This window comes from Salvelinus alpinus, chromosome 16 (assembly GCF_045679555.1).
Source record: "Salvelinus alpinus chromosome 16, SLU_Salpinus.1, whole genome shotgun sequence".
Lineage (NCBI taxonomy): Eukaryota > Metazoa > Chordata > Actinopteri > Salmoniformes > Salmonidae > Salvelinus > Salvelinus alpinus.
This window is the reverse complement of record NC_092101.1, coordinates 3,761,260-3,905,438: the sequence shown is the minus strand read 5'-3', so window position 1 is coordinate 3,905,438 and position 144,179 is coordinate 3,761,260. Positions and strand designations below refer to the sequence as shown.

At 41.1% G+C, this 144,179-nt stretch overlaps 1 protein-coding gene and 1 long non-coding RNA gene across 4 annotated transcripts; both read right to left on the bottom strand.

Annotated features, from left to right (window-relative positions):
• Positions 1-19,349: 19,349 nt before the first annotated feature.
• LOC139541760 (uncharacterized) lies at positions 19,350-29,710 on the bottom strand. The gene is made up of 2 exons (XR_011668395.1): positions 29,317-29,710; positions 19,350-19,782 (listed from the first exon to the last, which is right to left on the bottom strand). It is a non-coding gene; the product is annotated as an uncharacterized lncRNA (long non-coding RNA).
• A 42,538-nt stretch (positions 29,711-72,248) lies between these two features.
• vtg3 (vitellogenin 3, phosvitinless) lies at positions 72,249-112,289 on the bottom strand. Of its 3 annotated transcripts, none has more exons than XM_071344520.1 (28): positions 112,181-112,289; positions 112,075-112,095; positions 111,820-111,971; positions 111,337-111,588; positions 111,061-111,222; positions 110,758-110,906; positions 110,031-110,181; positions 109,723-109,880; positions 108,408-108,573; positions 108,054-108,185; positions 107,605-107,823; positions 106,995-107,212; positions 106,804-106,901; positions 106,547-106,671; positions 106,365-106,463; positions 106,125-106,244; positions 105,774-105,963; positions 105,583-105,670; positions 103,489-103,674; positions 103,253-103,388; positions 102,994-103,162; positions 102,548-102,657; positions 102,357-102,452; positions 101,914-102,126; positions 98,142-98,287; positions 79,878-80,016; positions 72,751-72,859; positions 72,249-72,543 (listed from the first exon to the last, which is right to left on the bottom strand). In XM_071344520.1, exons 1-27 carry the CDS (start codon positions 112,218-112,220, stop codon positions 72,752-72,754), a joined length of 3,843 nt encoding a protein of 1,280 aa, XP_071200621.1. In that variant the 5' UTR covers positions 112,221-112,289; the 3' UTR covers positions 72,249-72,543; position 72,751. The 3 variants fall into 3 exon arrangements, with proteins under 3 accessions (XP_071200621.1, XP_071200620.1, XP_071200622.1); XM_071344519.1 differs by having other exon boundaries at positions 72,249-72,516; XM_071344521.1 differs by having other exon boundaries at positions 72,450-72,617.
• Between the last annotated feature and the right edge of the window lie 31,890 nt (positions 112,290-144,179).

The following is a 144,179-nucleotide window of genomic DNA, read 5'->3' as shown; positions in this document are numbered from 1 at the left end:
AGTTAATCAAGCTGTGTCAAGTCTGACAATTCTGGAACACCGTTTGTGTCATTGCGTGTCAGGAAAGATACACGTCAAATAACCTTGTTGACCATTCAGGACCTGAATATGACTGCAGGTCACATAATACAGTAATTGAACATGTTCATTCATTTTGTACTTAGTTATTACACAATCACTCGTATTTCATATGTCACAGCTATTTATGATACATATGTTATGATATTGGTAAAGTTTTGTATCACGCTCCTGCCGCTGCCATACGATGCCTACAAACATCTTCCCAAGCTATGGGATAGTGCTGTTCAGAAAAAAAGCTAGCTAGCTGATAACTATCTTGCTAGGTGTCATCACATAAAATACCCCTAATATATAATACAGTTTCAGTATTTGTTTGATGATGGTCGGACCCGGTCTGGTCAAACCACACTAAACAGATGAAGCTAGCTAGCTGTTTATACTGTTAGCTTGGGGCAACAGGGCTAGGTAGTTGGCTAGCTTGTTTAATTCATTATCTAGCTAGCTAACTGAAGTTCGATTTGAATAGGAGAACAACAAGTTGCTGCCTAGCTAATATTTAGTCACATATATTCCTATATCATTGACAATAATATTTAAATTATTACAGTTTCTGGTCATTGTTTTCAGGCTGGTTGCATTGATGCTAGCTAGGTACCAAGCTAAAGCTAGCTACCCCAGAAGTTCCTAATAACATCTGTATCAAAGATATTTGTGAGTGACTTTGTCATAAACATTGTGGCCAGTGTGAATGCTTGTTTGCAGACTTTTTTATTTGCTACTGACCATAGTGGCTGCGATTGGCTTGCTCATGCAAATTCAATGCACACAACATTCTATTATGGAATTTTGCTATTTGATGAGTCAAATGAAAAGCTTATTTAATGCGTAAAATAGTGTTATTTGACATGTATCTTTTTTGACACGCAAAGACCCAAACGGCATTCTATAGACAAGTGCAAGAAGTGGGCTTTAAAAAGTGCCATGTGTATGTAGAGGTGTGGAGCTTGATAATACCACTGGGGTTAAAGCTGTGTTTGAAGATCACAGAGGCCTTGTTAAAGCAGAGAGGGGGGATCTAAGCCTCGTGCGCACCTTCCAAACTGCTCCCGCCACTACTCCCAGACAAGGAATGAACTAACCCGTCAAACTTTGGTCCCGACACTCGGCTCATGAATTTGAAATTGACTACTGAGTTTTCACAATATTTCAGCAGTCATAGCTCAGCAGGAATTTAATTGAAATGTTGTGAAATTCAAAGTATGGATAAACAATGGCACTCCCACTGATCATTCTTATGCCTATTGTTTTGCAGATTAAGGGACATCAAGACATTGAGTGTTTTTCTCAATGTAGGCTACTAACGACTTCAGCAACTAATCTCAGTCTCTCTGTCTGTGTCGATATCTTCCAATAGAATCATGTGCTAGAGTGATTTTTTTTGAAAGATAGAATGTTCCAGATATTTGCCTCAAGTCAGCCATTTTTGTCAATAGTGGATATTTTATCTGAGGAAATCATCATCTGAAACCAACCAAGGTGGAATCACGGAAACGACTGATGCTTTAGGTATTAGAAATGGTTTACTCACGTGGAAGACGTAGTGCAGTGTAGACATGTGCCTGGTTCTGGTGATGGTGCCCATCAGCATCAGTTTCACTTACAATGCACACAATACATAGGCAGGGTTGGGGAGTAACGTATTACCTTGATTAACCTGTACCCCCGCACATTGACTCGGTACCGGTAACCCCTGTATATAGCCTCGTTATTGTTATGTAAATGTATTGTGTTACCTATTGATAGATTGTTTTTGTTTATTTTGTAAATATTTCCTTAACTCAATTTCTTGAACTGCATTGTTGGTTAAGGGCTTGTAAGTAAGCATTTCACGGTAAGGTGAACACCTGTTGTGTTTGGTGCATGTGACAAATAACATTTTATTTGATTTTAACTTCTTAGTGATCCCTTCGCGCGCCAATCCCGTTTGACAACACCCAGTGAAATAGCAGCGCGCCAAATTCAAAAAAAGAACTGCTCATAATAATAATTCAGAAATCATACAAGTGTTATACACCGGTTTAAAGATGAACTTCTTGTTAATCCAGCCACAGTGTCAGATTTCAAAAAGGCTTTACGGCGAAAGCAAACCATGCTATTATCTGAGGACAGCACTCCAGCAAACATACACATGAAAATCATAATTCAACCGGCCAGGCACGACACAAAAGTCAGAAATAACATATAATCCATGCCTTACCTTTGAAGATCTTCTTCTGTTGGCACTCCAATATGTCCATTAAACATCACAAATGGTCCTTTTGTTCGATTAATTCTGTCATTATATCCCCAAAATGTCAATTTATTTGGCGCATTTGATTCTGAAAATATACCGGTTCCAACTCGCGCAACATGACTACAAAGTGTCTAGTAAGTTACCTGTAAACTTGATCCAGACATTTCAAACAACTTTCCTAATCCAACATTAGGTATTTTTAAACGTAAATAATCGTTACAATTTAAGACGGAATAAACTGTGTTTAATAGCGGATAAAAACAAAGTGGAGCGAGCTTTCAGGTTGTGCGCCTCTAACAAACAGTACACTTCACTTGACCCTCGTTCTGAACAGCCCTACTTCTTCATTTCTCAAAGGAAAAATATCAACCAATTTCTAAAGACTGTTGACATCCAGTGGAAGCGATAGGAACTGCAAGCAAGCTGCCTTAGAAATCTAGATCCCCATAGAAAACCCATTGAAAAGACAGTGACCTCAATAAAAAAAATTCCTGGATGGTTGTCCTCGGGGTTTTGTCTGCCAAATAAGTTATGTTATACTCACAGACATTATTTTAACAGTTTTAGAAACTTTTGAGTATTTTCTATCCAAATCTACCAATTATATGCATATCCTAGCAGTTGACTTTGGGCACACTTTTCATCCGGACGTGAAAATAGTGCCCCCTAGTTAAAGGAAAGAGATAGGTGTTTTATCAGAGGGAATTGTTTAGGAAACAGATCAGAAACATCTTTATATTTTTAGAGATAGGACAATTTTTGACCAACCACCTCGATTCTGTATCATGTAGCAAAATTAGAAATTGTGTTTTTTACAATTGCATAAAGGTAGAAGCTCACTAGAAAATGGTATATCATACACTGCAGTTAATGAACTTCCGCTTTGAAAATTGATGAACTTAACCCCACTTTTGAGAAAATGGCCATTGAATGTTTTGGTAAACCGACTGGAGAGCTCCTCTTTGTCTACACCCATTCAGCATTGTTCACACCCTCTTAAGCCTTAGACCCACAAATCTCTTTAAGGATTCACGTGAGGCCATGTGCTAAATAGCGTGAGTAAGGTAGTGTAGTAAACAACCAAAGATTTCAAGACTAAAAGTGATGAAAGTAGTAGAAAAAATTAGTACTGAAAATACACTTTATCTGAACCTTGGCCTACAGCCTAATCTGACGTTGGTGCAGGTCATGTTGTTGTTCACATCAAATCAAATTGTATTTGTCACATGCGCCAAATACAACAGGTGTAGACCTTACAGTGAAATGCTTACTTACAAGCCCTTAACCAACAATGCAGTTAAGAAAAATAAGTATTAACCTCTAACGAGCCTCTACCCCGGGTCCGGGATCACCCCCCACCCCCACACACACTGATTAGCATAGCTAGCATAGCTTCACAAGTAGATAGTAGCATCTAAATATCATTAAATCACAAGTCCAAGACACCAGATGAAAGATACAGATCTTGTGAATAAAGCCACCATTTCAGATTTTTAAAATGTTTTACAGGGAAGACAAAATATGTAAATCTATTAGCTAAACACGTTAGCAAAATACACCACTTTTCTAACTCCATCAGTTTCTTACTACTTCAGGTGCTATCACCAATTCGGCTAAACTAAGATATTGATAGCCACTAACCAAGAAAAAACCTCTTCAGATGACAGTCTGATAACATATTTATGGTATAGGATAGGTTTTGTTAGAAAAAAGTGCATATTTCAGGTAGAAATCACAGTTTACAATTGCACCGACCATCACAAGACGACTAGAATTACTATAGAGAGCAACGTGTATGACCAATTTACTCTTAATAAAACATTTCATAAGAATAGACAAAGCATAGCAATGGAAAGACCCAGATCTTGTGATTCCAGACAATATTTCAGATTTTCTAAGCGTTTTACAGCGAAAACACAATAAATCGATAAGTTAGCATACCACATGTGAAAACGTTACCAGAGCATCGATTCCAGCCAAAGAGCGCTATAACGTAATCACCGCCAAAATATATTAATTTTTTCACTAACCTTCTCAGAATTCTTCCGATGACACTCCTGTAACATCATTTTACAACATACATATACAGTTTGTTCGAAAATGTGCATATTTAGCCATACAAAACCGTGGTTATACAATGAAAATAGTAGCAACTCAAGCATCAAAATGAGGGACGTCAGCTTTCAGAGTGATCTAGTTTAATCGAAAGCTAATCATATACTTGACTAAAAAATACAGGGTTGACAGGAATCGAAAGACAAATTAGTTCTTAATGCAACCGCTGACTTACATTTTTAAAATTATCCTTACTTTTCAATACAGGGTTCGCCAAGTGACGCGATAACAAACAAAATGGCGAAATATGCGTTTAAAATATTTCGACAGAACAACGATTTATCATATTAAATATTGCTTACTTTGAGCTGTTCTTCCATCAGATTCTTGGGCAATGTATCCTTTCTATGTTGTAATCTTCTTTTGGTCGATAGATGTCCTCTGTCCTTCGAAATATCCACTAACGATCGAACGGGACCCCGAAACGTGTCCAAAGTTTCAGAGTGCACAACAAAGAAATTCCTCAAAATCGCACTAAACGGATATAAATTGCTATAAAACGGTTCAAATTAACTACATTATGATGTTTTTAACAACTATAACGACTAAAAACATGACCGGAGAAATATCACTCTCTAAACAACGATTTGGAAGGAGGCAGGTCTGATGTCCATCTTGCGCACGACGCATGCAGGAAGAGAGCGGTACTTCTACGTTTTCTTGTTTTATAGTGGCTGTGATTGTGCAATAGACTCCATTCAAAACGTGATGACGTACAGACACCCAGAGGAAGACGTAGGCAGTGTCGGTTTCTTCATAGCATTCACTGTCGCCTTAAAAACAGACTCCAGATCAGGGGTAAACATTTCTGAAATCTGACCCCTGTCATGAAAAGTGCTGTAGATATTGTTCTGTACCACTCAGAGACAAAATTCCAACGGCTATAGAAACTAGAAAGTGTTTTCTATCCAATAATAACAATAATATGCATATTGTACGATCAAGAATTTAGCACGAGGCAGTTTAATTTGGAGACCCAAATATGCTAATGCGGAACAGCACCCCCTATAGTTCCAAGAAGTTTTTAAGTAAAAAATTAAAATAATTAAAGAGCAGCAGTAAAATAAGCAGTGAGGCTATATACAGGAGGTACCAGTACAGAGTCAATGTGCGGGGGCACAGGTTAGTCGAGGTAATTGAGGTAATAAAATATTTGTAAGCAGGAATGAGGAGGATAGAATTATGGTCAGATTTGCCAAGTGGATGGCGAGGGAGAGCTTTGTACGCGTCTCTGTGTGTAGAGTAAAGGTGGTCTAGAGTTTTTTTTCCTCTGCTTGCACATTTAACATGCTGGTAGAAAGGCCCCGGCCACTAGGAGCGCCGCCTCTGGATGAGCGTTATACTGTTTGCTTATGGCCGTATTCAGCTCATTGAGTGCGGTCTTAGTGCCAGCATTGGTTTGTGGTGGTAAATAAACAGCTACAAAGAATATACAGTTGAAGTCGGAAGTTTACATACACCTTTTCCAAATAGATCCAAACGCAGTTTTTCACATTTCCTGTGAAATTTAATCGGAGAAAAATTCCCTGTCTTTGGTCAGTTAGGATCACCACTTTATTTTAAGAATGTGAAATGTCAGAATAATAGTAGAGAGAATGATTTATTTAAGCTTTTATTTCTTTCATCACATTCCCGGTGGGTCAGAAGTTTACAGACACCCAATTAGTATTTGGTAGCATGGCCTTTAAATTGTTTAACTTGGGTCAAACATTTCGGGTAGCCTTCCACAAGCTTCCCACAATACGTTGGGTAAATGTTGGCCCATTCTTCCTAATATAGCTGGTGTAACTGAGTCACGTTGTAGGCCTCCTTGCTCACACATGCTTTTTCAGTTCTGCCCAAAATGTTTCTATAGGATTGAGGTCAGGGCTTTGTGATGGGCACTCCAATACCTTGATTTTGCTGTACATAAGCCATATCTTGGAAGTATGCTTGGGGTCATTGTCCATTTGGCAGACCCATTTGCGACCAAGCTTTAACTTCCTGACTGATGTCTTGAGATGTTGCTTCAATATATCCACACCATTTTCCTCCCTCATGATGCCATCTATTTTGTGAAGTGCACCAGTCCCTCCTGCAGCAAAGCACCCCCACAACATGATACTGCCACCCCCGTGCTTCACGGTTAGAATGGTGTTCTTCGGCTTGCAAGCCTCCCCCTTTTTCCTCCAAAAATAACGATGGTCATTATGGCCAAACAATTCTATTTATGTTTCATCAAACCAGAGGACATTTCTCCAAAAAGTACGATCTTTGTCCCCATGTGCAGTTGCAAACCGTGGTCTGGCTTTTCTATGGTGGTTTTGGAGCACTGGCTTCTTCCTTGAATGAGCGGCCTTCTGCACAAGGTCCTTTGCTGTTGTTCTGGGATTGACCAGTACTTTTCGCACCAAAGTACGTTCATCTCTAGGAGACAGAATGCGTCTCCTTCCTGAGTGGTATGACGGCTGCATGGTCCCATGGTGTTTATACTTGCGTACTATTTGGAAATTGCTCCCAAGGATGAACCAGACTTGTGGAGGTTTCCAATTTTTCTTCTGAGGTCTTGGCTGATTTCTTTTGATTTTCCTATGATGTCAAACAAAGAGGCACTGAGTTGGAAGGTAGGCCTTGAAATACATCCACAGGTACACCTCAAATTGACTCAAATGATGTCAATTAGCCTATCAGAAGCTTCTAAAGCCATGACATTATTTTCTGGAATTTTCCAAGCTGTTTAAAGGCACAGTCAACCTAGTGTATGTAAACTTCTGACCAACTGGAATTGTGATACAGCGAATTAATCTGTCTGTAAACAATTGTTGGAAAAATTACTGCATCATGCACACAGTAGATGTCCTAACCTACTTGCCAAAACTATAGTTTGTTAACAAGAAATTAGTGGAGTGGTTGAAAAACAAGTTTTAATGACTCCAACCTAAGTCTATGTAAACTCTCTCTCTCCACTAAACTCCGCTCTCTCCACTGGCTTCCAGTTGAAGCTCGCATCCGCTACAAGACCATGGTGCTTGCCTACGGAGCTGTGAGGGGAACGGCACCTCCGTACCTTCAGGCTCTGATCAGGCCCTACACCCAAACAAGGGCACTGCGTTCATCCACCTCTGGCCTGCTCGCCTCCCTACCTCTGAGGAAGTACAGTTCCCGCTCAGCCCAGTCAAAACTGTTCGCTGCTCTGGCACCCCAATGGTGGAACAAACTCCCTCACGACGCCAGGTCAGCGGAGTCAATCACCACCTTCCGGAGACACCTGAAACCCCACCTCTTTAAGGAATACCTAGAATAGGATAAAGTAATCCTCCTAACCCCCCCCCTCCCCCTTAAATGAGTTAGATGCACTATTGTAAAGTGGTTGTTCCACTGGATATCATAAGGTGAATGCACCAATTTGTAAGTCGCTCTGGATAAGAGCGTCTGCTAAATGACTTAAATGTTAATGTTAAATGCTTAAATGTTAAACTTCCGACTTCAACTGTAGATGAAAACTCTCTTGTTAAATTGTGTGGTCTATAGCTTATCGTGAGATAACTCTACCTCAGGCGAGCCAAACCTTGAGACTTCCTTACAATACATTTTGTGCACCAGCTGTTGTTTACAAGTATACATAGACCGCCACCACTTTTCTTACCAGAGGCGGCTTTTCTATCTTGCAGATGCAGCGTAAACCCCGCCAGCTGTATTTTATCCATGCCGTTGTTTAGCCACGACTCTGTGAAACATAAGATATCACAGTTTTTAATGTCGCGTTGGTAGGATATTCTTGATCGTAGATTGTCTTTTTTGATATCCAATGATTGTACGTTGGCTAATAGAACTGATGGTAGAGGCAGATGACCCACTCGCCGTCGGATCCTTACAAGGAACCCCGAACTACATCCCCGATATCTCCGTCTCTTTCTCATGTGAATCAGTGGGATTTGGGCCTTGTCACGTGTCTGAAGTACATCCTTCACGTACGACATGTTAAAGAAAAAATATTTGTCCAGTACGAGGTGAGTAATCACTGTCCTGATGTCTAGAAGCTCTATCCGGTCATAAGAGACAGTGGCAGAAACATTATGCACAAAATAAGTTACAAAATAAGTTAAAATAACACACAATAACACAATTGGTTAGGAGAATGTAAAACGTCAGCCATCTCCTCCGGCGCCATTGGACAAACATTACCGTCTTTGGCTAAACACACACTTGTCATGACGTTGCCCTGTTGGTGAGGTTTATGACCCTCCTAAATACATTTCCCCCTTTTATCTCTCTACTCTACAGAATGGACTCTTGGAAATCACTTTGTTAACATAGAGAGAGTATGGTAACATCAAAAGGTTGGGAACGGAACAATATTTTGGTAATCCAACCAGTTGAAAGTATCCGTTAGTACTTAAAACTTCTCACGAGTCACCAACCCTGATCCGGTAGCACCCCCCACCCTCCACCCCACTGAGTAGCATAGCTAGCATAGCGTCACAAGTAACTTGTAGCATCTAAATATCATTAAATCACAAGTCTAAGACACCAGATGAAAGATACAGGTCTTGTGAATAAAGCCACCATTTCAGATTTTTAAAATGTTTTACAGGGAAGACACAATATGTAAATCTATTAGCTAACCACGTTAGCAAAGGACACGATATTTTTACCAGGCAGATTCGGCTAGGCGCCCACGGCCAGTTCACATGCACAACAGATATGATATAACATCGTAAATTGGGTCTTACTATGGCTGATCTTTCATCAGAATGTTGATCAAAGTGTCCTTTGTCAAGATGAGTCGTTGGTTCCGTTCAGAAATGTTCCTTGCCCACTCCATTTAGCACAGGTACCGGTCGAGTGGCACGGATTTCTCAAACGTAAATACAATCCGACAACGGAACACCGCAAAACTCCCGGAAAAATTCACAATAATCTGATTAAACTATATTGAAAAAACATACATTACGATGATATGGTCACATGTATCAAACAAAATTCGACACGGAGATAGTTTTCATACATAACGCCAGCAAAACAGTACACAATCGCAGCTCAAATTCGAGCGATTCAGTAAACCGGAAGTTGTCGGTCACGCCAAAGAAATGAGTCCTATTTCACGTCAGTCCCAGATAAACAAAGAATTTCTCCTCTGACGTCCTCTTGACAACCAGAGGAAGGCGAATGAAGTGTGTTTCTGGTCATAGGGGGCACGACCATATATAGGCAGAGCTTTGAAGCCAGCATAACACATCTTGATTTTATGTTCTTGGTCATTGAAATTGCTGTGGTATGACTTCTGTATCACTCAGAGACAAAATTGAAACGGTTTTAGAAACTAGGGATTGTTTTCTTTCCAATGGTATTATTTATATGCATATAGTAAGAGCAATAATTGAATAAGAGGCAGTTTAATCTGTAGAGCAAATTATGCTAATGCGAAAATAGCACCCCCTGTATTCTCAAGAGGTTAAAGAATACAGTGGCTTGCGGAAATATTCATCCCCTTGGTATTTTCTCTATTTTGTTTCCTTACAACCTGGAAATAAAATAGACTTTTTGGGGGTTTGTATCATTTGATTTACACAACATGCCTACCACTTTGAAGATGCAAAATATTTTTTATTGTGAAACAAACAAGAAATGGGACAAAAAACAGAAAACTTAAGCGTGCATAACTATTCACCCCCCCAAAGTCAATACTTTGTAGATCCGCAATTACAGCTGCAAGTCTCTTGGGGTATGTCTCTATAAGCTTGGCACATCTAGCCACTGGGATTTTTGCCCATTCTTCAAGGCAAAACTGCTCCAGCTCCTTCAGGTTGGATGTGTTCCGCCGGTGTACAGCAATATTTAAGTCATACCACAGATTCTCAATTGGAGTGAGGTCTGGGCTTTGACTAGGCCATTCCAAGACATTTTAATGTTTCCCCTTAAACCACTTGAGTGTTGCTTTAGCACTATTCTTAGGGTCACTGTCTTGCTGGAAGGTGAACCTCCACCCCAGTCTCAAATCTCTGGAAGACTGAAACAGGTTTCCCTCAAGAATTTCCCTGTATTTAGCGTCATCCATCATTCCTTCGATTCTGACCAGTTTCCCAGTCCCTGCCGATGAATGGTGTTCTCGGGGTGATGAGAGGTGTTGTGTTTGCGCCAGACATAGCATTTTCCTTGATGGCCAAAAGCAAAATTTTAGTCTCATCTGACCAGAGTACCTTCTTCCATATGTTTGGGGAGTCTCCCACATGCCTTTTGGCGAACACCAAACATGTTTGCTTATTTTTTTCTTTAAGCAATGGCTTTTTTTCTGGCCACTCTTCTGTAAAGCCCAGCTCTGTAGAGTGTATGGATTAAAGTGGTCCTATGAACAGATACTCCAATCTCTACTGTCGAGCTTTGCAGCTCCTTCAGGGTTATCTTTGGTCTCTTTATTGCCTCTGATTAATGCCCTCCTTGCCTGGTCTGTGAGTTTTGGTGGGTGGCCCTCTCTTGGCAGGTTTGTTGTTTTCCCATATTATTAAAAAAATTTAGTAACGGATTTAATGGTGCACCGTGGGATGTTCAACATTTTGATTTTTTTTTATAACCCAACCCTGATCGGTACTTCTCCACAACTTTTTCCCTGACCTGTTTGGAGAGCTCCTTGGTCTTCATGGTGCCACTTGCTTGGTGGTGCCCCTTGCTTAGTGTGCAATCTTAGTGGACAATTAGATTGCACACAGGTGGACTTTATTTAACTAATTATGTGACCTCTGAAGGTAATTGGTTGCACCAGATCTTATTTAGGAGTTTCGTAGCAAAGGGGGTGAATACATATGCACACACTACTTTTTTGTTTTTTAAACAAGTCATTTATTTCATTTCACTTCACCAATTTGGACTATTCTGTGTATGTCCATCACATGAAATCCAAATAAAAATCTGATTAAATTACAGGTTGTAATACAACAAAATAGGAAAAATGCCAAGGGGGATGAATACTTTTGCAAGGCACTGTATTCAGAAGATAACCCTTTTTGGTAAAAGACCAAGTCCATATTATGGCGAGAACTGCTCAAATACGCAAATAGAAACATCAGTCCATCATTTCTTTAAGACATGAAGGTCAGTCAATGTTGAAAATTTCAAGAACTTTTAAAGTTTCTTCAAGTGTAGTCGTAAAAACCATCAAGCGTTATGATAAAACTGACTCTCATGAGGACCGCCACAGGAAAGGAAGACCCAAAGGTACCTCTGCTGCAGAGGATAAGTTCATTACATTTACCAGCCTCAGAAATTGCACAGAGTTCAAGTAACAGACACATCTCAACATCAACTGTTCAGAGGAGACTGCATAATGGAATTGCTGCAAAGAAACCCCAACTAAATGACACCAACAAGAAGATTTGCTTGGTCCAAGAAACACGAGCAATGGACATTAGACTGGTGGAAATCTATTCTTTGGTCTGATGAGTCCAAATTTGAGATTTTTGGTTCCAACCTCTGTGTCTTTGTGAGACTCAGAGTAGGTGAATGGATGATCTCTGCATGTGTGGTTCCCACCATGAAGCATGGAGGAGGAGGTGTGATGGTGTGGGGGTGCTTGCTGGTGACACTGTCAGTGCCTTATTTAGAATTCAAGGCACACCAGCAGTACTACCACAGCATTCTGCAGCGATACACCATCCCATCTGGTTTGAACATAGTTGGACTATCATTTGTTTTTCCAACAGGACAATGACCCAACACACACCTCCAGGCTGCGTAAGGGATACTTGACCTAGAATGAGAGTAATGGAGTGCTGCATCTGATGACCTGGTCTCCACAATCACCCGATCTCAACCCAATTGAGATGGTTTGGGATGAGTTGTACCGCGGAGTGAAGGAAAAGCAGCCAACAAGTTCCTAGCATATGTGGGAACTCCTTAAATACTTTTGAAAAACCCTTCCATGTGAAACAGGTTGAGAGAATGCCAAGAGTGTTTAAATCTGTCAACAAGGCAAAGGGTTGCTCCTTTGAAGAATCTCAAATTTAAAATATATTTTGATTTGTTTAACACTTTTTTCATTACTTCATGAGTCCATATGTGTTATTTCATAGTTTTAATGTCTTCACCGTTATTATAAAATTGTAAAAATAAATAAAAACCCTTGAATTAGTAGGTGTGTCCAAACTTTTGACTGGTTCTGTAAATCAGAGATTTCCTCATCATCAGAGAAAGTCATCATGGCTCCATCGTCCTCCAGAAAGTGGTCCATCATAATTTTTTCCCACTGATCTTTTTTGATAGCGCCTGTTAAATTCACGACAGCAATGTTGAGAGCAGTAGCAACACTTTTTCAGTTATCCATTATATCTTTCAAATAAGCCGCGGTAGCAAGGATTATCTACACATAATGAGCAGTTCATGTTATAGACAGAATCCGAACTCAACTCTCGGCATTTCCATCGCCTCTATTATCTCAGCCAATCATGGCCAGTGATGGCTAAACAAACTAGGCTCATAATTGAACAATTTATTCTTATTTACAGATGGCATACACGTTTGTTATTAAAGCACATGAAAGTTCACGTTACAGAATGCATTTCTGCCAAAAAACACATTTTGATAAATGTTTTGATAATGTTTTACATTATAATGCATCTCCTGTGAAGCAGTGACGTGCGACATAGCTTCTTGAAATGGGTCACATTTACTATCACTCTAACATTGCCCCTTGAGAGACGGAATGGCAAGTAGCCTATGTGACAGCTCCCTTTAGGATGTCACCGGGAGAGATAGTGTCATGCCCTGACCTTAGTTATCTATATTTTCTTTATTATTTTGGTTAGGTCAGGGTGTGACAAGGGTGGGTATGCTTGTTTTGTATTGTCTATGGTTTTATGTACAGTGGGGAGAACAAGTATTTGATACACTGCCGGTTTTGCAGGTTTTCCTACTTACAAAGCATGTAGAGGTCTGTAATTTTTATCATAGGTACACTTCAACTGTGAGAGACGGAATCTAAAACAAAAATCCAGAAAATCACATTGTATGATTTTTAAGTAATTAATTTGCATTTTATTGCATGACATAAGTATTTGATACATCAGAAAAGCAGAACTTAATATTTGGTACAGAAACCTTTGTTTGCAATTACAGAGATCATACTTTTCCTGTAGCTCTTGACCAGGTTTGCACACACTGCAGCAGGGATTTTGGCCCACTCCTCCATACAGACCTTCTCCAGATCCTTCAGGTTTCGGGGCTGTCGCTGGGCAATACGGACTTTCAGCTCCCTCCAAAGATTTTCTATTGGGTTCAGGTCTGGAGACTGGCTAGGCCACTCCAGGACCTTGAGATGCTTCTTACGGAGCCACTCCTTAGTTGCCCTGGCTGTGTGTTTCGGGTTGTTGTCATGCTGGAAGACCCAGCCACGACCCATCTTCAATACTCTTACTGAGGGAAGGAGGTTGTTGGCCAAGATCTCGCGATACATGGCCCCATCCATCCTCCCCTCAATACGGTGCAGTCGTCCTGTCCCCTTTGCAGAAAAGCATCCCCAAAGAATGATGTTTCCACCTCCATGCTTCACGGTTGGGATGGTGTTCTTGGGGTTGTACTCATCCTTCTTCTTCCTCCAAACACGGTGAGTGGAGTTTAGACCAAAAAGCTCTATTTTTGTCTTATCAGACCACATGACCTTCTCCCATTCCTCCTCTGGATCATCCAGATGGTCATTGGCAAACTTCAGACGGGCCTGGACATGCGCTGGCTTGAGCAGGGGGACCTTGCGTGCGCTGCAGGATTTTAATCCATGACGGCGTAGTGTGTTACTAATGGTTTTCTTTGAGACTGTGGTCCCAGCTCTCTTCAGGTCATTGACCAGGTCCTGCCGTGTAGTTCTGGGCTGATCCCTCACCTTCCTCATGATCATTGATGCCCCACAAGGTGAGATCTTGCATGGAGCCCCAGACCGAGGGTGATTGACCGCCATCTTGAACTTCTTCCATTTTCTAATAATTGCGCCAACAGTTGTTGCCTTCTCACCAAGCTGCTTGCCTATTGTCCTGTAGCCCATCCCAGCCTTGTGCAAGTCTACAATTTTTCCCTGATGTCCTTACACAGCTCTCTGGTCTTGGCCATTGTGGAGAGGTTGGAGTCTGTTTGATTGAGTGTGTGGACAGGTGTCTTTTATACAGGTAACGAGTTCAAACAGGTGCAGTTAATACAGGTAATGAGTGGAGAACAGGAGGGCTTCTTAAAGGAAAACTAACAGGTCTGTGAGAGCCGGAATTCTTACTGGTTGGTAGGTGATCAAATACTTATGTCATGCAATAAAATGCAAATTAATTACTTAAAAATCATACAATGTGATTTTCTGGAATTTTAGATTCCGTCTCTCACAGTTGAAGTGTACCTATGATAAAAATTACAGACCTCTACATGCTTTGTAAGTAGGAAAACCTGCAAAATCGTCAGTGTATCAAATACTTGTTCTCCCCACTGTATGTCTAGGGGTGTTGGTAAGTCTAGGCATATGTATGTCTATGGTGGTCTGAATTGGTTCCCAATCAGAGGCAGCTGTTTATCGTTGTCTCTGATTGGGGATCATATTTAGGTTGCCATTTTCCCTTTTTGGTTTTGTGGGTTCTTATTCTATGTTTAGTTGCCTGTCTGCACTAGCCATATTAGCTTCACGGTTCGTTTTGTTACTTTGTTCGTTTTGTTCAGTGTTCATTCTTTATATACAGAAGAATGTACGCTTATCACGCTGCACCTTGGTCTGCTCCTTACGACGGCCGTGACAGATAGGCACGTATGGCTGGGAATTTGAATGTACCCCGTCAGAGGACTTTAATCTCACCTCTATTCCTAACCCTAACCGTACGTGGTACAGTATGAAAAGAGGCCACACCCACACCCCCTCTGATATGTCACTCTGTTAATTGAGTTCCATGCCAGCCTGTCTATTCTAATAAAGAGCCGTGGACTAGTGGCTGTGCTGGGCTAGGTGTGAACCATAGGGAAGACATGACAGATGGAGGGAGCAGTGGGAGATGAGGTGGACCCTCAGTCCTGCGGTGAGTCCCCTGTGCCTCAGCGGAAAGTGACCGTTGTAATTAATCCATCTTCACATTTTTATCCTCTAAATATTGAGCCTCCCGCAGGACTGTTCATTGAAGCGCACGGACTCTACAGTAATCATTTCTTTATTTTTCCTTTCTTTCTTTCTTGAGAGAGCTACGGGGAGGTAGCTAAAGGGGCAACTTAAATGGAGGTCATAATAGTCTTACAATGAAATAGAGATAAGATAAATGCAATGATTTCAATCTTGTTGGTCATCTGGGGGTCTTGGTCGATTAAGATTCTTCATTCTTGCCAATAATATTGGGAAATATTCCCACTGTCATGCCGGTTGATGATCCCAAAACACTGCTGATATATCTTTATAAAAGTATGTCAATATCAAATGTATTGAAATATATCTACAGTATATGGAAATTAGATCAACCTCATATTGTAATAACTCATTTAGTAATTTTATGAGGTAATTGATCATCTAAATATTTATCTGTGTTTAGGTAAGAGCTCATCAAGCTTGCAATGTAAAAAAAAAAAAAAGTTAAGTAAACTTTTAAAAATCTAGGTAATTAGATGCAATATGATTTCTACTATAGTTCACTCATCTTTGGCGCAGAAAAGTTCTGCTGACATAAATTCCTGAGTTGTCTCAACACATTTGCCAAGGGTTGAGTAAACTAGAAATCGTATTGCAGCTGGTTGCCTTGATTTTTACGTTGACTCTGTCAAGGCTCAGGAGAAGACCAAGATGCAGACAGTTTCGAGGTAACAAAAGGTTATTACAAAAACAGGGGGGCAGGCAAACAACAGGTCAAGGGCAGGCAGAGGTTAGTAATCCAGAGCAGAGTCCAAAAGGTACAGAATGGCAGGCTGACTCAGGGCAGGCAGAGGTCAGTAATCCAGGGTGGTGTGACTAAGTACAGAACAGCAGGTAGGCTCAGGGCAGGAAGAATGGTCCAAACCAGGAAAACAGGCATTAGATCAAGACAGGCGCACAGGAAACTGCTGGTTGGCTTGACAAATCAAAACAAACTGTCAGCAGACCATCAGAGAACACAGGTATAAATACACTGGGGATAATGGGGAAGATGGGCGACACCTGGAGGGGGGTGGAAACAAAAACAAAGACAGGTGAAACAGATCAGGGTGTGACAGACTCAACTTCTGATTTTAAGTCCTCTCTCCTTAAAGATGTAAGATTATCATCAACTGGGCAATAATTTGTAATTGAGAGATGGCTGTTGTATTTTTTATTTTGATTGAGACAAGTATGTTAATAATGATGTACTTAGAGTCCCCTTTGACTCTGCTCTGACTAACAGCAGACCAGATAAACAGGTAAAACAATATGTAATATGTTAATGAGATACATTTCTTAAGCCAACAGTATGTTTTTAGGTTGCGAGTCTCAGCAAACTAAAGTCTCTTTTGTGATCAACTGAGCTATTTGTGTTGCAATGGCGAACGTCAATATTTGAGTTCACTCAAAAGTGTTTTTAAAATTGTTCTCAGACTGAGCAAACATCATTGGGTTAGTGACGTATTCCATGTCAGCTCAACAATTTCCCAATTCGAAGTCCTGCCAATTTGTTTTTTTAAGCAAAGTAGTTATTATATTTTTACAGCATGCTGTTCTCAACCAGAAATGTACTTCTGCACTTAGTTCCTCATCACTAACATACAGTATATAAAGATGTTATTTTACCAGTTCAGTGTAGTTTGTGTAAGAGCAATACTTGCATTAATGCTGGACAAAATATTTAACACAACTGATTCAACTAATCAAGATTGTTTATTTTGTTGATTATTCGGTGTGTTGGGTTGGAATAAAAGCCTGCATACTGCATACTCTGTCGTCTGGAGTTGGAGTTTTGGAGACCCCTGGTATAGTCCCTATCATGATTAATTGTTATTGAATTAGTCAACCAATGTTCTTTTTTTTTGCATTCCATATAGTTAAAATATTACAGAAATGTATTATACCATATGTTCAACCCCCCCCTGGCCATCTAGTTTTTCATTTTAAAATCTGTTCAATTCTGTGAAGTTGCACACAGTTTCCCAAGTTGCATCATGATGAACACACTAGATCAAAGGAAATATCGTTTTTTTTTTCTCTCTTTATAGATTATAGCATTGGACACATGAGTAGCCTATCATCTTGTTAACAATTGGTTGTCCATGTACTTTATGGAATCAATAGTTTTCACTCACACAGTATGATTTCATTTGTCTTGGTAGGTCAGAGTTCTTCAAACTCGTACAACCTTACAGGGAGACCTGGGGTCTTTTGCATTTGAATCAATACCATACCCTGAAGTCGAGAAACTGTATGGAAAAAATATTCATTCCTCTTAAGACTTCAGCTCAGAGAAACGGGTGAGTCTTTTGCTTTTCTTCAACATTGTCATTGTAGTGTTTTTTTAAAATCACAAATAATCATCTTGAAAATATAGATGTAGCCATCTCTGATTTGTCACTCCTGTCCAAGGAATTGAAACTTGGGGATAATAGGCAGTGAAAACAACTCTCTAACAGTGCTTAATGGACAGATGGCATATTAGGGTGCTAAATTATCCTTGGCACCTGAAATTGGCACACTTTACTTGAGTGACAAAAAAGCTTGTCAAAGCAATCATGACAGATTGATATCTGGCCTTGTATAGAGTGTGTGCCTAAATTCCCATTGGAGGAGTAGCTACAGTTAATAACTTGTCATGCTGTTTGGTGGTCTAGAGTTCCACTACAAAACCCACTTCACCTAATCTTATCAGATCAGTTAGCCCAATTACACTTGCAACAGTACACGGGAGCCCAAGCAACCAACCGTGGTCAAGTATGGAGCAATTAAGGAACCTCTTAAGCATCTGACCCTTTTTTCAATTTTTGCAAAAAATGACATACCCAAATCTAACTGCCTATAGCTCAGGACATGCATATTCTTGATACCATTTGAAAGGAAACACTTTGAAGTTTGTGGAAATGTGACATTAATGAATGATAATATAACACATTAGGTCTGGTAAAAGATAATACAAAGAAAAAAACATGCATATATATTTTTTTGAAATGCAAGAGAAAGGCCAAAATGTAATATTCCAGGTTAGGTGCAATTTAGATTTTGGCCACTAGATGGCAGCAGTGTATGCACAACGTTTTAGACTGATTCAATGAACCATTGTATTTCTGTTCAAATTGTTGTATCAAGACTGCCCAAATGTGCCTAATCAAATCAAGTTTATTTTATATAGCCCTTCGTACATCAGCTAATATCTCGAAGTGCTGTACAGAAACCCAGCCTAAAACCCCAAACAGCAAGCAATGCAGGTGTAGAAGCACGGTGGCTAGGAAAAACTCCTTAGAAAGTCCAAAACCTAGGAAGAAACCTAGAGGAACCAGGCTATGAGGGGTGGCCAGTCCTCTTCTGGCTGTGCCGGGTGGAGATTGGTTTATTAACACATTTTCAGGTTCATAACTCTGCACTCTCCTCAAACAATAGCATGGTATTATTTCACTGTAATAGCTACTGTAAATTGGACAGTGGGCTTTCTGACCATATCAGATATGTCTATGTACTGTGAAATGTTCTTGTTACTTACAACCTCATGCTAATCACATTAGCCTACGTTAGCTCAATCGTCCCATGGGACGGACACCGTAGAGGTTCAAGAACACTTGCTTCTACACCTGCATTGCTTGCTGTTTGGGGTTTTAGGCTGGGTGTCTGTACAGCACTTCGAGATATTAGCTGATGATGTACGAAGGGCTATATAAAATAAACTTGATTTGATTTGACTTAACATCATTTAGAAATGTTATTAAAACAATTTGACCTGAAGTTTTCAGAAATTATATTTTAAAGGGAGTATCCTGTTTATATACATTACCAGTCAAAAGTTGGGACACCTACTCATTCAAGGGTTTTTCTTTATTGTTTTATATTTTCTACAAAACTATGAAATAACACACATGGAATCATATAATAACACACATGGAATCATGGAATCATGTAGTAACCCAAAAAGTTAAACAAATCAAAATATATTTTATATTCTTCAAAGTAACCACCCTTTACCTTGATGACAGCTTTGCACACTCTTGGCATTCTCTCAACCTGCTTCAACTGGAATGCTTTTCCAACAGTCTTGAAGGAGTTCCCACATATGCTGAGCACTTGTTGGCTGCTTTTCCTTCACTCTGCGGTCTCATCCCAAACCATCTCAATTGGGTTTGGGTTGAGGTCGGGGGATTGTGGAGGCCAGGTCATCTGATGCAGCACTCCATCACTCTCCTTCTTGGTCAAATATCCCTTACATCGCCTGGAGGTGTGTTGGGTTATTGTCCTGTTGAAAAACAAATGACAGTCCCATTAAACTCAAACCAGATGGGATGGCGTATCGCTGTGGTAGCCATGCTGGTTAAGTGTGCCTTGAATTCTAAATATATCAGACAGTGTCACCAGAAAATCACCATCACACCTCCTCCTCCATGCTTCATGGTGGGAACCACATACGCAGAGATCATCTGTTCACTTAGTCCGTGTCTCACAAAGACACGGTGGTTGGAACCAAAAATCTCAAATTTGGACACATACAGTACATAATCCATGTCACAGTTGTCTCAAGGCTTTTGATGCGTTCAATCACAGATTTGTGAACATTATTGGGTGATCCCAGCAGCGTACTATTGCAAATATGTGATTAGAAATGTAGCAACAGAACGTATCAAGTTTCAAGTTTTTAATGTCACATGCACAATTACAGTGAAATGCCTTCCTTAAACTCAAAACCCTACAATATAATAACCAATAACAATGTAATACTAGAAAAACACAATATGAAGAACACAATAAGTAAGCATACTATATACACGGTCCGTTCCAATACCATATCTACAATGTGCAGGGATACTGGAGTGATGGAAGTAGATCTCTACATAGGGGTAAGGTGACTAGGCAACAGGATATAAGATAAACAGAGTAGCAGCAGCTTGTATGTGAGTTGGTGTGCGTGTGTGTAGAGTCAGTATAAATGTACTGTATGTGCATATTACGTGTGAGTGAGCAGATGGAGTGAATGTGTGTGTGTGTGAGTGTGTAGGGCCACGTGAGTGTGCATAGAGACAGTGCAAAAAATAAAAGGTCAATAAAGATACAAGGTTAGCTCAGTCTGTGTCGCTATTTTGTTTGCTATTTATCAGTCTTATTGCTTGGGGATAGAAGATGTTCAAGAGCCTGTTGGTGTCACACTTGATGTACCGGTACCGCTTGCCGTGTGGAAACAAAGAGAATAATCTATTGCTTGGGTGGTTGGAGTCTTTAACGATTTTCTGGGCCTTCCTTCCACACCGATTGATATAGAGGTCCTGGATGGCAGAGAGCTCTGCCCCAGTGATGTACTGGGCTGTCTGCACCACCCTCTGAAGCGCCAGGCGATCGAGGGTGGTGCTATTGCCATACCACACAGTGATGCAGCCAGTCAAGTTGCTCTCAACAGCTGTATAACTTTTTAACAATTTGAGGGCCCATGCCAAACTTTATGAAGACTTTGAATTTGGACTGCAGCCAATGAACAGCATTCTCACATAGGTATTCCTCTTATCTAGGTGGGTGAGGGCAGTGTGGAGAGCAATTGAGATTGCGTCATCTATGGATCTGTTGGAGCGCTATGCAAATTGGAGTGGGTATAGGGTGTCTGGGATAGTGGAGCTACTGTGTGCCATAATCAGCCTCTCAAAGCACTTCATGATTACAGAAGTGAGTGCTACAGGGCAGTGGCATGAAGCCTTAGATTTCTTGGGGACAGGAATGATGGTGGTCATCCTAAAATGTGGGTTTTACAGACTGGGAAAAGGAGAGGTTGAAAATTACCGTGAATATGCCTGCCAGCTGTTCTGAGCATGGCTTTTGACCTGATTAAAGACTTTTCTCACGTCGACCTCGGGTTGTTGCCGAACCTCACACCCGGCACGATGTTGTTGTTGTTGTCAAAATGAGCATAAAATACATTGAGTTCATCTGGTAGAGAGGCATCGTTGGGTCTTCCGTAATGGACTGTAGCCATATGCGGTGGGCATCGGAACCTGTGTAATATGATTCCACCTTATTTGTATATTGCCCTTTTGCTCGTTTAATGACTCTGTGTAGGCCGTAGCGGAACTTCTTGTACTTATTCTTGTCCTTGGCCGTAGCCTCAGGGTTGTCTCTGCGTGTGCTAGCCCTTTCCTTTAGTTTTGTGCCAACCTCTGTGTTAATCCAGGGCTTTTGATTGGGGAAACAGCAAACCCTCACCATGGGGATGCATAATGCAACATTTCCGATGCATAATGAAGCCGTTGACGGAGGTGGTTAGCTCATCAATGTTATCAGCGGAGTCTCAAAGCATATTCCAATCAGTGCTAGCAAAGCAGTCCAGGAGCATAATCTCTGATTCTGGTGACCATTTCTCAATGGAGCGAGTCACGGATTCTTCCTGTTTGAGTTTCTGCTTGTAAGCAGGAAGCAGGACTACGGAATCATGATCTGATTTTCTGAATGGCGGACGAGGAAGGGCCTTGTATGCTTGCTTGTGTGTAGAATAACAATGAATTAGGACTTTTTTGCCCCTAGTGGCATTGGAGACGTTTTGATGGAAATTGGATATCACGTGTTTTAGTGACGCGGAATTCACATTTCTGGCAACCAGGAAACGGCCTCTGGATGTATGTTTTCTGGCTTGTTTATAGCCTAGTACAGTTAGATAAGTGCCAGCTTGTTATTTTTCTTGTCCTGAGGTGGACTGTACACAACAGTCTCGATAACAGTCGAAAACCGCCTCGGAAGGTAGAAGGGTATTCCAAGACGGGTTGACACTTCCACCATGCTGGAGTTAGCACACCAGTTGGTGTTGATAAAGAGGCAACCCCCCCCCCCCCCCCCCACTCCACTGTCCTGTCTACCTGGTGAATCCATCAAGTTGGATTTCGCCAAGCCCGGGGCAGATGAGTCGAAGTTGAAGCCAGAATTGGTGTCCAAAAGTTCTTGTCAATTGTAAGAAATTATAGCGGTTACATTTCGTGAAAATAAAGTGAAATAAATCACAAAATAATCACAAAATAGCAAAGTTGGGTTGGAGCTTGTGTAAAATGCAACAAACTACTCTAAACAGCATTGTTGTTTGAAAAGCATCTAAACAATATGTTACGAATGGGAAATAAAGGTTTTCACAGTTGTATTGCTGAATTTCACCTTTTATTGTAAAAGATAAATGCGAACTTCATCATCCAAGAAGTACACGGAAGAAATCTACAGCCAAACTCATTCCATAAACCGGTCTAAATAACAGGTTAAATAACATAAATTAGCGGCCTAACAGCTAGGCTTGTTTACAATGTACCACATCTCTGGTGAGCACAAGGGAGTATATGTAATATTGTTTAGAAAAGAGATCTATGTCAGCTAAGCTAACAGCAGCTATATTATTTATGATGGCAGCCATGTTTGTTTATATTTGACAAACGAAAACTCCCTAATCCCAGAACGCCATTCACTGTAAGACGCAAATAAACAAAGTCAAAGATGGCTGTGCCTATTGCCTGAAAAATATTAACTTAGTTTGCCAACTGTTCAGCATATTACAAATCTTCGATGTACTTGTTACAGTGTACACAAGAGCCGGAGGAAATGACTTGACAAGACGTTTACAGTTTTTGACAAATCAAAAAGCAAATAAATGTTATCACCTCACAAAGCATCACCGCAAATACAAGCCTACTGCCTAGCCTAACCATAGTGCGAAAGCTAAACAGGGTTGCCAGATTTGGGAAGAAACAATTTAGGGGGTTTGTGGGTGCGGGTTCATTTAATTTGTAGTGGATTTCAAGTTCATGGGGGGGGGGAGGTATTGTGGTGACATATGATGCAGGAAATACTACTATAATGGGGAATTTATCAATAAATGGCGGGCAAACACAGAAGTTTATAAGCTGAATGCAAATATAACACCTGGAAAGGGAGGTCTAAGTTGGCAACCCTGAGTAATGATAGTTACAATCTAAGTCAGTCGAGTGAACCATCCCTTCACTTCGTTTTGTTATAACATCTTTGACCTGACAGACGTTTACGTAACAACCAGAATGCATTGTATGCTGTCAACAAACATGGCGCCACAAATATCTGTCATTTAGCTTAGCATTAGCTCATCAGAATCAGTACAACCTACCAAAAAGTATTTTACACACATCAAATGTGTCCATTACAATCTAACATTATTTTTGAATGACTACCTCATATCTGTACCCCCCCCCCCCCCCACACAGAAACACAGATTCAACCAAAAAGACGATGGAGGTTTTCCAATGCCTCGCAAAGGGCACCTATTGGTAGAAGGGTAAAAAAAAAAAAAAAAGCAGACATTGAATATTCCTTTGAGCGTGTTGAAGTTATTATTTACACTTCGGATGGTGTATCAATACACAGTCACAACAAAGATACAGGCGTCCTTCCTAACTCAGTTGCTGGAGAGGAAGGGAGCTCCTCAGGGATTTCACCATGAGTCCAATGGTGACTTTAACACAGTTTAATGACTGTGATAAAAGAAAACTTAGGATGGATCAACAACATTGTAGTTACTTCACAAAACTAACCTAATTGACAGAGTGAAAAGAAGGAAGCCTGTACAGAATATAAAATATTACCAAACCTTAACGTAACATGCTTACTTACAAGCCCTTAACCAACAATGCAAAAAAAGTATGTAAGAAACGACTAAAATTTATTAAAAGTAACACAACAAAATAACAATAACTGTTGTGTAACCGAGTGAATGTGCAGGGGTACAGGTTAGTCGAGGTAATATGTACAAGTAGGTAGGGATAAAGTGACGATGCATAGATAATAAACAGTGAGTAGCAGCAGCGTAAAAAAGGGAGTCAATGCAAATAGTCTGTGTAGCCATTTGATTGACTGTTTAGCAGTCTATTGGCTTGGGGGTAGAAGCTGTTAAGGAGCCTTTTGGCCCTAGACTTGGCTCTCTGGTACAGCTTGCCATTCTGTAGCAGAGAGAACACTCTATGACTTGGGTGGCTGGAGTCTTTGACAATTTTTAGGGCCTTCCTCTGACACCACCTGGTATGGAGGTCCTGTATGGCAGGAAGTTTGGCCCCAGTGATGTACTGGGTCGTACACATTACCTTCTGTAGCGCTTGCGGTTGGATGACAAGCAGTTGCCATACCAAGTGGTGATGCAACCAGTAAGGATGCTCTCGATGGTGCAGCTGTAGAACTTTAAGAGGATCTGAGGACCCATGCCAAATCTTTTCAGTGTCCTGAGGGGAAATAGGTATTGTCGTGTCTTCTTCACGACTGTCTTGGTGTGTTTGGACTGTGATTATTTGTTAGAGATGTGGACACCAAGGAACTTGAAGCTCTTGACCCACTCCGCTACAGCCCGTCGATGAGAATGGGGGCTTGCTCAGCCCTCCTTTTCCTGTAGTCCACAATCAGCTCCTTTTTCTTGCTCACTTTGAGGGAGAGGTTGTTGTCCTGGCACCACACAGCCAGGTCTCTGACCTCCTCCCTATAGGCTGTCTCGTCGTTGTTGGTGATCAGGCCTACCACTTGTGTAATCAGCAAACTTAATGATGGTGTTGGAGTCGTGCCTGGCCATGCAGTCTTGGGTGAACAGGGAGTACTGAGCACGCACCCCTGGGGAGCTCCAGTGTTGAGGATCAGCGTAGCAGATGTGTTGCTACCTACCTTCACCACCTGGGAGCGGCCCGTCAGGAACCAGGATCTAGTTGCAGAGGGAGGTGTTTAGTCCCAGGATCCTTAGCTTAGTGATGAGCTTTGAGGGTACTATGGTGTTGAACGCTGAGCTGTTGTCAATAAATAGCATTCTCACATAAGTGTTCCTTTTGTCCAGGTGGGAAAGGGCAGTGTGGAGTGCAATAGAGTTTGGATCATCTGTGGATCTGTTTGGGCGGTATGCAAATTGGAGTGGGTCTAGGATTTCTGGGATAATGGTTATTGATGTGAGCCATTACCAGCCTTTCAAAGCACTTCATTGTAAGTAACGTGAGTGCTATGGGTCTGTAGTCATTTAGGCAGGTTTCCTTTGTGTTCTTGGACACAGGGACTAATGTGGTCTGCTTGAAGCATGTTGGTATTACAGACTCAATCAGGGACATGTTGAAAATGTCAGTGAAGACACCTCCGAGTTGGTCAGCACATGCCCGGAGCACACGTCCTGGTAATCCGTCTGGCCCCGCGGCGCAGTGTGTGTATGTTTACCTGTTTAAAGGTCTTACTCACGTCGGCTACGGAGAGGATGATCACACAGTTGTCCGGAACAGCTGATGCTCTCATGAATGCCTCAGTGTTGCTTGCCTCGAAGCGAGCATAGAAGTGATTTAGCTCGTTGGTAAACTCGTGTCACTGAAGCTGTGCTTCCTTTTGTAGTCTGTATTAGTTTGCAATCCGAGCCGGTGAAGTATGATTCAATCTTAGGCCTGTATTGATGCTTTGCCTGTTTGATTGTTCGTCGCAGGGTATAGCGGGAATTCTTGTAAGCTTCCGGGTTAGTGTCACACACCTTGAAAGCGGCAGCCCTAGCCTTTTAGCTCAGTGCGAATGTTGCCTGTAATCCATAGCTTCTGGTTGGGGTATATACGTACAGTCACTGTGGGGACGACATCCTCGATGCACTTATTGATAAAGCCAGTGACTGATGTGGTGTACTCCTCAATGCCATCGGAAGAGTCCCGGAACATGTTCCAGTCTGTGATAGCAAAACAGTCCTGTAGTTTAGCATCTGCTTCATCTGACCACTTTTTTATAGACCCAGTCACTGGTGCTTCCTGCTTTAATTTTTGCTTGTAAGCCAGAATAAGGAGGATAGAGATGTGGTCGGATTTATCAAATGGAGGGCGAGGGAGAGCTTTGTATGCATCTCTTGTGTGTGGAGTACAGGTGATCTTGAATTTTTTCCCCTCTAGTTGCACATTTAACATGTTGATAGAAATTTGGTAGAACTGATATTGACAGAACTGAAGTTTCCCTGCATTAAAGTCTTTCGCCAGTAGGAGCGCCGCCTCTGGGTGAGTGGTTTCCTGTTTGCTTATACAGCTGACTGAGTGCGGTCTTAATGCCAGCATCTGTCTGTTGTGGTAAATAATCAGCCACGAAAAGTATAGCTGAAAACTCTCTAGGCAAGTAGTGAAAGATTGGTGGAATCTGTGTGGGTAGTTTGACAGGTGGGATGACGGACAGTGAAGGTGAACAGGTGGTCACATGTCAGGTGACAGAGGAATGGATGAGACTGAGGCAGGAATTCCTTTAACCATAAAATTGTATATTTATGTAGTCTGTGCTGCATAACAAAGGAAACAAAATAACATGTATCCAATCAAATTCATAATCACAAAGATCAAATCATAACAATCATTCATTATTAACATAATTTAGGGACTTCAACAATCCAGTTCATTAAGAAGTCAATAGTAATCATCCGTGAGTCATTTAGGCTCGTAACTATTTATCATAAATCATGAAAGAATACAAACAGTGAATGGTTATTCAATCTATAATCCCCTTTAGTTTGATATCAAAGTCGATCAGTTAGCAAACAATGACGTTTCTCATTTCACCCTTTCCATTGTCTTCATGTGTACATGTAATTCATTTCAGTACATATTAACCATATTGATTGCATAATTGGCCTATGAGGATCCGTAGGGCCGTGAACATTGACCATTCACATTACACAATATGTTTGAAGCGTGCGCTCCAAGCCGTGCTCCACGGTAATAACTATAAACAACAACTGATGGTCCACTCTCCCGATCGCAACAGATAGTTCAGATGAAAGGTAACAGAGTCGGTGGACTTATGGACACACAGAACATCTGGAGCAGACGGAGTTAAGGAAGAGAAAGCAGCGAGATCAGGCGATGGCGTTTTCCTCCTTTTATGGGGATGAGATCTGTCGGTCATTGCCACCTGACCTTATTAAAGCACCCCTGGCCCAGCTGCGTAAGTGGCCATGAATTAAAGGATTATTCCACCAACTCCATGGGCCTTTTCTACAAGTAGTGTGGCCTGCCATTTATCACAATATACTCTACTTCAGGCAAGCAAAATCTAGAGACTTCCTCAGATTTCGTGCACCAGCAGTTTACAAATATCCACAGACAGCCCCCCCTCGTCTTAGAGCGTATATCCCGCTAGCTGAATATCCATGTCGTCATTCGGCCACGATTCCGTAAAACATAGGATATTACAGTTTTTGATGTCCCGTTGGTAGGATCGTACCTCGTCTAGTTTATTGTCCAATGATTGCACGTTGGCGAGTAATATTGACGGTAACGGCAGCTTTCCCACTCGCCTTTTCCAGGTCCTGACCAGGCATCCGGCTCTTTGCCATTGTTAGCCACTGCTAGCGGTCTTTACCCTTAGCTCAGACACCAGCCGCTTTAGCCCGGATAATACCTGCCAGTCTGCACAGCGCAACATCAGCCATGAGCATATCGGACTCCTTTTTCCACTACATTACCAGATTCCTGCCGCAAGCTCTGGACCATCACACCGGATCATCGCAGCTAGCTAGCTGCTACCGAGTGGTTATTGTGGCTAACGCGGTTGTCCAGAAAAAAATATTATAACATAACTCAAACGGGAGGAGTTTGCATTTTGGCGCAGTCCAGGCAGTGCTGAGGGGGAGCTAGCCTCGCGTTAGGCCCAACTCCTGGCTAGCAAACGAAGTACACCAACTACAATACCTCTCTTGCAATTTGGCCTGTCAACACGGAGCCTCGCCGATCCATCACGACTGGTCTGCTGGTTTGCTGACGTAATTCGGCCGATGTGCTCTCAACCGGCCTCTGCGTCGTTGATGTCTGTGAAGACCCATCTGCTAGCCCCGGACCGCTAGATATCTGAACGCCATGTCTCCCGCTCGCCTAGTGGAGTAACGACTACCGAACGGCTCCCTGTTGCAACTATTGCTGATCATTGGACCCTATGATCACTCGGCTACACAGCTGATGCCTGCTGGACTGTTCAATAACATGGTACGTCATTTGGTTTATCTGTTGGCCCCAGCCTCGAACTCAGGCCCTGTGTGTAGCAGGGCACATATACTACCCACCACTGTGACCTGTATGCTGTCGTTGGCTGGTCCTCGCTACATATTTGTCGCCAAACCAACTGGCTCCAGTTCATCTATAAGTCTTTGCTAGGTAAAGCTCCAGCTTATCTCAGCTCACTGGTCACCATAGCAACACCCATCCGTAGCACGCGCTCCAGCAGGTATATTTCACTGGTCATCCCCAATGCCGACACCCCCTTTGGCCACCTTTCCTTACAGTTCTCTGCTGCCAATGACTGTAACGAATTGCAAAATTTACTGTAGCTGGAGACTTATCTCCCTCACTAACTTCAAGCATCAGCTGTCAGAGCAGCTTACCGATTGCTGCAGCTGTACACAGCCCATCTGTAAATAGCCCATCCAAACAACGACCTACCTCATCCTCATATTTGTTTTAGTTTTTCTGCTCTTTTGCACACCGGTATTTCTACTTGCACATCCTCATTTGCACATCTAGCACTCCTGTGTTAATTCCTAAATTGTAATTACTTCGCCACTATGGCCTATTCATTGCCTTACCTCCTTATTTTATTTGCACACACTGTATACAGTTTTTTTTTATTGTGTTATTGACTGTACGTTTGTTTATCCCATGTGTAAGTCTGTGTTGTTGTTTTTGTCGCTTTGCTTTATCTTGGCCAGGTCGCAGTTGTAAATGAGAACTTGTTCTCAACTGGCCTACCTGGTAAATAAAGGTAAAATAAAAAAATGAAGACATTATAGTACAATATTATGGGGAATGAGAGGGGTACTTACACCGTGTTGGAAAGGGATCACAGCAGTGATTGAATGAGGGTATGAGGCATGAGTTGAGGTGTTCAGAGGCTTGACCAGTGCATGACAGGATTTGACAGGGAAGACAAAAAAACAATAGCACAACACACTACACAGTTAGAAAAAAGAGAGCAAAGAATGAGTTGGTCCATGCAATAAGTAAAATTATGTATGTGTAATAATGTGATTGTGTATGTGATTGACTCTACATACAGTAATGAGAGAAAATTGATAGGAGTACTGACAGTGCTAGGAGTGGAAACATTCAATGTGCCAGTGGATGAGCGGGCACATAAGACATGACTTCAGTTCATGTCAGGAGAAAGTTGACAATGGTAGTGGAGTAGTCATCACCTCTTGATTAGGGAACAGTAGGGGACTTAGCTGTAAATACAAATAGCAGATACATTACATTACAGCTGTGCCATCGTAGGTTTGGACAAGTTTCTCTATGAACTTAAACTCAGACATCTCAAAATTCATAAAGTCAAACAGACTGCGCATCTCGCCCACTTGACACATCAAACTATCCCAAGAAACGTTCCTGACTAAAGCCCTGATCATCCACATACCTGACGAAAACTGACAACTGCAAGCAGACTGGTGGCACCATAGGTCTCAGAGCGGTGGGGCAATTTTTAGCAGTTGATCAGACATAAAAATCATCAAATTTTTATCCCATACAGCATGTCAGATTTCTAATGCTTAGGTGTAGCCTAGGCTGCTGCAACATTTATGTCATGAGATTTTGCTTGTGTCTGTCTGGAGTGATTGTGTTTTCACCTTTTGATAAATAAATACCCGAAGAAAGTGGAAAGCCTACTTGAGCGCACGCGAAAAAAATGCACTGCATCAACCTCTCTCTTTAATCAAATTTTTAATGGATGATGTGATGGAAGCTTTCAAATCATTCAGAATTGTTTTTGACATCGCTGAAAAGACAGTCGAAAGTTCGATATGTTCAGCAAGTAAAGCCTCATAACGTGCAATTCCCTCTGCAAGCTCCTTGTAGTTAAATAAAGGTTAAATAAACAAATTAAGTTGCCCTTATTGGTAGAACTTTCCCTTTCGTTGTGTCCTTTAAAAGCAAATTCTTGCATGCCCTGCTTTTGTTTTTCATTTAGTGGAACGATCGATGTTCTACAGGTCACTGTACCCACCTTTCGACCAAGGCTCAGACTTTCCAAAAAGCAGACAAGGCCAGCAATACAGGCGGGCTGATGAAATGTTCCCTGTTAACCAGCTATACTTTCGATACCAGTTGGTATTGAACGCTTTCTCCTTTTCATCCTTCATGAAACTGAACTCAGACAGAGGTCGACCCTCGCTTTTAATTCACTGTTAATCTCTATCCAACAATGTAACCAAGCCTCTCAACACATAGAACTCCCATTTAATGCTCTGTGGCACAATCCCAATACAACTCACCAGGTTAGTTCTCTGATCCTAATTCTATGATTGGATGGACAACATGGCAGTTTATCCTGCAAAAGATTTGATTGGTTGGAGGACGTCTTCCGGAAGTGGTCATAATTACCATGTATGTCTATGAAAGGGGGTGAGGCCTACGAGCCTCCTAGGTTTTGTATTGAAGTCAATGTAGCCAGAAGAGGAAAGAAGCTAGTTGTCCTCCGGCTACACCATGGTACTACCCCAGACAGTGCTGTTGAAGTTAATGTAGACCTTTATTGCAAAACAGTGTCTTTTAATATATTATTTGGAGACATATATATATATATATATTTAGTACAGTTTCGTCAAAAAGGATAACTTTTTAAAAATGTTTCAGTTTTTTATTTTTATGAAATTTCACTGAGGAGGATGGTCCTCCCCTTCCTCCTCTGAGGAGCCTCCACTGGTTGCTAGGTAATTTGTCCTGGAAAGTAAACTTTGGGTTGTTATTTTACCTGAATCTTTGTAGAAGTTTGACCCATGTCATACAAAATCGTGTTCTCTATTTGTATTTATTAGGGATCCCCTTGACATCCCCATGCCAAGGCAGCAGCTTCTCTTCCTGGGGTCCAAACATATGTGTATATATATATACACACACATGTTTGGACCCCAGGAAGAGTAGCTGCTGCCTTGGCATAATAATTTGTTTTTAACTGACTTGCTTAGTTAAATAAAACAATAAAAAAATATATATATATATTTTTAAATGCCCTATGGTACTCCCAATCACAGCTGTGATACAGCCTGGATTTGAACCAGGGTGTCTGTAGTGACACCTCAAACACTGAGATGCAGTGTAGTGCCAGTGCGCCACTCAGGAGCCCAAGTTTAAAGCACTTACATTACATATAAATCAAAAGATAAAACAGTACATCATATAACATTATTACTCTACAATTAATCCACAGATAAAAAGGGGAAACAGTTTGTTTTTAGTTTGTTTTCTTTGATAAAACCTCTTCTGTGGATTTTATATGGTGGTTGGCAACCAACTTTGAGGTGCATTACCGCCTCCAACTGGACAGGAGTGTGGATGTCGCTCATCTTTAAATCACCCATGTGGGTACATGCTCGTAAAAACCAATGAGTAGATGGGAGAGGCATGACTTGTTCTATTTTAGCGCCTGGCTACGCAAACGCCTGTTAACGCGCTCGAGCAGTTTGGGTGACATGAGTGAATAACATGTATGTGTACGTTTATTTTGCAATGCTTGCGCACAATGTGGGCGGTCTGGTCAGCATGTTACACCCTTTTTACTCAAAGGAAGTAAACTCAAAAAGGAATGTACTGTGCTGTAGTTGATTGTTAATTCATAACAACACAGAAAAGTGAAAAATGCCAAGGGAGATGATTAAAAACCACACTGAAAATAATAAATACTCTGTGCTGGATATTTACTCCAATTTGTGTCGTTTTAACTTCAAAAATATCAATACCATGACCAGAATACTTTAAACAAAAATTGGGGATGGGGCCATATAAACCCCCAAAATAGTGTTACATTTGACTCCATAGAAGTTGAATTAACTCTTGCGATTTTACTGGGTAGGACTTTTGTACTAAAAGAATAACTTTTGCCCTAGGTTTCGGGTTGTTTTTTGAAAAAGAATCACTGTTTTCGATTTTGCATTTTGTGGGTTGAATGCTGTATAACACAGAATTAAACAATTGATAGTAGTGACTGACATAACTATCCCTAATTATGCTCTAACCATCATTTAGTCACATTACTTTACTTAAATAAAATATTTTGATTGGTTTTTATTATGACGATGACTTTATTATGTAAGGAATAAATGTCTCCGTTCTGTACATTATCTTTGAAATAATGGAAGACGCAGTGGGACAAAGTGGAGCCGAGTCCCTTCACTGAGACATAACATTTATTTTTATTACTCTATTTACGTTGGTAACCAGTTAATATTATCAATAAGGCACCTCTGGGGTTTGTGATAAATGGCAAATATTCCATGGCTAAGTGCTGTATCCAGGAACTAGGCGTTGTGTTATGCATAAGAACAGCTTTTTACATTCATAAACCATGTCGCGTGCCATTCTAAAACTGCCTGCTGTTAACACTTTGTTCAGTCATGTTACATCACTGGTTAGACAGCTAACTTTGAGGCACCGAAAGGAAGGAAAAGGGATAGCTTCTTCAGGAGATCAATGATCACAGCATAGCAAGAAATGTATAACAGATCTCTTGCACGCTGTCATCACAAACGTTACATTTTTAAAGAGACAGTGTACCATTTTCAATGTAATGCATGTCAATTATTTTTTTTTACACAATGTAGAAACCTTATATTCCACAAATGACTTTGTAATTTCAAAGACAGGTATTCGTATCAATGTTTCTGACCCGATTCAGGAAACTAGGCGTATGTCGTGGGTCACTACTTCACAGGGGAGCCATTTGAACGTAAACTTTTTTATTTTCATAAAACATTTTTTTTTGCGTAAATGCCTTCATGAACATGTGAATTTTCATGTGCCTTAATAACAAACTTGTATGCCATCTGTAAATATGAATACAATTGTTAAATACAAAGCGTATTTGGTTAAGCCACAGAAAAAGTGGGCAACCTTCCCGCTACCCATGATTGGCCGAGAGATGAGTTTGGATTGGTCTTCCATATAGCACACTTCTGTCTATTTGAGATGGTCAGTATGTGTAGGTAATCCTGTCTAACACTGCTTTTTTTAAAATGGATCGTGTAGTAAAATGTAACAAAAGACTCAACTATGCAAGTATCCATTTCAATAGAACACCACTGCATCAACTGTTTCAGAGCACTCTCGTCTGAGTGTGCCAGAGAGCAGAATAACTGATGAATTTACAATCGCTCAACACCGGTTGAATATGGCCGGTGTTAGTAAAGGCCGGCAAAAAAGCGTGATGAAAATGTTGCCTGGAGCACAGTTACAGTCACCAACGCTCTGAATAACATTAAAACAGCCTAACCAGCTCTGTTAGGGTGGGTAAAATGGTCAGAGTTTGGGTGGGGGTTAAAGCTTAAGATGATTCTTATGGCATTGCACACGGTCAGTGTGACCCAGGGTGACTTGACACAACAACTGGCCAAGCAAGTTGTACATACAAAATGGAAATGACACAGGACGTCTTATTTAATGAAATGGGTTGCAGAATGCCGTGAAGCATTCATCCATGTATACGGGTAAGAGTCTAGCTACAGTTTCAGATATTATAAAGGAAAGGGAAAGGGGGATATCTAGTCAGTTGTACAACTGAATGCCTTCAACTGAAATGTGTCTTCCACATTTAACCCGACCCCTCGGAATCAGAGCGGTGAGGGGGGCTGCCTTAATCGACATCCACATCTTCGGCAGCCGGGGAACAGTGGGTTAACTGCCTTGCTCACATGACAGAGATTTTTACCTTGTCAGCTCGGGGATTTGATCATACAACCTTTCGGTTACTGGCCCAACACTCTAAAGCTTACTGTTAGTTAGCTAGCTGATATTAGATGGCTGGCTCGCAAGCTAACATTACGTTTATGATCTGTGTGTAGTAATGTTTTCTCAGAATGCCCTTTCACATTGCTAGTTATAGCCTAATGTTAACTAATTAACAAGCTAACATTGAATCTATTTGGTTAACTTTAGCTAGCTATAACAATCGGTTTGTATTGCTAGTGCTCTATGGATAGGGATTATGTTGGTTCATTGTTTAGCAAGCTAGCTAGCTACATGTCTAAACAAATACCCCAAGTTAAAGCTTACTGCTAGCTGACGTTAGATGGCTGGCTTGCTAGCTAACATTACGTTTATCTGTGTCGAGTAACACTCAGATTTCCATATGCATTGCTTGTTATGGCCTAATGTTAACTAGCTAACGTTGAACCTATTTGGTTAGCTTTAGCTAGCTATGACAATCTTTTTTTATTGCAAGTACAATACGGATTAGGATTATGGTTCATTGTTTAGCTAGCAAGTCTAAACAAAAGACTCCACTTCGCCAGATGATTACATGACCCATCAAGTTAGCCAAGTGTGTCAGATGGTGATTACGGCTATCTATTGTATAATAATACCAAAATATTTGTATCTGGCATTTGTCTTTCAGGGTCAGTAGATGCTGTGTGTTAGCATTTTAACTTCCAGTTTCCAAAATTATGTTTGTGTATGCAGTGTTGCTGCTCTACACATTTGTAGGTAAATGAAACTTACCTGTTAATGATGCATAAAAAAATGATATTACATTTTACGTTACATTTTCTTTTCATGAAATATCTTAATTTTCTTTTGTTGTTTGCAGGTGCACTATCTTTCTGACCCTATGCAGCCAGGTCCCATCTACTGTTTTACTCCTCGCAAGTGTGGCTTGTTTGCTTTGAAGGAATACCACAACAAGTCAACTACAGTACAAGTTGGAAGTTTACATACACTTAGGTTGGAGTCATTAACTTGATTTTCAACCACTCCACAAATTTCTTGTTAACAAACTATAGTTTTGGCAAGTCGGTTAGGACATCTACTTTGTGCATGACAAGTAATTTTTCCAACAATTGTTTACAGCCAGAGTATTTCACTTATAATTTACTGTATCACAATTCCAGTGGGTCAGAAGTATCATACACTAAGTTGACTGTACCTTTAAACAGCTTGGAATATTCCCGAAAATGATGTCATGGCTTTAGAAGCTTCTGATAGGCTAATTGACATAATTTGAGTCAATTGGAGGTGTACCTGTGGATGTATTTCAAGGCCTACCTTCAAACTCAGTTCCTCTTTGCTTGACATCATGGGAAAATCTAAAGAAATCAGCCAAGACCTCAGAAAAATAATTGTAGATCTCCACAAGTCTGGTTCATTCTTGGGAGCAATTTCCAAATGCCTGAAGGTACCACGCTCATCTGTACAAACAATAGTATGCAAGTATAAACACCGCTCAGTAAGGAGAAGCGGCCTGTCTCCTAGAGATGAACGTACTTTGGTGCGAAAAGTGCAAATCAATCCCAGAACAACAGCAAAGGACCTTGTGAGGATGCTGGATGAAACAGGTACAAAAGTATCTATATCCACAGTAAAACGAGTCCTATATCGACATAACCTGAAAGGCCGCTCCTTAAGGAAGAAGCCACTGCTCCAAAACCGCCATAAAAATTGCCAGACAAAGGTTTGCAACTGCACATGAGGACAAATGTCGTACTTTTTGGAGAAAAGTCCTCTGGTCTGATGAAACAAAAATACAATTGTTTGGCCATAATGACCATTGTTATGTTTGGATGAAAAAGGGGGAGGTTTGCAAGCCAAAGAACACCATCCCAACCGTGAAGCACGGGGTTGGCAGCATCATGTTGTGGGGGTGCTTTGCTGCAGGAGGGACTGGTGCACTTCACAAAATAGATGGCATCATGAGGAAGGAACATTATGTAGATATATTGAAGCAACAGCTCAATACATCAGTGGCATATGCAAAATGCAATAGAATGTATAAAATACAGTATATACAGTTGAAGTCGGAAGTTTACATACACTTAGGTTGGAGTCATTAAAATGTGTTTTTCAATCACTCCACAAAATTCATGTTAACAAACTAAGACATCAGTCAGGAAGTTAAAGTTTGGTCGCAAATGGGTCTTCCAAATGGACAATGACCCCAAGCAAACTTACAAAGTTATGGCAAATGGCTTAAGGACAACAAAGTCAAGGTATTGGAGTGGCTATCCCAAGCCCTGACCTCAATCCTATAGAAAATGTGTGGGCATAACTGAAAAAGCATGTTACACCAGCATTGTCAGGAGGAATGGGCCAAAATTCACCCAACTTATTGTGGGAAGCTTGTGGAAGGATACCCGACACGTTTGACCCAAGTTAAACAATTTAAAGGCAATGCTACAAAATTCTAATTGAGCGTATGTAAACTTCTGACCCACTGGGAATGCGATGAAATAAATAAAAGCTGAAATAAATCATTCTCTATACTATTATTCTGACATTTCACATTCTTAAAATAAAGTAGTGATCCTAACTAACCTAAAACAGGTCATTGTTACAAGGATTAAATGTCAGGAATTGTGAAACTGAGTTGAAATGTATTTGGCTAAGGTGTATGTAAACTTCCGACTTCAACTGTACATATGAGATGAGTAATGCTAGATATTTAAACATTATTAAAGTGTTATTATTAATAAAGTGATTAGTGATCCATTTATTAAAGTGGCCAATGATTTCAAGTTTGTATGTAGGCAGCAGCCTCTCTGTGTTAGTGATAGCTGTTTAACAGTCTGATGGCCTTGAGATAGAAGCTGTTTTTAAGAAGTGAAGACATCATTTAAACAATTTATTTTGCTCTCCCGCACCTAAAAATAGCACTACACCATTGAAATTAAAGGAAAGTTGGCGGGTGCAAAACCTATAGGAGGTCCCATGTAAAAAAAAAAAAAAAAAGACCCCCCCCCCCCCCCCCCCCCCTATAGAAATCAAATGCCCGTCCAACTGATTCATTCTTGCGCCAAACCTGTGTCTGACAAAATCACAACTGCAGCAGCAGTTCTTTAAAGTAGATGAGGCATCATTTTAAGATGGCTGATTTAACAACTATCAATCAATTAGATGTATTGTCAGGTAGAGCTGCAGTGGCTTGCGAAAGTATTCACCCCCTTGGCATTTTTGCTATTTTGTTGCCTTACAACCCGAATTTGGAGGTTGGTATCATTTGCTTTACACAACAAGCCTACCACTTTGAAGATGCAAAATACTTTTTATTGTGAAACAAACAAGAAAAAAAAATAACTGAACTTGAGCTTGCATAACAATTCTCGCCCCAAAAGTCAATACTTTGTAGAGCCACCTTTTGCAGCAATTACAGCTGCAAGTCTCTTTGTGTATGTCTCTATAAGCTTGGCACATCTAGCCACTGAGATTTTTGCCCATTCTTCAAGGCAAAACTGTTCCAGCTCCTTCAAGTCGGATGCGTTCCGCTGGTGTACAGCAATCTTTAAGTCATACCACAGATTCTCAATTGGATTGAGGTCTGGGCTTTGACTAGGCCATTCCAAGACATTTTAATGTTTCCCCTTAAACCTGCTGGAAGGTGAACCTCCGTCCCAGTCTCAAATCTCTGGAAGACTGAAACAGGTTTCCCTCAAGAATTTCCCTGTATTTAGCGCCATCCATCATTCCTTCAATTCTGACCAGTTTCCCATTCCCATTCCCTGCCAATGACAAACATCCCGACAGCATGATGCTGCCACTACCATGTCTCACAGTGGGGATGGTTTTCTTGGTGTGATTAGAGGAGTTGGGTTTATGCCAGACATAGCATTTTCCTTGATGGCCAAAAAGCTAAATTTTTGTCTCATCTGACCAGAGTACCTTCTTCCATATGTCTGGGGAGTCTCCCACATGCCTTTTGGGGAACACAAAACGTGTTTGCTTAGTTGTTTCTTTAACTTCTCTGCGCTACGGATCCCTTTAGCGGGATCATTTTCCTAAACAACCGCTGAGTTGCAGGGCGCAAAATATTACTAACAATATTTATAATCATGCAATCACAAGTGAAATATACCAAAACACAGCTTAGCTTGTTGTTAATCCACCTATCATGTCAGATTTTGAAAATATGCTTTGCAGCGAAAGCAATCCAAGCTTTTATGAGTGTACCAATCAATGCTACAACAGCTAGCCCCAAATTAGCATGGTCACGAAAGTCAGAAAAGCAGTAAAATTAATCGCTTACCTTTGATAATCTTCGGATGTTTGCACTCACGAGACTCCCAGTTACACAAATGTTCATTTTGTTCGATAAATATTACTTTTATAACAAAAAAACGCCATTTGGGTTGAGCGTTATGTTCAGAAAACCAAAGCCTCGTTCCGTTCGACGAAAATTCCAAAAAGTATCCGTAATGTTCGTAGAAACATGTCAAATGTTTTTTATAATCAATCCTAAGGTTGTTTTTAACAAACATAATCGATAATATTTCAACCGGACCGTAACCTATTCAATAAAAGAGAGAAAGAAAATGGAGAGCTACCCCTCTCGCGCGCAGTAACTAATCAGAGGACACCTGACTAGTTTTGAAAAATCTCGCTCATTTTTCAAAATAAAAGCCTGAAACTATGTCTAAAGCCTGGCCACAGCCTGAGGAAGCCAGTGGAAAAGTAATCTGGTTGATACCCCTTTAAATGGAAGAAAGACGGGTCAGGAAACACAGATACAAAATTTAAAAAATCACTTCCGGGTTAGATTTTCTCAGGTTTTCGCCTGCAGAATCAGTTTTGTTATACTCACAGACAATATTTTGACAGTTTTGGAAACTTTGGAGTGTTTTCTATCCTAATCTGTAAATTATATGCATATTCTACGATCTGGACCTGAGAAATAGTCCGTTTACCTTGGGAACGTTATTTAAAAAATAAATAAAAAATCGGACCCCTAGCGTCAAGAGGTTTTTAAGCAATGGCTTTTTTTCTGGACAATCTTCCATAAAGCCCACTCTGTGGAGTTTTTGGCTTAAAGTGGTCCTATGGACAAATACTCCAATCTCTGCTGTGGAGCTTTGAAGCTCCTTCAGGGTTATCTTTGGTCTCTTTGTTGCCTCTCTGATTAATGCCCTTCTTGCCTGGTCCGTGAGTTTTGGTGGGCAGCCCTCACTTGGCAGGTTTGTTGTGGTGCCATATTATTTCCATTTCTTAATAACGGATTTAATGGTGCTCAGTGGGATGTTCAAAGTTTCGTATAGTTTTTTTATAACACAACCTTGATCTGTACTTCTCCACAACTTTGTCCCTGACCTGTTTTGGAGAGCTCCTTGGTCTTCATGGTGCCACCTGCTTGGTGGTGCCCCTTGCTTAGTGGTGTTGCAGACTCTGGGGCCTTTCAGAACAGGTGTGTGTGTGTGTATATATATACAGAGATCATGTGACACTTAGAATGCACACATTTGTACTTTATTGAACTAATTATGTGACTTCTGAAGGTAATTGGTTGCACCAGATCTTATTTAGGGGCTTCATAGCAAAGGGCTGAATACATATTCAGGCACCACTTTTCAGTTTTTTTTAAACAAGTAATTTTTTTCTCTTCACCAATTTGGACTATTTTGTGTATGTCTATCACATGAAATCCAAATAAAAATCACAGGTTGTAATTCAACAAAATATGAAAAACGCCAAGGGGGATGAATACTTTTGCAAGGCCCAGGCGTGTTCAGGCAAAAACCAGTGAGAACAGGCAGCTGTAGGCGCAATGAATTCTGGTCATTGTAGTTAATTGCCACATTCTGTGCTTTACTTCGATGAATATTGGTGTGTTGAAAACTTCACCTCCCTACAAGTTCCCACAGCTCATGCTTCATTAGAATTCTCTGTAGAGAAATGGCGCGTTGAGCAAAAAAACTACATGGTATTCAAATAGGCCTAACTGACCCGACGTCATTGACCTAGTTACTTAAAAATTGAAAATAATTGCTTAGCACTAGATGCCGAATTAACCATGTTTATTCAGCAACTGTGTCAGGAATTGCTATCCCTTATTGAAGTTTTACACAGCTGCAGTCAAGACATTTCCCCTAACATCAATAGACTACTAAGGGCCACCATCACCCTTCCTATGACTTCATGTACTGTTGAGAGACTCTTCTCCACTACAGGCCGTACCAAACAATATGTATAGGCCTAAAGTGTTTGTATTGTATTGTGTGGCTGTTTTCATATGGCAAAAAGTGTACACTTTTGGGCTTAATGAAAACACTTTCACAGCTTTCGTTTTCTGTTCTTCCTTGCGTTTTTGTTCAATAAGCTGTTTTTGCATATATTCAGTATTTATATTTTCATATTTCCGAGCTGTTGTACCTGTATAGTAGAGCGCTGCTTTGATTGGGAGTGGTCGATCTGATAATATACTGATTATTTCATGAGGTTGGACTGTCGGATTGAACACTTTATCCATATATATTTTACCATATATATGGTATACTTTTTCCCATTTTGTCACTGCAATGGCCTGCTTTTGTAGAATCTCTCTCTCTCTCGGACAGTCAGCCTGTGTTGTCAGCGGTGTTGTTGTAAGCGTTTTTTTATTTGCGCTGCTTACTTAGCAGTAATAACGTGCTTGTTTGTCAAAGGAAATTTGTGGTGTTTTTGGTCATATTTTTGCTGGAAAATGTATGTTCAGCCACTTAGCAATTTCTGCATATGCCAGTGCCAAACACACCGTTTTTTTGTGTATGAGTGTGTATATGCACTTCACCAGACTAAAACCGCATACTGTAATAATAGCATATGCATTTTTGCCTAAGCAACTTCATATGACATGCATAAAACATGTAGCAAAGTAATAGTATCTGTGAAACCAAGGTTAGTGTTCCAATATTCCTTCAAAGTTAGGCTTACAGTGCCCCCTAACGCTCAGACATGATACACACAGGAGTGCTGTATTTTAGTAAAGATATTGGCCAGGCCCATAGCATGATACATGATGAGAAGTCATTCTACTATCTGAAGGTTCAATGGGAGGAAGTGCAAATTGTACTTAAAAAAAATATATATATTCGTGGTTATTGTTTGTATATCTATTGTTTTGTCATGGACAAAATGCGTGTGAACGAATTATATTCTGTGAAACCCTTGATGGCAGTGTGTGAATACGACCGTGAGACTAAATCTGTAGAGTGGATAGAGATTCCCGTAGAAACCTGTAGAGTGGATAGAGATTCCTGTGGCAACGCTCTTGTAAATGGCCAACCTCAGATGGCTTTTGGGTTGGCTAATTTAGGCTCCCTAATGAGCTGTGTCTCAGTCGGAGTAAGTGAGAATAGGAGAAAGAGAGAAGCGAGGGGTAGGCCTATTCTTCTGAATCATTAGATTTTTCATTTGCTAATGCCTTTGTTCAAAAGTCATTGTCACACCTCTCTGCCTAATGAGATCAGTACAAGGTCTGGTTACCCTTGTCCTTTCTGATGTGACATGTCGACTGATCTGTAACAGATTGTGTGCATTCAGGAAGAACAGCATTGGGACATTAGGTAAATCATAATGTGATGTTAGATATGTAAACTTGAACATAATAGTGCAGCCAATGTTCCCGATTATACTCACCCTGTTGTTTGGATGGTGATATATTTTCTAAGCTTAGCACCATCTGGCTAAATTATCTCATGATAACTGAAGCCATAGGTGAAGTCATGGGTTAAGATGTGGTAACGGTCTATGGCTGCCAATGTTACTGATGACAATGTCAATTTGTTCAGTCACAAATATGATAATACGTAATGAGGCTATCACTTTATGGTAAGGCAGCCAAATCATCGTCATGGAACTATGTTACATTACTGTGACCAACCACACCTGAGACAGTATTCAATCAAATGTGAATGTGATGGCCACGCAGCGTAAATATCCCATATCCTTTGCACTTCAACATTAATTTGTACCAAACATTTTAGTGACCAAACAATTAAGGGAAAGGGGGGCGGAACGACTCCACAAATGGTTTTAATTTCAAATATCACAAGCATAACTTTATTACATTTTTGGGTCCCGCTTTAAATGATGTTCAGCTTATAAGGCTGCATAAAGCCTTCTTAATGCCTTCACAAGTGCTACATAAACGTTACAAAGCATCTATAACCATATGTCATGCTTTACAAAGGGTTTATAAATATGGCATAACCGTGTGACATAATCACCAATGTCAAATATGATATGAACATGTGCTTTATAAAGGGTGACATGCTCTAAAGTGATGTCACATTACACCTAATCTCATTCCCAGACACTTCCGCCCAAATGTGCAGAAGGTCTGGTGGAACAACGCATCAAACATGGCCTTCATTAGTTAGGGTTAGGTTTACAATTACATTTTAAGAAGATAAATTGTGTAAATGGGCAGGGTTTAGCAATAATGACTTTTTAACTGTGTTAAGTAGTGATGATGATAAATACTTTACTCGGTAAGGTCACTCCTATAGAATGCTATCGTCACTCCCACTAAGGCCAACTTTAAATGGTTGATATCCCAGGCTTATATGTGCTGTTTGTGCAATAGCCTGGGGACAACGTTACAGCAAGAAACACTTACCTTGATGAAAGCCCCCAACCTAAAGACATTGAAAGTTTCTTTCCTCTGGAACCAAGTTACATGTTCCTCAGTACGCAAACATGCACACAACAAAAGAACGAGCCATACTGCACAGTGTTTTGGCCCAGTCAGGTCTTTGACACATTCACCCTCTCCCCCACAAAATGTTGGCACCATTGTAACAGGTTGTAATCAAGCCCTCGTCTCCAGCGCGGTAACAGAAGAGGAATATCTAATGCAGTAGTCTCAGGTTGGACTACTACAAATGATCTTAGTTCTGATACATTCACACACCTACAAAATGCAACCTTTGCAGGTCCATCAGCCTATTTGAATACTTCACACCCTACAGTAACCCATGGATCATGAGAGAACCTTCATAAATCAGCAGAACGTTAATAACCTATTTATTGACACTTAATGTCATGTCCTGTAATGCTTAGTTTGAAGTGAGACACCTTCAGTCATTCATAACACATCCATAAATGTATTCTATCATATGACGCTGTACTTACAATAAATTCAGACCTATTTGGTAATTTATAACACCAGTCAAAAGTTTGGACACACTTATTCATTCCAGGGTTTTTCTTAATTGTTACTATTTTCTACATTGTAGAATAATAGTGAATACACCAACTATGAAATAATACATATGGAATCATGTAGTAAACAAAGTGTTAAAAATCTAAATATATATATTTTTTGAGACTCAAAGTAGCCATCCTATGCCTTGATGACAGCTTTGCACACGCTTGGCACTCTCTCAACCAGCTTCATGAGGTAGTCACCTGGAAATCATTTAAATTAGTGTCCAAGAAATCCAAGATGGCGTAGCAGTGTAGACGTGTTTCTTTAGTCCTCTCGTGTACGTTCGTATTTTTTCGTATTTCTTGTATATATTTTAACATTTTTTTTCTATCTCTTTTAGATTTTTAATTCGATTATACCTTCCGGTAACCTACCTCACCCAATGTGATACGGAATCGCTATTATTTTTTAACTTTGGAACACTTTCAAGAACCCCCAGTAGCTAACCAGCTAATCAGCTACAAGCTAATTTAGCCATTTTTTGCCGCTGCTAGCAGCTTTTACCTTCTGCACAGACACCAGCCCTGTTATTAGCCTGGATATTACTCACCAATTTACCAGCATCGGACTGTCTCTCGACAACAACGCCGGATTCCTGCCGTAATCCCTGAGCCACTACTTCTGATCCTCACAGCTAGCTTGCAGCTAGCGCAGCTAGCGCCACTGCCACGAAGCTAGCACCAGTTAGCAAACACAATTCTACAATTCACAACCTCTCTTTCGCCATCGCCATCCGGCTTGGATTCTCTGTCGACACGACCACGTCTGGTCTGCAGACGAATACCCCATCCGCTGTGCCCTCAACCGGCCTCCGTCTGAGCAGACCCCCTCCGTCTGAGCAGACCACCCCCCGGGCTACTAACTTTAAACGCCGCGTGCTAGCTTAGTGGAGGCCTCCCTGCTCCATCTACGGCTGCCCCCTGGACACTATGATCACTTGGCTACATAGCTGATGCCTGCTTGACTGTCCATTAATTCACGGTACTCCATTCTGTTTATTTGTGTTTTATCTGTCGGCTCTGTGCTTTAACTCAGGATCTGTGTGTAGTTAATCCGACCCTCTCTGCCTAGTCGTCGCCATTTTTACCTGTTGTTGCTGTGTTAGTGGACTAGCTGCTGTTATCTTACCTGTTGTTTTAGCTAGCTCTCCCAATCAAGACCTGCAATCACTTTATGCCTTATTGTATGTCTCTCTCAAATATCAATATGCCTTGCATACTGCTGTTCAGGCTAGTTATCATTATCATTGTTTTGGTTTGCAATGGACCCCGTAGTTCCACTCTCCGTACCTCTGATACCTCCTTTGTCCCACCCCCCACACATGCGGTGACCTCACCCATTGAGACCAGCATGTCCAGAGATACAACCTCTCTTATCATCACCCAGTGCCTGGGCTTGCCTCCGCTGTACCCGTGCCCCACCATACCCCTGTCTGCACATTATGCCCAAAATCTATTCTACCACGCCCATAAATCTGCTCCTTTTATTCTTTGTCCCCAACGCTCTAGGCGACCAGTTTTGATAGCCTTTAGCCGCACCCTCATCCTACTACTCCTCTGTTCCTCGGATGATGTGGAGGTAAACCCAGGCCCTGCATGTCCCCAGTCACCCTCATTTGTTGACTTCTGTGATCGAAAAACCCTTGGCCTCATGCATGTCAACATCAGAAGCCTCCTCCCTAAGTTTGCCTTACTCACCGCTTTAGCACACTCTGCCAACCCTGATGTCCTTGCCGTGTCCGAATCCTGGCTTAGGAAGGCCACCAAAAATTCTGGGATTTCCATACCCAACTATAACACTTTCCGTCAAGATAGAACTGCCAAAGGGGGAGGAGTTGCAATCTACTGCAGAGATAGCCTGCAAAGTTCTGTCATACTTTCCAGGTCTATGCCCAAACAGTTCGAACTTCTAATTTTAAAAATTAATCTCTCCAGAAATAAGTCTCTCACTGTTGCCGCCTGCTACCGACCCCCCTCAGCTCCCAGCTGTGCCCTGGACACCATCTGTGAATTGATCGCTCCCCATCTAGCTTCAGAGTTTGTTCTGTTAGGTGACCTAAACTGGGATATGCTTAACACCCCGGCAGTCCTACAATCCAAGCTTGATGCCCTCAATCTCACACAAATCATCAAGGAACCCACCAGGTACAACCCTAAATCCGTAAACATGGGCACCCTAATAGACATTATCCTGACCAACCTGCCCTCCAAATACACCTCTGCTGTCTTCAATCAAGATCTCAGCGATCACTGCCTCATTGCCTGTATCCGCCACGGGTCCGCGGTCAAACGACCACCCCTCATCACTGTCAAACGCTCCCTAAAACACTTCTGCGAGCAGGCCTTTCTAATCGACCTGGCCCGGGTACCCTGGAAGGATATTGACCTCATCCCGTCAGTTGAGGATGCCTGGTCATTCTTTAAAAGTTACTTCCTCACCATATTAGACAAGCATGCTCCGTTCAAAAAATGCAGAACCAAGAACAGATATAGCCCTTGGTTCACTCCAGACCTGACTGCCCTCGACCAGCACAAAAACATCCTGTGGCGAACTGCAATAGCATCGAAGAGCCCCCGCGATATGCAACTGTTCAGGGAAGTCAGGAACCAATACACGCAGTCAGTCAGGAAAGCAAAGGCCAGCTTTTTCAAGCAGAAATTTGCATCCTGTAGCTCTAACTCCAAAAAGTTCTGGGATACTGTAAAGTCCATGGAAAACAAGAGCACCTCCTCCCAGCTGCCCACTGCACTGAGGCTAGGTAACACGGTCACCACTGATAAGTCCGTGATAATCGAAAACTTCAACAAACATTTCTCAATGGCTGGCCATGCCTTCCTCCTGGCGACTCCAACCTTGGCCAACAGCCCCGCCCCCCCCCCGCTGCTACTCGCCCAAGCCTCCCCAGCCTCTCCTTTACCCATATCCAGATAGCAGATGTTCTGAAAGAGCTGGAAAACCTGGACCCATACAAATCAGCTGGGCTTGACAATCTGGACCCCCTATTTCTGAAACTGTCCGCCGCCATTGTCGCACCCCCTATTACCAGCCTGTTCAACCTCTCCTTCGTATCATCTGAGATCCCCAAGGATTGGAAAGCTGCCGCGGTCATCCCCCTCTTCAAAGGGGGAGACACCCTGGACCCAAACTGTTACAGACCTATATCCATCCTGCCCTGCCTATCTAAGGTCTTCGAAAGCCAAGTCAACAAACAGATCACTGACCATCTCGAATCCCACCGTACCTTCTCCGCTGTGCAATCCGGTTTCCGAGCCGGTCACGGGTGCACCTCAGCCACGCTCAAGGTACTAAACGATATCATAACCGCCATCGATAAAAGACATTACTGTGCAGCCGTCTTCATCGACCTGGCCAAGGCTTTCGACTCTGTCAATCACCATATTCTTATCGGCAGACTCAGTAGCCTCGGTTTTTCTAATGACTGCCTTGCCTGGTTCACCAACTACTTTGCAGACAGAGTTCAGTGTGTCAAATCGGAGGGCATGTTGTCCGGTCCTCTGGCAGTCTCTATGGGGGTACCACAGGGTTGAATTCTCGGGCCGACTCTTTTCTCTGTATACATCAATGATGTTGCTCTTGCTGCGGGCGATTCCCTGATCCACCTCTACGCAGACGACACCATTCTATATACTTCCGGCCCTTCCTTGGACACTGTGCTATCTAACCTCCAAACGAGCTTCAATGCCATACAACACTCCTTCCGTGGCCTCCAACTGCTCTTAAACGCTAGTAAAACCAAATGCATGCTTTTCAACCGGTCGCTGCCTGCACCCGCACGCCCGACTAGCATCACCACCCTGGACGGTTCCGACCTAGAATATGTGGACATCTATAAGTACCTAGGTGTCTGGCTAGACTGCAAACTCTCCTTCCAGACTCATATCAAACATCTCCAATCCAAAATCAAATCAAGAATCGGCTTTCTATTCCGCAACAAAGCCTCCTTCACTCACGCCGCCAAACTTACCCTAGTAAAACTGACTATCCTACCGATCCTCGACTTCGGCGATGTCATCTACAAAATAGCTTCCAATACTCTACTCAGCAAACTGGATGCAGTTTATCACAGTGCCATTCGTTTTGTTACTAAAGCACCTTATACGACCCACCACTGCGACCTGTATGCCCTTGTCGGCTGGCCCTCGCTACATGTTCGTCGTCAGACCCACTGGCTCCAGGTCATCTACAAGGCTATGCTAGGTAAAGTGCCGCCTTATCTCAGTTCACTGGTCACGATGGCTACACCCACCCGCAGCACGCGCTCCAGCAGGTGTATCTCACTGATCATCCCTAAAGCCAAAACCTCATTTGGACGCCTTTCCTTCCAGTTCTCTGCTGCCTGCGACTGGAACGAATTGCAAAAATCTCTGAAGTTGGAGACTTTTATCTCCCTCAACAACTTTAAAAATCTGCTATCCGAGCAGCTAACCGATCGCTGCAGCTGTACATAGTCCATCTGTAAACTACCCACCCAATTTACCTACCTCACCCCCCATACTGCTTTTATTTATTTACTTTTCTGCTCTTTTGCACACCAGTATCTCTTCTTGCACATGATCATCTGATGATTTATCACTCCAGTGTTAATCTGCTAAATTGTAATTATTCGATTTATTGCCTACCTCATGCCTTTTGCACACATTGTATATAGATTCTCTTTTTTTTCTACCATGTTATTGACTTGTTTATTGTTTACTCCATGTGTAACTCTGTGTTGTCTGTTCACACTGCTATGCTTTATCTTGGCCAGGTCGCAGTTGCAAATGAGAACTTGTTCTCAACTAGCCTACCTGGTCTTGCAACTATAGGGGGTGCTGTTCCGCATTAGCATATTTGGGTCTCCAAATTAAACTGCCTCGTGCTAAATTCTTGATCGTACAATATGCATATTATTGTTATTATTGGATAGAAAACACCTTCTAGTTTCTATAGAAGTTGGAATTTTGTCTCTGAGTGGTACAGAACAATATCTACAGCACTTTTCATGACAGGGGTCAGATTTCAGAAATTTTTACCCCTGATCTGGAGTCTGTTTTTAAGGCGACAGTGAATGCTATGAAGAAACCGACACTGCCTACGTCTTCCTCTGGGTGTCTGTACGTCATCACGTTTTGAATGGAGTCTATTGCACAATCCCAGCCATTATAAAACCACAAAATGTATAGGGACCGCCCTTTCTCGTCGCGCGCCTGAAGCGTGAAGGACATCGGACTTGCCTCATTCCAAATCGTTGTCTAACCAGCAATATTTCTCCGGTCATGTTTTCAGTCGTTATAGTTGTTAAAAACATCATAATGTAGTTAATTTGAACCGTTTTATAGCAATTTATATCCGTTTAGTGCGATTCTGAGGAATTTATTTGTTGTGCACTCTGAAACTTTGGACACGTTTTGGGGTCCCGTTCGATCGTTAGTGGATATTTCGAAGGACAGAGGACATCTATCGACCAAAAGACGTTTATAACATAGAAAGGATACATTGCCCAAGAATCTGATGGAAGAACAGCTCAAAGTAAGCAATATTTAATATGATAAATCGTTGTTCTGTCGAAATATTTTAAACGCATATTTCGCCATTTTGTTTGGTATAGCTTCACTTGGCGAACCCTGTATTGAAAAGTAAGGATAATTTTAAAAATGTAAATCAGCGGTTGCATTAAGAACTAATTTGTCTTTCGATTCCTGTCAACCCTGTATTTTTTAGTCAAGTATATGATTAGCTTTCGATTAAACTAGATCACTCTGAAAGCTGACGTTCCTCATTTTGAGGCTTGAGTTGTGACTATTTCCATTGTATAACCACGGTTTTGTATGGCTAAATATGCACCTTTTCGAACAAACTGTATATGTATGTTGTAAAATGATGTTACAGGAGTGTCATCGGAAGAATTCTGAGAAGGTTAGTGAAAAAATTAATATATTTTGGCGGTGATTACGTTATAGCGCTCTTTGGCTGGAATCGATGCTCTGGTAACGTTTGCACATGTGGTATGCTAACTTATCGATTTATTGTGTTTTCGCTGAAAAACGCTTAGAAAATCTGAAATATGGTCTGAAATCACAAGAACTGGGTCTTTCCATTGCTATGCTTTGTCTATTTTTATGAAATGTTTTATGATGAGTAAATTGGTCATACACGTTGCTCTATCTAGTAATTCTAGTCGATTTGTGATGGTCGGTGCAATTGTAAACTGTGATTTCTACCTGAAATATGCACTTTTTTCTAACAAAAACTATCCTATACCATGAATATGTTATCAGACTGTCATCTGATGTTTTTTTTTATAGGTTATTGGCTATCAATATCTTAGTTGAGCCGAATTGGTGATAGCACCTGAAGGAGTAAGAAACTGATGGAGTTAGAATAGTGGTGTATTTTGCTAACGTGTTTAGCTAATAGATTTACATATTTTGTCTTCCCTGTAAAACATTTAAAAAATCTGAAATGGTGGCTTTATTCACAAGATCTGTATCTTTCATCTGGTGTCTTGGACTTGTGATTTAATGATATTTAGATGCTACTATCTACTTGTGAAGCTATGCTAGCTATGCTAATCAGTGTGTGGGGGGGTGGGGGGTGCTCCCGGACCCGGGGTAGAGGCTCGTTAGAGGTTAAATAAAGGTGAAATAAATAAAAAATTTAAAAAAAAGTGTGTGCCTCCTTAAAAGTTAATTTGTGGATTTTCTTTCCTTAATGCATTTGAGCCAATCAGTTCTGTTGTAACAAGGCAGGGGTGGTAAACAGAAGATAGACCTATTGGTTCTTGCCTCTCTTCCTACCGTATCTACTGCATGTTGGTTCCAACCTTAAAGTAACAACAAACAAAGTTAGCAGGTCTGTTAGGAAATGCCTTTGTTACACCATCTGGATAAGGGCATTTATGTGCTGCGCCAGAAACTAAATGGGAAGATGGGAAACTCCATTAAATTCATGTTATTATAGTCCTTTTTCATTTACAAATATCATGATGTGACTATGAGACATGGCTGTAATTTAGCTGAGCCTGCTATCTAGCTAAATTTAGTCTAGCAATTGCTGTGAAGTCACCAAAATTATTTGAAATAACAATTGAGGTAGCTACAGTATGTAATGTAACTCAACACTTAACTACTACAAACTAATTTAAATTTCAATAAATAAAGGTTAAATTAATAGGTTTTTCGCTGTCCAGTGGCAGAAAGGATTTGATAACTCATCACATAATCATCAACACTAAAAAAGTACTTCCGGGTCCCCCACGTAATAGTAGAAAAGTGTCAATAAACATTCATGATATATGAAAAATAATTGTCTGAACTTTAACAGTGATGCATATGTGTTCATATTTAAGTGACATTTGCATTAAATGTGGATTTTAAAACATGTTCCAAGGTCAAATAACTGCCCCCAATGTGAATAACTGGATTTGGAATACATATTGTCGTAGAGCAATAACGCTTTTGGTCCCCTAAAAAGGGTTTACTATGTACAAAAAGTCAAATGAAATCAAAGTTTATTTGTCATGTGCGCCGAATACAACAGGTGTAGACCTTACTGTGAAATGCTTACTTACAGGCTCTAACCAATAGCGCAAAAAAAGGTATTAGGTGAACAATAGGTAAGTAAAGAAATAAAAACAACAATAAAAATACAGTAAAAAACGTAGGGAGGCTATATACAGTAGCGAGGCTTTAAAAGTAGCGCAGCTACATACAGACACTGGTTAGTCAGGCTGATTGAGGTCGTATGTACATGTAGATATGGTTAAAGTGACTATGCATATATGATGAACAGAGAGTAGCAGTAGCGTAAAGAGGGGTTGGTGGGTGGCGGGACACAATGCAGATAGCCCGGTTAGCCAATGTGCAGGAGCACTGGTTGGTCGGCCCAATTGAGGTAGTATGTACATGAATGTATAGGTAAAGTGACTGTGCATATATGATAAACAGAGAGTAGCAGCAGAATAAAAGAGATTAGTAGCAGCGTAAAAGAGGGTTGGGGGGACACAAAGCAAATAGTCCGGGTAGCCATTTGATTACCTGTTCAGGAGTCTTATGGCTTGGGGGTAAAAACTGTTGAGAAGCCTTTTTGTCCTAGACTTGGCACTCCGGTACCGCTTGCCATGCAGTAGTAGAGAGAACAGTCTATGACTGGGGTGGCTGTGGTCTTTGACAATTGTTAGGGCCTTCCTCTGACACCGCCCGCTGTAGAGGTCCTGGATGGCAGGCAGCTTAGCCCCAGTGATGTACTGGGCCGTAAGCACTACCCTCTGTAGTGCCTTGCGGTCGGAGGCCGAGCAATTGCCGTACCAGGTAGTGATGCAACCCGTCAGGATGCTCTCGATGTTGCAGCTGTATAACCTTTTGAGGATCTGAGGACCCATGCCAAATCTTTTTATTTTCCTGAGGGGGAATAGGTTTTGTCGTGCCCTCTTCACGACTGTCTTGGTGTTTTTGGACCATTCTAGTTTGTTGGTGATGTGGACTCCAAGGAACTTGAAGCTCTCATCCTGCTCCACTACAGCCCTGTCGATGAGAGTTGGGGCGTACTCGGTCCGCCTTTTCCTGTAGTCCACAATCATCTCCTTAGTCTTGGTTACGTTGAAGGATACATTGTTATTCTGGCAACACCCGGCTAGGTCTCTGGCCTCCTCCCTATAAGCTGTCTCGTAGTTGTTGGTAATCAGTCTACCACTGTTGTGTCATCTGCAAACTTAATGATGGTGTTGGAGTCGTGCCTGGCCATGCAGTCATGGGTGAACAGGGAGTACAGGAGGGGACTGAGCACCCACCCGTGGGGGGCTCCAGTGTTGAGGATCAGCGTGGAAGATGTGTTGCTACCTATCCTCACCACCTGGGGGCGGCCCGTCAGCAACCAGGATAAAGTTGCAGAGGGAGGTGTTTAGTCCCAGGATCCTTAGCTTAGTGATGAGCTTTGAGGGTACTATGGTGTTGAACTCTGAGCTGTAGTCAATGAATATTATTTTCACATAAGTGTTCATTTTGTCCAGGTGGGAAAGGGCAGCGTGGAGTGCAATAGAGATTGCATCATCTGTGGACCTGTTTGGGCGGTATGCAAATTGGAGTGGGCCTAGGGTTTCTGGGAAAATGGTGTTGATGTGAGCCATTACCAGCTTTTCAAAGCACTTCATTGCTACAGACGTGAGTGCTATGGGTCTGTATTCATTTAGGCAGGTTGCCTTTGTGTTCGTGGGCACAGGGATTATGGTGGCCTGCTTGAAACATTTTGGTATTACAGACACAATCAGGGACATGTTGAAAATGTCAGTGAAGACACCTGCCAGTTGGTCAGCACATGCCCGGAGCACACGTCCTGGTAATCCGTCTGGCCCTGCAGCCTTGTGTATGTTGACCTGTTTAAAGGTCTTACACACGCTGGCTACGGAGAGCGTGATCACACAGTCGTCCGGAACAGCTGATGCTCTCATGCATGCCTCAGTGTTGCTTGCCTCGAAGCGAGCATAGAAGTGATTTAGCTCGCCTGGTAAGCTCGTGTCACTGGGCAGCTCGCGGCTGTGCTTCCCTTTGTAGTCTGTAACAGTTTGCAAGCCCTGCCACATAAGACGAGCATCGGAGGCAGTGTAGTATGATTCAATCTTAGCCATGTATTGACGCTTTTCCTGTTTGACGGTTCGTCGCAGGGCATAGCAGGATTTCTTGTAAGCTTCCGGGTTAGAGTCCCGCACCTTGCCCTTTAGCTCAGTGCGAATGTTGCCTGTAATCCATGGCTTCTGGTTGAGGTATGTACGTACAGTCGCTGTGGGGACGATGTCCTCGATGCAGTTATTGATAAAGCCAGTGACTGATGTGGTGTACTCCTCAATGCCATCGGAAGAATCCCGGAACATGTTCCAGTCTGTGATAGCAAAACAGTTCTGTAGTTTAGCATCTGCTTCTGCTTCATCTGACCACTTTTTTATAGACCCAGTCACTGGTGGTTCTTGCTTTAATTTTAGCTTGTAAACAGGAATCAGGAGAATAGAGTTGTGGTCGGATTTACCAAATGGAGGGCGAGGTGAGAGCTTTTTAGGCGTCTCTGTGTGTGGAGTACAGGTGATCTAGATTTTTTCCCCCTCTAGTTTCACATTTAACATGTTGATAGAAATTTGGTAGAACTGATTTAAGTTTCCCTGCATTAAAGTCTCTGGCCACTAGGAACTCCGCCTCTGGGTGAGTGGTTTCCTGTTTGCTTATACAGCTGACTGAGTGCGGTCTTAATGCCAGCATCTGTCTGTTGTGGTAAATAATCAGCCACGAAAAGTATAGCTGAAAACTCTCTAGGCAAGTAGTGTGGCCTGCAATTTATCACAATATACTCTACTTCAGGCAAGCAAAATCTAGAGACTTCCTCAGATTTCATGCACCAGCTGTTGTTTACAAATATCCACAGACCGCCCGCCCCCCCCTCGTCTTACGGAGTGTGCTGTTCTATCTTGCCGTTGCAGCGTATATCCCGCTAGCTGAATATCCATGTCGTCATTCAGCCACGATTCCGTGAAACATAGGATATTACAGTTTTTGATGTGTCGTTGGTAGGATATTCGTGATCGTACCTCGTCTAATTTATTGTCCAATGATTGCACGTTGGCGAGTAATATTGACGGTAACGGCAGCTTTCCCACTCGCCTTCTGCGGGTCCTCAACGGGCCATCCTGCTCTGTGTACCCTGTACCTGCGTTTCTTCCTCTTGCAAATAACGGGGATGTTGGCCCTGTCGGGTGTTTGAAGATTGTCCTGTGCGTCTTTCTTGTTGAAGAAAACATCTTTGTCTAATCCGAGGTGAGTGATCGCTGTCCTGATCTTTTTTGCCATAAGATTCGGTTGCAGAAACATTATGTACAAAATAAGTAAAAAATAATGCTACAAAAAAACACATAATAGCACAATTGGTTGGGCGCCCGTAAAACTGCTGCCATTTCTTCCGGCGCCATTTTAACACAAAATTGCTGTCATTTCTAAATGGTTCACCCGATATGGATGAAAATACCCTCAAATTAAAGCTGACAGTCTGCACTTTAACCTTAGCCATTGTATCACTACTGGAGTACAGAGGCAACAAATATATACAACAATTTCACTGTCCAAATACTTTTGGAGCTCGCTGTATATCATAAGTCCTTTCTTTTATGGACTAATTTCACCCTAACATAGCTGTCTGAAACTCCTGGTTTACATACCACATCAAACCTGCAAGTCACATCATGCTGGCTTGCAATGTGATGTGTAATTCTTATTGGATTCCAGCCGTAGTGAGGATATCAGTCATTCTGCATTCAGAATGACTGCCAGGGTAGGGAAGATTGTTGAGATCATAGGGAATACCTAAATCATAACTACTGGAACAGCCATCTCAGTTACGGGTGCAATACGTCTAACTACTAAAAGATTAGATTAGTATAGAAAAATATATGTTATTTATGTTTGTGTAGGATAAAATAAATCAACCAATCAAAGTATATACATGCAAAACACAGGTATTGAAACAAACAATTCTGAAAATCAAGCTGCAAGAGCACATGCTTGGAAATATGATAATGATCGTCGTGGATTTGAATTGTTTTGAACAAACATGACTATTTAATTTTACACAACATGCCTGTTCAAATTCAGATGACTTCGAGCAGAGTTTGTTGAGTAAACGCATTTGAACACAAACTCAAATTATTGTATTTTTGAAGTCTAATCAACTCACAGAATAATATTGATTTAAGTAATTGGTTAAGTTGGCTTTTTTACAGTACACTTGAAAACACTAATTATTTACTGACTGCCTCGGACCACTCATAGAACAGCTAAGTGTGTCGTTAGTCTTCTTTGCCAGTTAATACACCGAAGATATGCACTAACATAGAATCAAGATGTTTATCTTTATCTCTGTGACCGCCAATTACTTCAGAGCAAAGTTGATAACTTATACAAAGTTGCTATTTTTTGCAATGTTACTAACAGATTCAAATGTATATCGAGATCTCTGCACTAAAAGATAAATACAGTTTAGGCTACATAGGCCTTTATATTTCAGTTGCATAATATAGCTAAATCACCTTAGATATATTGTGCTAAAGTCTTAGGCTTTTTGCCTCAATAGGTCTATTTCATGATGTGTAACAACAGGTGCGGAATGATGTGCCAAATCTGTCATTGAATGCATTATTATAGGGTAAGCATAAGAGTAGTATTTTCTCGGCTCTGATCCGTTGTCAGTATTGTGTAATAATTCTAATGGTAAGATTTGAATGGAGAAAGCTCCTCTGTGAGCAGCGGTACCTTTCCTTCGATTCTATCGGACACATGCTCAGACGACTCACTTCGTGATCGTTCTGTCTACGTTGTGTTTTGGGAAACACGTTACTTTTTCAGCTGTTATGGAAATGATGCATCGTTAAAACACTTTGCAGCTTAATTCCATTGCTATCAAGAAACCGGTTCCTGGCCAGCGCACTCCCTTCATATTATGTGTGCTAACCTTATGGCTTCCGTTAACCCTTTACTTGAGTTGCTCACTCTGTTCTGTTATGTAGACCTCGGTTATACATTTATCTATGTTGAGGTTTTAGAACACTTTACTCTATTTAATGCACCTTATGGTTTGAATTCTCTTTGTCAACAACGTCAATTTGGTAAAATAGAACCCCTAGTATTTGCACCCTACTCAGTTGTCTCTTTTTATTGTCTGTCTGTCTTACATTGAACGAGCACTCAAAATACAACTGTGCTCGATTAATTTGATCAGACAAAGTGAATTGTTTAAAAATAGTCCATTTAATAATGATTTTACACGTATCTGATTCACCCAATCAACAAGTGTATGTTACATTTCCTGAAAGAAACCCAATAGACAAATTAATAATGCGAAAGTGTTTTTGGTCCGTTTGTGGGGTTTAAGAGCAAACAAGACCAAAGGCTAACATTCAGGAACTTGGATAACATTTACTTATTACCAAATCGTGACAGTCACTATCAGTCTCTCAAACAGAACATGTCAACAAGGCCTTGGCTTGAACACATAATTCTTTGATAGACTGACATGACATATCTTGCAGAGGGTCATGATGAACGTTCGGCATATTTCAATGAAAAGCAGCATGGTTACTCTCCTGCTAAAGTTTTGTTAACCCCTAAGAGACTACGGAATTGTTTGAAGATGGTCATACCATGGATCATTTTGCTGTTTCATTTTACGATTCAGTAGGTATAGACTGTATTACAGTTTTTTTTACAATACACTAAACACACTAAAAGTGGTACTTGAGACACACTCAGTGAAACCATTAACTCGTGTACCTAATCTTCAGACTAAGTCTGCAAAACTGCAAGCACATCTGCTTTACACTCAGTTTGCAATTGTAAAACACACTTTCTGCAAAACACTAAACCCAGTTCACTACATTAGACACATCATTCAAAACGAATAGGTCTTGTGTTTCGTTTGGAAAACGCCGCCATTCAAAATGACACATTCATTTACCGATTATCTAAACCCAGTGCTGACATGTGAAAATACTTGCAGCTAAATTCTTCACTTAGAAATCAGAGCTTGAGCACTATAAATAGGCATAAGTTGGCTTTCTTGGTTTGGACAACAATGGGGGCCAATTTTAGACAGAGAGTTAGAGGAAGAGGATTGTGAGTAAGAGGGGGATGAGGACAAGGGGGAAGAGGAGGACAAGACAAGCCTATTTGTTTATCTTCTACTGTATTTGTTTTGTCTGTGACTGTTAATCCTGAAATCTGGATGAAAATACAATGTTTTGAGAAATAAATTAAATTTTTCCCCCCCTTGCATTTCTGTTTATAGTGTAAGTATATACTGAATATGCATACATACTGTATATATTTGTCCACATACATGTACGTGTGAGTGCTATAACAAACTGCCGTGGACTCCACTGAACATGCAAAAGACATAAGATAGTAGTGTTTTACATTTGTCACATCGGTGTAGTTTTGAATTAAGTGTTTGGTTTTGCAAAAGACGTGTGACGTTTTGCATGTTGTGCGTGCATTTCCGAGTTTTGTGTGTAGAGTCTAGAGAAAAGGAGCCATAGTTTCAGAAATCATGTGTAAACAATTGTCAAAAGCTGTATTTTTTTTTATTTGGCCTTACTGCTATTAGAAGAAGAAAAACAAAATGTGATGGACCAGCTTAAATCGGTCTTATGTATCAACATTTAAAAATGTGTTTTTTACATTGGAGTAGAGACGCAGAGCTACAGAATGGTACTACAGTTGAGGTACAATGGGAAAGTAATTCTGCTTTGAAAGTTGATAACCTTGTAAACTCACTTTTGAGAAAATGGCCTTTGAATATTTTTGGTACTAATACTGGAAAGCCCTTCTTTGTCTACACCCATTCAGCACTGTTCACACCCTATTACGTTTTAGCTCCACCCATCTCTTTACGGGTTGATTCGAGCATTCTGTACTAACAGCAGTCAAGCACCCAAATAACTTGCTAGCTACTTCCAGAGAGAAGAGCTCACTGAACATTACTCACCCTCTCAGAGCTGGTTAGGATGTTATGTTATACAGAGCATTGGTGACTGCAACTGTGCTGTCAGATTGTTTGTTCGTAAGTTCAGAACGTTCTGCTCTCGGAGCGTTCAAAACGCAAACTGGATGCTCTGGCTGATGATTAGGGTTGACCAGAACGTTCTGACCTCACAACGGCAGTCAAGTAGCTTGCTAGCTACTTCCAGACACAAATGAGAGAACATACCACGCTGACCATTTTACTCATCCTAGCAGAGCTGGTTAGGGTGTTTTTTCATGTTATCCAGAGCATTGGTGACTAACTGTGCTGCTGGCACAACTTAAATTAGCTTTTTTGGCTGAAGTTTCTTTACACCGGCCATATTCAACGGGTGTTGACCAATAGTAAATTCTTCAGTTATTCTGCGCTCTGGTACACTCAGACGAGAGTGCTCTGAAATCAGAGTAGATGGCCAGACTGGATTTATGAACGCACCCAAAAAGGTTACTTGCACAGTGGAGTATTTTTTTAAGACATGTAGCTAGCTAGATATTAAAGGTCTGTGTTGCATGTATTTTATACATTTTTAGAAAATGTGATTTATTTCACCTATATTTAACCAGGTAGGCTACCTGAGAACAAGTTCTCGTTTACAACTGCGACCTGGCCAAGATAAAGCAAAGCAGTTCGACACATACAACAACACAGAGTTACACATGGAATAAACAAACACAGTCAATAATACAGTAGAAAAAGGCTATATACAGTGTGTGCAAATGAGGTAAAATAAGGGAGGTAGGGCAATAAATAGGCCATGGTGGCGACGTAATTACAATATACAAATAAACACTGGAGTGATAGATTTGCAGAAGGTGAATGTGCAAGTAGAGATACTGGGGTGCAAAGGAGCAAGATAAATACAGTATGGGGATGAGGTAGTTGGATGGGCTATTTACAGATGGGCTATGTACAGGTGCAGTGATCTGTGAGCTGCTCTGACAGCTGGTGCTTAAAGCTAATGAGGGAGATATGAGTCTCCAGCTTCAGTGATTTTTGCAGTTCGTTCCAGTCATTGGCAGCAGAGAACTGGAAGGAAAGGCGGCCAAAGGAGGAATTGGCTTTGGGGGTGACCAGTGAGATATACCTGCTGGATTGCGTGCTACGGGTGGGTGCTGCTATGGTGACCAGTGAGCTGAGATAAGGCTGGGCTTTACCTAGCAAAGACTTGTAGATGACCTGGAGCCAGTGGGTTTGGCGACGAGTAAGAAGTGAGGGCCAGCCAACTAGAGCGTACATGTCGCAGTGGTGGGTAGTATATGGGGCGTTTTGCTATCCAAAACGGATAGCACTGTGATAGACTTCATCCAGTTTGTTGAGTAGAGTGTTGGAGGCTATTTGTAAATGACATCACCGTCATAAGTCGAAGATGGGTAGGTTGGTCGGTTTTATCAGGGTATCTTTGGCAGCATGAGTGAAGGATGCCTTGTTGCGAAATAAGAACCCTATTCTAGATTTAATTTTGGATTGGAGATGCTTAATGTGAGTCTGGAAGGAGAGTTTACAGTCTAGCCAGACACCTAGGTATTTGTAGATGTCCACATATTCTAAGTCAGAACCATCCAGAGCAGTGATGCGGGACGGGCGGGCAGGTACGGGCAGCGATCGGTTGAAATGCATGCATTTAGTTTTGCTTCCATAAGAGCAGTTAGAGGCCACGGAGGGATAGTTGTATGGAATTGAAGCTCTTCTGGAGGTTAGTTAAGTTGGCAGGTGGGACGCTAGCGTCCCATCTGGCCAACATCCGGTGAAATTGCAGAGTGCGAAATTCAAGTTACAGAAATATAAATATTTAACATTCATAAAAATACAAGTATTATACATCAAAATAAAGCTTCACTTCTTGTTAATCCAGCCGCTGTGTCAGATTTCAAAAATGCTTTACGGCGAAAGCACACCATGCAATCCTCTGAGGACAGCGCCCCACATATACAAGCATGAAAAACATTTTTCAACCAGGCAGGTGCGACACGAAAGTCAGAAATAGCGATATAATAAAGGCCTTACCTTTGAAGATCTTCTTCTGTTGGCACTCCAAAAGGTCACAGTGTCACGCTCGTAGTTGGAAGGATCGGAGGACCAAAATGCAGCGTTGTATGTGTTCATCATGAATTTAATAAACAGAACACTGAAAAAACTATACAAAACAATAAATGAACAACGAACGTGAAGCTATATAAGAAATGTGCTGACACAAGCAACTAACATAGACAATCACCCACAATGACAAAACAGGCTACCTAAATATGGTTCCCAATCAGAGACAACGACTAACACCTGCCTCTGATTGAGAACCATATCAGGCCAAACACAGAAACAGACAAACTAGACATACAACATAGAATGCCCACTCAGATCACACCCTGACCAAACAAAACATACAAAGCAAACTATGGTCAGGGCGTGACACCCAGTTACATCACAAATGGTCCTTTTGTTCGATAAAGTCCTTCTTTATATCCATAAAAACTCAGTTTAGCTGGCGCGCTTCATTCAATAATCAACTGTTTCCCTCCTTCAAAATGTATACAAAATGAATCCCAAACGTTACCAATAAACTTATCCAAACAAGTCAAACAACGTTTATAATCAAACCTCAGGTACCCTAATATGTAAATAAATGATACAATTTAAGACGGAGAATTGTATGTTCATTACCAGAGATAAATAAGAACGCATGGAAACACTACAGCCAAAACGGGAGCCACTTAGAAAAACTACAACTTCTAGCTAATTTTTTCCAAAAACCAGCCAGAAACTCTTTCTAAAGACTGTTGACATCTAGTGGAAGACCTAGGAACTGCAATCTGGGAGTACTTCACCTCATAATAAACATCAAAGCCATTGGAAACAGTGGCAGGCTGAAATTATTTTTTGGATGGTTTGTCCTCGGGGTTTCACCTGCCATATCAGTTCTGTTATACTCACAGACGTAATTGTAACAGTTTTAGAAACTTTAGAGTGTTTTCTATTCAAATCTACCAATTATATGCATATCCTAGCCTCTGGGCCTTAGTAAAAGTCAGTTTACTTTGGGCACACTTTTCATCCGGACGTGAAAATACTGCCCTCTACCCAAAGGAGGTTAACAGTGTCCAAAGAAGGGCCAGATGTTTACAGAATGGTGTCGTCTGCGTAGAGGTGTATCAGAGAATCACCAGCAGCAAGATCGACATCATTGATGTATACAGAGAAGAGAGTCGGCTCGAGAATTGAACCCTGTGGCACCCCCATAGAGACTGCCAGAGGTCCAGACAACAGGCCCTCCGATTTGACACACTGAACTCTATCAGAGAAGTAGTTGGTGATCCAGGGCGAGGCAGTCATTTGAGAAACCAAGGCTGTTGAGTCTGCTGATAAGAATGTGGTGATTGACAGAGTCGAAAGCCTTGGCCAGCTCGACGAATACGGCTGCACAGTAATGTCTCCTATCGATGGCGGTTATAATATCATTTAGGACCTTGAGCGTGGCTGAGGTTCACCCATGACCAGCTCTGAAACCAGATTGCATTGCAGAGAAGGTATGGTGGGATTCAAAATGGTCGGTAATCTGTTAACTTGGCTTTCGAAGACCTTAGAAAGGCAGGGTAGGATAGATATAGGTCTGTAACAGTTTGGTTCTAGAGTGTCTCCCCATTTGAAGAGGCGGGATGATCGCTGCAGCTTTCCAATCTTTGGGAATCTCAGACGATACGAAAGAGAGGCTAGTAATAGGGGTTGCAACAATTTCGGCAGATCATTTTAGAAAGAGAGGGTCCAGATTGTATAGCCCGGCTGATTTGTAGGGGTCCAGATTTTGTAGCTCTTTCAGAACATCAGCTATCTGGATATGGTTGAAGAAGAAATGGGGGAGGCTTGGGCGAGTTGCTGTGCGGGGTGCAGGGCAGTTGACCGGGGTAGTAAGGTGGAAAGCACGGCCAACCGTAGAAAAATGCTTATTGAAATTCTCAATTCTAGTGAATTTATCGGTGGTGACAGTGTTTCCTGTCCTCAGTGCAGTGGGCAGCTGGGAGGAGGTGCTCTTATTCACCATGGACTTTAGTGCCCCAGAACTTTTTTGAGTTTGTGCTACAGGATGCAAATTTCTGCTTGAAAAAGCTAGCCTTAGCTTTCTTAACTGCCTGTGTATCTTGGTTCCTAACTTCCCTGAAAAGTTGCATATCACGGGTGCTATTCGATGCAAATGCAGTACGCCACAGGATGTATTTGTGCTGGTCAAGGGCAGTCAGGTCTCGAGTGAATCAAGGGCTATATCTGTTCCTGGTTCTACATTTTTTGAATGGGGCGTGCTTATTTATGATTGTGAGGAAGGCACTTTTAAAGAATAACCAGGCATCATCTACTGATGGGTTGAGGTCAATATCCTTCCAGGATACCCAGATAGCCAGGTCGATTAGAAAGGCCTGCTCGCGGAAGTGTTTTAGGGAGCGTTTCACCGCAGGCTCATTAGGGATGCAGGCAATGAGGCAGTGAAAACAGCAGAGGTGTATTTGGAGGGTTGGTTGGTTAGGATGATATCTATGAGGGTGCCTGTGTTTACGGATTTGGGGTTGTACCTGGTGGGTTCATTGATAAATTGTAGGATGGCCGGGGTGTTAAGCATGTCCCAGTTTAGGTCACCTAGCAGCACGAACTCTGAAGATAGATGGGGGCAATCAATTCACATATGGTGTTCAGAGCACAGCTGGGGGCAGAGGGTGGTCTATAGCAAGCGGCAACAGTGAGAGACTTGTTTCTGAAAAGGTGGATTTTTAAAAGTCGAAGCTCAATTTGTTTGGGTACAGACTTGAATAGTAAGACAGAACTCTGCAGACTATCTCTGCAGTAGATTGCAACTGTGCCCCCTTTGGTAGTTCTATCTTGTCGGAAAATGTTATAGTTAGGGATGGAAATTTCTAGCACCATTTTTACTCGTGCCATCACACATGCACAGTAGTGAGATGTGCTTGGAAATCGTGTTTGCAACACTTTTGGTTCAGGATTTGAAAGTTGAATGCTTGGATGATTTTGCAACACAATTTTCCCCTGCTTCTTCTTTCTCAGAACAAGTTGGAAAATTGACGTCTCAAGTTAAGTTCAGAATCCTCTTTGGAGAAAATGACTTGCAGCAATCGACTCTTCCGTCTGGAATACATGCGTCTGTGAATTAACTTTCAAATAAGATGAAGAGGCAGATGAGACTGAAAGGCAAGTTTAGGCTTCAATTCAAGAGAATCAAATTATTACACTATTACCCTATTGCTAACAAAAACACACAAATAAAACTAAATTGCACAAATCCTATATCACACTAATACACAAATAGAGTAACACACTTATAAAGAAGAGCACCTGATTATTACACTATTGCACTTCAAACAAGAAACACACAAACTCAATTGCACAACTAATTGCATTACTAATTGCATTAGCACTCTACAAAGTTAGAGGTGCGCTATTTGATAGATTCCCCTACTCCCCCTACCTCGGGCTTCCAGTGGGGAGACCTGAGGTCAACTCCCCATCTCGTAATTTTGAGGGGGAGACCTTCCCAGGCAGTAGCCTGCCTAGCTCACAAACTAGAATCAGGGCGTCCACTCCGACAAGGTTAAAAGACCCACAGTCCCACACTGTGACATGATATTTCACATGATATGCAAATGAGCGATAGAAAACCGATCGTGCAAATGTCACCATTCCGAATATGTTTCTAATTTAAAAAAATACAACATTTGTGCGGGTGCCCCGTGCCACCCCCAGCAAGATGCCGCCATACCTAAATCCGTCACTGTCAACAGCAGATTTCCAGGACAAAGGTACTATCAACGTGATATCTTTGCCTGATTCGCCCATCCCTTGTAATGCTATTGTTGGATGACTCCTCATAATTCCTTATGACACTGATGATATGACCGTACTGTCTTCCTCCGAGTCCACTGCATGGCCAGATGTCTTTTGTGTACCCCATTCCTCCTATGACACGGAGATAGCATTCCTCCTATGACACGGAGATAGAGCTTGACCGGGGCTAATGAGACACTTCATTATGAGCAGAACCTTATATTTTAAGAACTGTCATTTTCAGGTCTCTATTTTCAGACAATGCAGAGGTGCCTTGACCTACTGTTTGTTTTGGACATGCGTTTATCGAAGCACTTCATGTTGATGCTTTTAACTTCTTTCAGCTAGGGGGCAGAATTTTTATGTTTGGAAAAATAACATTCCCAAGGTAAATAGACTATTTCTCAGGTCCAGATGCTAGAATATTCATATAATTGACAGATTAGGATAGAAAACACTCTAAAGTTTCCAAAACTGTCAAAATATTGTCTGTGAGTACAATAACAGAACTGATTTTGCAGGCGAAAACCTGAGGAAATCCAACCCGGAAGTGCCTTTTATTTGGAAAAATCCCTCCGTTGCCTGCCCCTCCTCCATTTAAAGGGGTATCAACCAGATTCCTTTTCCAATGGCTTCCTCAGGCTGTGACCAGGCTTTAGACATAGTTTCAAGATTTTATTTTGAAAAATTAGCGAGATTTTTCAAAACGCGTCAAGTGTCCTTTGATTAGTTAGTGATTAGTGAAAGATGTAGCTCGACATTTTCTTTCTCTGTAGTATTGAATAGGTTACCGTCCGGTTGAAATATGTTCGATTATGTATGTTAAAAACAACCTGAGGATTGATTATTAAAAACTTTGACATGTTTCTACGAACATTACGGATACTTTTTGGAATGTTCGTCTGCCTTTCAGGACCGGAACGAGCCTGTGGTTTTCTGAACATAACGCGCAAACCAAATGACGGTTTTTGGTTATAAAACTAATCTTTATCGAACAAAAATAACATTTATTGTGTAACTGGGAGTCTCGTGAGTGCAAACATCCGAAGATTATCAAAGGTAAGCGATTAATTGTATTGCTTTTCTGACTTTCGCGACCAAGCTAATTTGAGGCTAGCTGTTCCTACTGTTTTGTCTAGTGATTGATAAACTCACAAATGCTTGGATTGCTTTCGCTGTAAAGCATATTTTCAAAATCTGACACGATAGGTGGATTAACAACAAGCTAAATGGTGTTTTGGTATATTTCACGATTATAAATATTTTCTTTTTTAAATTTGGCGCTCCAATTCAGCGGTTGTTTACGAAAATGATCCCGCTAAAGGGATCCGTGCGGCAAGAAGTTAAATGAGTGAGCTCGGCGTCTCCATGTCATGCGTCAATGTGCAGCGGTTTGGGACGGAGTCAGGCGCAGGACACAGAACTGAGTAAAAGACGTACTTTACTCGAAAAGAAACAACAAAATTTCCACTCAGGGAAAACACACCAGCTCACAGAAGTCTTGAACACTAAACAAAGAACAAACACACACAAAACCATGTGGGAACTAGAGGGTTAAATAGGGAATAAATTATAACATAATGGGAACCAGGTGTGTACAATCAAGACAAAACAAATGGAAAAAGAAACGTATATCGGTGGCAGCTAGAAAGCCGGTGACAACGACCGCCCAACGCTGCCCGAACAAGGAGAGGCACCAACTTCGGCGGAAGTCGTGACAGTACCCCACCAGACGAGCGGCTCCAGCAGCGCGCTGACACTGGCCTCGGGGGCGACCCGGAGGACGAGGCACAGGGCGAACCGGGTGGAGACGGTGAAATTCCTGCAGTAAGGAAGGGTCCAGGATGTCCTCCATGAGGTACTGAAGGCCCCTCGCCCGACGCCTTGAGTTCATGATGGCTCGCACAGTAGAAAGCCGGTGACGACGACCGCCGAACGCCCCCCGAACAAGGAGAGGCACCAACTTCGACGGAAGTCGTGACACTCCACCTTTAATTCAGAAGTGTGCGACTTGTTCACTCTCCCTGTTGCTAAAAGCCTTTGATTGTTGACAGCATGGCTCAAGGATTTTTTGGACCATATTCCATTTTATACATTTTCAATCCATGAGTATGTGGGCCAATATCAAATCATCCCCTAAACCCTACACCAGGAGTGGGCAATTACAGTCCTCGAGGGCCTGATTTTCCCCAGCCCCAGCTAACCTGACTCCAATAAACATCTAATTATGATCTTCAGTTTAGAATGCAATTTGATTAATCAGCTGTGTTTGCTAGGGATGGAGAAAAAGTGTAACACCAATTAGGCCCTCGAGGACTGGAGTTGCCCACCCTGCCCTACACCCTATGCACTTGTGAAGATCTGAGAGGTTTTGATTGGTATAAGCAATGTTGAGCTATTACCAGATTGATTGCACCTGTCAAATAATTTCAGATCTCCACAAGTGCATAGGGTTTATGGAAAGATTTGGGATTGGACCACAGTGTACCTGTGTGTGTGTGTGTGTGTGTGTGTGAGAGATTGTAAAATGCTGACTTTGGGACAGTTTTGGTTATGCTTTCATGTGTTAAATGTTGCACTGGTTTTGTTTCATGTGTTTTTCAAAGCACATGTTCAGAACACATTTTTGTATAATTAAGAGAGCTCGGCTTCTCCAACCTTAACTCCCAGAAGTGTGCAGTTGTTCACTTCCCCTGTTGCTAGAAGCCTTTGATTGCTGTACCATTTTATGTATTTTCAATCCATGGGTATGTGTGTATGCCTGCGTGTGAGATTGTGAAATTAATTGGGTTGGGGTTGCTGCGGAAAGGTTCTGTTGACGCTCAAACAGCAGTAATAAAGGCCATATGCACAAATTGTGTGGGAATTTTTTTTTCTTAAAAAAAAAATTTTTTGTTAATTGTAGCACCCTGAACATCCATTCTTCTCATAACTATGTTTTTGCTGATTCTTTATTCCTAAATTCAGATACCATACCTAAAGAGTAGTGCGTACGACCCAGTACATCACTGGGGCTAAGCTGCCTGCCATCCATGACCTCTACACCAGGCGGTGTCAGAGGAAGGCCCTAAAAATTGTCAAAGACCCCAGCCACCCCAGTCATAGACTGTTCTCTCTACTACTGCATGGCAAGCGGTACCGGAGTGCCAAGTCTAGGACAAAAAGGCTTCTCAACAGTTTTTACCCCCAAGCCATAAGACTCCTGAACCAGTAATTAAATGGCTACCCGGATTAACTGCATTGTGTGCCCCGCCCCCAAACCCCTCTTTCACTCTGCTGCTACTCTCTGTTTATCATATATGCATAGTCACTTTAACTATACATTCATGTACATACTATCTCAATTGGCCCGACCAACCAGTGCTACCGCACATTGGCTAACCAGGCTATCTGCATTGTGTCCCGCCACCCACCACCCGCCAACCCATGCTTTTACACTACTGCTACTCTCTGTTCATCATATATGCATAGTCACTTTAACCATATCTACATGTACCTACTACCTCAATCAGCCCGACTAACCGGTGTCTGTATGTAGCCGCGCTACTTGTATAGCCTCGCTACTGTATATAACCTCGCTACTGTTATTTTTCACTGTATTTTTACTGTTGTTTTTATTTCTTTACTTACCTATTGTTCACCTAATACCTTTTTTGCACTATTGGTTAGAGCCTGTAAGTAAGCATTTCACTGTAAGGTTGCATTCGGCGCATGTGACAAATACAATTTTGATTTGATTTGAGCAGGCTACACAACTGAGGGAATGTTAGCATGTCCTAAATTTGGTTGAACCATCCCTTCAACACTGTCTTCTGGTGGAGTGGTGGGTGCTTAATGGGGTCTCCTGGTCACATTGGGAGGAGAATTTATAAGGTGTAGAAAATCATGTTTGTCATCACTTGAAGATGGACCATTGGCAATGCTTGACATGTCATGCAACATTTTGGGCATTTGCAGTGAGCAGTGAGCAAAATAACCATAACATGTCAAATAGACAGGAAGGTTTATAAGGTGTAGGAAGGTCTGGGATGGTAGAGGTCTGGGCGGGACTGATTTATTCATCCCTCTCCTGCCATCAGCTTTTCATACCGCACACACCCACACCCTGACATTCTGTCCAACTCCCACCTACTACTGCAAGAACTGGTCCTGAACCGGACTGCAGTCCTGCAATGTTATTTTAGACTGTATGTGAAGCAGCTCAATTGCCAGCCATGGTCCCAACAATGTGGCACCATATAGGCAATATAAAAAACGACCTACGAAATAAGTTAAATTACCAGATTTTCTCACATTCAAGTGGCACATTATATCGCCTAAACTATATAAAATATAGCTGACCTTTTTAGGCGAACGATTTTCAGGCTGAAACAAGTAAATGGGTAATCAATATTTATTGAAAATGAAAAGGCGCAACGCTTGCTCACCAAGCTAGCCTATGTGTGCGTTGCACCTTCTTTTCAATAGCTAGGTTTCCATCCAATTGGCGACAGATTTTCATGAGAATATTTGAAAATCTCCATAAATAAAATATGCGCATTTTCCCCACCATCGAATTTACTTGTTACGGATAAAAGTCTGTGCATGATGACATTTCATTTGTGGTTAAATATCCATGTATCAAATAAAACGTTTTTTTTTGCGTTATATAGCGAATGTCCCCATTCTGGTATTGGCACTTGCGCTCTAGCCAACAGTTTGCAGATACAGTGCCGGTATAGCCTATATGATGAGATTATTATGGACAAAAGAGCAAGATAATACCCTCGATATTTATTGAAAATTAGTATCAAGATCATCACGTTGCACTTTCACCACCCTGTTGAAGTTCATCATCATTTATTTAATCGGTAGCCTAATGAACTGAATATCTTCCAGAGTCATTGTGGGAGGACCACACGGCATGTCATCGTGCGACTCCAAGTTTACTTCGATGGGATGTTTATTATATCAATATTTGCGGAAAAAAGTGTTTCTGCCGCCATTTCTGTTGTAATACATTTTACCGCCACAAAAAGATCCCTCCTTGTCTAGTGTATTTTGTTTTGTCAACATTTTTAAGTTTACCGATAAATTAACTGTTTCCATCAGGCCTATCATGAATTTTTTTTATACGCCATGTACTTTATGCTCATAAAATGTTGGTTTGAAACCTGGTTAATGGTGATCAATTTTTGGGATTGCACCTCGACTCACATTGGTTGAGCGCACTCCACTTCTTTCCATTTACCAATATATATTTACAGACACTGTAGTAAACTACAGTCTAATCATATTTAATTACATTTCCTTGTAAAGATAACTGCCACGTGATTCTCTGCCTAGATTCCCCACCCATGTATAGGCAGCCTACTCTATTTCATTGAGACCACACCTCCTGTATACTGGGCACAGTTGATCTTGTCACGCCCTGACCGTAGATTGCTTTGTATGTTTCTATTTTTAGTTTGGTCAGGGTGTGATGTGGGTGGGTATTCTATGTCTGGGTATTCTATGTTGTAGGTTTAGGTTTTCTGTTTCTGTTTCTGTGTGTTTGGCCTGGTGTGGTTCCCAATCAGAGGCAGCTGTCTATCGTTGTCTCTGATTGGGAGCCATATTTAGGTAGCCTGTTTTCCCACTTTTGTTTGTGGGTGGTTGTTTCCTGTTAAGTGTTTTGTTTCACCTTTCAGGACTGTTCGTTTGTCGTTTTTTTGTTGTTTGTCAAGTGTTTTCGTATTTCATAAAAAAATATGACCACTTACCACACTGCAGCTTGGTCCTCCTCTCCTTCTCCAGACGACAATCGTTACAGATCTCCCACGCCCAACTAAAAGTAGAAGGAGACGTAGGCTACGAACTTGAAGCAGCGAATTCTGAGAGTCTGTGAATAATGCGACAAAGATGTGTTTTTATTAGAATAGGTAGGCCTAGGCTAACGCATACAAAGCCAAACATTTAAATAATCTGAGGGACAGCAAAACATTTTCATCCTAAAGTTGTCTGACCGCCCGCTCCCTTGAAAAAATGAAACTGCACTGCAATGATCTTATAACACAATAATGGCTGGATAATTTTTGAAATATAATTTTCTAAACATATTGGATATCCTTGGTTGGTTGTTTTTAACATAACTATAAAATAAAGTGCAAAGAATTTGAATACGTTCATTCTCTGTTGAGGAAAATTATTAAAGAATATTTTAATTTTACACACCAGGGAATGTACATATCTTTCAAATTCTGTGCACTTTTATTTAAAAGTTTTAACTTCTCTGCGCTACGGATCCCTTTAGCGGGATCATTTTCCTAAACAACCGCTGAATTGCAGGGCGCAAAATATTACTAACAATATTTATAATCATACAATCACAAGTGAAATATACCAAAACACAGCTTAGCTTGTTGTTAATCCACCTATCGTGTCAGATTTTGAAAATATGCTTTGCAGCGAAAGCAATCCAAGCTTTTGTGAGTGTATCAATCAATGCTACAACAGCTAGCCCCAAATTAGCATGGTCACGAAAGTCAGAAAAGCAATAAAATGAATCGCTTACCTTTGATAATCTTCGGATGTTTGCACTCACGAGACTCCCAGTTGCACAAATGTAATTTTTGTTCGATAAATACTACTGTTATAACAAAAAAAACGCAATAATGACAGCTTTGCACACTCCTGGCATTCTCTCAACCAGCTTCATGAAGTAGTCACACAAATAACAGGTGTGCCTTGTTAAAAGTTAATTTGTGGAATTTCTTTCCTTCTTAATGCATTTTAGTCAATCAGTTCTGTTGTGACAAGATAGGGGTAGTATACAGAAGATAGCCTCATTTGGTAAAATACCAAGTTGATATTATGGCAAGAACAGCTCAAATAAGCAAAGAGAAATGACAGTACATCATTACTTTAAGACATGAATGTCAGTCAATTCGGAAAATTTCATTAACTTTGAAAGTTTCAAGTGCAGTCGCAAAAACCATCAAGCGTTATGATGAAACTGGTTCTCATGAGGACCGCCACAGGAAAGGAAGACCCAGAGTTACCTCTGCTGCAGAGGATAAGTTCATTAGAGCTACCAGCCTCAGAAATGGCAGCCCAAATAAATGCTTCAGAGTTCAAGTTTTTTATTTCACCTTTATTTAACCAGGTAGGCAAATTGAGAACACGTTCTCATTTACAATTGCGACCTGGCCAAGATAAAGCAAAGCAGTTCGACACATACAACAACACATAGTTACACATGGAGTAAAACAAACATACAGTCAATAATACAGTGAAAAATAAGTCTATATACAATGTGAGCAAGTGAGGTGAGATAAGGGAGGTGAAGGCAAACAAAATATATATATAAATAAATAAAAATATAAAAAGGCCATGGTGGCGAAGTAAATACAATATAGCAAGTAAAAAAATAAAATAAAAACACTGGAATGGTTGGTTTGCAGTGGAAGAAAGTGTAAAGTAGAGATAGAAATAATGGGGTGCAAAGGAGCAAAATAAATAAATAAATACAGTAGGTAAAGAGGAAGTAACAGACACATCTCAACATCAACTATTCAGAGGAGACTGCGTGAATCAGGCCTTCGTGGTTGAATTGCTCCAAAGAAACCCCTACTAAAGGAAACCAATAAGAAGAAAAGACTTGCTTGGGCCAAGAAACGTGAGAAATGGACATTACACCGGTGGAAATCTGTCCTTTCGTCTGACGTGTCCAAATTTGAGATTTTTGATTCGAACCGCCGTGTCTTTGTGAGACGCAGAGTAGGTGAACGGATGATCTCCGCATGTGTGGTTCCCACTGTGAGGCGTGGAGGAGGAAGTGTGATGGTGTGGGGTTACTTTGTTTGTGACACTGTCTGTGATTTTAATTAGAATTTAAGGCATACTTAACCAGCATGGCTACAACAGCATTCTGCGGCGATACGCCATCCCATCTGGTTTGCGCTTGAGATGGTTTGGGATGAGTTGGACCGCAGAGTGAAGGAAAAGCATCCAACAAGTGTTCAGCATATGTGGGAACTCCTTCAAGACTTTTGGAAAAGCACTCCAGGTGAAGCTAGTTGAGAGAATGCCAAGAGTGTGCAAAGCTGTCATCAAGGCAAAGGGTGGCTACTTTGAAGAATCGAAAATCGAAAATATATATTTAGATTTGTTTAACACTTCTTTGGTTACTACGTGATTCCATATGTGTCATTTCATAGTTTAAGCCTTCACTATTAATTATACTATGTAGAAAATAGTAAAAAGAAAGAAAAACCCTTGAATGAGTAAGTGTGTCCAAACTTTTGACAATTGCTGTATATCAAAAATGTCCCTAAATGCAATTTTTGAGGATTAGGATGGAATCAAATCTTCTAGTTATATTTTGGGATCTAATTTTTATTCAAATTCACAATATCTGTGAATAATATAATTTTGGGAATGTTTACATATTCATGAAACCGACATTCTTTCAAATAATGAATGTTCAATGAATTTGAATGATGCAGAATACCATTTTATTTCACATCAATAGGCAAACTGTCAAGTGAAAGAAGGTAGACATTTGAAAATATTGATTTCAGATATGATATCCAAATGAAAGTCTAACACATATTTTTGTACAAATAAGACTTAGGGTCGGTTTGTAGGATGCCTTCTCCAGATCTTCACTTTTTAGAAATGGGAATGTATGCAATTTGCTTCATTGCTGATGAAAAGATTCACTGCATGGTCATGGATGTCTGTTCCTTTCGTTGTCCTTCTGCAGTGCACAATGGCAATGGTAAGACTAGTAAAACAATCAACATGATTCATAACCTTTATGCTAAAAAACAAAGGCCCCTGATGTTTTGAGCACAACACCTAATGAAGTAAGATGGGGGAATAATGGGGCGTTGAGAACAATCCATATCAAATATATAAAAGTCACCTGTACATTTATAAACTGAGCTCAGTACACACTTTTTTCAAACCAAAAACATGTATTGTAATTTACCTTATAGCTCTCTATCCATCTCCAATGTTGAGTTTCCCATGTACTGTTGACCATCCTCAAAATCGGTCACTTGGATTGGAATAGCGATCGCCTGATGATATACTGTCAACTGATGTAATTAGAAATACATAATGTTAGAAAAGCACCAAAAACAGCAAGAAACACATCATAATAAAGGTCATGAGCAAGCATTCAAAATATGAATAAATAGTAAGCATGTATTTTGTATTACAATTAGGGCAGCACAATATTGGCAACAAATCGAATTGCATTTTTTTTTTAACCAAATATTGCAATTTTACACTGAACAAAAATATTAACGCAACATGCAACAATTCCAAAGATTTTACTGAGTTACAGGGCAAATGAGGAAATCAGTCAATTGAAATAGATTCATTAGGCTCTAATATATCGATTTCACATGACTGGGAATACAGATATGCATCTGTTGATCACAGATACCTTAAAAACATGGGCCTCTGGATCTCGTCACGGTATTTTTGTGCATTCAAATTGCTATTGACAAAATGTAATTGTGTTCATTGTCTGTAGTTTATGCCTGCCCACACCATAATCCCACCGCCACCATGGGGTACTTTTGTTCACAATGAAAATTTGGCAGACATCAGCAAACCGCTCACCTACACGATGTGATCAACAGATGCATATCTGTATTCCCAGTCATGTGAAATTGATAGATTAGGGCCTAATGAATCTATTTCAATATCTGCGGTTGTGAGGCCGGTTGGATGTACTGCCAAATTCTCTAAAACAACGTTGGAGGCGGTTTATGGTAGAGCAATTAACATTCAATTCTCTAGCAACAGCACTGGGGACATTTCTGCAGTCAGCATGCCAATTGCACGCTCCATAAGCTATGGACAACAAACACAATTGGATTTTAATTTGAATTCACCAAAATACCGTGACGAGATCCTGAGGCCCATTGTGAGGGCAATTTTTTTAGGTATCTGTGACCAAAACTTGAAATATCTGTGGCATTTTGTTGTGTGATAAAATTTTACATTTTAGTGGCCTTTATACAAGGTTAATCTGTGTAATGATCATGCTGTATAATTAGCTTCTTGACATGCCACACTTGTCAGGTGGATTAATTATCTTGGCAAAGGAGAAATGTTCACTAACAGGGTTGTGAACAAATTTGAGAGATATGCTTTTTGTGCATATAGAACATTCTTGGATCTTTTATTTTACATGTTTCGTTTATATTTTTGTTCAGTGTAGATCAAAACACTTCAGTAAACTTTTGGAATCATAGAAATGGATGATCATTAGAATGATCATGGTGAAGGTCCAAAATTGCCCTCCCAAAAAGCCTGTGTTTCAGACATAAGGAAGTGGAAAGTGGGAAATGTTGGACAAAACAGAGATGCTAATTCTAGGTCCCAAGAAACAAAGATATCTTCTATTGAATCTGACAATTAATCTTGATGGTTGTACAGTTGTCTCAAATAAAACTGTGAAGGACCTCTGTGTTACTCTGGACCCTAATCTCTCTTTTGACTAACATATCAAGACTGTTTCAAGGACAGCTTTTTCCATCTACGTAACATTGCAAAAATTCAAATCTTTCTGTCCAAAAATTATGCTGAAAAATTATTCCAAGGTTTTGTCAATTCTAGGTTAGACTATTGCAATGCTCTACTTTCCAGCTACCCGGATAAAGCACAAAATAAACTTCAGGCTAGGGCTGATTTCAAGGTTTCAATGCTAACCTACAAGCATTACATGGGCTTGGTCCTGCCGTACATACCTACATGTACGCTACAGTCACAAGACGCAGGTCTCCTTTCTGTCCCTAGAATTTCTAAACAAACAGCTGGAGGCAGAGTGGGTGGGGTTATATCTGCCTGTTTGGTCCTGTCCGGGGGTATCGTCGGACAGGGCCACAGTGTCTCCCAACCCCTCCTGTCTCAGCCTCCAGTATTTATGCTGCAATAGTTTGTGTCGGGGGGCTAGTGTCAGTCTGTTATATCTGCAGTATTTATCCTGTCTTATCCAGTGTCCTGTGTGAATTTAAGCATGCTCTCTCTTATTCTCTCTCTTTTTCTCTCTTTCTCTCTCTCTCTCTCACTCTTTCTCTCGGAGGACCTGCACCCTAGGACTACCTGGCCTGATGACGCCTTGCTGTCCCCAGTCCACCTGGTCGTGCTACTGCTCCAGTTTCAACTGTTCTGCCTGCAGTTATGGAACCGTGACCTGTTCACCGGACGTGCTACCTTGTCCTAGACCTGCTGTTTTCAACTCTCTAGAGACAGCAGTAAAGATACTCTGAATGATCGGCTATGAAAAGCCAACTGACATTTACTCCTGAGGTGCTGACCTGTTGCACCCACTACAACCACTGTGATTATTATTATTCGACCCTGCTGGTCACCTATGAACATTTGAACATCTTGGCCATGTTCTGCTATAATCTCCACCCAGCACAGCCAGAAGAGGACTGGCCACCTCTCATAGCCTCGTTCCTCTCTAAGTTTCTTCCTAGGTTCCGGCCTTTCTAGGGAGTTTTTCCTAGGCACCGTGCTTCTACACCTGCATTGCTTGCTGTTTGGGGTTTTAGGCTGGGTTTCTGTACAGCACTTTGTGACATCAGCTGATGTAAGAAGGGCTTTATTATGACATTTGATTGATCATTCTAATTGCATTGTTGCAATACAGTGAGCACTTGGAAATCAGTTTTGTTTGGCATGACAGCGGAACTAAGGGAGGAGATGGTTGTGACAGAGTAGGAACAAATTGAAATGGTACATTCACCAAGTATTGTATTTTCCTCTCTGGTTAAAAACAAGCTGTTTAACTAATGCTGATATACTCCACCGCTGGTACTGGCCTGTATATAACACAATTGATATGGTAGGAGAAAAGTCAAAGAAAACCAAACAGAATTTTTTTGGGGGGAGAGCCCATGCTCTTACAATGGAAAGCTATGTGGCATATGCAATTCCATATCCTCCCAGATTGCAATTCCTGTTGCTTCCACTAGATGTCAACAGTCTTTGTTAACGTCTACTTGGTCACCATCCCGGATCCGGGAGCATCCTCATCAGTAAAAAAGCTGACTAGCATAGCCTAGCATAGCGCCACAAGTAAATTCTAGCATATAAATATCATGAAATCACAAGTCCAAGACACCAAATGAAAGATACACATCTTGTGAATCCAGCCATCATTTCCGATTTTTAAAATGTTTTACAGCGAAAACATTATGTATTTCTATTAGCTAACCACAATAGCAAAAGACTCGCATATTTTCACCAATTTTTTTACCGCATAGTTAGCTATCACAAAACCGACCAAATAGAGATATAATTAGTCACTAACCAAGAAACAACTTCATCAGATGACAGTCTTATAACATGTTATACAATAAATCTATGTTTTGTTTGAAAATGTGCATATTTGAGGTATAAATCATAGTTTTACATTGCAGCTACCATAAAAAATATCACCAAAGCAGCCGGAATAATTACAGAGAGCAACGTCAAATACCTAAATACTCATCATAAAACATTTATGAAAAATACATGGTGTACAGCAAATGAAAGATAAACATCTTGTGAATCCAGCCAATTTTCAGATTTTTTAAGTGTTTTACAGCGAAAACACAATATAGCATTATATTAGCTTACCACAATAGCCAACCACACAACCGCATTCATTCACCGCAAAGGTAGCGATCGCAAAAAAACAGCAAAAAATATAAAATTATTCACTAACCTTGACAAACTTCATCAGATGACAGTCCTATAACATCATGTTACACAATACATATGTGTTTTGTTCGAAAATGTGCATATTTAGCGGTACAAATCGTGGTTTTACAATGTGAATACGTAGCCAAACGGCACAAAATTATCCGGAGATATTTTGGACAGTCACCTAATCTAATCAAAGAACTCATCATAACTTTACTAAAAAATACGTTGTACAGCAAATGAAAGATACACTAGTTCTTAATGCAATCGCTGTGTTAGATTTTTTTAAATAACTTTAGTACGACATACAGCTTACGTTATAGTGAGACAGCGCCTGCAATGAGGGCGGAAAATAGAACTAAAAATTTTCCACAGAAATACGAAATAACATCATAAATGGTTCCTACTTTTGCTGAGCTTCCATCAGAATCTTGTACAAGGAGTCCTTTGTCCAGAATAAATCGTTGTTTGGTTTTAGAATGTCCTCTTCGCCTGTCGAATTAGCAACCATAGCTAGCCATGTGACGCAAACGTGCCCAACTTCACTTCACGCAAAGAAAAGAAAATTCCAAAACTCGCAATTTAACGTTCAATAAACTGATACAACTCGGTTGAAAAAAACTACTTTATGATGTTTTTATCACATCTATCAAATAAAATCAGAGCCGGAGATATCTAACGTGTATACCGAAAGCTTTTCAGAAGTCAATCTTGGGTTCCTTCTCGCGCCTTCGAAGACAATGAAATTTCCAGACACGTCATTCCAAAAGCTCTTGTTCGGCCTCAGATCAAGCTAGACACCCCATTCCACCTCTCACTGCCTGTTGACATCTAGTGGAAGGCCCTGGAACAGGGCCTCGATTTCAGATTTTTCACTTCCTTACAGGAAGTTTGCTGCAAAATGAGTTCTGTTTTACTCACAGATATAATTCAAACGGTTTTAGAAACTTGAGTGTTTTCTATCCAATAGTAATAATAATATGCATATTGTACGAGCAAGAATAGAGTACGAGGCAGTTTAATTTGGGCACGATTTTTTACAAAGTGAAAATAGCGCCCCCCTAATGACAAAAGGTTAAAGGTTTCAGGCTTGTTTATTCCCAAACGAGGATGAATTTTGAGCTTTGGAACTGGGAGTTAGAGTTGGTTAATCAGTCTGTGTGCGCGTAATGAAGAGGACGCGCACCTGCTTATTTAGCTTTTTTATTGAACATACTTTTTCCCGTATTAAATATTATAGTGTAATTACATTTTAGAGTACCTGAGGATTCAATAGAAACGTATTTTAACTTGTTTTAACAAAGTTTAGCGGTAGCTTTTTGGATTATTTTCTCTGCATGTTGAATGAGTGGATTACACAAATCGATTGCGCCAATTAAACATACTTTTGGAATATAAAGAAGGATCTTATCTAACAAAACAACCATGCATGTTGTAGCTGTGACCCTTTGGATTGCAAATCAGAGGAAGATTTTCAAAAAGTAAGTGAATATTTAATTGCTATTTGTGATTTTATGAAACATTTGCTGGTTGAAAAATATTTTTAATATGGGGCGCCGTCCTCAAACAATCGCATGGCAAGCTTTTGCTGTAAAACCTATTGTAAATCGGACAATGCAGTTAGATGAACAAGAATTTAAGCTTTAAACTGATGTATAACACAAAATACTGCCCCCTAGCCCAAAGAGGTTTTAAAGAAAAGAATAAGCAAACATGTTTGGTGTTCGCCTAATGGCATGTGGGAGACTCCAAAAACATATGAAAGAAGGTACTCTGGTCAGATGAGACTCAAATTTAGCTTTTTGGCCATCAAGGAAAACGCTATCTCTGGCGCAAACCCAACATGTCTCATCACCCCAAGAAAACCATGATTTTCATCGGCAGGGACAGGGAAACTGGTCAGAATTGAAGGATTGATGGTGCTAACTACAGGGAAATTCTTGAGGGAACCATGTTTCAGTCTTCAAGAGATTTGAAACTGCAAGGGAGGCTCACCTTCCAGCAATACAATGACCCTAAGCATACTGCTAAAGCAACACTCAAGTGGTTTGATAAGGGGAATTATTTAACTTTTCTGGCGCAGGCGTTCCTCTAGCGACCCACCTCGACAACATCCGGTGAAATTGCAGAGCGCCAAATTCAAAATACAGAAATAGTCATAATTAACATTCATAAAAAATACAAGTATTATACATCGGCTTAAAGATTAACTTCTTGTTAATCCAGCCGCTTTTTCAGATTTCAAAAAGCCTTTACGGCGAAAGCATACCATGGGATTATCTGAGGACAGCGCCCCGCTTACAAAAGCATACACAAATTTTACAACCAAGTAAAGGAATTACAAAAGTCAGAAATAGCGATAAAATTAATCACTTACCTTTGAAGATCTTCATATGGTTGCAGTCACAAGAGTCCCAGCTACACAAATGCTACACACCTCTTTATGTCCCAAAAACTCAGCTTTGTTGGCGTGTTTTTTTCAGTAATCCACTGGCTCAAAGGCGGTCAAAACATGCAGACGAATACATCCTAATAGTACTGGTAAAGTTTGTCGAAACATGTCAAACGATGTTTATAATTAATCCTCAGGTCGTAATTTTTTTTTAAAACAAGCCTGAAACAATGTCTAAAGACTGTTGACATCTAGTGGAAGCCATAGGAACTGCAATCTGGCTCCAATCCCAGTAGATACTCTTTAGGCATTCAATTGAAAATACCTAACATCAAAAAAATCCCACTTCCTGGATGGATTTTCCTCAGGTTTTTGCCTGCCATATCAGTTCTGATATACTCACATACATTATTTAAACAGTTCTGGAAACTGTAGAGTGTTGTCTATCCATATCTACCAATTATATGCATATCCTAGCTTCTGGGCCTGAGTAACAGGCAGTTTACTTTGGGCACACTTCTCATCCAGACGTCGAAATACTGCCCCCAAGCCATAAGAAGTTTTAAGAAGCAAAGTGGTAAGCATGTTTGGAAAAATCTGTTGACTGTATGCTGTTGTTTGGTCCATGCATGCAGAGTGAATCTCGAGCACGAGGAACTATCTGCATGATTGACTGTGTGGGTTTGGTGTGTGGGATTGGGACTGGGAAGCGGCCAAAAGACGAACAATAAATCAAAAGAAAAAAAATTGTTACAGAAGGGGTGTTTCAAAATATCGCAGCCTCTTCCTATATGGATATTGAGCATGCAACAATTGTATTAATCGTGCAGCCCTTATTACAATGGATTACAATTACATTTAAATGGTTAACATTTATAACAATTCATAAAGCATTTATACACTTATATTTTTCTATAAGCCATTATAACGTTTTATAAAGTGAGTCTTAGAAATTATTACTATGGATAAAAAACAGATTTATAACCAATGTATTGATAGCTTAGTGTATTACCCACATCAGGGAGCTTGATCGTCATAGCAATGCTGCCTCCTGTTGCTGCAACAACTGATGCAGAAACTTCATGTTTGGCATTTGTGTCATGTTCCTGGTAAAACCCCAAAAGGAATGCCATGCCTGGAATGTACTTCTCAATACTAAAGGAGAAAGAGATAATGTAGTTATTTTAGTTATTTAACTTTTATTTAAGCAGGGGGAAATCCCATTGAGACCAATGCCTCTTTTACAAGGGAGCCCTGCATTACAAAATCAGCAAGAAGTTAGTGACACGATAATCAATCAATCAAGGCGGGAGCACAGCAAACACAAAAACACAAAACATGCACATTACTCTGAACTGCCCAAAAGGGCACTAATGCATCAAAGTGTGAAGTATTTTAAAATCTGTTCCATGTGTGGTGTGTAAAAATAATCTAAATCTGTAGTAACGGAAGGAATTTGAAGAGTTCCCATACCCGCTCACAGCAATGGCTATCTCGTACTTCTGTAAATTAGCAATGATATAAGGTAACACGGGAGTTTGTGCATAAGAGTTTTATAAATTAACAGGATGCCATGTTCAGATCTACGAGTTGCCAATAATGGCCATCTATGACCGAAAAGAGGTTCTGGACATCAGAACAGCGATCACTAACCTCGATTTAGATGAAGATTTCTACTTCAACGAGTCGGAGAAGCAGGACATACTGCTCACCCCGGACCAGGCCCTAATCCCAGAACATGGGAGGGGACTGAGCTCCCATGTTGTGGGTCAGTGTGGCTGATGTTTTGTTGCCTACCCTCAGCACCTGGGACCGGCCCGTCAGGAAATCCAGGATCCAGTTACAGAGGGAGGTGTTCCGTCCCAGGGACCTTAGCTTAGTGTTGAGCTTGGAGGGCACAATGGTGTTGGATCTGTAGTCAATTAAGAGCATTCTCACGTAGGTGTTCCTTTTGTCCAGGTGGGAAAGGGCAGTTTGGAGTGCAATAGAAATGGCATCATCTGTGGATCTGTTGGGGCGGTATGCGATTTGGAGTGGTTCCAGGGTGTCTGGGATGATGTGTTGATGTGAGCCATGACAGAGCATTTCAGGGCAAACAGATGTGAATGGCACGGGGCGATAGTCATTCAGACAGGTTACCTTGGTGTTCCTGGGCATAGGACCTATGGTGGTCTGTTTGAAACATGTAGGTATTGCAGACTGGGTTAGGGAGAAGTTGAAAATGACTGAAGACACTTGCCAGCTGGTCAGCGCATGCTCTGAGTACGCATCCTGGTAATCCGTCTGGCCCTGCAGCCTTGTGAATGTTAAAGGTCTCAGTCACATCAGCTACAGAGAGCGTGATCAAACAGTTGTCCGGAACAGCTGGTGCTCTCACGCATTGTTCAGTTTTGCTTGCCTTCAAGCGAGCATAGAGGGCATTTAGCTCATCTGGTAGGCTTGTGTCACTGGGCATCTCGTGGCTGGATTTCCTTTGTAATCCGTGACAGTGTGCAAGTTCTGCCACATCCAACGAGCATCAGTAGAATTCAATCTTAGTCCTGTATTGATTCTTTGCCTGTTTGATAGTTCGTCAGAGAGCATAGCGGGATTTCTTCTAAGCGTCTGTGTTAGTCCTCCATTTTTTGAAAGCGGCAGCGCTTGTCTTTAGCTCAGTGCAGATGTTGCCTGTAATCCATGGCTTCTGATTGGATATGTACAGTACCAGTCAAAGGTTGGACACACCTACTCATTCAAGTGTTTTTCTTAATTTTTTTACAATTTTCTACGTTGTAGAACAATAGTATAGACGTCAAAACTATGAAATAACACATGGAATCATGTAGTAACTAAAAAAGTGTTAAACAAATCAAAATATATATTTGATATTCTTAAAAGTAGCCACCCTTTGCCTTGATCACAGCTCTGCACACTCTTGGCATTCTTTCAACCAGCTTCACGAGGTAGGCGCCTGGAATGCATTTCAAAGAACAAGTGTGCCTTGTTAATTTGTGAAATGTACTTCTTCTTAATGCGTTTCAGCAACTCAGTTGTGTTGTGACAATGTATGGGTGGTATACAGGAGATAGCCATATTATGGTAAGAACTGCTCAGATAAGCAAAGAGAAATGACAGTCCATCATTACTTTAAGACATAAAGGTCAGTCAATCTGAAAAATGTCAAGAACTTTGAAAGTTTCAAGTGCAGTCGCAAAAACCATCAAGCGTTATGATGAAACTGGCTCTCATGAGGACCGCCACAAGAAAGGAAGACCCATAGTTACCTCTGCTGCAGAGGATAAAGTCATTAGTGTTAACTACACCTCAGATTACAGCCCAAATAAATGCTTCACGGAGTTGAAGTAACAGGCACATCTCAACATCAATTGTTCAGAGGAGACTGCGTGAATCAGGCCTATATGGTCGAATTGCTGCAAAGAAACCACTACTAAAGGACACCAATAATAAGAAGAGACTTGCTCGGGCCAAGAAACTTGAGCAATGGACATTAGACCGGTGGCAATCTGTACTTTGGTCTGATGTGTCCAAATTTGAGATTTTTGTTCCTACCGCCGTGTCATTGTGAGATGCAGAGTAGGTGAATGGATAATCTCTGCATTCCTACCTGGACAAAAGGAACACCTATGTGAGAATGCTATTCATTGACTACAGCTCAGCTTCAACACCATAGTGCCCTCAAAGCTTATCACTAAGCTAAGGACCCTGGAACTAAACACCTCCCTCTGCAACTGGATCCTGAACTTCCTGACGGTCCGCCCCCAGGTGGTAAGGGTTAGTAACAACACATTCGCCACACTGATCCTCAACACGGGGGCCCCTCAGGGGTGCTTGCTCAGTGCCCTCCTGTACTCCCTGCTCACTCATGACTGCACGGCCAGGTATGACTCTAACACCATCGGCATTAAGTTTGCCGATGACACAACAGTGGTAGGCCTGATCAATGACAACGACGAGACAGCCTATAGGGAGGAGGTCAGAGACCTGGCAGTGTTGCGCCAGGACAACAACCTCTCCCCCAACGTAATCAAGACAAAGGAGATGATTGTGGACTACAGCAATAGGAAGACCGAGCATGCTCACATTCTCATCGATGGGGCTGTAGTGGAGCAGGTTGAGAGCTTCAAGTTCCTTGCTGTCCACATCACCAACAAACTAACATTGTCCAAGCACACCAAGACAGTCGTGAAGAGGGCATGACAAAACCTATTGCCCCTCAGGAGACTGAAAAGATTTGGCATGGGTCTTCAGATCCTCAAAAGGTTCTACAGCTGCACCCCCGAGACATCCTGATGGGTTGCATCACTGCCTGGTGTGGCAAATGCTCAGCCTCTGACCGCAAGGCACACCAGAGGGTAGTACATACGGCCCAGTACATCACTGTGGCCAAGTTTTCTGCCATCCAGGACCTCCATACCAGGTGGTGTCAGAGAAAGGCCCTAAAATTGTCAAAGACTCCTGACACTCTAGTCATAGACTTTTCTCTCTGCTACCGCATGGCAAGTGGTACCGGAGCGCCAAGTCTAGGTCCAAGAGATTTCTAAACATCTTCTACCCCTAAAGCCATAAGATTCCTGAACATCTAATCAAGTGGCTTCCCAGACTACTTGCTTTGCCCCCACCCTTCCCTCTTTTACACTGCTGCTACTCTCTGTTATTATCTATGTATAGTCACTTTAATTACTATACCTACATGTACATATTATCTCAAGTTTGAAGAATCTTAAATCTAAAATATATTTTGATTTGTTTAACACCTTTTTGGTTACTACATGATTCCATATGTGTTATTTCATAGTTTTGATGTCCTCACAATTATTCTACAATGTAGAAAATAATACAAATAAAGAAAAAGCCTTGAATGAGTTGGTGTCCAAACTTTTGACTGGTACTGTATGTATGATCACTGAGGGGACAATGTCATTGATACCAATGTCATTAGATGAACCCAGGAACATATTCCAGTCTGTGCTAGCGAAACAGTTTTATAGCTTAGCATCCGCTTCATCGGACTACTTCCAAATTGAGCGTGTCATTGGTACTTCCCATTTGAGTTTTTCCTTGTAAACAGGAATAGGAGGATAGAGTTATGGTCAGATTTGCCAAATGGAGGGTGAGAGAGAGCTTTGTATGCATCTCTGTGTGTGGAATAAAGAAGATATAGCATTTTTTTTCTAGTTGCACATGTCACATTCTGGTTAAAAAAATGTATCAAACGAATTTCAGTTTTCCTGTATTAAAATCACCAGCCACGAGAAGTCTGGTCTTACTGCCAGCATCGGTTTGCGGTGGTCAGTATACAGCTACGAAAAATATAGATATAAACTTTATTGGTAAATAGTATGTTCTACAGCTTATCAGGAGGTATTCTAACTCAGGCGAGCAGAATCTCGATACTTACTTATAATTAGAGATTTTGCAACTGCTGTCCTTGATCAGCCACGACTGACGCATAGGATATTACAGTTCTTCAGGTCCCGTTGATTGGATAGTCTGGAAAGGAGCTTGTCTAGTTCGTTCTCCAGTAAGTGTACATTTGCCAATAGAACACCTCCGTAGTTTTATCAGGCTGCCCCCACGTCGGCCTTACACTTCCGAGTGTCGGTGATAATGTCCTGGTCCCAGGTGAGCAATATGTCCTGTCATTGAAGTAGAATTCTTCATCCAAATTGAGGTTAGTGATCGCTGTTCTGATGTCCAGAAGCAATTTTTGGTCATAGAGAATGATGGAGGAAACATTATTATTATTCTATTTTTTTTTTTTTAAGATCATCGCAAAACGGAGCCCATAAAACGTCCAGCACCATTGATGATGACACAACGGTGGTAGGCCTAATCACTAGCAACGATAAGACAACCTCCAGGGAGGAGGTCAGAGACTTGGCAGTGTGGTGCCAGAACAACAACCTCTCCCTCAACTTCAGCAAGACAAAGAAGCTGATCGTGGACTACAGGAAACGGATGGTTGAGGGGCAGCTCTCTGGGAACTATGGGGGGATCTTGAAGGGCTGGTGGCCTGGTGGAAGGGAGCTTGGGCCGGTGGCTGATAGGTCGCTGGTTCGCCCCCCTATTTTTGACCTTGTGGGAGATCTGTCGACGTGCCCTTGAGCAGGGCGTTGACCCTGGTTGTTTCTGTGGTTCGCTCTGTTAGATGACTGAACGTAATGTAAATATTGAGCTGCTTCACTGCAAGTAGATATGTTTTAATATTCAATATATATTTTTTTTAAGTATTCTCTTGAGTTGGGCTCTAGGATGGAACAACTGGAACATCTAAGCTTGTGGTTGTTTTGGGGGAAAGGGTGGGGAGAGTATGTATATATCCCATATCTGTTGCTAAGGGGTAATGATGTTAGGGAGAGTATAGGATGATTAACAATAATTGTTTCCCAAGATAATAATTTATTGGCCCCAATTTGCTTTTTTATAATGCCAGTCTTGGTTATAGGTAACAATCCTTCGTATGAAGTGCCTAAATTATTATGCATATTATTTGTTAATCGTGAAAATAAATTAAGATATGCAATATTTTTTTATATAAATACATTTATATTAAAAGTATACAATACAATCGAGGCGAGGGCGTTGGACATGCTGTTTGCTGTTAATCTGCTTCTGTTCTGTAGGTGGAAGTGTGTGCTCTTTTTAAAGGATGGGTCCCAATCTCTCAAAGGCCCTATGATCCAGGTGGACAGAGGAGGTCTGCCAGTCACTGGGACGACAACCCAATTTAGGATGGGGGGAGGTTTTAACAGGTGGAATAGTGGCAAACAGGAGGTTTATTCAGTACTAGCGCAAATATCATGGTACAGCTATATGGACATTCAATCATCATGGTACTTTTGTAATGGTAAGTTTACAAACATATATTATGATAAATATAATTGAAATGTGTATCTTATTATGGTAAATGGTGAAATAAGTATAGCCAGTTATAATTGGAATGGCTTAGCAGATAATAGTAAAAGACAAACAGTTTTTACATATCCTGACCTAGTGAGGTATACATGGCAAAGGCTCAATCAAGCTAGTCGTCTTGAAAACCTTCTTATGTCATTCTCACTGGCACCAAACGTTTTAAAAAGTGTTGAAAAGGGAGAGAATGTGGTCACCCATAAAATAATAGGCATATACATTACTCTTCCAGAATTTCCACATGGGCGAGGTTATTGGAAATTGCATCAAAGCCTATTGGATGACAACTTGTTTTTAACCAGGACAGAATCATTTATAACTGACTTATTCCAACATAACATAGGTACAGCAGATTCCCTTATTTTAAGGGACATGTTTAAATGTGCCGTTAGAGGCCATGTAATTCAATACTCATCTTTTTAAAAAAGCAATTTAGGTCAGAAGAGTTCATATTAATTAACAAAGGAAATCGAGTGGCTAACAGTACAGATAGATAGCAATAAAACATTTACCATATCGGCACCAATTTGTAAGTCGCTCTGGATAAGAGCGTCTGCTAAATGACTTAAATGTAAATGTATACCATGACAAGGAAAATACCTGTCCATTTGTAGAAAAATCACCCTTATTAACTCTTTACTCATATCCCAGTTGACCTATTTGCTTATGGCCCTGCCTACACCTAACGACATGTTTCTCAAATTATGTGAGCAAAAAAATTTAAAATACATTTTATTTGGAATGGCAAGCCAGACAAAATTAAACTGGCAAAAAAATTATTGAAGCATTGGACCTCTCACTAAAGGCTTCAGTCATGCAAAAACTACACTTAAATCCAAACTGGTTCTCTAGCAGATTAGTAAGAATGGCTCACCCCGTTTCCACTTAATTCAGATTTCAACCTCTTACTTTTGGTTATTTTAAAATGAAATAATCTCCAGAATATCTCTGTTTTTAAAACAAGCCGTAGAAAGTTTAATTCATCAGAAAACAAAGAACAAATAATATGGTTAAACTCAAATATACTATTATTGATTTTAAAAAATATATACAAAAATAAAAATAGGAAACAGTATGATATTATAACATGTCACACATGCAGCTGACAAAAATAGATGGAAATGTTTGCTCTATCCAAAATTACAACCAACTGATTGCAGCATTACCGCAAAAATGTAAGAGGCAGGTGGAAGGGGGAGAAAGTATTGAACTTGTCTGTCTGCCCTGCGTTATTAACTTCTCTAGGGTAGGGGGCAGCATTTTCACGTTTGGATGAAAAGCATACCCAAATTCAACTGCCAGCCACTCATCCCCAGAAGATAAGATATGCATATTGTTAGTAGATTTGGATAGAAAACACTCTGAAGTGTCTAAAACCGTTTGAATCATGTCTGTGAGTATAACAGAACTTATTTAGCAGGTGAAACCCCGAGGACAAACCATTCAGATGTCTTTTTTTTGGAGGTCACTCTCTTTTCAATAAATTTTCATTGGGAAACCAGATTTCTAAGCGACCTGCTTGCAGTTCCTACGGCTTCCACTGGATGGCAACAGTCCTGAGAAATTGGTTGAGGTTATTCCTTTGTGTAATGAAGAAGTACGGCCATCTTGAAGTCGAGTCACTCGACGTGTCAGGTTTGTTAGAGGCACGAGACCAGAAAGCATGCTACAGTTGGTTTTAATCCTGTATTGAACACAGATCATCCCGTCTTCAATTTTATCGATTATTAACGTTAAAAAATATCTAAAGATGTATTACAAAAGTAGTTTGACATTTTTTGGCAAAGTTTACCTGAGATATTTTGTCGTCACGTTTGAGCAAGTTGGAACCTGTGTTATTCTGGATCAAACGTGCCAAATAAATGGACATTTTGGATATATAGCGACGGAATTAATCGAAGAAAAGGACCATTTGTGATGTTTATGGGACATATTGGAATTATATTTTTATTTCTGCGTTTTGTGTCGCGCCTGCAGGGTTGAAATATGCGTATCTCTCTTTGTTTACAATTGTGCTATCCTCAGATAATAGGATCGTATGCTTTCGCCGAAAAGCCTATTTGAATTCTGACATGTTGGCTTGATTCAGAACCAGTGTAGCTTTAATTTGGTATCTTTCATGTGTGATTTTATGAAAGTTAGATTTTATAGTAATTTTTTAATTTGGCGCTCTGCATTTTCTCAGGCTTTTTGCCAAGTGAGACAGTAGCGTCCCATCTAAACTCATATTTTTTTTATATAAATATGAACTTTACCGAACAAAACATACATGTATTGTGTAACATGAAGTCCTATGAGTGTCATCTGATGAAGATCATCAAAGGTTAGTGATTCATTTTATCTCTATTTCTGCTTTTTGTTACTGCTCTCTTTGGCTGGAAAAATGGCTGTCTTTTTCTGTGACTTGGCTCATACCTAACATAATCGGTTGGTGTGCAATATTTTCTCTCCAACAACAAGAGGAGTGTGAACAGTTTGGGGTTGCTTGGGTTGTGAGGTGGGTGTTTGTTACTACGCCGATAAATTACATTATCCATCCGGACCTTTGCCACCTAGGTGTGTAACCAGACATTCTCAAATAGTTCTTGGGTACTCCTGGGGTATCATTTATAAATTGGACTTATGATCAATTTTGACCTTAAGTATGACTTACGCAGAAAACCATGTGTAAGTAGTTATTTATAAAATCTTACTTTGACGTGGAAATGATCTTATCTCTATGCAAAGTCTAGACTTGACATAAATTATTTTCCTCCTTGTTATGTAGGGGTATTGCCGTTTGGGACACATATGCATCCAAGCCTGTGGTGAACTTTACATTAGCTTAATGAACAATTTGTTAGAAATGATCAATTAAAGCTGTGAGGAATTAATTGCCGGACACAAGGTGTTTTGAATTAAAAACAGAATGCGATGTTCTATAAATAGTGTTTCAAATTGGAAAAAATAAACCGTGGCTGTTCTTGCGTTATTGGAAGACATTGAAAACCGTGCATTCAGAAGGGAGAGAGTTTTCAGAGACCGGAATGACTTTTTTGCGCATGATGATCAATGGCTATTCCTGACTAAACCCTCATTTGTGCTAGCATTCTATAAGGGGAAATCGCTGATTGTAAGGCACGTTAGGTGCCGTCAAAAAAAAGCTAGAATATGCAAGCTAGAATATGCATATAATTAGTAGATTTGCATAGAAAAACTTCTGAAGTTTCTAAAACTGTTTGAATGATGTCTGAGTATAACATAAGTTATATGGCAGGCAAAAACCTGAGAAAAAATCCAACCAGGAAGTGTGAAATCTGAGGTTTGTAGTTTTTCAACTCTTGGCCTATCGAATACACAGGGGTGGGGTCAAATTGCACGTTCTAAGGCTTCCACTAGATGTCAGTCTTTAGAACCTTGTTTGATGCTTCTACTGTGAACTGGGGGCGAATGAGAGGGGAACGAGTCAGAGGTCTGCCAGAGAGCCACGAGCTCAGTCTCGTGCGTTCACTTGAGAGCGACAAAGGAATTCTCCGGTTGGAACATTATTGATTATGTTAAAAACATCCTAAAGATTGATTCTATACTTCGTTTGACATGTTTCTACGGACTGTAATATAACTTTTTGGACTTTTCGTCCGTACTTTCCGCTGGACTTGCACGCGCGTCGTGAGTTTAGATTGTGTACTGAACGCGCGAACAACAAGGAGGAATTTGGACATATATGATGGACATTATCGAACAAAACAAACATTTATTGTGGAACTGGGATTCCTGGGAGTGCATTCTGATGAAGATCATCAAAGGTAAGTGAATATTTAAAATGCTATTTCTGACTTCTGTTGACTCCAACATGGTGGATATCTCTTTGGGTTGATTTGTCATCTGAGCGCCGTACTCAGATTATTGCATGGTTTGCTTTTTCCGTAAAGATTTTTGGAAATCTGACACAGTGGTTGCATTAAGGGGAAGTGGATCTAAAATTCAGTGCATAACAGTTGTATCCTTTATCAATGTTTATTATGAGTATTTCTGTAAATTGATGTGGCTCTCTGCAAAATCACTACAGAGGGTAGTGCATACGGCCCAGTACATCACTGGGGCTAAGCTGCCTGCCATCCAGGACCTCTATACCAGGCAGTGTCATAGAAAGGCCCTAAAAATTGTCAGACTCCAGCCACCCCACTCATAGACTGTTCTCGCTGCTTCCACATGGCAAGCGGTACCAGAGCGCCAAGTCTAGGACCAAAAGGCCCCTAAGCCATAAGAATCCTGAACAGCTAATCAAATGGCTACCCACTCTATGCATTGTGATTTGAATAACATTACTAAATCAATACGATTTGCTTTTGCAAGTTCATTGATGTCCAACTCCCACATTACTGATTAAGTATTGATGATTCATTAACGTCTATATATATTTTTTTCTTCTAAAATCCATCGTCTCAAATCCCAAACTTTACAAAACATAATAATTATAATTATAATTATAATAATGATGAGCAAGCTATCAGAGGGGGTGGTCCCCATTCCCCTGCTAATTAGTGAACCCTCACCCATGGAAAGGATGATTGCTGAAATCAGCAACAATATTATCCCAAACTATGCCAAAGGGCTGAGAATGTTAGATCACAATGCAATAAGTGAAAAAACTGCAGAAATGCCAAAAACGGACTCCAAGATAAACCAACAGGCGCAGGCCTTGTACGGTTCTCTTGAATTTAGCTCTGAGGTATGGCCGCCAGCAGAGACTGACATCGGTCAAGTTCCGCAGTGCACAGCAGAAGCACGAGCAAGAAACGGTTGAGATGAAAGGACAGGTGGAGAGAACCAGTTAACTAATGACAAAAGCAGAAAAGGAAAAGATACTGCTAGACGAAGAACTGCATTTGAGAACTGAACAATTAAAAGAATTGGCAAAAACTTATGACGACGAACTAGCACAAACTCTTGAACAAAATCATCTTCGACAGGAACAAAATTGTATTTTACAGGAACAACTCGATTTAGCCAAAAGTAAATACGACGAAGTCCAAGCAAATCTATATAAATCGTGCGAGTTCGCTACAAACAGGGGCGGGCAAATTGATAACATGTATGCCATTTTGATTAACAACACTGAAAGCAATAATGCTGTCCAAATGCTGCAGACCAAAGATGATCAGGTAATGAACACAATGACCAAGTCGGATGACAAAACAGCTACTTTGCTGCACCCAACCCACACAAAGTGTCAGGGCACAAGGGTCAAAAGGCTTCAATGACGATCAAATCGTAGACCGATGCTCTCAAGACGTTCTGCTAAGAGAAATACAAAAGCAGCAACATTTGAGAAAGACGAAAAAGATACGTCACCATGACTAGGCGTGGACTTCCCGGAGAACAGGTCAGCCGAATTTAACACCATTAGCGAGGACGTAAACTATTAAATTACCCCCGCTCTGACTCAAAACCCTATCCAGGGCCCGCTCAATCAAGAAACAAGCCTACAGGCTTTGACTATATACTCAGATACAAATGTAGCTACGCACAATGTAAACAACATCGCAATAGCCAACTCCACTCAAACTCTGATAAGTCAATCTGTTTTCACCATGAAGACAAATGATACATTACGCCATTGCGAACAATCACTCAACTGTGTGGGGAATATGACCACAAGACGGAACTCAAAGACTGCTTAACCTGTTGAGGATAGAGGGCGCTATTTACACTTTGGGGGAAAATCGTGCCCAATTTAAACGGCCTCGTACTCTATTCTTGCTCGTACAATATGCATATTATTATTACTATTGGATAGAAAACACTCTCTAGTTTCTAAAACCGTTTGAATTATATCTGTGAGTAAAACAGAACTCATTTTGCAGCAAACTTCCTGACAGGAAGTGGTAAATCTGAAATCGATGCTCTGTTCTAGGGCCTGCCTATAAATGTGCTTGATATTTTATTTGATATATGTGACAATATCATCGTAAAGTATGTTTATTCAATATAGTTTTATTAGATTATTGAATTTTTTTCGGGACGTTAGGCGTGTTGCTTTGTCTGCGTATGTTCAGGAAGGAGAGCTTCGCGCCACTTTGCTAGCTTTCCGTGCTAATTGACTGGAGAAGAGGACATTCTAAATCCAAAAAACGATTGTTCTGGACAAAGGACCCCTTGTACAACATTCTGATGGTAGATCATCAAAAGTAGGACCCATTTTATGATGCTATTTCATATATCTGTCGAACATGTGAACTAGTAGTTTGCGCCCAGATTTTGGGCACGCTCTCGCCATAACGTAAACTGCATGTCGTAATGAAGTTATTTTTAGAATTCTAACACGGCGATTGCATTAAGAACTAGTGTATCTATCATTTCCTATACAACATGTATTTTTTAGTAATGTTTATGAATAGTTATTTGGTCAGAATATGTGAGTGTCAGAAAAATATCCGGACGTTGTGGGAAAAAGATGCTACGTTAGCACAATGTATAACCACTGATTTCAGCTCTAAATATGCACATTTTCGAACAAAACATAAGTGTATGTATAACCTGATGTTATAGGACTGTCATCTGATGAAGCTTATCAAGGTTAGTAAAAAATTATATATCTTTTGCTGGTTTGTTACGATCGCTAACTTTTGCTGCTGGTAAATGGCTTGTGTTTCTGGCTATTGTGGTAAGCTAATATAATGCTATATTGTTTTTTCGCTGTAAAACACTTAACCCATGATGCGCTAATTGATTCGGGCTTGACAATGATCTCAAAAGTGCTGTGAACCCAGGTAACGTTGGTTAAGAACAGAACGATAAGACAAACTTTGAGGGTTAACTCAGACTACCTCGCCTCTCACAATGCGACTAACGCTAAAAGTATACTTCCAAGATGTTTCGCTTATTCACCCTGTGTATGTTACCAGCCTCAACACTGAACACCTGCTACTCGGAGCAGACTTGATGGATCGTTTGGTTTCTCTGATGGATTGGAAAAACAACCAATTGTGGTCAGAGGTAACCGTGCCGTCTCCACTGACCACACTGTCTTCTCCTAACGCTGGCTGTAACACAGTCATCCACAAGGAGCATCTGTTGACAGGACCCCTTGGGAAAAAGACATTTCGATACCTCTTGGTGCAGAATCTGACTCAAGCAGATATGACGATATCTCGTCACATTCAATCAGCAAACCTGATAGACTATTCTTTTCAAGATTTTGAGCCAACATTCTCTGTGAGTGAGCAACTTCCCTCCTCCTTGGAGTCATGCGATACCATAGCTAAGATGAACTTCTCTTGTCCTTCAGACACTTCCACAAGCACTGTGGTCGTATCAGGAAACAAAGCATCAACTTTCAGAGTGGACTCTGCTTCCGATGATACGCTTTCTGCTTGGAGTGGGACTGAAACCCCTTACAATAAAACTAACGGTGTCAGTCCCACCACTGACCCGGTGACTCCAACTGGTGAAAAACTGCAATATTGCCCGAAAGATATCCTTGTCTCAGTTCGCAGGTGCTGGAACGGTTGCCACATGCAGATGTTGTGGCGAATGGCAGGCCACGTCAGCCACTGAGTGTTTTGAAGCACAAACACTAGGAGATTTGGTAGAAGAGTTACAGCCAATCTACTAAAAATGCGGCTGCTGACAACTCGTACAAAGGGCACAATCTTTTCGTTTGTGCCTCGGACACCAACACCAACCGCTGGTGGGGAGGTCCCGAGACACAACGGGCGGGATTACTAGTCCAGACTCATGGTAAGCGTCGTCAAGGCCAGTGGGGGGTGGATCGGGGCTATTTGCAGCACTGTACGAGGCCGCCCGATCAGGAAACAAATCAAGTTGTAAACTTCCCCACGAGAACAGAGAGGAGTGGACAAGCCTCTCGACGGGGATAACCTTAGAATACATCTGCCATATCACTGAGGTGTCCCACACTGGTCATAAAAGAAGTCCAGTGGACTTTGCAACTCCCCGAAAAAATGGTAACAATAATCCTTCCTTGCCATGCATAGTCTCAACTACAATGCAACTATTTAAATGCTCTAATCATGTGTAGGATAACATTACGGAATAAATTGGTAGCTTAGCTGGTCCCCTTGGATACTAATATCAATGCCAGCAACGGTCAGTCCAGCCACAGTCAGCAAGAAGGTTTGAGACCTAACAATTCGAATTGCCCTTGATAACAGCGACAGAGGAGTTAGTAGTCACTTGGTGGAAGCGAATCTCCAAAACACTCTTCTGATGGTTAACACACATGCTGGTAATAACTTATCATGTAGTTACCAACTTAGGATAGCGCCCTAGGCAACACACCACTAAGTAGAATCACCCTAGATATGACAAGATCGTGGACGTATATAGAATAGAGTCCAATTAGATGATTAAGGTGTGGTAACTATGTTTTGTATATCTTTTTGTTTTTGTTTTATTCTTAATTTCATTTTCATTTTCTTTGACACTTAGGAAGTGATACTGCCACAAACAAGTGCCCCGACGCCGCTCATTTGGGGAAGAAATGTAATACCATATTGCGTGAGTGTTGTGCATTATTAACGTCTGTCAAAGTTACTGCCTAGATCCACCAGTCTGGACAACTGGACGACCGGTCCGGAATGATGATCCACAACCAGGCCATCCCATGACCATTCTTTTGGTGGGTTGCAACTTGTAGAATCCTTCCAAGATTGAACCTGTCATGACTATTGTGGGGACTGTCATGACTATTGTGTGAGGATCCAAATAGGTCAGATCAGCTTTGCAATAAATAACTTCAACCAAACCCCCTCTCACCTGCAGAGGGGGGGGGGGGGCTGGTGGGGGTTAACACCTCACACGCTGTTGTAAATCAACAGTCAGCATCTCTCTCCAATGTTTACCAGAGGAATGTGACTTTGTTTCACATACTCCCGACTAAATATTTCTAACATTGAACGAGGGATATGGTCAGAGGCAATCTAAAGAACAATAATTACATTTTGGTTGTTATTTTGTGATGTAAAAAAAAATGTTTTAAAGGAAATACTAACTTGGAAAGTGTCCATCCCATGCGTTGCGCATGAAACATGAAAAATTATGAAATTGTTTTTGTGAAGGGTGGGACACCCGTACTCCCGGGTGGCGCAGTGGTCTAGGGCAATGCATCGCAGTGCTAGCTGCGCCACCAGAGTCTCTGGGTTCGCGCCCAGGCTGGGCTGGGTTCGCGCCCAGGCTCTGTCGCAGCCGGCCGCAACCGGGAGATCCGTGGGGCGACGCACAATTGGCATAGCGTCGTCCGGGTTAGGGAGGGTTTGGCCGGTAGGGAGGGTTTGGCCGGTAGGGATATCCTTGTCTCAGTATGTAAAAAAAATAAAAAATAAAATGTATGCACTCTACTGTAAGTCGCTCTGGATAAGAGCGTCTGCTCTTGGCCGGTAGGGATATCCTTGTCTCAGTATGTAAAAAATGTAATAAAATGTATGCACTCTACTGTAAGTCGCTCTGGATAAGAGCGTCTGCTAAATGACTAAAATGTCAAATGTAATGAGTTTAGGAGCCATAAGAGATAATAGTTGTACATAACTTTCTACAAGTGACAAGTCACGCCCCTGAGTGAGGTCAGAGAGCGTGTCAGCCTGACGGAACCGCCCCTCTCGAACAAACTGCATAAATGATGGGTAACGAAAATGAACATATCAGACCAGAGAGATGTAGAGCTGCAGCTCATGTTTAAAGTGGTTCGAACTCTGAATCTCAACACGAGGTAGAGACGATAATGTCACCTCTCAGACAATCACTGGTATGGCTGATTAGCTGTCCTAAGTAAAGTATCTAGAAAAGCGAATTTAAGTGGGACCATTCCATTACTCTGTTCAAATCATCATATTACGCTATTCTCATCACCCCACTGGGAACCATTGACACGGCTGGCTAGCCTATCTTCAAAGAAGCATCCTCCAGAGCGAACGGAAGGAGAATCAACTCTGTAGTTCTGTTCAGGACTAAATAACAACTACAAACAGTATGAGACTTGTCGGAACCATTTTGGACAATAAGAGCCTTACAAGCATGCCACGAAAAGACCCAACCCCCTTTCCAATGTGGCCCGGTTCTGACAGATATGACCTTTCACGTAAATAAATTAATGATTTTTTACTCCAAAGCGGGCGGCGGTTTGTGTGCAAAGTACAGGAGTACTATAATTGAGAGTAGTTTCTAAATGTAACAACGTGAAGTGTCTCTGTCTGTTAGCTAGTAAAGAAATAATTATTCCAATTTGTGTAGTACTGAATCATAAGTAAGACTCGGGTTTTTGCAGATAAAAGGAGGTTACGACTGTTCTGAATTATGATATGATACGAGGTTATGATTTAATAAGTTGACTGTTTATGAAAACCTTTATAGAGTTATCATCTCACAAATTAAACTCTAAAGAACCGCCCTCGTTGTGCCCCAGATCTTAATGAGTTAATTGTTACATCATTCATTTAATCAATAACAATAAAATATATTTAGGTTGATTAGATAAATAACAGTCTTCAGATTAATGAAAGTAAAGTCACAACACAATCAATAATATAATAGCAAAAAAAATTATTTCATTTCCATAGAAACTATAAGAATAGAAAGGTTCAAATCTTTAGTGAAACATCACAACACAGTTGAAAAATATATGGCACCTAGATGGAAGGGAATGTGGGTAGCTGAAGGATTGGACAAAAAAAAAGATAACTGAAGTAAAATATACTTTGTCCATAACATATACAGTGTATTCGTACACCTTGATGTTTTCCACATTTTGTTACATTACGGCTTCATTCTAAAATTGATTAAATAGTTTTTTTCCTCATCAAGCTACACACAATACCCTATAATGACAAAGCAAAAAATATATTTTTAGTGTGAAAATGTATTAAAAACAGATATTACATTTACATACTAAGTATTCAGACCAATCCTTTAATCAATACTTTGCTGAAGCACCTTTGGCGATTACAGCCTTGAGTCTTCTTGGCTAAATTCTGCCAGATTGGATGGGGAGCGTTGCTGCACAGCTATTTTAAGCTCTCTCCAGAGATGATTGATCGGGTTCAAGTCCGGGCTCTGGCTGGGCCACTCAAGGACATTGAGAGACGTGTCCCGAAGCCACTCCTGTGTTGTCTTGGCTGTGTGCTTAGGGTCGTTGTCCTGTTGGAAGGTGAACCTTTGCTGTGAACCTTTCAGTGTCCAGTCTGAGGTCCTGTGCACACTGGAGCATGTTTTCATCAAGGATCACTGTACTTTGCTCTGTTCATCTTTGCCTCGATCCTGACTAGTCTCCCAGTCCATACAGCATGATGCTGCCACCACCTTGCTTCACCGTAGGGATGGTGCCAGGTTTCCTCCAGATATGACGCTTGGCTATCAGGCCAAAGAGTTCAATCTTGTTTTCATCAGACCAGAGAATCTTGTTTCTCATGGTCTGAGTCCTTTAGGTGCCTTTTTGGCAAACGAAGCAGGCTGTCGTGACTTATACTGAGGAGTGGCTTCCGTCTGGCCACACTACCATAAAGGCCTGATTGGTGGACTGCTGTAGAGATGGTTGTTCTTCTGGAAGGTTATCCCATCTCCACAGAGGAACTTTAGAGCTTTGTCAGTGTGACCATCACGTTCTTGGTCACCTTCCAGACCAAGGCCAATGTGCAAAGCTGTCATCAAGGCAACGTATTTCTATTTGAAGAATCTCAAATATAAAATGTATTTTGATTTGTTTAACACTTTTTATTCTACATTGTAGAAAGTAGTAAAGAAAAACCCTTGAATGAGTAGGTGTCCAAACTTTTGACTGTTACTGTATATATAAATAATATAAATATAATATATCATAGTCGGTACAGTTTGAATGAGTAATTTGGTGAAATGTTGTACAATTTAAATACTCGAGTGTTAATTGTTTTTTGATAGTGAGTGTCTTTACACAATGGGAGACAAAATTGGTGTTATTCCTATTGACATGAATGTGGTATCATATTTAACCTAAGTTGACTTGTGATTGTCATTTGTTTTTTGTTCTTGAGCTATGTCTGTTTATTTGAAAATGCTCAGTAATCTACAGCAGCATTCTATAATTATATTGGGGTCCAAAGGGTTAAATCAGTGGAGTCAATGTTGTGGGCTCTCTAGAAAACAACTTTTTTCCAAACTACTTGTTTAAGGTCAACAACATTACATGCAGTCTGTAGATCGGCTATAGCCTGGTTCACAGAGGAGTCAGTACATCACAGTGTCATCAGCATAAAAGTGAAGTTGTTTTTCATTAAGGAACCAATAGCGTTTATATACAATGTGAATAGTCACACGACCTGCTAATACATTACTCTGATTGCAGTAGGTTTGGGAAACTGAATATACTTTTCAGTGTACTGAATGTGTGCTTGTCTCACCTTTTTCCAACCTCTGTCATGTACCCTGAAACAGTCTTCCAGTGAATCTTGGCCTTCAGAGTGGGTTTGGACCCAGGCAGATGTGCGGTGGCAGTTTTCATAGACATCTCATATGACTGACACTCATCTCCCCATCTTACGTGCATCTAACATGAAAAAGAGAACACTTATGAAGCCATCACATTGAATTAACATGTCATGTTTCTCCAATCCCTATTGAGAGATATCTCTTCCCACCTTGTATCTACACTATTTAGAAAAAAGAGTTCGAAAAGGGTTCTGCCGCTCTCCTGATACGAGAACCCTTTTTGGTTCCAGGTAGAACTGTTTTTGGTTCCATGTAGAACCTTCTGGGGAAATATTTCTACATGGAACACAAAGGAGTTCTACCTGGAACCAAAAAATGGTTCTTCAAACGGTTCTCATTTGGGGACAGCTGAAGAACCTTTTAGGTTCTAGTTAGTACCTTCTTTTCTTAGATTGTACTGCCTATAACCTTCAGGGTTGGGGGGGGGGGGGGGGGGTAACAGATTACATGTAATCTGTAACATGTAAGGATTACAAAAAATGTTAACTGTAATCTGTTACGTTACCAGCAAAAATATTGTAATCAGATTACAGATACTTTTGAAAAACTAGATTACTTCGATGATCACTTTTAAATTCAAAAATTATGTTTGCAAAAACATATTTGTCACTTCTGTGTTTTTTAAATTGACATTCAAATGTACATTTGTTCCACCTGTGTCTGACCACAAGTCCGAGACCACTATGATGACACACCAAATGTGTTTGATGGATCGCGGGAAAAGAGCAGGAATAGACTTTTGTAGTCTACAGTCCAAGCTATGTCTTCCAATGGTGTGACTACTGCCGGCATAAAAAGATTAAAAAAAGAAAAAGATTATCCAACGAACAAGTTCTCATTTACAACTGCGACCTGGCCAAGATGAAGCAAAGCAGTGCGACACACAAACAACAACATAGAGTTACACATGGAATAAAACATACAGTCAATAACACAATAGAAAAAAAAGTCTATAAACAGTGTGTGCAAATGAGGTAAGACAAGGGAGGTACGGCAATAAATAGGCCATAGCGTTGAAATAATTACAATTGAGCAATTAAACACTGGAGTGAAAGATGTACAGAAGATGAATGTGCGACTAGAGATATTGGGGTGCAAAGGAGCAAAAAAAATAAAATAACAGTATGGAGATGAGGTAGTTGGATGGGCTATTTAGAGATGGGCTATGTACAGGTGCAGGGATCTGTGAGCTGCCCTGACAGCTGGTGCTTAAAGTTAGTGTGGGAGATATAAGTCTCCAGCTTTTTTCAGTTCGTTCCAGTCATTGGCAGCAGAGAACTGGAAGGAAAGGCGGCCAAAGGAGGAATTGGCTTTGGGGGTGACCAGTGAAATATACCTGCTGGACCGCGTGCTACGGGTGGGTGCTACTATGGTGACCAGTAAGCTGAGATAAGATGGGGCTTTACCTAGCAAAGACTTATAGATAACCTGGAGCCAGTGGGTTTGGCGACGAATATGAAGCGAGGGCAAGCCAACGAGAGCATAGAGGTTGCAGTGCTGGGTAGTATATGAGGCTTTGGTGACAAAACGGATGGCACTGTGAGTAGAGTGTTGGAGGCTATTTTGTAAATGACATCGCCGAAGTCGAGGATCGGTAGGATAATTTGTTTTACGAGGGTATTTTTGGCAGCATGAGTGAAGGAGGCTTTGTTGCGAAATAGGAAGCAGATTCTAGATGTACTTTTGGATTGTAGATACTTAATGTGAGTCTGGAAGTAGAGTTTACAGTCTAACCAGACACCTGGGCATTTGTAGATGTCCACATGTTCTAAGTCAGAACCGTCCAGAGTAGTGATGCAGGACGGGCGGGTAGGTGCTGGTAGCGATCGGTTGAAAAGCATGCATTTAGTTTTACTTGTATATAAGAGCAGTTGGAGGACACAGAAGGAAAGTTGTATGGTATTGAAGCTCATCTGGAGGTTAGTTAACAGTGTACAAAGAAGGGCCAGAAGTACACAGAACGATATCGTCTGCGTAGAGGTGGATCAGAGAATCACCAGCAGCAAGAGTGACATCATTGATGTATACAGAGAAAAGAGTCGGCCCGAGAATTGAACCCTGTGGCACCCCCATAGAGACTGCCAGAGGTCTGGACAACAGGCCCTCCGATTTGACACACTGAACTCTGTCTTAGAAGTAGTTGGTGATCCAGGCGAGGCAGTCATTTGAGAAACCAAGACTGTTGAGTCTGCCGATAAGAATGTGGTGATTGACAGAGTCGAAAGCCTTGGCCAGGTTGATGAAGACGGTTGCACAGTACTGTCTTTTATCGATGGTGATTGTGATATCGTTTAGGTCCATTGAGCGTGGCTGAGGTGCACCCATGACCAGCTCGGGAGCCAGATTGCATAGCGGAGAAGGTATGGTGGGATTCGAAATGGTCTGTGATCTGTTTTTTAACCTGGCTTTCGAAGACCTTAGAAAGGCAGGGTAGGAAAGATATAGGTTTGTAGTAGTTTGGGTCTAGAGTGTCTCCCACTTTGAAGAGGGGGATGACCGCGGTGGCTTTTCTATCTTTGGGGATCTCAGACGATACGAAAGAGAGGTTGAACAGGCTAGTAATAGGGGTTGCAATGTTTTTGGCTGATAATTTTAGAAAGAGAGGGTCCAGATTGTCTAGCCCTGCTGATTTGTAAGAGTCCAGATTTTGCAGCTCTTTCAGAACATAAGCTATCTGGATTTGGGTGCTGGAGAAATGGGGGAGGCTTGGGCAAGTTGCTGTGGGGGGTGCAGGGCAGTTGACCAGGGTAGGGGTAGCCAGGTGGAAAGCATGGCCAGCCGTAGAAAAATGCTTATTGAAATGTTCAATTATCGTGGATTTATCGGTGGTGACGGTGTTTCCTAAACTCAGTGCAGTAGGCAGCTGGGAGGAGGTGCTCTTATTCTCCATGGACTTTACAGTGTCCCAGAACTTTTTGGAGATTGTGCTGCACGATGCAAATTTAAACTGCCTAAATTTAAGCATCAGCTGTTTACCGATCACTGTACCTGTACACAGCCAATCTGTAAATAGCACACCCAACTACCTCATCCCCATATTGTTATTTATCCTCTTGTTCTTTTGCACCCCAGTATCTCTACTTGCACTACTCTTCTACATTTGCACACACTGTACATAGATTTTTCTATTGTGTTATTGACATGTAACTCTGTGTTGTTGTTTTTGTCGCACTGCTTTACTTTATCTTGGTCAGGTTGCATTTGTAAATGAGAACTTGTTCTCAACTGGCTAACCTGGTTAAATAAATGTGAAATAAAAAAATATGAACAATTTGGCTAATCTATCAAGGAGCATATCATTTATTGGAATGACTGGAATTCTGATAGACTTTGGTTTTCAATGTAAAGATATAATTTAAACGTGTAGTTTATATGTAGTAGAAAGCGATGGGTTAGAATAAGCCTACATTACCAACCCGTAAAGTAATATTTAACTTCCATGTATTGCCAGCTATGTAAACTTTAACATTGATTTATCCTGCAATAGATGTTGTTCAATTGGTAGCATACATTTTTGTCTTCTTCTAATGCTTCTTACGGGGAAAGTAATCTCAAATTAACTCAATGTAATCAGATTACGTTACCGAGTTTGAGTAATCCAAAAGTTAAGTTACTGATTACAATTTTGGACTGTTAACTAGTAACAGAGTACATTTAGAAGGTAACCTACCCAACCCTGATTACCTTTAGCTGCTCCTGCCGGACCTTATCCACATTAGCATCTGTGCACAACTTCCAGTTGGCATCCTCCCCAACCTGAGACACGATCAACTGGGTGTTGTCCATCTGGGCAGCAGGAGTGTAGTAAGCAGCTGCTTCGTAACCCTCTGGCTTTGTCTTGCCACTCATGGCCAGAACCTTGATGGTGAACAATGGTTCAGGATTGGCATTCCAAGCCTGAGGAGGAGTACAAGAAGGCGCAAAGGTCTTTATACCGCCATCACTGTTTTGTAAACACAACTAGGTTTCAGAGTGAAATACATAATACTGTCGCCATGTCTGAAATAATGCAGACAGTAATGAAACTGTCTTTGAATATTGATTGAGATTGAATACACCCCCCCTTAAAACAACAACCACAACAACAAGTTACAGTAGTCAGTGGTGCACTTCAGCCATAGCCCTACCTCAGAAGCAGAAGCTTCTTTGGCTTTGAAGCTTGCTTGATGAGACGTTCTGCTGCTTGAGGAACCAGAGGAGAGATGGAAACTATTGGTTGCGTCCTGCAAACACAAAAATAGAGTAGAAATGGTCACATACTGTATGAACTTAGCAATGCATGTGTGCAGATCATGACAGTACAACCATGACCAAGTACCTTGGAAAGCCTCCGCAGGGTGTCAAGCAGGTGGCGGACACTAACTGGGTCCTTGGTTGGGCTGGCGTTCATCTCAATGTGAATCTTGTCAACAGGTTTGTTGGACTGGACTGATAATGAAAGAGGAATTCGATTATATAGTCACACTTATGAAATCTAATGAGGCTTTTGTTTTTTATGGAATTCCATTTTCTTTTCAAATGTTTTTTGCTTTATTGTGAAAGAATGAAAGTCAAAGATTAGAGGGATGTATAGAATAGGTCCAGTTAAGTAAGGTGTAAGCAAGGACTGAACCCTGCCACTGGGCTGATGTGCCGTCCGGGGTCGGCAGCACTACCACTGGACCAGTTCCTGGCACATCCAATAAGGCTTAATAAATGACAGTCCAAAACAATGTCCAAGAAAAAGCATATTATGTCATACTTTATACTTGTATATGCTGTTACCTGGTTGAATTGTATATGCAAAGTTGGTGTATCCCAAGAAGTAGTAAAGGGGGTATTCATCAATGTAGTGTGATCTCGTTGCCTCTGAGTCAACACAGAAAGCTGCCCCATAGATGTTAGCCTCTGCACACACCTTTACTTGTGGATGGTAAGTGTCAAATTTGACAATCTATTTAGCAAAAAAGAAAGCATATTAGGAGTGCACACATATCTATCTTACTTTGCGTGTAATAATCTTTGCCTTGGAGAGTGGTTGTACCTTTTGTCCAGAGGTCAAATAGCTTTGCTTAGGTGGCTCTATATCCTCATTAGCCTCAATAGAGTCAGGCATCATTGGGGTCATTTTAGCAAGTGATGGCTCCTCAATATTCCTTGAGACCGCATATACGTCAAACCTATTGTAACAAAAAGAAATCTAGCATCTGTTAAATTACTATCCATTTCGACACTTAAAATATTGTTTTTGACAGGTGTAATGAAATGTGAGAAACATACTTGACTGAGAAAAGCTTAGTCTCCTCTTTGCAAGCAGGAAGGTCAATTTCAAATGTATTTTGTTTGATGTTCATTTTCATGCTGATTTCCCATGGCATGGCAACTACTGTTTTACTCTTCAGTTCCACACCACACTGGAACATGTCAGTGTTTATCCCATGGAAGACAAATTGGTCCTTTGAGAAACTGCAGCAAAATTACATATAAAACACAATCAGTTATACAGTGAGTGAAAAAAGTATTTGATCCACTGCTGATTTTGTACGTTTGCCCACTGACAAAGAAATGATCGGTCTATAATTTTAATGGTAGGTTCATTTGAACAGTGAGAGACAGAATGGCAACATAAAAATCCAGAAAAACGCATGTCAAAAATGTTCTAAATTTTAATGAGGGAAATACGTATTTGACCCCTCTCAATGAGAAAGATTTCTGACTCCCAGGTGTCTTTTATACAGGTAACGAGCTGAGATTAGGAGCACACTCTTAAAGGGAGTGCTCCTAATCTCAGTTTGTTACCTGTATAAAAGACACCTGTCCACAGAAGCAATCAATCAATCAGAATCCAAACTCTCCACCATGGCCAAGACCAAAGAGCTCTCCAAGGATGTCAGGGACAAGATTGTAGACCTACACAAGGCTAGAATGGGCTACAAGACCATCGCCAAGCAGCTTGGTGAGAAGGTGACAACAGTTGGTGCGATTATTCACAAATGAACTGTCAATCTCCCTCTGCCTGGGGCACCATGCAATATCTCACCTTGTGGAGTTGCAATGATCATGAGAACGGTGAGGAATCAGCCCAGAACTACACGGGAGGATCTTGTCAATGATCTCAAGGCTGCTGGGACCATAGTCACCAAGAAAACAATTGGGAACACACTACGCCGTGAAGGACTGAAATCCTGCAGCGCCCGCAAGGTCCCCCTGCTCAAGAAAGCACATATACATGCCCGTCTGAAGTTTGCCAATGAACATCTGAATGATTCAGAGGACAACTGGGTGAAAGTGTTGTGGTCAGATGAGACCAAAATGGAGCTCTTTGGCATCAACTCAACTCGCGTGTTTGGAGGAGGAGGAATGCTGCCTATGACCCCAAGAACACCATCCCCACCGTCAAACATGGAGGTGGAAACATTATGCTTTGGGGGTGTTTTTCTGCTAAGGGGACTGGACAACTTCACTGCATCAAAGGGACGATGGACGGGGCCATGTACCGTCAAATCTTGGGTGAGAACCTCCTTCCCTCAGCCTGGGCATTGAAAATGGGTCGTGGATGGGTATTCCAGCATGGCAATGACCCAAAACACACGGCCAAGGCAACAAAGGAGTGGCTCAAGAAGCACATTAAGGTCCTGGAGTGGCCTAGCCAGTCTCCAGACCTTAATCCCATAGAAAATCTGTGGAGGGAGCTGAATGATCGAGTTGCCAAACATCAGCCTCAAAACCTTAATGACTTGGAGAAGATCTGCAAAGAGGAGTGGGACAAAATCCCTCCTGAGATGTGTGCAAACCTGGTGGCCAACTACAAGAAACATCTGACCTCTGTGATTGCCAACAAGGGTTTTGCCACCAAGTAATAAGTCATGTTTTGCAGATGGGTCAAATACTTATTTCCCTCATTAAAATGCAAATCAATTTAGACAATTTTTGACATGCGTTTTTCTGAATTTTTGTTGTTATTCTGTCTCTCACTGTTCAAATAAACCTACCATTAAAACTATAGACTGATCATTTCTTTGTCGGTGGGCAAACGTACAAAATCAGCAGGGGATCAAATACTTTTTTCCCCTCACTGTATTAGCATTGAACAATAATTGAGCCATGAAGCCATTGATCTGGGAGGGTTCCTCATAGTATTGTTCTTCTGATAATATGATGTAAAATATTGAATAAATACTTGCCGAGGCCTGGGGTGGTCAAGCTGTGTAAGCCGCTGCCCTCAGTGCCTCCCGATCACACTTACTTGGTAGTGCTGCAAGCAACCCACTGCTCTAGCACTACCTCTCTTTTCTCACAATCCTTTACAAGAAACATACAACTATGCAAGGACTTTGACTGCCCCAGCTACCAAAACATAAATACATATATTACCCAGCAAATCCATCAGTCACTAGTGAAACATCTGAGGTCAACAGTTGTCCCAGGCGATCAGTCAGTGGTGGGCTGATTGCAGCCTCAGCTACATAAGAGAAAATGTTAGCGTTTTATTGATTATGTATATATTTATTTAAAAAATGGTATTCTGCTTTGGAATTCAAATGGCCTTGGTATTCAATGTTTACCATTGACGGTAATGGTTGTTACTGTGTTATAATATTTGCTGATTTCCAGTGGGAGACCGAGGGAGGTGGCTTGGATGTAACGGGTCTCAAACATAAGGAAGGCCTTGGTCCAGTGCCATGACATCCCCTTCTGAAGATTTTCAATCATTCTCCAGGCTGGGTTCTTTTTGCCTGCAGATGGACTGACAGTCTGCATGGAGATACCGTGGCAGAAGAGCACAGTGTGTAACAGCTTATGGAGACCACAGGAAATGTGTATCATGAGGTTTTGTTATTGCCCAGAGTGGATAGAGAGGGACATGATGTTATACTGAGTAACATGCAGTACTTGATTGACTGTAGAAATCTCACCTTGATAATACTCTGAATTAAGTCCTTGCTCAAATCCGCGAAGAAGAACTCTTGACCAAAGATTCGTGTATAGGCAGACAAAAGAGGCTTATCCTCGGGCAATGTCTGCCAATCTTGCAGCTGAAAGAAGATGATTCAATAGAACAAAGTTTAGTTTGAAGGGATGATACAGTACATTTGAGGGCACTTTTTTAGTGCCCTCAACAGTACAGTATGCGTTTTGAAAAGTCATGAACTCACCACTTTGAATATGGCCTCGAAGTCAGTGTAGCTGAGATGGCCGTTAACTTGAATGTTCTGTCTAAACAGTTCCTTAATTCCATCAGCACGGAAACCAAGCTTTATGACACAAACAATAGTCAAATAACGTTTTACTTCAGCATGAAACAGAACAAGTACAAAACAATTAATATGAACATTACCTCCACAAGTTGTAATATTTTGCCAATGAAATGGAATTTCCCTTTAGTCACTATTTCTGTTGGGATGTAGCTTGCAGCATTTTTCAGCATGAAGAACTCAGTGGCTGTACCAATCAAGAAGTCGTCTGGATATTCAAGAGATATGTGGTCAGTCAATGTTTTTTTGCTGATGAGCGAAGAAAACAGTTTCCTCAGCCTTTCACATACTGTATGTTCTCAAAGTAAACCCATGCCGCTTACAGGTCCTTTGAACTTACCATTAAACCAATCTAGGCGCATAGCTTTGCTGTAGTGGTAACTGACACGACCAAATTTAGGGGCCAGGATTTTCTCAGCGACATTGCAGGCTGTTGAGCTTTAACAAAGATAACAAAACAGCCACAGTTGAAATGCATAATCAGAAGCATTGACAGAACAAATGTCACTCTGCCCAGATAAAAACACTCACAGGAAGTGGTTGTCCGGAGTGCTTGATTTGGCAATGCTCCTAATGAGAGAGTAAGAAAAGCTAGCCACATGCATGTCAGCCTCCTCCAATAGGAATTCAGTCACTGTAGACACCAAAGCCAAAGGTGGCTTAGTTTCAAACAGGATCATACATGCCAACATACGGATCTCAGTGGGAAGGTGCCTCTGCACAAACAGGCTCACTGTGATGTCCTGGACCTGAAAGCACATACGTAAGACATACAGTAGCTAAAGTCATATTATCAAAGAGATTAGACTGGGACTAATACAAAATCCGACTGTATGTCAACTGGTTATCATTTCATCTGATATAAAGTCAATTTAGTAAATCAATAGATACTCAGTTGCATATTTGTCAATGAGGTATTTAATTAATTTTCACTTTGGGAATTGACTTGATATCCTAATGTGAGTGTGAGTATGTCGAAATGTTACTGACACCAATTCAACTCTGACACCAGAACCACAATATCTATGACGCACTTCCTAAATATTATCACCTTTTTCTTTTCTTGTTTGTATTCTGGAATTCAGCTTTTAGTTGTGAATGTGTACACAATGAAATAAACCAAACTACTGCTACTACTAACGCTGTGGGGGTCTCTGACTGCCAGGTGTCTCAGAGACTGCACGGCTGCACTTAGCACACGGGCTGGGAGGGTCACAGGAGTGGCAGACACTCCGGGGAGGAAGCGCCTGATGGTCTTAATGCTGGAGGGGTGGCCAGCATTCCCAATGGCCTTCAGGGCTAGCAACATGTCCAGTTCACTGTTTCTCTTCAGGCCATCGATCACCATGTCCAACAGGGGCTGTTTGAAACAGACGTGTCACATCTTGAATTCTCTAATCCGCAGTGATTTGCAGCTAATATCTATACAGAAAGAGTCTGAACAACAGCAACGCTACACAAGATTAACGCAGCAGTAGTCATAACATTCACAATTCCATCTTCTGTCATATAACCAGAATAAACTGGAACATAGCTTATGCATTTGGTTTCTTTACCAGTAAGTAATGCAATGGTAATGTAGCCTATTACCTGAACAACTGCCACCGGGCAAGACGGACCATACTCATAGGTACAGTACCTGTAGACCAGTGATCCATAGGACAGCACCACAGTGTTCCACAGCATTGGGTGGGACTTACTGAAGGGCATGAACAGAAACTCCTACAAAGGGACGATTGATAGATTATGAATCACTCTGAACACATCACATCGACCACATGATTTTGTTATCTAGTGTAAAAAAAAAAGTTAAATGGTCCATAGGCCCATGTAGGGACAATGTACTCTTTGTCTTTCTACCGTATAACAATAATACCTCCTGTAATATAGTGAACATATGCAATTTAAATAACTGTATGTTACACCTCCAACCAAGACAATCACCTTGGCCATCTCCAGCAAGTCGGTCTCTGCTGCTAAATGATTAAATGCGATCAGAAGTGTTTGTCCAGCCTCGTTGGCTGATACATCACCGGCTTTGAATCTGTTCTCCAGGAATTTGAGAACTCTTGCGTCTCCAACTTCAACAATCGTGTCCAAAAGCCACCGTCTGACAAGAGAGAAGGATGACAATTTAAAAAAAACTCACATTGTAGGAAACATAGGCAATCCTTTGATATATTACACTTAACATAGAAATGTTTACAATGGAAACCATAGAATGTTTAAATTAATATAAAAATGTGCCTATATCTACACACTACCGTTCAAAAGTTTGGGGCGACTTAGAAATGTCCTTGTTTGAAAAACATTTTTGTTTTGTTTAAAATAACATCAAATTGATCAGAAATACAGTGTAGACATTGTTAATGTTGTAAATGATTATTGTAACTGGGAACGGTACATTTTTAATGGAATATCTACATAGGCGTACAGAGGCTCATTATCAGCAACCATCACTCCTGTGTTCCAATGGCACGTTGTGTCAGCTAATCCAAGTGTATCATTTTAAAAGGCTATTTGATCATTAGAAAACCCTTTTGCTATTATGTTAGCACAGCTGAAAACTGTTGTTCTGATTAAAGAAGCAATTAAACTAGCCTTATTTACACTAGTTGAGTATCTGGAGCATCAGCATTTGTGGGTTTGATTACAGGCTGAAAATGGCCAGAAACAAAGACCTTTCTTCTGAAACTCGTCAGTCTATTCTTGTTCTGAGAAACAAAGGCTAGTCCATGCGAGAAATTGCCAAGAAACAAAGAACAAAGCAAACTGGCTCAAACCAGAACAGAAAGAGCAGTGGGAGGCCCCGGTGCACAACTGAGCGGGAGGACAAGTACATTACGGTGTCTAGTTTGAGAAACAGACACCTCACAAGTCCTTAACTGGCAGCTTCATTAAATAGTACCCGCAAAACACCAGTCTCAACGTCAACAGCAAAGAGGCAACTCCGGGATGCTGGCCTTCTAGGCAGAGTTGCAAAGAAAAAGCCATGGCTCAGACTGGCAAATAAAAATAAAAGATTGAGATGGGCAAAAGAACACAGACACTGGACAGAGGAACTCTGCCTAGAAGGCCAGCATCCCAGAGTTCCAGCTACAATAGTCATTTACAACATTAACAATGTCTACACTGTATTTCTGATCAATTTGATGTCATTTTAATGGACAAAAAAACAAGGACATTTCTAGGTGACCCCAAACTTTTGAACGGTAGTGTCATAAATATGATTATACATTTAATAAACATGAATATGCACCTGTGTTCATCATTCCCTGAGAGCTGTTTCCACAGAACCTCGTGGTTTTCTAGCGATGTCACACGCAGGAGTTGGTAAAGAAAAACAACATCCTCACTTGTTGCACTGTCTGTCTGGTAGATGTTCGCTTGGGCCAAACGTTTGATCATGTCTGCAATCTGTGAACAACAATGTGGTTGCATGTGTTTGTGGCATATCACATGTTAGCAGTAAATAATCATGAGCCATAAACATCTTCATGACAGGGTGAGGTTGGAAAAAAACATTTTCGAGCAAGTTTTGAGTATTATTGATACGCTGTTCTTTACCTTGGGCACTGGATCATCCAACTTCTTCATCAAAATGGGGATTTGGGCCAACGCTTTCACAAACTTGTAAATCAGATTCCCTCGGCTAATCATGGGACCAACAGTAGGGGTCACCACTGTGTCAGTTACCCTGAGCAGCACAAGCTCTTTCCTAAAGGAGAGTCAACACGAATAGCACCTTACACATACACATTTTGGCAGGTAATTGGTCATCCTGGTTTGTTCCTCACTGTAGCCCCAAGACTGAGAACCTCTTCGGTGCATTTCATCTAAGGCTGTGTTTACAGGCAGCCAAATTCTCATCTTTTTTTATCACTAATTTGTCTTTTGACCAATAAGATCAGCTCTTTTGCCAATAATCGGGCAAGAAATCTGAATTGGGCTGCCTGTGTAATTGCAGCCCTATAACTCATGTCTGGACATCTCCTTCTGGACATTCCTTCACATAACTTAGTGGTAGGCTGTGTTTTCACTAAGGAAGCCCAATTGTTATTGTTTGCTTAATTATTGGCAAAAATTATCAGAGTTGGGCTGCCTGTGTAAACGCATCCTTAGTGTGTACATGGCAAATAAACCACTTTCACCTATTATTCTGTATGTTGGTGTTTAGTCATTATGCCTCTAACCGTGGCATCTCTTTCGAGTCCTCCAACTACCAGGTGGTTCTCATTTTCAGACACCCAATTTTATATAGTGAAATGAAAGAAAACAATGAGATTTGTCATACATGGCTTGCAGTTTGGAGTTCCCCCCTTTCACGTTGAATGGGGAGAAATGCTGGCGCTCCAAGGCATGAGCCTTCTTGATCAGGCCTCCGTCAACTGTTGGTTTCACTGTGTAGACATATCTCACTGTTGAAATGACAGAGTCACCTCTCTAGATGACGTAAAAGAATACAAAAATTATTGAAAGTGAGTGACTGTTAAAGTATACAATTTACCTCGATGGTCTCTGTAGTATTGGCACTGTATACTCATTTAAATAGAATTGTGCATGTTCACATATAGGTTTATGGATTGGAAAGACAAACCTCTTTGGAAAGTTTGTTGTCGACAGCAAGTGCCATTCCTCTGTAAATGGCTGCCTTTTTTTTGCAGTTATTAATGTCAACAATTTGGGTGACTGACAATTCTTGGGAGTTGGCATCCTCCTCATTGGCATAGGTACTCTGGCACAATCCATGGATCCCGACCTGATAACAAATACGTAGAATAAACCTCACATTAACAGTGCTCTCTGCAATTTCTTTACAGATGAAAATGCAATATAACGTAAGCATTGTTTATGTAAAACCTGTTTTAGTTACCTCCTCCAGCTCATACACTCTTTGGGTGGTCTTGACTGTGACTTGGAAAAACCCAAGTATGCCTCTCACAATATTGACGATGGTGTCAGATACTTCAGCAGAGGTGCGAATGTCACCAACCCGTCCCTTGGCGTACTCGAACATGAAGGGTTTGCTGAGCTCGGCAGCAATCCGTTTGGTAAGCTTTGGTGACGTAACAAATGCATTCTTCCCTGGGATGCCATTGAACTCCTCGAAGTTCAAGTTTGAAACCTTAAAACAAGAAAATATAATTGGATCTCCAGGTAGAATGAATTGTTTATTTACGATTAAATAAAACATTTTCAAATGAGTTTGTTTAAATTCTCAGGATATTGACACATTTTATGTTCATCAAAAGAAATGTAGATCCTTAAAATAACACATGCAGTATATTTCGCTTCTGAAAAATGAGGTAAAGGCCTATGAAGAACCTTGCATTGGTAATTTTAATTGAATGCATACCCGGAGAAGGAATTTTTGTGCTGATACACCAATGATCTTGACTTTGCACATGAGTCTCACACCAGACTCTGCAAGGTTTGGCATGCCACGCCCAATATTCACCATTCCCTCATATTTGTACTCATAGGTTTTCTTAGGGTTCAAGCCAGGCTCTACAATACATCATTGATATAGAATTATTCATGAAAACATGCTCATTTGAATGTAGCGTTAGTTTTAAATGATACATTTCAAATCACTTGATAAAGAACTCACCATAACTGATATGGTCACATGCTGAAATGAAAAAATGAAAAAAAAGATTCAAAAAGTGTCATAATTAGCTAATTAAAAATAATTTTCATATTTTTAACACACTTACCGACCAAGGCCACAAGGTGACAAAGAAAGAACCACCACATGGTGAAATGCAGGAGTGGGATCCTGCAGCTCAGCGTTTCCTTTTATATGCAATGCTATGTTCACAATGACTAAACGAGTACATGACCCAGTTTCTGCACAGCACATCTTTGGCAACAATGAGGGACATAAAGTAACAAGGGGGCAAAGGTGTGTCAGATGAGTGTAACCAGTGACATTGACAGTGGTCAGTATGACATGCAAAAGGAGGACATTTCAGGAAAAATAAACAGTGACCTAAAATGGACACTAATAATCAGTGCTTTGTGAAACTCACATATTGTATATTACAAAGAATTGTTTAAAATTCAACATCTTTGACCTTATTTGAATGCACAAATTATATATTCACAGAATGTACACAACATTAGGAACACCTGTGCTTTCCATGACATAGACTAACCAGGTGAAAGCTATGATCCCTTATTGGTATTAATTCCACTTCAATCAGTGTAATGAAGGGGAGGAAACAGGTTAAAGAAGGCTTTTTAAGCCTAGATAAAATTGAGACATGGATTGTGCTTGTGTGCAAATCAGAGGGTGAATGGGTAAGACTAAATATTTAAGTGCATTTGAACAGGGTATGCTAGTAGATGCCAGGTGCAGAGTTTTTTCCCGCTCAACAGTTTCCTCTGTGTATCAAGAATGGTTCACCATCCAAAAGACATCCAGACAATTTCAGGCCAGTTGTCGAAAACGGGTCATTGATGAAAGAGGATAAAGGACTCTGACACAAATTTTGCAGAGTAACTGACAGTCAAAATCAAATCAAATTATATTTGTCACATGCACCAAATACAACAAGTGTAGACCTTACATGCTTACATGAAATGCTTACTCACAAGCCCTTAATCAACAGTGCAGTTCAAGAAGAGTTAAGAAAATATTTACCAAATAAACTAAAGTAAAAAAGAAAGTAAAGTAACATAATGAAATAACAATAATGAGGCTATATACAAGGGGTACCGGTACCAAGTCAATGTGCGGGGGTACATGTTAGTCGAGGTAATTTATACATGTAGGTGGGGGTGAAGTGACTATGCGTAGAGAATAAACAGCGAGTAGCAGCAGTGTACAAAACAAATAGAGGGGGGTCAATGTAAATAGTCCAGTGGCCATTTGATTAATTGTTCAGCAGTCTTATAGCTTGGGGGTAGAAGCTATTAAGAGCCTTTTGGTCCAAGACTTGGCGCTCTGGTACCACTTGCTGTGTGGTAGCAGAGCCGTACGCACTACCCTCTGTAACGCCTCATGGTCAGATGCCGAGCAGTTGCCATACCAGGCAGTGATGCAACCGGTCAGGATGCTCTCGATGGTGCAGCTGTATAATGTTTTGAGGATCTGGGAACCTATGCCAAATCAGTGACCTGAGGTGGTGGTGTCGTGCTCTCTTCACGACTGTCTTGGTGTGTTTCAACCGTGATCGTTTGTTGGTTTGTTGGTTTGTTCATTTTCCTGTAGTCCACGATAAGCTCCTTTGTCTTGCTCACATTGAGGAAGAGGTTGTTGTCCTGGCACCACACTGCCAGGTCTCTGACCTCCTCCCTATAGGCTGTCTCATCATTGTCGGTGATCAGGCTTACCACTGTTCTGTCGTCAGCCAACTTAATGATGGTATTGGAGTCGTGTTTGGCCACGCAGTCATGGGTGAACAGAGAGTACAGGAGGGGACTAAGTACACACCCCTGAGGGGCCCCACAGTTGAGGATCAGCGTGGCAGACGTGTTGTTGCCTACCCTTACCACCTGGGGGTGGCCCGTCAGGAAGTCCAGGATCCAGTTGCAGAGGGAGGTGTTTAGTTCCATGGTCCTCAGCTTAGTGCTGAGCTTAGTGGGCCCTATGGTGTTGAACGCTGAGTCTAGGGTTTCTGGGATAATGGTATTGATGTGATCCATGACCAGCCTTTCAAAGCACTTCATGGCTACATACGTGAGTGTTACGGGGCGGTAATTATTTAGGCAGGTTACCTTCGCTTCCTTAGCCACAGAGACTATGGTGGTCTGCTTAAACATGCAAGTATTACAGACTCAGTCAGCGAGAGGTTGAAAATGTCAGTGAAGACGCATGCCAGTTGGTCAGCACATGCTTTGAGTACACGTCATGGTAATCTGTCTTGCCTTGCGGCTTTGTGAATGTTGACCTGTTTAAAGGTCTTGCTCACATCGGCAACCGAGAGCGTTATCACACTGTCGTCCAGAACAGCTGGTGCTCTCGTGCATGCTTCAGTGTTGCTTGCCTCGAAGCGAGCATAAAATGCATTTAGTAGGTAGGCTCGCGTCATTGGGCAGCTTGCGTCTGGGTTTCCCTTTGTAGTCCGTAATAGTTTTCAAGCCCTGCCACATCCGACGAGTGTCATTGCCAGTGTAGTAGGATTCAACCTTAATCCTGTATTGACGCTTTGCTTGTTTTATGGTTCGTCTGAGGGCATAGTGGGATTTCTTATATGTGTCCGGATTAGTGTCCAGCTCCTAGAAAGTGGCAGTTGTAGCATTTAGCTCGATGCGGATGTTGCCTGTAATCCATGGCTTCTGGTTGGGATATGTACGTACGGTCACTGTGGGGACGACGTCGTTGATGCACTTATTGATGAAGCCGATGACTGAGGTGGTATACTCCTCTATGCCATTGGATGAATCCTGGAACATTTTCCAGTCTGTGCTTGCAAAACAGTCTTGTAGCGTGGCATCCGCGTCATCTGACCATTTCCGTATTGAACGAGTCACTGGTACTTCCTGCTTTAGTTTTTGCTTGTAAGCAGGAATCAGGAGGATGGAATTATGGTCAGATTTGCCAAATGGAGAACGGGGAGAGCTTTGTATGCATCTCTGTGTGTGGAGTAATGGTGGCATAGAGTTTTCTTTCCTCTGGTTGCACGTTTAACATGCTGGTAGAAATGTGAGGTAAAACTGTTTTTAAGTTTGCCTGCATTAAAGTCCCCGGCCACTAGGAGCGCCGTATTCGGATGAGCATTTTTGTTGTTGCTTATGGCCTTATAGAGTTGGTCTTAGTGCCAGCATCAGTTTATGTTGGTAAATAGATGGCTATGAATAATATAGATGAGAACTCTCTTGGTAGACAGTGTGGTCCATAGCTTATTATAAGGTACTCTACCTCAGGCAAGCAATATCTCAAGACTTCTTTAATATTAGACATTGCGCACCAGCTGTTATTGACAAATAAACACACCGCCACCCCTCGTCTTAGCAGGCGTAGCTTCTCTGTTCAGCCGGTGCATGGAAAATCCCGTCAGCTCTATATTATCCATGTCGTCGTTCAGCCACGACTCAGTGAAACATAAGATGTTACAGTTTGTAATGTCCCGTTGGTTGGATAATCTCGTAGGTCATCGATTTTATTTTCCAATGATTGCTTGTTGGCCAATAGAACGGATGGCAGTGGGGGTTTACTCGCTCTCCTACGAATTCTCAGAAGGCAGCCCGACCTCCGCCCTCTTTTTATCCGTATTTTCTTCAAGTAATTACAGGATTTGGGCCTGTTCCCGTGAAAGCAGTATATCCTTCGCGTCGAACTCGTTAAAGGAGAAAGCTTCTTCCAGTTTGAGGTGAGTAATCGCTGTTCTGATCCAGAAGTAATTTTGGGTCATAAGAGACGGTAGCAGCAACATTATGTACAAAATAAGTTATAAAAAATGCAAAGAAACCTAACAAAATAGCACAATTGGTTAGGAGCATGTAAAACATCAGCCATCCTCTCCGGCGTCATTTTGTGTACAACATTGGTGGCCAAAGACCAATAAAAGAATGCACAACTCGTCGTACATTGACACGAATGTGGTATGGCAGCCTTCGACCTTACAGAGTTCCACTTCTTTCAGCAAAAAACAACAGAGGTTACAGTGGGCTTAGGAATGAAACCAGTGGACACGGGAGAATTTGAAAAACATTGCCTGGTCTGATGAATCCCAGTTCCTGCTGTTTCACGCTGATGGAAGGACTAGGGTACGGAGAAAACCCCATGAGTACATGCATCCATCATGCCGTTTGTCAACATTAAAGGCTGTTGGTGAGATGATGTGTTTTCAAGGCCGAATTGGGCCCCTTGATAAAAGTAGAGCAACATTTGAATGCCACAGGATATCTGAACATCATTGCCAATCAGGTGCAGTGTATCCATCTGCAAATTAGAATTTTTTCAGCAGGATAATGCTCCATGCCAGAAGGCTAGGATTGTCCAGGAATGGTTCCACGAACATGACAGTGAATTCAGCTTACTGCAATGGCCTACCCAGTCACCAGATCTCAATCCAATTGAGCATCTGTGGGATGAGATGGAACAAGCTAACTTAGAGATCCACTACCAGCCAATTTGACACAACTGTGGGAAGCAGCGGACTCAACATGGGCCAGTATCACTGTGGGACACTTTCGACACCTTTTAGAGTCCATACCCGACAAATTGAGGCTGTTCTGATGGCAAAAGGGGGTGCAACTCAATATTAGGAAGGTGTTCCTAATGTTTTGTACACACAGTGTATGTCTTACTTAGGCATTTGGATTGATATGGATTTGACGTTTAAAACCCATGTAGATGAGCTGGTTAAGAAGCTAAGATTTAAAGTTGTATTTGTCTACAGTAACAGATCGTGCCTCTCTCTAAGAAGTAGGAAGCAGATTATTCAGTCAACTGTTTTATCTGTTCTTGATTATGGTGATATTATTTATCAAAGCGCAGCTGCTACTATTCTTAAACCTTTGGATGCCATCTATCATAGTGCACTTTGTTTTGTTACAGGTAACAGTTTTGATACCCACCATTGCATCCTGTATCAAAAGGTTGGCTGGATTTTGCTAAGGACCTGTAGATTTCTACATTACTCCCTTTTTGTTTACAAGGCCCAACTTCATAAACGTCCATCTTATCTAACTTTGCTGTTGAAGTATAGACACCTGAGTTGCCTAACCCATTCACAGGATTGGTTAACTCTTGAGGTTCCTAAGACTTCACCGAGCTAGGTCAATCTGTTTTTTATAACGACACAAGGCGAGACCCAGATGCAGACACATGAGTCAGATGGTTTGAGCTCTGGTATTTATTATAATCCAAGGGATAAACAAAAGGCAGGTCAGGGACAGGCGAGAGTTCATAACCAGGGCAGAGTCCAAAACGGTACAGGGTGGCAGGCAGGCTCGAGGTCACTGGCAGGCAGAGTGGTCAGGCAGATGGGCTGAGTGTCAGGACAGGCAAGGGTCAAAATCAGGAGGACGAGAAAAAGAGAGACTGGGAAAAAAACAGGAGCTAAGAGAAAACCGTCGGTTGACTTGGCAAACAAGACGAACTGGCACAGAGACAGAATCACAGGTATAAATACCCAGGAGAAAAATGGGGAAGATGGGTGACACCTGGAGGGGGGTGGATACAAGCACAAGGACAAGTGAAACAGATCAGGGTGTGACACTTTTAGTTTTAATGCACCGTATTGGTCGAACAAAATTCAAAACATATTTCGTCATGATGTTCTTGTGCCGTTCAGGTAATTTCAAGCATTGATTGGGGATTTATTTGTTGAGGAATGGATCTGTTTTTCTGGTTGATTGATGATGTTTTATTTGTGCTTCCCATGACTGAGTTTACATTTTTTTATGCATATTGTTATATTTGGTAGCACTTATTTGTTTTCCCTTGCCCCCAACCCCTTTTCGATGCGTGGAACGAATGGGCTAGTGAAACTGGAGGGTGCGCAATTCAAATAAATAATCATAAACAATATGGATTTAAAATATTTATGTATATGTATATTGGCTGAAAGCTTAAATTCTTGTTAATATAACTGCACTGTCTGATTTACAGTAGCTATTACAGCGAAAACATGCCATGCGATTGTTTGAGGACAGCGCCCCACATCAAAATATTTTTCCACCGGCACAGGATTCATACATTCACAAATATTCACTTACCTATCTTCCTCTGATTTGTCATCCAACAGGTCCCAGCTATAACATGTAGCGTTGTTTTGTTAGATAAAATCCTTCTTTATATCCAAAAAGTCAGTTTAGTTGGCACCATTGATATAAGTAATCCACCCGTTCAACATGCAGAGAAAGGAATCCAGAAATCTACCCCTAAACTTTGTTTCAACAAGTCAAAATACCTTTTTATTTACTTCTAAGAAACCCTAAAATGTAATCTAACTATAATATTTCTTATGGAAAGAAGTATGTTCAATAGGAAACCGATTTTAGCAGGTGCGTAATTTCTTCAGGGTGTGTGCAAACACGAATTTCCAAGACTGTGTCTTTCTGCTAAAACTGATATTTCTTATTTGTTTTTGAAGTTACAAGCCTGAAACCTTGAACATGGACTGCTGACACCCTGTGGAAACCAGATGAATTGCATCCAGGGAGCTAATTATCAATATGACCTTTTACTTGCCTTTCTAAGAGCATGGTCTCTCAAAAAAAAGATTCTGGTTGGTTTTTCTTTGGATTTTCTCCTACCATATATATCGTGTTATATTATCCTACATTATTTTAACATTTCCACAAACTTCAGAGTGTTTTCTTTCCAATGGTACCAATTATATGCATATCCTGGCTTCAGGGCCTGAGCTACAGTCAGTTTACTTTGGGCATGTCATTCAGACAGGAAGTGTAGAAAAAAGGGGCCTAGCCATGATGCCAATACCTAAAGCTTATTAAAGATCAGTGATACGTCAAGGGCTGTTGCCATGCACCTGCAAAAAAGATAGTCCAGATGTGCGAGTGCCTTTTGAATTTTGAATTTGACTTTACAAGCAACAAGAGGGCTTAATTGGAGTCTATTTTTTCGGAGCCTAGACCTATATAAAATAACTGGCTGAGGTAGGCTATGAGACTTAACTTCTAATTGGTCCCAATCCCGGATCCGGGAGCACCCTCATCAGTAAAAAAGCTGACTAGCATAGCCTAGCATAGCGCCACAAGTAAATACTAGCATCTAAATATCATGAAATCACAAGTCCAAGACACCAGATGAAAGATACACATCTTGTGAATCCAGCCATCATTTCTGATTTTTAAAATGTTTTACAGGGAAGACACAATATGTATTTCTATTAGCTAACCACGATAGCAAAAGAGACAACTTTTTTTTTCCACCATTTTTTTCCTGCATAGGTAGTTATCACAAATTCGACCAAATAAAGATATAAATTGTCAGGACCCGGTGTGAGAAACAGTCACTAATAGTCGGCAGAACCCAGAAGATGAGGCAGACACAGCAGTACTAGAGACGGTGGTTTAATCAAGGTAAAAGATCTTCAGGCAAAAATATAAATCCACAACGTCAAAAGTAAAGCCAATAGAAAAAATGGATATCCTCCAAAATACAAAGAAAATCCACAAAGGGGTAAGAACAGCAGGGAAAAAACAAACCTCAAAAGACTAATCAAAAATAAACAAGAACAAACCAGAGAACCTCTGGAAAATCCAACAAGAGAAATATATGTTCACAGCATGGCTGGGGCTGGGTGCTAACATACAAACACAGCGCAAAGAACTGAGGAACACAAAGGGATTAAATACCTACAAGGAAATGACACACAGGTACAAATAATAATTAGAACAAGGGAAAAACAAAAGGTTCAAAAAAGGCGCAATGGGGGCATCTAGTGACCAAAAACCTGAACAATCCTGGCCAAATCCTGACAATAAATAGTCACTAACCAAGAAACAACTTCATCAGATGACAGTCCTATAACAGATTTATTGTATAGCATATGTTTTTTTAGAAAAAATTGCATATTTCAGGTATAAATCATAGTTTTACATTGCAGCTGCAATCTGAAATAGCGCCGAAGCAGCCAGAATAATTACAGAGACCAACGTCAAATACCTAAATACTCATCATAAAACATTTCTGAAAAATATATGGTGTACAGCAAATGAAAGACAAACATCTTGTGAATCCAGCCAATATTTCCGATTTTTTAAGTGTTTTACAGCGAAAACACAATATAGCATTATATTAGCTTACCACAATAGCCAGAAACACAAGCCATTTACCAGCAGCAAAGGTTAGCGATCGTAACAAACCAGCAAAAGATATATAATTTTTGACTAACTAACCTTCATAAATTTCATCAGATGACAGTCCTGTAACATCATATTACACAATACATACAGGGTTTGTTCGAAAATGTGCATATGTAGCGGCACAAATCGTGGTTATACAATGTGAATAGTAGCCAAACTTCAAGCAATCTGACCGGCGCCATCTTGGAGAGGCACCTAATCTAATCAATAACTAATCATAAACTTGACTAAAAAATACAGGTTGGACAGCAAATGAAAGATACATTAGTTCTTAATGCAACCACTGTGTTAGATTTTTGAAATTAACGTTACTACGACATACAGCGTGCGCTAAAGCGAGACCGCACCGAAATTAATGGCCGAATAATAGTTTTACATTTTTCAACAGAACAACGAATTAACATCATAAATAGTTCTTACTTTTTGATGAGCTTCCATCAGAATCTTGTGCAAGTGGTCCTTTGTCCAGAATCATCGTTGCTCGGTTGTAGATTGCCGTCTTCAACTTAGGAATTAGCAGCAAACATTAGCTATGTGGCCCAGACGTGCCCAACTCTTTTCATAACGCAGGACAAAGAAATATCAGAAAATCGCAATATACTGATATAAACTGATATAACTCGGTTTAAAATAACTACATTATGATGTCTTTAACACTTTTATCGAATAAAATCAGAGCCGGATATATCTAAGGCCTATAACGAGAGCTTTTCAGAATGCCATCCTGAATGCCATGCCATCCATGACGAACGTTGAAAAGAGGGCACCCCCAGTTCCATGAGCCTTTATATGGCCTCAGATCTGCCTAGCAACACCATTCAAATTCTCACTGCTTACTGACATCTAGGGGAAATCGTATGTAGTGCATGTCGACTCATAGATCACATGCAATTTAATAAACTGACCCTGGAACAGAGCATCGATTTCAGATGTCTCACTTCCTGACAGGAAGTTAGCTGCAACTTGAGTTCTGTTTTACTCACAGATATAATTCAAACGGTTTTAGAAACTAGAGAGTGTTTTCTATCCAATAGTAATAATAATATGCATATTGTACGAGCAAGAATTGAGTACGAGGCAGTTTAATTTGGGAACGAATTTTTACAAAGTCGAAATGGCGCCCCTCTATTGAGAAAAGGTTTTAACAGCCTAATAGAAGTAGGATTTGTTTAATTAGGCCTACTTACAATTGCAGCTGGTCAAAAATGTAGCATCCTACATAAAACAATAATTTTAAGAAAAAAAGTATGCACATTCAAACTAAAACAAAGTAACTAAAAAGAAAGCACACATTTGTAATTCCCAAACTCTAAAAGTAATTGGAAAGGTAGACAAAATTACACATTATGTGTGACACTGTGTGTTACAATAAAGAATGAAGCCCATCATGCAAATGATTCCTATTAGCAGGACAATATACTTTTTATATCCTGGCTACTGTTGTGAAAATCCCTCAACTTGCAATGTATTTGATGCTTAAGTACTCTAAAGTGTTACATTTCTAACTCAAAACAGTATTTCTTCATCAACATCTTTATGCTTTCGTTAATGTTCTTGATCTTCATTCTCTTTTTCTGTCGCAATTCTGAGCAAATTGCACAAGGGCCACGGTTGATTAGTCTGTGAAGATGACATTATTGAATGTCTCGCCAGCATGACTGGGCCTGCAGGACATGAAGTTCTTTGTTTGTCAGACGAATCATTGGATTAAAACTACAGAACAGTACAAAACAAGCGAACACACATGGTTAATGTTCGGAGAATTAAAATATATATATATATATACAGTGGGGAGAACAAGTATTTGATACACTGCCGATTTTGCAGGTTTTCCTACTTACAAAGCATGTAGAGGTCTGTAATTTTTATCATAGGTACACTTCAAATGTGAGAGACGGAATCTAAAACAAAAATCCAGAAAATCACATTGTATGATTTTTAAATAATTAATTTGCATTTTATTGCATGACATAAGTATTTGATCACCTACCAACCAGTAAGAATTCCGGCTCTCACAGACCTGTTAGTTTTTCTTTAAGAAGCCCTCCTGTTCTCCACTCATTACCTGTATTAACTGCACCTGTTTGAACTCGTTACCTGTATGAAAGACACCTGTCCACACACTCAATCAAACAGATTCCAACCTCTCCACAATGGCCAAGACCAGAGAGCTGTGTAAGGACATCAGGGATAAAATTGTAGACCTGCACAAGGCTGGGATGGGCTACAGGACAATAGGCAAGCAGCTTGGTGAGAAGGAAACAACTGTTGGTGCAATTATTAGAAAATGGATGAAGTTCAAGATGACGGTCAATCACCCTCGGTCTGGGGCTCCATGCAAGATTTCACCTCGTGGGGCATCAATGATCATGAGGAAGGTGAGGGATCAGCCCAGAACTACACGGCAGGACCTGGTCAATGACCTGAAGAGAGCTGGGACCACAGTCTCAAAGAAAACCAGTAGTAACACACTACGCCGTCATGGATTAAAATCCTGCAGCGCACGCAAGGTCCCCCTGCTTAAGCCAGTGCATGTCCAGGCCTGTCTGAAGTTTGCCAATGACCATCTGGATGATCCAGAGGAGGAATGGGAGAAGGTCATGTGGTCTGATGAGACAAAAATATAGTTTTTTGGTCTAACTCCACTCACCGTGTTTGGAGGAAGAAGAAGTATGAGTACAACCCCAAGAACACCATCCCAACCGTGAAGCATGGAGGTGGAAACATCATTCTTTGGGGATGCTTTTCTGCAAAGGGGACAGGACGACTGCACCGTATTGAGGGGAGGATGGATGGGGCCATGTATCGCGAGATCTTGGCCAACAACCTCCTTCCCTCAGTAAGAGCATTGAAGATGGGTCGTGGCTGGGTCTTCCAGCATGACAACGACACGAAGCACACAGCCATGGCAACTAAGGAGTGGCTCCGTAAGAAGCATCTCAAGGTCCTGGAGTGGCCTAGCCAGTCTCCAGACCTGAACCCAATAGAAAATCTTTGGAGGGAGCTGAAAGTCCGTATTGCCCAGCGACAGCCCCGAAACCTGAAGGATCTGGAGAAGAGCTGTAGGGAGGAGTGGGCCAAAATCCCTGCTGCAGTGTGTGCAAACCTAGTCAAGAACTACAGGAAACGTATGATCTCTGTAATTGCAAACAAAGGTTTCTGTACCAAATATTAAGTACTGCTTTTCTGATGTATCAAATACTTATGTCATGCAATAAAATGCAAATTAATTACTTAAAAATCATACAATGTGATTTTCTGGATTTTTGTTTTAGATTCCGTCTCTCATAGTTGAAGTGTACCTATGATAAAAATTACAGACCTCTACATGCTTTGTAAGTAGGAAAACCTGCAAAATCGGCAGTGTATCAAATACTTGTTCTCCCCACTGTATATATCCATGCCAGGCACACCTGTGAGCTCTGGAACTCCACCTCCGACAGGCAGAGTCAACATACGTGGCGGGTTCGTCAGGTTTTCGGTTCACCCTGACATTTCCATTTCTATTCTGACAACAGAACTTGACCAACTGGTCACCAGCCACAGCAAGGGCCGCCCGGCCCGTTATGCTGTTCTGCTATTCCAAGGATGTGTAACCGAAGAGATACCACAAGTGGGCACAGAATACATAACCTTCCCGCTGTGGATGTCTATTTTAGCACCGTTTCGCGTTGCTCTGAGACAAGCATGGAGAAATGAAAATGTTCAAATATTCCATGATATTTTTAAGATATCTGTTGACTGAATATAAGCAATTGATGTCTGCGAAATAATGACGTTAGGTTTCTCCAGAAATAAATCATTCTAAATAACTGGCTTTATTTACAAATTAGTGAGAATGTCTCACCCCATGTTCAAGAATTGACTTTTTCTCACTCACTCTAGGTTAAATGAAAACGAAATCTCCAAAATATTGTTACTTTTTAAACATAGCGATTACTAGTATTAATTAATTTAGAATGATATAAAAGCCCATTAGATATTCTCAGATATTCTCAAGGATCCTAATGGAAAATGCCCCTTAGATATTAATACAGAGTCCTCCAATCCTCTAAATGTAATTATTGGCACAATATACTTTTTATAACCCGGCTACTGTTGTGAAAATCCCTAAAGTTGAAATGTATTGGATGTTTAAGTCCTCTAAAGTGTTACATTTTTTAACTCAAAACAGCAGTACAGTATTTGTTCATCAACATCTTTATGCTTTTGTTAATAAAATAAAATAACCAGAAACAAGGACATTCAAATGCGGATGTTTATATTTCACTTAATCTCCTTTTGGGTATTGGTTAGACAAGAATTAGATAATTAGAGTGCAGAAATATTTTGCTCTTAGTGTACCCTTTATTTAACTAGGCAAATCAGTTAAAGAACAAATTCTTATTTACAAGAACAGCCTATTCCTTCCTCATAAATAGCCCAGTACTGTACTGCCGACCATCATTTTCCGTTCCAGCAAGTACCAGTCAAAAGTTTGGACACCACTCATTCCAGGATTTTTCTATATTTTTTACTATTTTCTACATTGTAGAATAATAGTGAAGACATCACAACTATGAAATAACACATATGGAATCAGTTAAGAACAAATTCCCGATTTACAAGGACAGCCTACTCCTTCCTCCCCAACGGGGATCCCGCGTGCCCAGCATTCTGTAGGACAGACATGGCCTGCTCTCCCTTGTGTAAGGAATTAGGCACTTTCCCATGTTAACTTCTCTAGGGTAGGGGGCAGCATTTTCACGTTTGGATGAAAAGCATACCCAAATTCAACTGCCAGTTACTCATCCCCAGTTGCTAATATATGCATATTATTAGTAGATTTGGATAGAAAACAATCTGAAGTTTTTAAACTTTTTCATGTCTGTGAGTATAACAGAACTTATTTAGCAGGTGAAACCCCGAGGACAAACCATTACGTATTTTTTTTGAGGTCACTGTCTTTTCAATGAGGTTTCATTGGGAAACCAGATTTCTAAGAGAACTGCTTGCAGTTCCTATGGCTTCCACTAGATGTCAACAGTCCTGAGAAATAGGTTGAGGTTAATCCTTTGTGTAATGAAGAAATACGGCCATCTTGAAGTTGAGGCACTCCTGGTGTCCTAGACATGCGCTTCAATCAAACAGAAGGCATGCTACATTTAGTTTTAATCCTGTATTGAACACATATCATCCTGTCTTCAATTTTATCGATTATTAATGTTAAAAATACCTAAAGTTGTATTACAAATGTAGTTTGACATTTTTGGGCAAAGTTTACAGGTAACCTTTGAGATATTTTGTCGTCACTTTTGAGCACGTTGGAACCGGTGTTTTTCTGGATCAATGCGCCAAATAAATGGACATTTTGGATATATATCGACTGAATTAATCGAACAAAAGGACCATTTGTGATGTTTATGGGACATATTGGAGTGCCAACAACAGAAGCTCGTCAAAGGTAAGGCATGAATTATATTTTTATTTCTGCGTTTTGTGTTGCACCTGCAGGGTTGAAATGTGTTCTCTCTTTTGTTTACTATGGTGCTATGCTCAGATAATAGCATCGTATGCTTTCGCTGAAAAGCCTATTTGACTTCTGACATGTTGGCTGGATTCACAACCAGTGTAGCTTTAATTTGGTATCTTTCATGTGTGATTTAATGAAAGTTTGATTTTATAGTAATTTTCATAGTAATTAATTTTAATTTGGTGGTCTGCATTTTCTCAGGCTTTTTGCCAAGTGATACAGTAGTGTCTTGCCTAAACTCAGATTTTTGGATATAAATATGAACTTTACCAAACAAAAAATACATGTATTGTGTAACATGAAGTCCTATGAGTGTCATCTGATGAAGATTATCAAAGGTTAGTGATGAATTTTATCTCTATTTCTGCTTTTTGTTACTGCACTCTTTAGCTGGAAAAATGTCTGTCTTTTTCTGTGACTTGGCTCATACCTAACATAATTGTTTGGTGTGCTTTCGTCGTAAAACCTTTTTGAAATCGGACACTTTGCTGGATCTACAACAAGTGTAGCTTTAAAATGGTGTAAAATACTTGTATGTTTGAGGAATTTAAATTATGGGATTTCTGTTGTTTTGAATTTGTCGCCCTGCAGTTTCACTGGCTGTTGACGAGGTGGGACGCTACCGTCCCACATACCCTCGAGAGGTTAACTACAGTATGTATTGTAGGCTATGTTTACTTGTCAGACTGCACAGTAGCCTAATAAACAAATAAACACATTTTGTTTATAAAATAATGATCAAAAAATATTATTTCAAATTGCAGATGTTGATTTAGTTATGGATCCATAACGAATTACTATGGGAATAAATATCACTGATTTACAGAAATATTGGAACAAAGTTGTCTAATGAAGGCAAACAATTTATAATTGTCCAATCCTATAGCCTACTCCCGACCGTCATGTTGTACAGCGCAACATTTTCCATTCCATCCTAATGGAAACACTGAGGGTTTCGTTTTTCGTTTATCTCTGAATAGAAATGGAATATGGAATACTATCAAATGCTTCTCAAAGAATCCCTCAGGTGGTCAAACTAGCAATAACTTGCAGTAACAGAAAAAATGGCTGAGAATTAAATGACGTGCCACAGAACGCTGCGGCAGCACGCAAGGTGAACCGGGGAATGACGCAACTTTTAAAGGAGGAACCACTGTAGCGTTTAGGACGAAGCCCTCTCTGTTGCCATCTCCTCTGTCCCGCCTCTCCTCGGTCCCAGTTTACACTCAACAAGCTAATCACTGTTTCAGTACATGCATCCATCCACACACACACACACAGAGACACACATAAATGTAAATAAACCATACACTAACACTATCTACAAACAATTAACAAACCAATCCCTAATTAGTAATGTGGTGAGGGGTAAAGTTGATCACCTCCTCCAGTACCTTATCATAGCGGACTCGCACCTGGGGTTGTTGTCGTCTCAACGTCATTTGTCAACCTATTATGATGTGGAATCTACGTAGAATACACATTTGGATTTGCAAAAAGTAGTCAACCAGTACTGTTTTCATCTAATTTCAACCAGCGTTGTAAACATTGAAATTATGGTAAAACTTCAACTTACATGCAATGACTTACCCTGACTAAAAGGTTGTTATATCAATCTGATTTCAACATAATCATCAAAACTATGTATACATTGAAGTTGAGTATAAAATTACACATAGAAACGTTACAAATCCTTTTCATATTGGGTGGTGTGGCGGATGAATCAGAATTAGTTGGGTAACGTAGATAATTCAGATGTCTTATCTGCATAATATGCTTATGTGATATACTTGTTATTAGAATGTATCCCTTTGGACTCTGGTGTTGGCAGTTGCACTTCTTCCCTCAGCTGGGGCTCAGTTACTTGGGGCCCAGAGAGGGGAGAGGTCAGGCTTGTCTTTCACATGACCCTCGTGATATGCAGAATATCAGAAAGGGAAGAGAACAGGATGGAACATTGTTTTCATATCTGAATATGTCTTTACCTATTCTTAAACCATGTGAAGGGATGGCGTGATTAATGGGGAACCAATTATTTGTCTCCACAATGTCTGTGCGCAAGTCACTCCCTCCTTTACATTGGGGGAAGGTGTATGGCAGTGTCTGGAACCATTGTATGTCCTCTCTGAAGTTCCACTTATCCTGGGATAGGGTATGACCTAGAGGCTCACTCCCCTCAGTGAACTTGTCCAGGAGTGGGGTCAAGAAGGGATTTTACTTGAGATGGGAGTATCTAGAGTTGACAATTGAGTTATGCCATTGGATGAGTTGGTGTTTTTGTGCTATGAAGTACCAGGAACGAGATTAGAACCTTATTTTAGGGATCAAACTGAACGATAATTTATAGCGAATGCTATCTTGCTACGGGATACTCCTCTCTCATTTATAAAGTCTTCCTTTGTGAACTGTTCCTAATATCTGTGGTTTGTTATGTCGACTAGGGGGTGGATCTTTGCTATAAAAGATCTCAGTAGCCATTGGGTTTTCACTCTCAACGGTTCATTAGAAATGGCGATCGTTGAAAGTCATTGCTATTGCAAAGCTCTTATTATTAAAGATTTAGTTTAAGTATAACTCTGACTCGTGTGTAAAGTTTTTATCTGTCTCTGTTTGATAGTAAAGAAATTATGTCGAATTTTAAATTGAATTAGACATATTTTATTTGACTTTGTTTCAATGTTGGTAGTGCAATATATATTATTATTATATTGAATATATAATTGAATATTTTTTGTTCATATAAATTTAAAAAACAAGTTGTTAGGTTTAAACAGGGTCATAGGTAAACAGTTAAACTGGGATATGACTAATAGAAAGGTGTTGTTCTTTCCATGATAGCAAGATTTTATGTACAGTGCCTTGGGAAAGTATTCAGACCCCTTGACCTTTTCCACATTTATTTAATTTACAGCATTATTTAGAAATTTGATTGAAATCCACCTGTGGTAAATTCAATTGGCTTCTCAGATGACTGCCTCACCTGGTTCACCAACTACTTCTCAGATAGAGTTCAGTGTGTCAAATCGGAGGGCCTGTTGTCCGGATCTCTGGCAGTCTCTATGGGGTGCCGCAAGGTTCAATTCTCGGGCCGACTTTTCTCTGTATATATCAATGATGTGGCTCTTGCTGCTGATGATTCTCTGATCCACCTCTATTCAGACGACACCATTCTATATACATCTAGCCCTTCTTTGGACACTGTGCTAACAAACCTCCAAACAAGATTCAACGCCATATAATACTCCTTCCGTGGTCTACAACTGCTTTTTAATGCTAAGTGCATGCTCTTCAACCGATTGCTGCCCGCACCCTCCCGTCCGACTAGCATCACTACTCTGGACGGCTCTGACCTAAAATATGTGGACAACTACAAATACCTAGGTGTCTGGTTAGACTGTAAAATCTCCTTCCAGACTCACATTAAGCATCTCCAATCCAAAATTAAATCTAGAATCGGCTTCCTATTTTGCAAATAAGCCTCCTTCACTCATGCTGCCAAACATACCCTCGTAAAACTGACTATCCTACCCATCCTTGAATTCGGCGATGTCATTTACAAAATAGCCACCAACACTCTACGTAGTCTATCAAAGTGCCATCCATTTTGTCACCAAAGCCCCATATACTACCCACCCCATATACTGGCCCTTACTACATATCCGTCGCCAAACCCACTGGTTCCAGGTCATCTATAAGTCTTTGCTAGGTAAAGCCCTGCCTTATCTCAGCTCACTGGTCACCATAGCAACACCTACCCGTAGCACACGCTCCAGCAGGTATATTGAACTGGTCATCCCCAAAGCCAACACTTAATTTGGCCGCCTTTCCTTCCAGTTCTCTGCTGCCAATTGCAAGTCACTGAAGCTGGAGACTTATATCTCCCTCTCTAACTTTAAGCATCAGCTGTCAGAGCAGCTTACCGATCACTGCACCTGTACACAGCCCATCTGTAAATAGCACACCCAACTACCTCATCCCCATATTATTACTTACCCTCTTGCTCTTTTGCACCCCAGTATCCCTACTTGCACATCATCATCTGCACGTCTATCACTCCTTTATTAATGCTAAATTGTAAAAATATTTTGCCTCTATGGCCTATTTTTTGCCTACTTCACCTACTCTTCTACATTTGCACACACTGTACATACAGTTACAAAGGTGTATTGTGAGTGAAATGTTGTTCAACATAATATCATGTATAATGTTAATGTACAACATTTTTTGATCATATTACTCCAGTGCTAGCCTCCCTACACTGGCTTCCTGTTAAGGCAAGGGCTGAGTTCAAGGTTTTACTGCTAACCTACAAAGCATTACATGGGCTTGCTCCTACCTATCTTTCGAATTGGTCCTGCCATACATACCTACACGTACGCTACGGTCACAAGACGCAGGCCCTAGAATTTCTAAGCAAACAGCTGGAGGCAGGGCTTTCTCCTATAGATCTACATTTTTATGGAATGGTCTGCCTACCCATGTGAGAAACGCACACTCGGTCTCAACTTTTAAGTCTTTACTGAAGACTCATCTCTTCAGTAGGTCATATGATTGAGTGTAGTCTGGCCCAGGAGTGTGAAGGTGAACGGAAAGGCTCTGGAGCAACGAACCGCCCTTGCTGTCTCTGCCTGGCCGGTTCCCCTCTCTCCACTGGGATTCTCTGCCTCTAACCCTATTACAGGGGCTGAGTCACTGGCTTACTGGTGCTCTTTCATGCTGTCCATAGGAGGGGTGCGTCACTTGAGTGGGTTGAGTCACTGACGTGATCTTCCTGTCTGGGTTGGCGCCCCCCTTTGGGTTGTGCCATGGCGGAGATCTTTGTGGGCTATACTCGGCCTTATCTCAGGATGGTTAGTTGGTGGTTGAAGATATCCCTAGTGGTGTGGGGGCTGTGCTTTGGAAAAGTGGGTGGGGTTATATCCTTCCTGTTTGGCCCTGTCCGGGGGTATCATCGGATGGGGCCACAGTGTCTCCTGACCCCTCCTGTCTCAGCCTCCAGTATTTATGCTGCATTAGTTTATGTGTCGGGGGGCTAGGGTCAGTTTGTTATATCTGGAGTACTTCTCCTGTCTTATCCGGTGTCCTGTGTGAATTTAAGTATGCTCTCTCTAATTCTCTCTTTCTCTCTTTCTTTCTCTCTCTCGGAGGACCTGAGCCCTAGGACCATGCCTCAGGACTACCTGGCATGATGACTCCTTGCTGCCCCCAGTCCACCTGGCCGTGCTGCTGCTCCAGTTTCAACTGTTCTGCCTGTGGCTATGGAACCCTGACCTGTTCACCGGACGTGCTACCTGTCCCAGACCTGCTGTTTTCAACTCTCTAGTAGACATACTCAGGTTATTTTCATTAGTGCAAGGTGAGCTGCACACAGTGGACTTCCTACTAGGGCACACCACCTCAATGCTAACACTATTTGGAAAGACACACACCAGTCTATATGAGGTCCCACAGTTGACAGTGCATGTCAGAACAAAAACCAAGCCATGAGGTTGAAGGAATTGTCTGTAGAGCTCCGAGACAGGATTATGTCGAGGCACAGATCTGGGGAAGGGTATCCCCAAGAACACAGTGGCCTCCGTTTAATGACAGTAGACAGTTTTATTACTCATCACTGTATTATTTACCAAAAGGTTGCCTGGACATCTTTGAAGTCAAGTAGATCACATCATTACGCTCTTTTTATTTTTTCTATTTTTTAAATTTTTTACAAAGCCCTGCTCCACAAGCTTCCGACTTACCTAACTTCACTATTAAGATTTGAAATGACAAGTTATCAAAACCAGTTCACAGGGTTTGTTAACTCTGGAGACTCCTTTGGTGTCTTCAGAGTTAGGTAAATCAAATTTGAGTTTTTCTCCTCCATATCTTTGGAATAATCTCTAAAGAAAACAGTACACATAGATGCCTTTGTGTCCCTGGGGCAGTTTAGAGTGTGGACAGAGAAATGTTACAATGAAGAATAAAATACAAAAAATAAATCTATATAGCGTCATACTTTCCAAAATCAATAATTGACCTTGTCTAACAATTCAGTATACAGGAAGTATCAAAAGTGGGCATTGAATAGCTTTGGGTGTTGGAGTCAAATGTAAAAGACACGATTGCCGTCTTCTTACCAATTTCACTCTCTTTGATCTCAATCTCAGTTGTCATTTTTGGCCAAGGTCAGATTACTTTCCTACAATGTGTATAAGAGTTTGGTGATGGTGTAGCCCCAGTGCTCCTCTTTGATTATGTTTAATGACACAAACTCATCCTTCTCAACCAGATTGTTTGCCACATTTACAAATGACTGTGGAAACAAAAGGAAGGCAGTTAATTAACGCAACAACATCATTTATGAGGGAACGAGACAATGCATACTGTGATGATGACAATGAGGAACATGAAAACATATACTGTACATACTCCTAGGCCTAGAACATTTTAATATGCTACTCCTAAAAATAGTAATAGCTGAGGGTTGGGATGTGGAATTGGAGAGTAGAGTTGCTGGGCGGGGGGTAGAATGATGGTAAAAGATACAAGTAGAAAATATAATAGAAAGTACGTTTGAATGACACTAAGGGGCACTGTTGTTACAGCTAATGCAGGTTTGCCTGAGGCTGATGCCGTGCAGGTGTTTGTACACATTAGGCTGACAGCAGAACAGTGGTAGGTCTGATCACCGACAACGATGAGACGGCCTATAGGGAGAAGGTCAGAGCACTGGCAGTGTGGTGCCAGGACAACAACCTCTTCCTCAATGTGAGCAAGACGAAGGAGCTGATCATGGACTACAGGAAAAGGCGGGCCTAACAGGCCCCCATTAATATCGACGGGGCTGTAGTGGAGCGGGTCGAGAGTTTCAAGTTCCTTGGTGTCCACATCACCAACGAACTATCATGGTCCTAACACACCAAGACAGTCGTGAAGAGGGCACGACAAAACCTTTTCCCCCTCAGGAGACTGAAAAGATTTGGGTCCCCAGATCCTCAAAAGGTTCTACAGCTGCACCACCGAGAGCATCCTGACCGGTTGCATCACCGCCTGGTATGGCAACTGCTCGGCACCTGAGCGTAAGGCGCGAAGGTAGTGCGAACGGCACAGTACATCACTGGGGCCAAGCTTCCTGCCATCCAGGACCTATATAATAGGCGGTGTCAGAGGAAAGACCATAAAATTGTCAGATTCTCCAGTCACCCAAATTAAAGACTGTTTTCTCTGCTGCCGCAAGGCAAACAGTACCGGAGCGCCAAATCTAGGACCAAAAGGCTCACTGACATGGTACCGGTGCCCCCTGTATATGGTCTTGTTATTGTTATTCTTATTGTGTTACTTTTTATTATTACTTTTTTATCTTAGTCTACTTGGTAAATATTTTCATCTTCTTGAACTGCACTGTTGGTTAAGGGCTTTTAAGTAAGCATTTCACGGTATAGTCTACACTTGTTGTATTCGGCGCATGTGACAAATAAAGTTTGATTTGATTTTGATGTGCACATACACGGACACACACAGATGTGTTAATAGTGCAATACATGCACTCAAACATACTCAGTTGGCCTTGCTGTTATGATTTTTGTTGTCCTTGATGTTTTTTGCATTGTTGTTTTTTGTTGGTGCATTGGGGTGTGGGGAATGGAATTATTATTATTCTTTTTAGTTATTTATTTTTTCTGGGGGGTCACTGTGGGGGGTGTCTTTGATAGGTGAGGGGCATCTTTTGGGGAACTGTGGGGGGGATCTTGGAGGGCTGGTGGCCTGGCGGTTGGGAGCTTGGGCCGGTGGCTGATGGACCGCAGGTTCGAGTAAAAAAAGAGTAATAGCAATGCTAGTGGAAATAAAGATTACTCTGAGACTCGCTTTGGTCACTGCCAGTTTGGGGGTTTTATTATTCTCCCTACAGCTCAACAGCGAGGCTGATGGAGAGAGGGCCTTCACATAGGAGATCACATCCACTGAGGACAGCTCTCCTGACATCTGTTTGTCATTCTCCACCAGCAGGCTCTGAGGTAGGGTTGCTGATCTACAATTGGAAGACACACGTTTTAGTAAGCTCCTAAGAGGAGAAATAGGATGGTCCATTTCAAATTGTGTTCTAAATCTAAAAGCAAAGCTGACAATTTAATAAGCGCATTACAAATGAAAGTTCTTCCCACACAAAATGTTCAGGCCAATGCCTGGAACTCCTGATTGACAAACCTACAGTGGGGAGAACAAGTATTTGATACACTGCCGATTTTGCAGATTTTCCTACTTAAAAAGCATGTAGAGGTCTGTAATTTTTATCATAGGTACACTTCAACTGTGAGAGACGGAATCTAAAACAAAAATCCCGAAAATCACATTGTATGATTTTTAAGTAATTAATTAGCATTTTATTGCATGACATAAGTATTTGATACATCAGAAAAGCAGAACTTAATATTTGGTACAGAATCCTTTGTTTGCAATTACAGAGATCATACGTTTCCTGTAGTTCTTGACCAGGTTTGCACACACTGCAGCAGGGATTTTGTCCCACTCCTCCATACAGACCTTCTCCAGATCCTTCAGGTTTCGGGGCTGTCGCTGGGCAATACGGACTTTCAGCTCCCTCCAAAGATTTTCTATTGGGTTCAGGTCTGGAGACTGGCTAGGCCACTCCAGGACCTTGAGATACTTCTTACGGAGCCACTCCTTAGTTGCCCTGGCTGTGTGTTTCGGGTCGTTGTCATGCTGGAAGACCCAGCCACGACCCATCATCAATGCTCTTACTGAGGAAAGGAGGTTGTTGGCTAAGATCTCGCAATACATGGCCCCATCCATCCTCCCCTCAATACGGTGCAGTCGTCCTGTCCCCTTTGCAGAAAAGCATCCCCAAAGAATGATGTTTCCACCTCCATGCTTCACGGTTGGGATGGTGTTCTTGGGGTTGTACTCATCCTTCTTCTTCCTCCAAACACGGCGAGTGGAGTTTAGACCAAAAAGCTCTATTTTTGAATCATCAGACCACATGACCTTCTCCCATTCCTCCTCTGGATCATCCAGATGGTCATTGGCAAACTTCAGACGGGCCTGGACATGCGCCTGCTTGAGCAGGGGGACCTTGTGTGCGCTGCAGGATTTTAATCCATGACGGCGTAGTGTGTTACTAATGGTTTTCTTTGAGACTGTGGTCCCAGCTCTCTTCAGGTCATTGACCAGGTCCTGCCGTGTAGTTCTGGGCTGATCCCTCACCTTCCTCATGATCATTGATGCCCCACGAGGTGAGATCTTGCATGGAGCCCCAGACCGAGGGTGATTGACCATCATCTTGAACTTCTTCTATTTTCTTCTATTTTCTAATAATTGCGCCAACAGTTGTTGCCTTCTCACCAAGCTGCTTGCCTATTGTCCTGTAGCCCATCCCAGCCTTGTGCAGGTCTACAATTTTATCCCTGATGTCCTTACACAGCTCTCTGGTCTTGGCCATTGTGGAGAGGTTGGAGTCTGTTTGATTGAGTGTGTGGACAGGTGTCTTTTATACAGGTAACGAGTTCAAACAGGTGCAGTTAATACAGGTAATGAGTGGAGAACAGGAGGGCTTCTTAAAGAAAAACTAACAGGTCTGTGAGAGCTGGAATTCTTACTGGTTGGTAGGTGATCAAATACTTATGTCATGCAATAAAATGCAAATGAATTACTTAAAAATCATACAATGTGATTTTCTGGATTTTTGTTTTAGATTCCGTCTCTCACAGTTGAAGTGTACCTATGATAAAAATTACAGACCTCTACATGCTTTGTAAGTAGGAAAACCTGCAAAATCGGCAGTGTATCAAATACTTGTTCTCCCCACTGTATGTACCAATTGAATTCCATATCTATAAAGAAAATGCATCTATGCCTTGACAGTGACCATCAGAGGGCAGTGTCCTCCTATAAATGATTTTATAAGTGGTACTACCTCCCTAGTTCATGTTTTGGAGAACCTACATATTCAAGTGTTTTGTTGACACTTTGTGTTATGCACACAATGTTGTCATGGTAATTTTTCTGGGGATGCTCTGGAAAACATGAATCAGCATACTAATTTGACAGTTGACCAGAGTAACCTCAAAACTGCAGTTTTTTTTTAAATTATATCACCAGGACATACTAAATTTGTTACATATTTAAGTTTTCAAAGATAATTATGATAACACTCCTCACAATTTGTTTATTAACTCTCAGAAAATATTTTATATTATACGGTAACCTCAAATAATTGCCATATTGTATCCTCCCATTTCCCTCAAAACCTTTATTTTCAAAACGTGGAGGGGTGAATTGATAGTTCATGCAGATTTGCATCCAAATGCTTACTTTTACATATTATTCCATTCTTCCATTCCATTCTTAGTGCCTCAAGTAGAGAAAAAATCTCTTTGGCAGCTGCAAAAGAAAGATCCATTTGTATTGTGGCAACGTGAAAATGGTCCACAGATTTGGCCGTTCTTGCATTCAAAGTAAAAAGCAAAACAGGGTGTTTTTTGGGGGGAAATGAAAGACATAAACAGCCTGGGTCTGGTAGTGTTCCAGTCCTCCCTGTCATAATTAGCAACAGAGGACACGGAATGCATATTTTGTCCCGTGGTGCGGTTAATTTATGTTCCTTTAACTCCCCTGAATAACTCTGTAAATCCAGCAGCTATCCATGTCGAGATTGGTTTATTGAATCTAAGATCTCAAAAAAATAATTTGTTCATATTCAATGATTTTATTATTTCCAGTGACATTGATATTTTCATGTTAAATGAGACGTGTCTTAAAACCGAGGATTTTAGTTCTCTAAATTAAACTATCCCTCCAGCCTTTTCTTATCTACAGGAGTCCAGACCGTCTGGCCACGGTGGTTGGGTAACCGTCATTCATAGAGACAAGTTTATATGTAGCCCTGTGTCATGTTGTGAATTTTCCTCATTTGAGAGCCTTGTCTTTAGCTTGAAGAAGAAACAGCCCGCATTGTATATTCTTGTGTTCCACCCGCCTATACCTAATATTTTGTTAATTGCAGAATTGTCTGACCTGATTTCTTTGGTTACTCCTAAATATGACAGGGTTGTTATTCTTAGAGAACTAAACAATGTGTTGCCTAAACAATGCTACCAGCTGGGGAGTTTATTAACCTTTTAGAATCCTTTAACTCTGTGCTACATGCCACAGGGCTTACACACAACAAAGGCCATTCTCTTGATCTCATGCTGTCCTATAGTCTGAATATTGATAACTTGAAAATCATTGATGTGTGTGTCTCTGACCATCTCAGTATTGTTTTTCAAATGCTTTCTCCTCTACCTCCTAAAAATGCGTCTGTCCCCCACTCGCTCTCGCATCATTAACTCGACAACTGCTAGTACATTTATGAATGCTTTTCTATCCCCTACCACTGATGCTGTTCTTTGTCTTCACAACGATGATTTGTTGAACAGTTTCAATTACATATGTCAGGCTACTTTAGATTCAGTGGCACCAGTTAAAACTAAGAATAGATTGTCTGCCAGTATCTCACCCTGGTTAAATGACCACACTTGTGCTTTAAAAAGTTAACTTAGAAAGGCTGAATGTAAATTGAAGGCCTGCAAACTGATGATCGGATGACAAATTACAATGACATGCTCGCATTCCCTGATCTCTGTGAACAGTTTTTACGATTCTTTACAGAAAATATCGAAAATATTAGATCCCAAATTGACAGTAAGCTGCCCCATACCAGCATTTCTGGTCAGGAGGCACTTGAGGCAACTACACCCTAAACTCCAAAGTATTTTTAACTGAAATACTTCTAGTAGGTTGAACTCAAAATCAATGAAAAGTAATAATTACTTGAAATGTTTATGTGGTACGGACTCAAAATGAAATGAGAAGTCACATCAACTCTATTTTTTTAAGTTATGATAACAAATGTACTTTTTTACCCAGCATGCTCTACTGCAGGTCGTTTTTAATATATGTGCTTTTGCAAGTACATTGAGTGATTGATTGAATAATATTATGCTGCACAAAGATACATAACAAATCCAATCATTTAGTTAGATTCTTTGCACCTGTTACTGACATGGTTGTTCCAGTTTAAATGTCTTAGGCAGTCTCCTCACACTGTTCCTAACCCTGGCCTCATTATGGATGCAGGTCATGGGTGAATAACAATTCAAACTGTTTTATTTCCTGACTCTGGCTGGATTCCAATAGGAATATATATCACTTTGCAAGCCAGCATAAAGTGACTTGCATGTAGGGTTGCAAAATTCTGGTGCATTTTCCAAGTTTTCTAGAAAACCCGGATGGGATATTCCTGGAAATCCTCCAAAAATGTAGTTTTTTTTTAACCAATGAATTTTGGGAAAACTGGAATTGTGCAACCCTACTTGCAGGCCTGTTGTGGCCTGTAAAACCATGAGTTTCAGGCCACAGAATTTGTGTAAATGTAGGCCTCAAAATAAGGCCTGGTGAGATATGTAAGGTATAAAAACCATCATAAAGAGTTTAATTTTAATATTTGCCTAGCAACTCACTTGGTGAAGGCCACAGGACGGAAAATGAATACATTTTGTTCGATTCTAGCTTGAAATATACTTATTCATCTTACCATACCAGAACTTATTGATTACTTTACATGTATAAGGCATGTATATGATGGGGTCAATGAAGGGTAGATAGTAACTTTCCATACACCCAGTCCCTAAGTGCAGAAAGTTCATACTCTGTTCCATGTTTCTAACGAGGGAGGCGAAGGGAAATAGTTAGTCTCTGATAAGGCAGGCCAGCTGAGGAAATAGGGAGGAGCGAGGAATGCGTCTCGAGGTCAAGTCAACAGATGAAGTGAGAAGAAACCTCTGGGAGGGGGGCCAGAGAGGGCCACCACAACGACTCTCCTACTACAGCCCTATCTCACACATACACTTCCACGCCCACAAAGGTTCTAGTATCAGGCAGGGCTATGACTACACCAGTGAGAGGAACCAATTAAGTTCCTGCCTAGCAACAGAGATGTATTGGCTGTCTAGATGGGCTCCCAAGTGGCGCAGCGGTCTCAGGTACTGCAACTCAGTGCTAGAGGTGTCACTACAGACCCTAGTTCGTGTCACTACACACCCTGGTATCACAACCGGCTGTGATTGGGAGTCCCATAGGACGGCGCACAATTGGCCCAGTGTCGTCCGTGTTAGAATTTGTTCTTAACTGACTTGCCTAGTTAAATAAATAAAAAATGTATAAGGAGTTCACCACGCCTATTAGATGGTTATAAATATACTGTACGTACTAGTGTAATCATGCCTTGTCTTTACAGCTGTATGACCCAGTGGGTGAATAAAATTGGTTTAAGCTTTTTCTAGTCGCCCGTTTGAGTTTTTACTCCGTTTGTTCAGGAACTAACTATTTCATTATTTTATTTAACCTTTGTTATTACCAGGCAAGTCAATTAAGAACAAATTCTTATTTACAATGATGGCCTACCAAAAGGAAAAAGGCCCCCTGCGGGCAACAGGGCTGAGATAAAACATGAAAAGGTAGGACAAAACACACATCACAACAAGAGAGACACCACAACACTACATAAAGAGAGACCTAAGACAACAACACAGCATGGCTGCAACACATGACAACACAGCATGGTATCAACACAAAATGACAACAACGTGGTAGCAACACAACATGGCAGCAGCACAACATGGTAGCAGCACAAATGTGGTGCCAACATTGTTATGCACAGACAACAGCACAAAGAACAAAAAGTTAGAGACAACAATACATCACACGAAGCAGCCACAAATGTCAGTAAGAGTATCCATGATTGAGTCTTTGAATGTAGAGAGGGAAATAAAACTGTCCAGTTTGTATTTGTATCTATTACGGTTCCCCATTAGCTGGTGCCAAGGCAGCAGCTACTCTTCCTGGGGTCCAGCAACATTAAGGCAGTTATATACAATTTAAAATATTACATGACATTACATTTCATAACCCTTTTCACAACACATTGTGTTCCCTCAGGCCACTACTCTACTACGACATATCTACAATACAAAATCCATGTGTACGTGTATGTAGAATGCTTGTCTTATCATGTGTATGTGTGTCTGTGCCTGTGTGTATGTCTCTTCACAGTCCCCGCTCTTCCTTAAGACCCAAATCAAAGCTTCCTTTATATTCAAGATTTTAGAAAAATTTGTTTTTTAAGCAATTGATGGCTCATTTAAGTATGAATAACTTATTTTAAAAAATCCAGTCTGGCTTCCGATCACTTTGCAGCATGGACACTAACTCATTGCAAGTCAGTAATTACATTCTGTTTGTATTTGTATTTATTAGGGATCCCCATTCTTCCTGGGGTCCAAACACATTAACCTTTCACGAGCCTCTACCCCGGATCCGGGATCACCCCCCACCCCCCCCCACACTGATTAGCATCGCTAGCATAGCGTCACAAATAAATAGTAGCATCTAAATATCATTAAATCACAAGTCCAAGACACCTAATGAAAGATACAGATCTTGTGAATAAAGCCACCATTTCAGATTTTTAAAATGTTTTACAGGGAAGACACAATATGTAAATCTATTAGCTAAACACGTTAGCAAAATACACAATTTCTTTGTCCACCATTTTTTCTCTCCACCAGTAGCTATCACCAATTCGGCTAAACTAAGATATTGATAGCCATTAACCAAGAAAAAACCTCATATATATCTACAATACCACCATACAACAATATTACAATGTACATGTGTGTAGAGTGCGTGTGCTAGCGTTTGTGTGTGTATGCGTGTGTTTGTGCCTGTGTGTGTGTCTCTTCACAGTACCTGCTGTTCCATAAGGTGTATTTTTATCTTGTTTTATATAATTATTCTGCTTGCATCAGTTAACTGATGTGGAATAGAGTTTCATGTAGCCATGGTTCTATGTAGTACTGTTTGCCTCCCATAGTCTGTTCTTGACTTGGGGATTTTGAAGAGACCTTTGGTGGCATGTCTTGTGGTTTATTCATGCGTGTCTGAGCTGTGTGCTAGTAGTTTAAACAGATTCAGCATTCAGCATGTTAACACTTCATACAAAAACAAGTAGTGATGAAGTCAAGCTCTCCTCCACTTTGAGCCATGAGTGATTTACATGCATACTATTAATGTTAGCTAAAATGTGTACATTTTAGGGCCAGCCGTGTTAAACTGTTCTGAGCCAATTGTAATTTTCAGAGGATCCTCTTTCTGGCACCTGACCACACGACTGAACAGTAGTCCAGCTGTGACAAAACTAGTGCCTGTAGGACCTGCCTTGTTGATAGTGTTGTTATTGTCACGTTTCTGACCTTATTTCCTTTGTTTAGTCTTTATTTAGTTGGTATGATCTATGTTGTCTGTTTCTATGTGGGGTTTCTTGTTTGGCCTGATATGGTTCTCAATCAGAGGCAGGTGTTAGTCATTGTCTCTGATTGGGAACCATATTTAGGTAGCCTGTTTTTGTAGTGTGTTTTGTGGGTGATTGTTCCTGTTCGTGTGTTCATCTGTTCTGTGTTCACTAGTTCGGGACTTTAGCGTCTTCGGTTCTTTATCCATACTATAGCAGGGGGTGTAAAGCCATAACACATACTGTACGTTTTTCCAGCAGCAGACTATGATCAATGTCAAAAGCCGCACTGAAGTCTAACACAGCCCCCACAATCTTTTTATCATACATTTCTCTCAGCGCTGTGCTTGCTGAATGTCCTTTCCTGTTAGCGTGCTGAAAGCCTGTTGTCAATTTGTTTACTGTAAAATGCCTAGTTAAATAAAGGTTACATTTATCTGGTAAAACACAATTTTTTCCAAAAGTTTACAGAGGGTAATCGTCGGCTATTAGAGCCAGTAAATGCGTCTTTACTATTCTTTGGTAGCGGAATGAGTTTTGCTTCTGTAACGCTCGTCGTTGGAATGAGGTGAGGACCAAAGCGCAGCGTGGTAAGTGTTCATCATTATATTTATTAAACATAGAACACTAAACAAAATAACAAAGGAGAACGAAACGCAACAGTTCAGTAAGGTGACATCCACTACACAGAAAATAATCACCCACAAAACACAATGAAAAACAGGCTACCTAAATATGGCTCCCAATCAGAGACAACGACTGACACCTGCCTCTGATTGAGAACCATACTAGGCCAAACACATAGAAAAGGACAATAGAACAAAACATAGAAAAAACAACATAGAATGCCCACCCCAACTCACGCCCTGAATAAACTAAAATAAAGACATAACAAAGGAACTAAAGGCAAGACGTGACAGCTCAAGGTCTGAGGGCACACACTTTCTAGTAGACTTAGATTGAAGATATGGCAAATAGGAGTGGCAATATCGTCCGCTATAATTCTCAGTAATTTTCCAAACAAGTTGTCAGATCCGGGTGGCTTGTCATTGTTGATAGACAATACTTTTTTCACCTTTTCCACACTCACTTTACAGAATTCAAAATTACAGTTCTTGTCTTTCATCATTTAGTCAGGTATACTTGGATATGTAAGTTTCAGACTGATCCAGTGAAGCATTGCATTGCTGCACAAAATGTTGTATCATGTCTGCCCAAATGTGCCGAATTGGTCAATATTCAAGTACATAATGAGTGTACATAATGAGAGAACATACAAAAATGATATGGTAATAAAAAAAATGTTTACACACTCCCAGGAAGGTCACACATGATGGAAAATTAGCTTCCCTACAGAAAAGACACTAACTTTCATACATCTAGATGGATGTGGGTGTGGGGTCAGAAATCCAGATCCTACATTTTAATATAAAAATTGATTTTATCAAACAAAACTATGCTACATTTTATCTCTGGGACCCTCAGGATGACAAATTAGAGCAAGATTACTGAATGTACAGAAAGTACATTATAAAGCAAATTTCTGAAGCATTAGTAAAGATTTGATCAATACATGTTGATGATTTCATTCCTTGTCTGTTTGTAACTACCCTCGTAGGTTGACTGAACCAGGTTGCAGGCACTGGATACAGACTGAAGCTTTTTCTTGAGTGGGCAGCTTGATGAAAGCCAGTCAATATTAAAATCACCCAGGCAATTTACCTCTCTATTGATATCACATGCATTATCAAACATTTAACATATACAGTTGAAGTCAGAGTTTACATACACCTTAGCCAAATACATACAGTGGGGAGAACAAGTATTTGATACACTGCTGATTTTGCAGGTTTTCCTACTTACAAAGCATGTAGAGGTCTGTAATTTTTATCATAGGTACACTTCAACTGTGAGAGACAGAATCTAAAACAAAAGTCCAGAAAATCACATTGTATGATTTTTAACGATGTCCAGAGGGGGCGGAGGGACCTCCGGCACATCACCTTCCTGCATGGGACCAGCTACCACCGGCCTGAGGAGAGACACATGAAACGAGGGGTTAATACGATAATACGAAGGAAGTAACAATCGATAACACACCTCGTTTATTCTCCTCAGGACTTTAAATGGCCCCACACACTGCGGACCCAGCTTCCAGCAGGAGGGGCAGGTTTCGGAGGGGCAGGTTTCGGGTCGAGAGCCAGACCCTGTCCCCCGGTGTAAACACGGGGGCTTCACTGCGGTGACGGTCAGCGCTCCTCTTCTGCCGTCCACTCGCCTGACGCAATGACTCCTGGATGGCTCTCCAGGTCTCCTTAGAGCGCTGCACCCACTCCTCCACCGCAGGAGCCTCGGACTGGCTCTGATGCCATGGTGCCAGAACCGGCTGGTACCCCAACACACACTCAAACGGTGACATGTTGGTAGAGGAGTGGCTTAGTGAATTCTGGGCCATTTCAGCCCAGGGGATGTATCTCCCCCACTCCCCTGGCCGGTCCTGGCAATACGACAGCAGAAACCTACCCACTTCCTGGTTCACTCTCTCCACCTGCTCATTACTCTCCGGGTGATACCCCGAGGTCAGGCTGACCGAGACCCCCAGACGCTCCATAAACTCCCTCCACACTCGGGACGTGAACTGGGGACCCCGATCAGAAACGATGTCCTTGGGCACCCCGTAGTGCTGGAAGACATGGGTGAACAGCGCCTCCGCAGTCTGTAGGGCCGTAGGGAGACCGGGCAACGGGATAAGACGGCAGGACTTCGAGAACCGATCCACAACGACCAGGATCGTCGTGTTCCCCTGAGACAGGGGAAGATCAGTGAGAAAATCCACCGATAGATGGGACCACCGCCGTTGTGGAACGTGGAGGGGTTGTAACTTCCCTCTTGGCAAGTGCCTAGGAGCCTTACTCTGGGCGCACACCGAACAGGAGGAGACATAGAATCGCACGGCCCTCACCAAGGTAGGCCACCAGTACTTCCCTCTAAGACCTCGCACCGTCCTCGAAATACCTGGTTGATCTGACGAGGGTAGACTATGAGCCCACCGAATCAATTGATCACGAACAGCGAGCGGCACGTACCTACGACC

Coding starts and splice junctions, on each gene's coding strand:
- vtg3 (XM_071344520.1), bottom strand. CDS start 112,220: ATGTGGTGGTTCTTTCTTTGTCACCTTGTGGCCTTGGTCG. Junction 111,223..111,336: donor GAGTGTATGAGCTGGAGGAG/GTAACTAAAACA, acceptor ATTTGTTATCAG/GTCGGGATCCATGGATTGTG. Junction 106,245..106,364: donor TCGAGGCCATATTCAAAGTG/GTGAGTTCATGA, acceptor ATCTTCTTTCAG/CTGCAAGATTGGCAGACATT.